Source organism: Stegostoma tigrinum, chromosome 2 (genome assembly GCF_030684315.1).
Source record: "Stegostoma tigrinum isolate sSteTig4 chromosome 2, sSteTig4.hap1, whole genome shotgun sequence".
NCBI lineage: Eukaryota > Metazoa > Chordata > Chondrichthyes > Orectolobiformes > Stegostomatidae > Stegostoma > Stegostoma tigrinum.
Genome location: NC_081355.1, coordinates 87,908,359 through 88,052,537, shown reverse-complemented (window position 1 = coordinate 88,052,537; position 144,179 = coordinate 87,908,359). Strand labels below are relative to the sequence as shown.

At 41.9% G+C, this 144,179-nt stretch overlaps 2 protein-coding genes across 3 annotated transcripts in view; both read left to right on the top strand.

The window, feature by feature from the left end:
• poc1bl (POC1 centriolar protein homolog B (Chlamydomonas), like) overlaps positions 1 to 16,191 on the top strand; it is a 104,980-nt gene extending 88,789 nt beyond the window's left edge. For both annotated transcript variants that reach the window (XM_059655245.1, XM_059655244.1), the window contains exons 9-11: positions 7,274 to 7,384; positions 10,086 to 10,238; positions 15,387 to 16,191. In XM_059655245.1, coding sequence (XP_059511228.1) covers positions 7,274 to 7,384; positions 10,086 to 10,238; positions 15,387 to 15,515 — 393 coding nt within the window. In that variant the 3' untranslated portion in view covers positions 15,516 to 16,191. The remainder of the gene's footprint in view (positions 1 to 7,273; positions 7,385 to 10,085; positions 10,239 to 15,386) is intronic.
• Positions 16,192 to 26,190: 9,999 nt separating this feature from the next.
• galnt12 (UDP-N-acetyl-alpha-D-galactosamine:polypeptide N-acetylgalactosaminyltransferase 12) lies at positions 26,191 to 107,161 on the top strand. Its single transcript, XM_048521073.2, has 10 exons — positions 26,191 to 26,740; positions 58,861 to 59,030; positions 71,905 to 72,094; positions 79,608 to 79,793; positions 91,199 to 91,316; positions 92,889 to 93,065; positions 93,778 to 93,909; positions 95,810 to 95,923; positions 103,322 to 103,477; positions 103,937 to 107,161. Exons 1-10 carry the CDS (start codon positions 26,358 to 26,360, stop codon positions 104,075 to 104,077), a joined length of 1,767 nt encoding a protein of 588 aa, XP_048377030.1. The 5' UTR covers positions 26,191 to 26,357; the 3' UTR covers positions 104,078 to 107,161.
• The last annotated feature ends 37,018 nt before the right edge of the window (positions 107,162 to 144,179 follow it).

Genomic DNA, 144,179 nt, shown 5'->3' with positions numbered 1-144,179 from the left:
CTTCACTCCTTTCACTCGTTCACTCCTTCACTCCTTCACTCCTCACATATTAGAATAAAAAAAAACACACAAAATAAAATAAAAAAAAAAAAAAAAAAAAAAAAAAAAAAAAACAAAAAAAAAAAAAAAAGCTCGTTCACATCCTTCACTTCGTTCACCTTCACTCGTTCACTCTCACCTTCTCCTTCACTCGTTCACTCCTTCACTCCTTCACTCCTTCACTCCTTCACTCCTTCACTCCTTCACTCCTTCACTCGTTCACTCCGTTCACTCGTTCACTCTTCACTCCTACTCCTCACTCCTTCACTCCTTCACTCTCACTCCTTCACTCGTTCACTCCTTCACTCCTTCACTCCTCACTCCTTCACTCCTTCACTCCTTCACTCCTTCACTCCTTCACTCTCACCCTTCACTCCTTCACTCGTTCACTCCTTCACTCCGTTCACTCCTTCACTCTCTTCACTCCTTCACTCCTTCACTCGTTCACTCCTTCACTCCTTCACTCCTTCACTCCTTCACTCCTTCACTCGTTCACTCCTTCACTCCTTCACTCCTTCACTCCTTCACTCCTTCACTCCTTCACTCCTTCACTCCGTTCACTCCTTCACTCTCTTCACTCCTTCACTCCTCACTCCTTCACTCCTTCACTCCTTCACTCCTTCACTCCTTCACTCGTTCACTCCTTCACTCCTTCACTCCTTCACTCGTTCACTCCTTCACTCCTTCACTCGTTCACCTCCTTCACTCTTCACTCCTTCACTCCTTCACTCCTTCACTCCTTCACTCCTTCACTCCTCACTCCTTCACTCGTCACTCTTCACTCCTTCACTCCTTCATCCTTCACTCCTCACTCCTTCACTCCTTCACTCCTTCACTCCTTCACTCCTTCACTCCTTCACTCCTTCACTCTTCACTCTCTTCACTCGTTCACTCCTTCACTCCTTCACTCCTTCACTCCTTCACTCCTTCACTCCTTCACTCGTCACTCTTCACTCCTTCACTCCTTCACTCTTCACTCTTCACTCTCACTCCTTCACTCGTTCACTCCTTCACTCGTTCACTCCTTCACTCCTTCACTCCTTCACTCCTTCACTCCTCACTCTTCACTCCTCACTCTCACTCCTTCATCCTTCACTCTCCTTCACTCCTTCACTCCTTCACTCCTTCACTCCGTTCACTCCTTCACTCGTTCACCTTCACTCGTTCACTCTCACTCCTTCACTCCTTCACTCCTTCACTCCTTCACTCTTCACTCCTTCACTCCTTCACTCCTTCACTCCTTCACTCCTTCACTCCTTCACTCCTCACTCCTTCACTCGTTCACTCCTTCACTCCTTCACTCGTTCACTCGTTCACTCGTTCCTTCACTCCTTCACTCGTTCACTCGTTCACTATCCGTTCACTCCTTCACTCCTTCACTCCTTCACTCCTTCACTCCTTCACTCCTTCACTCCTTCACTCCGTCACTCCTTCACTCCTTCACTCCGTTCACTCCTTCACTCCTCACTCCTTCACTCCTTCACTCCTTCACTCGTTCACTCCTTCACTCGTTCACTCGTTCACTCGTTCACTCCTCACTCCTTCACTCCTTCACTCGTTCACTCTATCGTTCACTCTTCATCGTCACTCCTTCACTCCTTCACTCCTTCACTCCTTCACTCCTTCACTCCTTCACTCCTTCACTCGTTCACTCCTTCCTTCACTCCTTCACTCCTTCACTCCTTCACTCCTTCACTCGTTCACTCTTCACTCTTCACTCGTTCACTCCTTCACTCCTTCACTCCTTCACTCGTTCACTCGTTCACTCTTCCTTCACTCCTTCACTCCTTCACTCCTTCACTCCGTTCACTCCTTCACTCCTTCACTCCTTCACTCCTTCACTCCTTCACTCCTTCACTCGTTCACTCCTCACTCTCGTTCACTCCTTCACTCCTTCACTCGTTCACTCGTTCACTCGTTCACTCCTTCACTCCTTCACTCCTTCACTCGTTCACTCGTTCACACTCTTCACTCCTTCACTCCTTCACTCCTCACTCCTTCACTCCTTCACTCGTTCACTCCTTCACTCCTTCACTCGTTCACTCTTCACATCCTTCACTCCTTCACTCGTTCACTCCTTCACTCGTTCACTCCTTCACTCCTTCACTCCTTCACTCCTTCACTCTTCACTCCTTCACCTCGTTCACTCGTTCACTCCTTCACTCCTTCACTCCTCACTCCTTCACTCCTCACTCGTTCACTCCTTCACTCCTTCACTCCTTCACTCCGTTCACTCCGTTCACTCCTTCACTCCTTCACTCCTTCACTCCTTCACTCCTTCACTCCTTCACTCCTTCACTCTCGTTCACCCTACTCGTTCACTCCTTCACTCCTCACTCCTTCACTCCTTCACTCCTCACTCGTTCACCTTCGTTCACTCGTTCACTATCCTTCACTCCTTCACTCCTTCACTCGTTCACATCGTTCACTCCTTCACTCCTTCACTCTTCACTCCTCACTCCTTCACTCCGTTCACTCGTTCACTCCTTCACTCCTTCACCTCCTTCACACTCGTTCACTCTATCTTCACTTATCCTTCACTCTTCACTCCTTCACTCCTTCACTCTTCACTCGTTCACTCCTTCACTCCTTCACTCCTTCACTCCTTCACTTATCGTTCACTTCGTTCACTTCCTTCACTCCTTCACTCCTCACTCCTTCACTCCTCACTCCTTCACTCCTTCACTCCTTCACTCCTTCACTCGTTCACTCGTTCACTCCTTCACTCCTTCCTCCACTCTCCTTCACTCCTCACTCCTTCACTCCTTCACTCCTTCACTCCTCACTCCTTCACTCCTTCACTCCTTCACTCCTTCACTCCTTCACTCCTTCACTCCTTCACTCTCACTCCTTCACTCGTTCACACGTTCACTCCTTCACTCCTTCACTCCTTCACTCCTCACTCCTTCACTCCTTCACTCCTTCACTCCTTCACTCCTTCACTCGTTCACTCGTTCACTCCTCTTCACACTCCTTCACTCCTTCACTCCTCACTCCTTCACTCCTCACTCCTTCACTCCTTCACTCCTTCACTCGTTCACTCCTTCACTCCTTCACTCCTTCACTCCTTCACTCCTCACTCTTCACTCCTTCACTCCTTCACTCCTTCACTCCTTCACTCGTTCACTCCTTCACTCCTTCACTCCTTCACTCCTTCACTCGTTCACTTATACTCTTCACCCTCGTTCACTCCTTCACTCCTTCACTCCTTCACTCCTTCACTCCTTCACTCGTTCACTCCTCACTCCTTCACTCCTTCACTCCTTCACTCGTTCACTCCTTCACTCCTTCACTCCTTCACTCCTTCACTCCTTCACTCCTCACTCCTTCACTCCTCACTCCTTCACTCCTTCACTCCTTCACTCCTTCACTCGTTCACTCCTTCACTCCTTCACTCGTTCACTTCCTTCACTCCTTCACTCCTTCACTCGTTCACTCCGTTCACTCGTTCACTCCTTCACTCCTTCACTCCTTCACTCTTCACTCTCACTCCTTCACTCCTTCACTCCTTCACTCTTCACTTTCACTCGTTCACTCCTTCACTCCTTCACTCCTTCACTCTTCACTCCTTCACTCCTTCACTCGTTCACTCTTCACTCTTCACTCGTTCACTCGTTCACTCCTTCACTCCTTCACTCCTTCACTCCTTCACTCCTTCACTCGTTCACATCGTTCACTCCTCACTCCTTCACTCCTTCACTCGTTCACTCTCCTCACTCGTTCACTCCTTCACTCCTTCACTCCTCACTCCTTCACTCCTCACTCCTTCACTCCTTCACTCCTTCACTCGTTCACTCGTTCACTCGTTCACTCGTTCACTCCTTCACTCCTTCACTCCTTCACTCCTTCACTCCTTCACTCGTTCACTCGTTCACTCCTTCACTCCTTCACTCGTTCACTCCTTCACTCCTTCACTCGTTCACTCCTTCACTCGTTCACTCGTTCACTCCTCACTCCTTCACTCCTTCACTCCTTCACTCCTTCACTCCTTCACTCTTCACTCGTTCACTCCTTCACTCCTTCACTACTCCTTCACTCCTTCACTCCTTCACTCCTTCACTCCTCACTCCTTCACTCCTTCACTCCTTCACTCCTTCACTCCTTCACTCCTTCACTCCTTCACTCCTTCACTCCTTCACTCCTTCACTCCTTCACTCCTTCACTCCTTCACTCGTTCACTCGTTCACTCTCCTTCACTCCTTCACTCCTTCACTCCTTCACTCCTTCACTCCTCACTCCTTCACTCCTCACTCCTTCACTCCTTCACTCCTTCACTCCTTCACTCGTTCACTCCTTCACTCCTTCACTCCTTCACTCCTTCACTCCTTCACTCCTCACTCCTTCACTCCTTCACTCCTTCACTCCTTCACTCCTTCACCCCTTCACCCTTCACCCGTTCACCCGTTCACCCGTTCACTCCTTCACTCCTTCACTCCTTCACTCCTTCACTCGTTCACTCCTTCACTCCTTCACTCCTTCACTCCTCACTCCTTCACTCCTTCACTCGTTCACTCCTTCACTCCTTCACTCCTTCACTCCTTCACTCCTTCACTCGTTCACTCGTTCACTCCTTCACTCCTTCACTCCTTCACTCCTTCACTCCTTCACTCCTTCACTCGTTCACTCCTTCACTCCTTCACTCCTTCACTCCTTCACTCCTTCACTCTTCACTCGTTCACTCGTTCACTCGTTCACTCCTTCACTCCTTCACTCCTTCACTCGTTCACATCGTTCACTCGTTCACCTCCTTCACTCCTTCACTCCTTCACTCGTTCACCATCGTTCACTCCTTCACTCCTTCACTCCTCACTCCTTCACTCCTCACTCCTTCACTCCTTCACTCCTTCACTCCTCACTCGTTCACTCGTTCTCGTTCACTCGTTCACTCGTTCACTCGTTCACTCGTTCACTCCTTCACTCCTTCACTCCTTCACTCGTTCACATCGTTCACTCGTTCACCCCTTCACTCACTCCTTCACCCCTTCACTCACTCCTTCACCCCTTTCACCTCACTCACTCCCTCCCTCACTCACTCCCTCCCTCCTTCCCTCCCTCCCTCCCACCCTCCCTCACTCCCTCACTCCCTCACTCCATCCTTCCTTCACTCCTTCACTCACTCTCTCCCTCCCTCACTCACTCCTTCACTCCCACTCTCCCTCGCTCCCTCCCTCGCTCCCTCCCTCGCTCCCTCCCTCGCTCCCTCCCTCGCTCCCTCCCTCGCTCCCTCCCTCGCTCCCTCACTCACTCCCTCACTCACTCCCTCACTCACTCCTTCACTCCCTCCTTCACTCCCACTCTACCTCACTCCCTCCTTCACTCCCTCCTTCACTCCCTCCCTCCCTCCCTCCCTCAACTCCTTCACTCCCTCACTCCCTCCCTCCCTCACACTCCCTCACACTCCCGCCCTCCCTCCCGCTCCCACTCCCGCCCTCCCTCCCGCTCCCACTCCCGCCCTCCCTCCCGCTCCCACTCCCGCCCTCCCTCCCTCCCTCCCGCCCTCACTCCCTCCCACCCTCACTCCCTCCCGTCCTCACTCCCTCCCTCCCGTCCTCACTCCCTCCCTCCCCGTCCTCACTCCCGCCCCTCCCGCCCTCACTCCCTCCCTCCCTCCCTCCCTCCCGCCCTCACTCCCTCCCTCCCGCCCTCACTCCCTCCCTCCCGCCCTCACTCCCTCCCTCCCGCCCTCACTCCCTCCCTCCCGCCCTCACTCCCTCCCTCCCGCCCTCACTCACTCCCTCCCGCCCTCACTCACGCCCTCCCGCTCTCACTCACGCCCTCCCGCCCTCACTCACGCCCTCCCGCCCTCACTCACGCCCTCCCGCCCTCACTCACGCCGTCCCGCCCTCACTCACGCCGTCCCGCCCTCACTCACGCCGTCCCGCCCTCACTCACGCCGTCCCGCCCTCACTCACGCCCTCCCGCCCTCACTCACGCCCTCACTCACGCCCTCACTCACGCCCTCACTCACGCCCTCACTCACGCCCTCACTCACGCCCTCACACGCCCCCTCCCTCTCTCCCTCCCTCCCTCACACTCCCTCACACTCCCGCCCTCCCTCTCACTCCCTCTCGCTCCCTTTTGCTCCCACTCCCGCCCGCCGCCCTCCCTCCTCCCTCCCTCCCGCCCGCCCGCCCTCCCTCCCTCCCTCCCTCCCGCCCGCCCGCCCTCCCTCCCGCCCTCCCTCCCGCCCTCCCTCCCGCCCTCCCTCCCGCCCTCCCTCCCGCCCTCCCTACCGCCCTCCCTCCCTACCGCCCTCCCTACCGCCCTCCCTACCGCCCTCCCTACCGCCCTCCCTACCGCCCTCCCTACCGCCCTCCCTACCGCCCTCCCTACCGCCCTCCCTCCGGCCCTCCCTCCGGCCCTCCCTCCGGCCCTCCCTCCGGCCCTCCCTCCGGCCCTCCCTCCGGCCCTCCCTCAGGCCCTCCCTCACTCCCTCCCTCCCTCACTCACACTCCCGCCCTCCCTCCCTCCCTCTCCCTCCTCCCTCCCCCACTCCCCCACTCCCCCACTCCCCCACTCCCCCACTCCCCCACTCCCCCCACTCCCCCCCTCACCCCCTCCCTCCCTCCCTCCCTCCCTCCCTCCCTCCCTTACTCCCCCACTCCCCCACTCCCCCACTCCCCCACTCCCCCACTCCCCCACTCCCCCACTCCCCCACTCCCTCACTCCCTCCACTCCCTCACCCCCTCACACCCTCACACCCTCACACCCTCCTTCACTCACTCACTCCCTCACTCACCCCCTCACTCCCTCACCCCCTCACTCCCTCCCTCACACCCACTCACTCCCTCACCTCCCTGACCTCCCTCTCTCCCTCACTCACTCCCTCACCTCACTCACTCACTCTCTCCCTCACTCACACCTCACTCCCCGACAGACTTACTTGCATGCTCATTCCCCATACTCCTGGATAGTCTTTATTTCAACAACTCCCTAACTTCTCAGTCTGAACCAAACTGTTCACAATATGGTGTCCAGTTTTGGTTCCTACTTTGAACTTCCAACCTTAATCGTCACCATCCCAAAGTTCTCTGACTTGCACCTCCATAACATGGCATTGCATCGTTGTAGAACATCAGTGCTGGACCAGCTTTAGTTTTAGGGTTGAAAGGGCGTCTGATTTGAACCTTTTAATATTTACCAACAGTGAACTGCTGCCATCCACTCAAATTCAAGTGTGTGAATAGATGTAACATTTCTTTTACTGAATTGCTTTTAATACTATTTTTACCAGATTCGCAGTGTTGGAATTCCTTCTGAATGTCTGGATTACAATGCACCAGAACACAGTCCTATTGGAGCACAGTTGTCCTTGTTTGGTTGCCATGGTCAGGGAGGTAATCAGGTGGGTGCTCCAGTTTTTCCTAACTATGCAGGTATATGGGCTTATTTTTCATTGTCATTTAATAGCGCAGTCTATGTCACATACATTTTGAATTGTTTAGGTTTGTGGCCTTTTATGAATAATGATGATACACAATACAGGGCAACATGGAATGTAAAGTTAATGTTGCAGCTTTTATTTGAGATAATATTGGTAGTAATGGGGACCTAATGAAACTTCAATTAAAAATGAGATTTCATTAGTACTGTGAGAGAAATGAAGGAGTATTGATAAATTGATGTGCTGTGGTCATATGTTTTTAAGAGGCGTTATCAATAAAAATAGACAGCTGCTTTGCACCATGAACTGATACTAGTTACTTACACTGAAATTTCCTTTGCAACTATGTTTGGCCAGATTGCCTGCATGGCAATTCATTTCATAGAGCATGTTGATCAACAACTGTTACTAAGTAGATTTTTGAATGGAGTAGCAATATTCATTCGTGAAAGCACTCAGTATATACTTTTCTACAATTTTGAGGCAGTGAGGTCAAAGACAATAAAATCTTACTTTGGTCAGAGATATTTGGGACATGGTGATTCATGGGTTAAACTGGAGTTTCAGCCTAATTCATTTCACCTTAGCTGGATCAATCCTTCAACCTAAAGAAAAAAATGCATTTTCTTTGATCATCTTGAATGATTGTGCATTGCAATTTACATGGTGCATTTTGCCATCATGCTGAGCTAAAATATTACCTGAGAAACACGCTTCAGCTCGACAGCAACTAAGATTTCAGCAGGTAAGATTTCTGTTGGTGAGATAAACTCACGCAATATCAGCTAGTTGATGACTTTCCAAGGAACCACTGACAAAATTAATAACCAATGTAATCAAAGTGTTATTGCACGTTAAAATCATAGGAATCTTTTTGACATGTAAATTGATCTGTAAGGAAGACATGGGCTGGCAGCTGATGCAGCAATTTTGTGTTAGGTGTGGATCTTACAGGCAGGAATTTTGCCAGCTCTAATCAGTTGACACCTGTGAAATCAACAGATTGTTTTCCACAAAGGTTTCAGATATGGTATAAAGAGATGGGCTTGGGGTAAATTATTAAAAGAAATGTACAGCAGGTCTATCAGCATGTGCTTGGCAGAAGGTACACCAGTGCACATATTGTCAGGACTCCCAAGAGATATGTGTTTTCCAGGATTCTTTATGTGTAGGAGGAAGTCTCGAAATGTTTTAACATTGAGAATTTGGACATTCTAATCAGGAGAAGAAAGGAAATGGTTACATTGGACTTGAAGACAGGATTTGAATAGAACATGTAATGATCTTTCCAGTGGTTGAAAATGACAAGAAAACTTATTGATCACGGGCTCAGTGGTCTTTTGCCATCATTGACTGTCATTGGCACAATTGGAGAATGTTATGAGTTCGTCTGCCCCCAAAGCTGTACAATTTATCTGTAAACAAGGTATATACCTTTGTAGCATGCTTCCCCATGATTATGTTTCATCTGATTGTAACTTCAAATCCACATTTCTGCCTCTCCCAACAACCTTTCATCCTGTTTAATACCTGGAACTGATCCTTCTCTGCATTTAAAATGTGCCAAGACACTGTTTTCCGCCACCTTTTCCGGAAGAGAATTACAAAGAATCACGGCCCTCTGAAGGTTAGAGTTTTGCCTCATCTCTGTTTTAAATGAAAGACCCCAGATGTATAAATAACGAGCCCCCTTGTTGGAGAACCTCCTGTCAGAGGAAACAACCTCTTTACATCAACCTGTTGAGACCTTGCTAACTCTTTTTAAATATATGTAGAAATTCTTACTGTCTGTAAGTTTTTTTTTGTTGGCTTTCTTTTGTACTGTAATTTTTCCATCCCTATTATAGTGTGAGTAATTTGCTTCTTTTTAACATAGTCTGTCCAAATTTTTGACATCAGTCTTTGCACAATCAACTTTTCTTTACTGTAATCTTTAACCTGTCTGGTTGGTTTGTTCATTGGAATTTCTTATTTTCTGGAACATATCCTATGTATTCTGAAATATCTCCTAAAGTTACTGGAACTTTCTTTTAACATAATTTGCCATTCATTCTGCTTTCTTGCCCTCATAATGGCTCCCATGATGTACATAAAGTTCAGTCATAGTGTGGTTGCTGTTAGTTATGGGCACCTTTCCTGAGATCATTAATTAATTCTATCTGCTTGCTCAACACTACATCAAGTATAAAAGAGGGAGAACTCCAAACTAATTTTTAGGTCACTGTGACAGGAAAGCATCATTTAGTAGCTATCTTCCAAACGTAAAGTTGGTGGCTTCAAAGGAACTGTTTCAGAACCTTGTCAAGCTCCCTTTTAAATGTCCACATTGTAAACTTGACTGGCTGCTGTTCAAATCACTCTTTAAGTGTGCCATATTCCAACAAAGTTAAAGGAGATTAACCGAATGTGAAATAATCATGTCTGTTTTACATGGTGATATTATTCACTGCAGACATGACATTTACCATTCCACAGTAAACCCAAGTTAAGTCTAAATGTTAAGAGCCTTGATCAAATACAGTACTACAATGTCAGTATTACATTTTTAATAATTCTACTGGGGTTAATATAAAAGATTTCTGGTGAAGGTTATTTTAATAAAGCAGTAGATTTTACTACTTTCAGGACGTGTTTGATACATTATATTCTTATTTAAAAACAGTATTTTGAATATACATCCAAAGGGGAAATTCGATTTAATTCTGTAACTGAACTGTGTGCAGAAGTGAATGATGGAAAGAATTCCATTGGAATGAAATATTGCCCATTAGATGGCTCCCCTGTACCAGAGTCGATTACTTGGGAATTTAAGCAGGTGAGTAACTAAAACTTAACTATATATATTAAAAAAAGGAAAATCATGTACCCATCTGTATATGTCACTGTTATCATTTTTATTTTCAGTTCATTATTGTCCCCATTGCCAGTTCGGATGAAAGAGCACAGATTTCTGAACATGTGCACATATGTCGGAGAGAGCGCATTTGTTTTTTAGATTTTTATCAGTTTGTCATTGAATTGTGAGCTTTGCAGTTCAGGCCAGTGTTTATTGCCCCATCCCCTATTTGGTCCTGAGAAGCATGTGGTAAATCACTTTTGTGAACTGCTGAAGTCCATGTGTGGGTGTATCTATAGTGCCGTTGAGGAGAAGGACCCAAGACGTTTGACCCAGCAACACTGGTGATAATGATTATATCATTCCAAGGGACGATATGGGACTTGGAGGGGAACTTTCATGTGGTGGTGTTTCCTGTACAGTTGCTGCCCTTACTCTTCTAGGTAGTAGTGATGGCGGTTTGTATGTACTCCAAATGAGGCTTGACTAGTTTACTGTTTTGCATCTTCTGGTTGGTATAAATTTCTGCCGCTGTGCACAGGTGAATGCAAATTCAAGGTGGCTGATGGATTTCAGTTAAGTGGGTTGCTTTTTCCTGGATGGTGTTGAGCTTCTAGTGTCACTGAAGCTGCAATCATTCAGGCAAGTGGAGAGTATTCCAATATGGTCCTGACTTGCATCTTGAATATGTTTGAGTTTTGGGGAGTTAAAAGGTGAGTTACCGGTCCCAGATTTCTCAACTTCTAACCTGGTCATTTAACATGGCTGATCCAGTTAAAGTTCTGGTCAATGGGAATCCCTCAGATGCTGACGTTGGTGAATTTAACAATGATAAAGCATTTGAATGTTAGTGGTACTTTTTGATTTCTCTTCTCTTCTGTTTTTAGAGATGGTCATTGCTTGCCATTTGGACTGGTTGGATATATCACACAGGCCTGGGATGTTTCATGGTTTTTGTTCCTAGTTGGCAGACTACTTCAGTATCTCAGAAATTGCAAACAGTACTGAACATTGTGTGCAATTATTGATAGACCGTTCAGCTCCAAACCCTATAATGGAAGACAAATCTTTGCTGAAGCAGTCGAAGACGGTTGGATCCCGCACACTGCTCTGAAATGCTCCTGCACCTATGTTCAGCTGTTTGTGGTTGGGCCAACATTTATAGCCCCTCCCTAGTTGCTTGTGAGAGGTGGTGAGCAACGTTCCCTCTAAGCTGCGCACATGTGCAGCTGTCTGAGGTTCTTTGCATGGTGACCGATGCACCTCATCAATTGTGTACAGTTCTGGTGTCATGTTGAGCAGCCTTCTTTAACTTCTGGAGTCAGTTTAGTGTCGTTACACCCAGAAAGCCATGAGGGACGGAGTTCCAGGGCTTTAAACCAGTGATACTGTAGCAATGGTGGTATATTTCCACATCTGGATGCTGAGTGGCTTAGAATGGAATCTTCTAGCTGGTGGTGATCCCATGTATCTGCTGCCCTTGACCTTCCAGGTGGTAGTAGCTGTGGATTTGGAAGGTACTATCCAAGGAGCATTGGTGAAATTCTGCAGTGCCTCTGGTAGGTAGTCCACTATTCTGCTACTGAGTGTCAGTCGTGGACCGTGTGATGTTTGTGGATGTTGTGTCAATCGAGACAGATTTTCCTTGCATGGTGTCAGACTTATGTGTTGTTGGAGCTGCACTTAACCAGGAAAATGGAATGTATTCCACCACACTACTGACTAGTGCACTGTAGATTGTGGATAGGTGTTGGGAAATAAGGAGAGGAGTTATTTGCTGCAGTATTTCTCGCCTCTGGTGTGCTTTTATAGCCACTACTTATATGGTTAGTACTGTTGAGTTTCTGCTCAGTGATAAAATACTTGATGTTAATTATGAAGATTGAGTGATTAGTGATACTATTGAAAGTCAAAGGGCAATGGTTAGATTACCTCTTGTTAGAGATGGTCATTGCCTGGCTCTTGCACAGCATATATGTTACTTCCCACTTGTCAGACCAAACCTGGTTATTATCCAGCTCTTGCTGCTTTTCGACATTGATTATTTCAGTATCTGAGGAGTCACAAATAGTGCTTAACGTTGTATAGTCATCAGTGAATATCCCCAGTTCTGGCCTTATGATGGAGCGAAGGTCATTGATGAAGCAGCTTAAAATGGTTGGGCCTAGGACACTACCCTGAGAAACTCCTGCAGAGATGTACTGAAGCTGATCTGTACCATCTTCCTTTGTGTTATATATGACTCCAGCCATCGGAAAGATTTCCCCATGACACCCAGTGATTCCAGTTCTGCTAGGGTTCCTTGGTACTGCACATGGTTAAATGTAGCCTTGATGGAAAAGACAGTCACTTTAACCACATCTCTGGAATTCAGCTCTTTTGTCAATGTTTCATCACTATCCATCATTACTGGTGGGTAGTAATTGGCCCGTTTGGACTTCTCCTGAGTACAGGACATACTTGGGTAATTTTCCAGATGGTCACAGTTGGAAGTGTCACTTGATAGCACTGACAATGCTATCTTCCATCGCCTTGCTGTTGAGTGAGATTCGACTAATGGAATGGTAACTGCTGTAATTGGTTCATCCTGCTTTTTGCGGACAGGACCTGTCTGGGCCATTTCTCTCACAATATAATATAGCTACTGGTGTTGTAGCTGTGCTGGAAAAGCTTGCCAAAGTGCATGGTTATCTGTGAAGAAGAAATTGTCTTCAGTAGTAAGGAAGTTGTCAGGTCCCATAGCTTTGGTTGATCCAGTGCCTTCAGCCATTTTATTATATCATGTGAAATGGATTGGATGTGGTTTAAGACTGGCATCATGAATCTTATGAATCTTAGGTGGAGGCTGATTGAAGATGGAACTACCTAACAGAGACAAATCCTGGAATGAAGTATTTTTTACAGTCACTTCGAGAATTTAATCATATAGTTCCATCCAGAAGGTCTTAGAACAATGCAATATTCCTGGAAACTGGGGGATAAAGCAACTTCATACATGAACACCTTTCAATGTACAACACAATCGTGGCATACATTAACTTGGAATGATTCACTGAATCAGTTTATTGTGCTTTGTGAGCTAGAAGAAGTGGCCAATCTGCTGCCAGATTATTTGATCAATGAAAACTTTGTGTCTAAATTTCATTCATTTCCCCCCAAAATTGGGATGCTCCACTTCAAGACGAAGCTGAATAAAGAACTGCATATCCCTGCTAAGATGCTCCACTAAATTTGAAAGGCTTTTTGTGAAGCTTGGCTAAGTATGCTTGAAAAAAAATCCAAATGCAGGACAAACATAATATATGCTTTCAAAATTATTATACAAAAACAGAGGGGTCTAGAGGTGATACGGGAAAGAAAAGACAAACTTGTATTTATATTGTACATGATCCACATATCTCTTCTCACCTTGGTGGCAGTGCAGTGACTTGTGTATTTTCAAATAGCATTGGAAACAGTGGCTTTTTAATATTGGTTGAGAAAGAAATATCAGTCAGGTCATCAGAAGAATCGCTGTTTTTCATTGTTTTGAGATACCTTATACTATGCTTCCTGTTCCACTTACTTTGAATGGTTTATCCATGTAATCAGAGTCTAATCCTTCTACTATTTTGAGTAAGTTAATGATATCATCTCAAGCTGTTGCTATTTGTGCTTCCTAAGCTTCTGCAAGAACCTCAGTGACATTAAGCTAGGTATACAGGAACATCGGTAGGGCATTCAACTCCACAAACCTGTTGAATTATTTGTGATGACAGATAGTTTAGATTATTGGTCTTACGATTCTATCTGCCTGTTTAATACCTGAGGCTTTCATGGATGGAAATAGTTTTTTAAAAAATAGACTGAAAGCTGAAGTTAAAATGGCTTCGAGAATCGTCTAATCCATAAAGGTTGGTCAAGTTTTGTGAAACTGACATGGATTAGACCAAACACAGGCTCAGCTGAAATTAACATTTTCTCCAATGGCAACTAAATCAGTCAGTCACTCTCCATGGGAAGCATGAGAAGGTCATCATCTCCTATTTGATTTACACCATATAGGAATTTTCACATTTTGGAGCTGGTACATCCGCTGTAATTACCAGCCTGCAAACAATAACCTCCATGGGGCATAGAATATACAAACAGCTAATATGTTGACAAGCTTTTTTGACAGATCAAGAGAGATGGAATTCTGAATGCAGAACCGAACGCAGGTTGTCAAAGTTCACCCTCTCTTCCTCCAAGAAGAAAAGTGCCGATTGACAGCACTGATTAGAAAGAAGCATCAGAACACTAAGATCTTTTAAAAAATTCATTACTATTGACTGCATCCAAATAAACCAACTAACCAATCTTAAGTCTCACATTAAAACCTTGCTTGTTGAGCATACCCAAAGGATTCTGAACTAAATATATTCTTTATATCTTCATTTGTACTAGTCACTATTTCTTTTTAAAATTTGTATTGGTGTCTGTATGTGCCCAAATGACTGCATGCAGGCCATATGCTTGTTCTGGCATGTCTTTATTTCTCATGGGGTTTGGAGGTAATAAAATAGCTCTTCCCTTCAAACTCAAAAACCTTTCAATGCTTAGTTGCTTACCATAAACATCAATTAATTACATCTTAATCTGAAGAAGCTAAAAAAGGGGGGAAGACTGTTCACCCTTTCTCACCTAACATGTGGTTCCTTTGTAACCACTCCATTTACCCTCCTTTACTCTGAACTTCTTAATGGGCTTTCTGAACAACATCGAGAGTAGTTTTGTCCTAGTTTTAAACTCATTATTTTCGTCTGAATTTGTTCCAAGATCCATGTCCTAACAGTGGCCTCGCCAAGGCCTTGCATAGAAAAAAAGTATTTTGTGATATATTAATAATATCACACATCAACACCGTACTGTCTTCAGATTATTGAAGTATGCAAATGGAGTTTTACTTTGTGTTATACCTTAACTGGCAGAATTTCATATTGATGTCAGTAGGACTGGAAAAATGCTTAATTCCAGCATTATTGTCCCATGGGCCTGATCAATATAACCAAAGCTAAACACTGTCATATGGTGGAACTTTTTTTTCCAGATTATTTTAAAGATGTACTAGTTGTGTATTATGTGTAATACTGCATTATTTATTTACAGAGCGGAATGATTTTCCACCCCAAATCGAACAAGTGCATTGCTTCCTATTATACAGCTGAAGGACGGATGGATGTTGAAATGAGAATTTGCAATTCAGAGGACAATAATCAAATCTGGCATTTTGAATAGGGCTATTCACGATTTTCCAGAGTAAACAGTAATGCCTTGACTTGAATAATTGTCAAAGAGAAATCAATGCTAAGTGGTTAAAATTTAATGCATTGAAGCCAAGTGCAATTTATGTCACCGTGGTGCCTAAAACGTTGATGAAAATCGTCAAGGAATGGGTGAGGTGGAGGGGATAGCTTGAGTGGATGTAGATTATTATCCATTTTTGAATCCCAGACATTGTGTGGTCTTTGTTTGTGAGGTCTTATTCATGGCTGTCAGTCTGGATTTTTGTTTTTATTCCCCTTTCTTGATCACTGTATCAGATAGCTGAAACTAATCAAACTGCTTTTTGGACTTGAGTGAGTCCCTGTTGCTTTGTGATTTGTACAATTTTGCTTGATTTGGCTTTTCTGTTATCTTTAAAAGGGAAAAAAAGATTGCAGGCTTCAATCTAGACAAAATGAAACAATTCATGGTTTCAGAATGTGAGGAGAAATTTTAGTTCTAAAATTTTTACTTATGAAATGTGGTTTAAATGCTATTTTAAAATACAAACTGTATAAGGGATAAATGATCAGTAAAGCGCTTCCAATGCAGGAACAAAGGGATGGAAAAGTTGTGCAAATGTAAGAAATGCTTGAAATAAACTACTGTCTTTTTAGAATTATATAAAAATAAATTATTATTTTTTAAAGATTTGTTTTTGTGCTGAATACAAAAGCAAAATACCATGGATGCTGCAAATCTGCTTTCTTGCACAAATGTAGCCACACCTGAGTATTTTCACTTTGTGTTTCAAACAATGCAAAAGATTTTTATTGATACATTTGCAACATGTTAAATTATTTAATGTAAGGGCTAATTTCACTCGAAAGTTTAGTCTGTTCTTTAAATTGGCAATTAACCAAAAGTTGCTCTTTTGTTTGGGTGCAGTTTTAAAACAAGAATTTACAGGTACTGTGCTCAGCTGGAGCTATTTAATTAGACAACTGGTTTAATCCACTTCCAGAAGCCTTTGAATTAAGTGCCATGAATGGAGGGGTCCTTCTGTAGTGCCTTTCCTGTACTGGAATGCTGCTTCATTGCAATAGAGTGTAATTTGAGTTTGGTGAAACATGGGGTTGGGTGAAGGAGGGAGGAGGTGATCAGTCCATCCGTTTCAATCATTGCTGAGTACTTTTTAATGTCCAAGTAATGTCTTGGCGAATTTGGAATGTCAAGGGAAACAGGAGCCAGCTGGGGCAGAGCGGTAAATAAAAATTGAGGTTGAGGCTCCAGGCCTACTTACTTAGGGGAGCCCAGAGAGACAGAGAGAGAGAGAGAGAGAGAGGTGGCCAGTGAGGGAGGAGACTTAGGGACGAGAAGGGGAGGAAAATGTGACGTTAAGGGAAAAGCTGTAAGTTACTGTAAATGACTGCTATTTTCAATACTTATTGTAAATTGCTTTTGGATTAAAGGTAAATTCAAGAAATATTTTAAATTTTTTAAAAATTAAAGGCTGGTGGGAAACTTAAATATATAATAAAAACTAATAAAATAACTTAGAGATGCAGGGCCAGGTAATGTTTTGTATCTGCACGACGTGGGAGCTGGTAAACCCCATTGTGGTTCACAGCGACCACATCTGCAACAAGTGTTGGTTGCTTCAGGATATCTGCTCAGAGTTGATGAGCTGGAATATGAGCCTCGAACAATGTGGCACATCAGGGATGGTTATAATTACCTGGATGCTGTATTTCAGGAGGTAGTCATGCTCTGTAGGTAAGTGTTTCAAATTTGGCCGGTGATCAGGGACAGGAGGATGTGCCTGCAAGTGAGGCAGTGCGAGGAGTTCTGAATTGAGCATTGGAAGAGCTTCAGATCTTGGAACTTTTTTCTCATTCACTTGTAGGATTTGGGTGTTACTGGGCGAGCCAGCATTTATTGTCTGTCCCTAGTTGACCTAGAGAGGGTAGTGTGAACTGAAGGGCATTGTAGGTTTACCTACAACACATTGGATTGGTGTGGTTTAAGAGGCAGTTCACCACCACCTTCTCAAGGGCAACTAGGCTAGGGAAATAAATACTGGCCAGTCAGCGATCCCTAATCCCATGAATGAGTAAAAGAAAGTACCTCCTATCTGTTGGACCAGGTAAAGAACTGAGGTTCCTGCAATGCTAAATTCAGGATCCCTCTACCTTCCTCACTTATTGTCACACTCTCCTGTCCCTCACCAGCAGCCAAATTTGCTCCCTGTGAGGTTGAAGAAAAGGATTTGGGGGAGGATGGGCAAACTGACTGCTACACTGTAGTACAGAAGGCCAGTCTCGTGGGGGGAGAGGAAAGAAAACTGGTTGTGGTAGGGGAATTCCATGATTAGGGATAAGGATAACCTCCTTTTGTAAGCATGATTAGAGAATGTGGAATGGTCTGTTGCCTGTGTGGTGCCAAGGTAAGGGCCATCATTAACTTGTTTGAAAGGATATTTTTGAGAGGAGAATCCAGTTGTTGTGGTCCATGTTGGGTCCAAAAACCTAGCAAAGAGGTCCTATTTGGGGAATCTCAGGAATTAGGAACAAAATCAAAGAACGGGACTTCAAGGTTTGTAATCTGTGGACTATCACTTGAGCCATTTGCACATAGGCATAGACATAAGAAAATCAGGTAAGTGACCACATGGCTAAAAGAGGAGTTCCATTTCGTGGGGCACTAGCATCAGTATTAGGAAAAGAAGAATCGGTACCATTCTGATGGGCTCTGAACCGATCTGGGACTAATGTCTGAGTGGAAATGCTAAGTAGGGTGGTCACAGGGACTTTAAATTAGTAAATGGTGAAGAGGGCTTGGACAGAGTGAATGTAATTTCAACTTCGAGTAAGATGACAGAACAAAAGAGTCAGGAATCCTACTTCAAGTACAGCAGGGAATGGCAGAACTATAAAAAGTATTGATTAAACTTAGAGAGAAATCGTGAACAGATTAATAAAGCATCAGTGCAGAGAGCTTGGTTACAGAGTATGGCCTGAATAAGAGTTCAACATATGAATGCATGGAGTATGGGAATAAGTAAACTCCAGACATAAATGCAAATTGGAGATTGTTTTATGGTAGTCATTACTGAGACACAGCTTGCAGAATGTTTGGGGTCGGGAACTAAATATATTGGATTATAGTTTTTATAGGATTGACCGGGAAAATGGCAGAGTTATTTGTAAACTTAATGATAAGAAACAAAATTATTTAAGTAGGGAGGGGGGGTTTAATGAGGCCAAGGCATTCAGGGGAGACTATGGGTGAAACTGAAGAACATTAAAGAATCTAAACCCATAATAGGTTTTGTGTACAGACCCTCCGATAGCAGCTTTGAAGTGTTAGATTGTATAAATATAGAAATTATGCAAGTGTGCTGCAAAGCCAGCGAGGTATTAATCAGGGATTTTAATATGAAATGATTAGGAGAGAAGCAGACAAGCACCTGTGTGAAAGATAGTGAATTTCTGGAGTGTGTCCGGCATAGTTTTCTGCAGCTGTAAATCCTGGATGCAATAAGGGACAAACAACATTGAATTTGGTAATGAGCCAGATTTAATTATTCACCTAACCATGTAAGAGCGTTTATTGGATTGTGATCAGAACGTGAGAGAGTTCAATGTCATGTTTGAAGGCAAAAATTATGAATCAGCTATTAGAGATGTAGATTTATGTAAGGCCAATTTTAATGAAATGAGCAAGAGACTGTCCACAGTAAACTGGGAAGATCTGTTTGGGGCATATCAACTGAAGAACAGTGGCAGATGTTTCAAGAAACACTTAACACAACACAAAACCAGTTTATACCACTGAGAGGAAAATGCTCCACCTCAAAGAAAAGCGTGAGAGAAGGGATTGTGTATGTTGTATAAAACTAAAAGAAAGGGCTGCAAAAAATAGCACGGATCCTGCTGAATGGGAAAGAGACAAAAACCCAGCAAAGGGCCACAAAGCAGTTTATAAGAGCTACTAAAAGAGATTCTGAAAGGAAACTTGCTGGAGACATTAAAATCAATAAGAAGAAACTTTTTACAGTCACATCAAAGGAAAGCAGATGGTCAGGAGCAATATTGACTCACTAAAGATTGAAATTGGGGATATTGTAAATGACTGAGATTATAACAGACATGTTGAATAGTTAGTTTGCCTTGGTGTTTACTGTAGAAAAACAGGAATAGCTTGCCAGGAGATCCAAGGAGATGAGTAGGGGAACTGAATAAAATTAACATAAGTAAAACACTAGTCACGTGAAAATTAACGGAAGTAAAACTGGCAAATCTCCAGAACCTGACAGTTCACATCTGAGGGACTTAAAGGAAGTAAGGGAGCACATTTGTAGATGCCCTATCTATAACCTTTCAGAGTTCCCTGGATACAGGGTTCTTCAGGATTGGAAACTTATACATGTCACTTCGTACTTTTTAAGGGCAAAAGAGGAAAAGTAAGGAACTACAGATCAGTTAGTCTAACGTATGTGGTGGGAAAATTGTTGGAGTCTATAAGCAAAAAATGGGATAACTGAACATCTCAAAATTTTTCAGTTGATCAGGGAGAGCCAGCACGTCAGGTAAGGTCATGCCTGACAAACCCTATTGAGTTTTTTTTTGAAGAAGTGACTATGAAAGTGGACAGGTGAATGTTTATGAATGTTTACATGCCCTTCCAAAAAGTAATTGATTAAAAGTACTACATAAAAGACTGTTAATAAAGCTAGAAGCCTATGCAAAAGAAGACAAATTGCTGACATTCTAGGAAATTGGTTCAGAGGCAGGTGGCAAAACACAGGGATAATGGATAAGTACTCAAATTGGCAGGGTGTGACCATGCTGTCCCAAAAGGATCTGTCAGGATTTCAATTGTTCACATTATTTATTAACACATTGGATAATGGCATAGAAAGTCCACATTTATTGATAACACAAAGTTAAGTGTCATTTTCAACAATGTAGATAGCATAAAATTACAGAGGCATATGGATAGACAAAGTGACTGGGGAAAAATCTGTGGCAGGTGGAGTTTAATGTAAATAAGTGAGGTTATCCACTTTGAACCAAGCAAGGGTACATTCTAAATGGTATGAGCTTCAATACAGTGCAAGTCCAAAGAGACTTGGAGGTTCAGGTGACTAGATCTTTAAAATGTCACAAACAAGCAGAAAATAATCAAGAAAGCTAATAGAATTCTGACCTTTATATCTGGAGGACTGGAGTGTGAGGATGCAGAAATGATGTTGCAGTTAAACAAAATCCTGGTCAGACCCTGCTTGGAGTACAGTTAACAGATCTGGAACCACACCTTACGAAAGATGTACTGGCTTTGGAGGGAGTACAATGTAGGTTTACAAGAATAACACCCAGACTTCAGGGGCTAAGTTATGAGGAGAGGTTATACAAATTTGGCCTGTTTTCTCCAGAATCTAGAAGGTTAAGGGGTAATCTGATCAATGTCTTCAAGATATTAACAGGAAAAGACAGTTCATCTTTATCTACTCTATTTCCACTGGCTGGGAATTCTCAAACTAAGGGGTATAAATCTGAGAATTAGGAGGAGACCATTCAGCAGGGATATTAGGAAACATAATGGTGGTAAATGTTTGGAACTCTTCCACGAAAAGCAGTGGATGCTCGATCAGTTGTTAGATTTAAAATCTTTGATACATTTTCGTTCAGCAAAGCTATTAAGGTATATGGAGTTAGGACTCCAATCCGTCGTAAACCCATTGAATGGTGGAACAAGCTTGAGGGGCTGAATGGCCTAGTCCAGTTCCTATGTCATTACCAATTTTGCTGATGGGGTCATGTTCCACATTTACATTTTTAACATTCTTGAGAACTATGATATTTTTGGATGACAACAGTGCATGATTCAGATAAGAAGCCAAAACAAATCTGATGACATTCTTATCTGCTGATTAACTGAATGGACAATATCTAATGATAAACAGAAAATGAATAAATTGGCATCCGTGTGTCAAAATGATTCATGCATAGAATCATCTCAACTGGACCATAAGGATCCATGGTTGCATTGGTGATTCAGTGGCAGAAATCTCACCTGCCATGTGGGGGGCTTGGGTTCAATTTCTGGTCCATGTGTGGCATTCCTTTCTTTCCCTTCTGAGTCCCACCTGTTCCAGAGATCTGTAATAACATCTCTGAAGAGGTTGTGTTTGGAAGAAGACAAAAAGGAAAATTTGGGTTGTTACTTTGTTTCTATTCAATAATTCATTCACGGAAGGTAGCTGGATGTCGGGAGTGGGCAGGACTGATCTTGGCATTTTGAGTGCAGTAATGGCGGTAACATCATGGATATATTAACAAACTAGTAAATCAGACATCTAGATAATCTGGAGATGATAATTCAAATCCCACTGTGGTAGTTCCATGAATTTGAATCCAATTTGTAAATTTGGAAAACAAGCTAATTAAAAAGTAGGTATCTTTAATAGTGTCATGATGTTGAAATGTTGTAAATATCCATCTGATCGGCATAATGACCTTTTTAGGATGGAAACTTTTTGAGTAAAGTTTCTGTCTGGGATATAATTAACACAGTGTAAGGACATTTTGGGCACATTTTATTTTGAATTCCATGCCCTTCAGCAGGGTATGTAGTCAAAAGGTCCTGTTGGTCAAGAATTAGGAACAAAATTAATAGGACCTCAAGTGTTGTAATGTCTGGATTCATTACCTGATCCACATGTAAACTGACGAAGAAATAGGAATAGGGAAGTCAATGTGTGGGGAAGAGGTGTTCCATCTTGTGGGATCTGGTACTAGCATTGCAACAGGAGGGAAATATACCATCAGATGAGCACACCCTGAACTGATCTGGGACCAGAAGCCAAGTGAAAAAGCTATATAGGTCAATTTATCACCTGTTCCCTGATTTGACCTTGGATGAGCCACCAAACACAAATGTGCACTGAGAATTCTATAATCTGCTGTGTAAAGTCCCATTTGTTGTCCCTGAACACAACCAGATCAAACCATTTCTGCCTGGCCTTTTGCATTACGCTCTGCATAAACCTGAAGTCACTAAACCTCTGTTGAATGCCCCTGTTTCTGTCCAACTCCATGACACCTTCTGGGGTCTTCACACTTCCCACCCTCCCAGTCTATCATCTTCACACTTAGACCCTTCTCCTTGCCCATTTTTCTGCCACCTCTACATTCCCCTCTTGGATCTCTGAACTTATATCTTGGGGTGCAGGCACATAGTTCCTTGGAAGTGGCGGCCCAAGTAGACAAGGTGGTGAAGAAGACATTTGGCTTGTTTGGGCTTCATTGGTTTAAGCACTGAGTACAGGAGTTGGGATGTCATATTACAGCTGTACATGACATTGGTATCACCATTCTTAGTGTACTGGATACATTTCTGGTCGCTCTGCTACAGGAAGGATGTTATTAAGACCATAAGACATTGGACCATAAATTAGGCCAGTTGTCCCAATGAGTCTGCTCCACCATGCAATCATGGCTGATAAGTTCCTCAACCCCATTCTCCCCATAACTCTTGATCCCCTTGATAATCAAGAACCGACCTATCTCAGTCTTAAATGTATTCAATGGCTTGGCCTCCACAGCCTTCTGTGGCAGTGAATCCCATAGACTCACCACTCTCTGGCTAAAGAAGTTTCTCCTTATCTCCGTTCTAAAAGGTCTTCCCTTTACCCTGAGGCTGTGACCTCGGGTCCTAGTCTCTCCTACCAATGGAAGCATCTTTCCAACATCCACATTGAAACTTACATAATACTGAATAGCCTGGACAATGAGATCCCCCGTCATCCTTCTAAACTCGAATGAGTATAGTCCCAGAGTCCTCAAATATTCCTCATATGTTAAGCTTTCCATTCCTGGCACCATTCTCATGAAGCTCTTCTGAACCTGCTTCAGGGCCAGTACATTAAACGGGAGAAGATGCACAAAAAATTTAAAAAGATGTTACTGAGGCTGGAGAGTTTGAGTTAGAAGAAGAGATTGGATCAGCCAGGACATTTTTCCTGCCTGTAAGAGTCTGAGGGGTTCTAAATCTTCAGTGGTTTATAAAATCATAAGAGGCATAGATAAGGTGAATAGTTAAGGTCTTTTCCCCCAGGTAGGGGAATCCAAACTGGAGGTCACAGGTTTACATTGAGAAGGGTAAGATTTAAAAGGGACCTTAGGGGCAACTCGTTCGCACGTGCTGGTGCATATATGAAACGAACTGCCAAAGGTGAGTACAATTACAACATTTAAAAGACATTTCGGGTCCAGGTAGTGGGCCATGGAGGGGTTGCCTCTGCTGACTGCCTGCTCATCTTCCGCGGTTACTTTTGAGCCCGGCTGTCACTAGAGACAGCCCACCATTGCTCTTGATGCCTTTAGGGTTGGCATTGGCACTGTGGGGGATTGAGTGCTTTAGTTCGCCGCCTTCATTTTTTTTACATAAGCATCGCTTTTTATCAGGTTTTGCTTGTTAAAATTTCACAACAGCAGTGCAATTGTTTTCCTGGTGGTGGAAAATATAGAATATTAAGTTTTTGCACAAAGGTGTCTTTTTACTGTATCACTCAACAAGTCGGGGAGGAAAAAGACGTGGTCAGGTATCTGAATAGGAAAGGTTCTGTGGGACATGAGCCGAAAGGGAGCAACCTCTCTCCCCCCCCCTCCCCCCCCCGGCAGTGCTTGAGAATGCCCTCCACCATGCCTCCCGCATCTCATCCCTCACACCCCGTCACCACAATAACCGCCAAAAGAGAATCCCCCTCATCCTCACATACCACCCCACCAACCTCTGGATACAACACATCATCCTCCGACACTTCCGCCATCTGTAATCCGACCCCAAAGACATTTTTCCATTCCCATCCTCATCTGCCTTCCGTAGAGACCACTCTCTTCAGGACTCCCTTGTCCGCTCCACACTCCCCTCCAACCCCACCACACCTGGTACTTTTCCCTGCAACCGCAGGAAGTGCTACATTTGCCCTCACACATCCTCTCTCACCTCCATCCCGGGCCCCAAGATGATTTTCCACATCAAGCAGATATTCATCTGCGCATCCGCCAATGTGGTATACTGCATCCGCTGAACCCGAAGTGGCTTCCTCGACATTGGGGAAACCAAGCGGAGGCTTGGGGACCGCCCTGCAGAAAACCTATGCTCGGTTCGCAATAAACAACTGCACCTTTCAGTCATGAACCATTTCAACTCCCCCTCCCATTTCTTAGACGACATGTCCATCCTGGGCTTCTTGCAGTACCACAATGATGCCAGCCGAAGGTTGCAGGAACAGCAACTCGTATTTGGCTTGGGAACCCTGCAGCCCAATGGCATCAATATGGATTTAACCAGCGAGTTTTGAGAAGATTCAGTATGTAAGGATACTAAGGAAACAAACCCAAACAAACAGACAAAATGGGCCCAGAAACCATAACCATTCTCCCCTACATCAAAAACATTTCTGAAATGACTGCCAGACTACTTGGACCTCTTGGCATCAGGGTAGCCCACAAACCCACCAACACACTAAAACAGCAGCTAATGAACTTAAAAGACCCTATACAGACAACAAGCAAAACGAACATCATCTACAAAATACCTCGCAAGAACTGTGACAAACACCACATTGGACAAACTGGCAGGAAGCTAGCCACCAGAATACATGAACATCAACTAGCCACAAAACGACACGACCCACTATCACTCGTATCCTTACATACAGATGAGGAAGGACACCGCTTTGATTGGGACAACACATCCATCCTAGGACAAGCCAAACAGAGACACGCACGAGAATTCCTAGAAGCATGGCATTCCAACCGGAATTCCATCAACAAACACATTGATTTGGAGCCAATCTACCACCCCCTGAGAAAAAGAACAGGAAATGACATCACCAACCCAAAGAAACCTAACCAGATAAATAGAAAGCGGGACATAACACCAGCGCTTCGTCGGAGGCTCACTGATGATGTTACCTAGAATGGTGACGAAACGTCTGAAAACGAACCTTCCAGCTCCGAGGAAACTCACATCCATGGATTTAACCAGCTTCAAAATCTCCCCTCCCCCCACTGCATCCCAAAACCAGCCCAGCTCATCCCCGCCTCTCTAACCTGTTCTTCCTCTCACCCACCCCCTCCTCCCACCTCAAGCCGCATCTCCATTTCCTACCTACTAACCTCATCCCACCTCCTTGATCTGTCTGGACTGACTTATCCCCTCCCTACCTCCCCACCTATACTCTCCACCTATCTTCTCCTCTATCCATCCAAGCGCCTCCCCCTCTCTCCCTATTTATTCCAGAACCCTCACCCCATCCCCCTTTTCTGATGAAGGGTCTAGGCCCGAAACGTCAGCTTTTGCGCTCCCGAGATGCTGTGTTCATCCAGCTTCACACGTTGTTATCTCAGATTCTCCAGAATCTGCAGTTCCCATTGTCTCTAATCGCAAATGGAACTAGTTTAGTTTGAAAAACTTGGCCGGCACGGAGTAGTTGGGCTGAAGGGTCTGTCTCCGGAAATAACCCTCCCTTCTGCAATCTCGCCTACTTTGTCACCGCCGCGCCTGCGCGCCCCGCCTCCTCCTGTGACGATAATGCCCCGCCCATTTCGGGTCTCCAGGGAAACGCCTCAACATTCGGCAGGTTTCCGCTCTAGGCCCCGCCCACTCCATGATCGCGGCGGCGCTTGGCGCCACTTCCGGGGACGAGTTGTAGAAAGTTTGTGGAGCGGAGCCGGCTTGGGCGGTCGGTTCCGTGGCTGTCCCTGAGCCGCCGGTGGGCGCTTAACACCCCCTCCCCACCCCACCTCGCTCCTCACACCTCCTCTCTCCTGCCCTTGGCCCGCCGGTGGAGGGAGCACGTCGATGATGCTGGGACGGAGGCGGCGCTGCTGTAAGCAGCTACTGCTGCTGTGCTGCGGGATGATCGCCCTGGGCTTCGTGGTGCTGATCCGGAGCGGGCAGCAGGACAAGCAGCTGCTGCAGCGGGCAGAGCGCTGGGAGCCCGGGGCTGGCGGCGACTCGGTGGCCGCCGGGGAGCCCGAGTACGAACGCCTCCAGAGAACCGTGTACGAGAAGCCGCCGCTGGACGAGAGTGCCCTGGGAGAACTGGGTAGAGCGGTTCACCTGGACCTGGTGGGAGATGAGAAGAGGAAGGAGGAAGAGAGTGTGAGCAAACATCAGATCAACACCTATGTCAGCGACAGGATCTCCCTGCGCCGCCGACTGCCCGAGAGGTGGAACCCTCTGTAAGTGGAAGGAGGGGGTTGCCCTCCAACTAATCACTGCCCCAACAACAACTTAACAAGCATTTGGATAGCACCTTCTAGCAAGGCGGAGGTCGGGGGTGGGGGGAGTGTGGGAGGTAGGTGCGGGGATGCAGAATTGCCGCGAGGATCTTCACGGGAGAGGTGACTGAGCCGCAGAAGGACATCAGATAGCCCTGAGGTCTGCGAAGGAAGTCACACTGTAAGGACTCACAAGGAAGGGTAAATGGGACGGGAGGCTAGGGGAGAAAATTCCGGGGGTGATGAGCTTAAGTGTAAGCCATGGCCAGACCGGCTAGAATTAGAGGGCTGCGGATGAGTTAATTTGGAGGAAACTATATCAAACGAGGGAGTTGCAGCTACGGAAATATTTCCCAGCCAGGTTAAGAATTTTAAAATCGAGATTACAGTCAACTAGAAAGTCGACAAGCACATGAGTGACAGGTGAGTGAGAGCTGGTGTACTTTTAGGTTGTGAGTAGCGACGTGTTGGTGTCTGAAGTTGGCTGCATTGGAATAGGCGAGCCTAGGCTTAGTGAACGCACGAAAGAAGATTTCACAGCAGGAAAGTTAGAGGTGTAAGCAGGTTTGTTTAGCGAGGGTTTGGATCCGTGATGAGTCAATATAACATCAAAGTTGCGAACAATGTGGTTCGCTCGGGAATTTTCCGGAGAAAGATAGAGATTGGAATTGCAATTTATTACCCGGATGGCAGATAATGTCTTTGACTTTCCACTGTTTACTTGGAAGAAATTACTGCTTATCCTCTGTTAGACAAGTAGTCTCAGAATTTACTGTAAGTAAAATCAGATAGCAATGTTAGTATTGTAGAATTTAGTTGAAAACTTAGTGCCCTGCCCTCTACACTGCCACTGTCTTCTGCACCAGCATGGAATGGCTATGTAAATACAGCATCTTGTAGTCACGATAAATTAATACATTAAGAAAATCCACTAATCCAGAATTTTGTCTTTTAAATCAGCTGTGTTGTCAAGAATAATCATTTTTTACTGGAAGCTCTTGCAATGTACTTATCAGTTAAGTATTAAGTGAGCTATGAAGAGATTTAAGTTTAAGGCTTTTTTAAAAACAAAACACATTTTCCCCTGTTTCATAATCATTTGTGCATTATTTCTCTTGCTAAGTGAAGTTCAAAAAAAAGTGAGAGTATGAGTGTTATCGTGGCCAAGTCAGCATTTATTGCCCATTTCCAATTGTCCGGAAAAATGTGGTAACCTGTTTTCTTCAGCTACTCGCAGTCCATCTGTTATAGATATTTGCTGAAGGCATTTGCCTGAATTTTGATTCACAGTGAAGAAATTTTACATTGAGGATGGTGTATGGCTTAGTGGGGTACTTGAAGCAGTCACGTTCCTATGCATTTCCTGCCTTTATCCTTTTTAGTGATACAGGTTGTGGGTTCGGAAGGTGGTTTTTGTGGGGAGCTTGGGAGTTGTTGCAGTTCACGTTCAGTTTGAGGCACTGTGCATCAATGATAGAGTGAATATTTAAACTGAGGAGCTGTCAGGAGGGCTGCATTGTCCCGGATGCCAAATGTCTTGAGCGTTGATGAACATGACTTGGGAAGTTGGAGTTTATTTAACAATTTCCTACTACTGTTGCTGTAGTATAAGCTGATGCACAAGATTGATTGAATGATTGATATTAAGGATAAGCAGTTGTCCCTTTTGAATCTTGATTTTGGGAAAATGTTTTTCCATATGTGGAAAGTTAAATGGTAAATCGCTTAGTATTAATAGCAAATGACCATAGATTTTAGATGAGTTGTTAATGTTGACCGATTTTAACTAAAGTTGTTAAAAAGATGTAAATCAAAGGCAGTTATGAGTTCAGTCAATGATTTATTTGAATGACAAAATATCCTCAAAGGACTGAATGGTCGAATCCTGCTTTGGCATTGCTATGTATTCAATGCCCTGTGTAGCGGCTGACTTTGGAATTCTCAATAGTGCACTGTGAAATGGTTAGTGTTTGATTTTGTTCCTTTTTAGGAGCATAAAGTTTGCTTTTGGGGATTGAAATTGTTTCTTTGTACCCAGCAATTTATGATATAGAATGCACAGCCTGTCTGAGTGGAAGCAGATTTAAAAATAAGTTTCAAAAGGGAATTAGCTCTACACATGAAGAGGAGAAATTTGTCAGGCTATGGGGGATAATTCAGTATTGAGACTATTGGGATAGCTTTTACAAGGCTGGCATGACAAGATGTGACTTGTTCCCTCTGTGCTGTATGATTTTTGCCATCATCCTATTACATGTGATCCTACTCTCTCAGCAATTGTCATATATTTCTGATAATAGCAGTGAATATTGATAACATGAACAATTATCTCATGAAGTTAAAGCTGATGATTTGGGAGCATAGATGTTCTTGGAAAGATTGTTCATACACCAATGAGAGTTGTATCCCCAGCAATTTTGTCAATATAGCGGGTGAAGTAATTGGTGATAACTCCTACAGGTAATTCCTGTATGTGGGGAATGGAAATCCAGGTGAGGTTGCTCCATGCTTGCTAGCAGGCTGTGAAACTTCCCGAATAATTCTGTTTTTATTTTAAATCAACTTTTTGGACATTTTGAGGTGCATCCTTGGCAGGAGTCTTGAATCCAAACCCCTGACATAGAGGCAAGGGCATGACCACTTTGCCACGGTGAGTTGTGTTCTTAGTAGTTCTCTGGTAACTTTGTTCTGATCGGGCGAGGCTAGTGAACCAGTTCTTCTTTCTTTTCAACCTATTTGGTTGTTTGCAATAAAGGTTTGATTTTTTTTTCTTCAAGACAAAGCTGTACCTCCCTCTAATTAAAATATAGTTAAATTTCTTTGTAATCATAAAATTGCTTTTTCACTCAAAACCTTATTAGTTCCTGATGCTGAGAAAAATAATCGAAAATGCCAAGCATATGGCCTCTCTGCAGTTGCATCTGCCTGCATGCACACAATATACAGGTAGAGAATTAAAAGGAGATAGTGTCTGTTATAAAGGAGGGCAGAAGAATATTCAGCTTAGAGTCCTTTGTCTTTGAAGCATAGGTTTAAACCTGAGGATTAGGTTCAGTAGTTCAACAGACAGGAGGGAAAATTGAATTTACTTTCCAGTTTTTAGCAGCCTAACCCTTAGTCTGGATTGTTTCTGTGTTAAAGAGGGCAAGCTTATTTTGAGTAATGAATGAGAGAGAGAAATAGAGAAAGTGACTTCTAATGATCTTTGGCAGCTTTCCGAATCTTGTTTATGGAAAACAGATTTCAGGGACTATTTTTAAGGGATTCCTGTTTGGTGGGTCTTTTGTGACTGTTATCATCTAATAGTCTTCCAGAGACCAAGTGGAATTATGGGACATGTGCTAGTTATATGTTCATTAAGGTGTAATTGGGTGAAACCTGTGTGCATGTAGGGAAGAAGCAGTTGATGTGCCTGGAATTGTGTAATGTCTGTCTAAATTGGAGTAGAACTTTTGGAGCATATAACTGGACTTTTTTGTAGTTTCACAACAGCCAAATTATCCATGTCCTGTGTTTTGCATTTGGTAATATCTTCCTGAAACCATGATAGTTTTTAATCATTGTCTGGATAGTGGATATTCTCTTTTTCTGCACTCTTCCTGAAGGTAATTTAAAAAAAATTCTGCTTTGAGATGACATTGCATTTTTAAGCTGTTTGCCCTGTCTCAATTCAATTTGTAACGGTTCTGACCAGACAAAAGTTTTTAAAAACTTTCACCTTCAAAAAAAGAGACATTTTGCATTGATATAGTGTTGTGCCTTGGTTTAAAGTCGTTGTCACTACCGAAATAATGCAGCTGACATTAGGATTTTTTGATCACAATGATACAAATTTTTTTTGGAGAACAATGCATGTGCATTGTGCAGCCTGAACAGTTGAGGAGAATTTGTTTTATCTTGATGTAAAGCTCAACAGCTTTTTTTAATGTACATTTCTGGGATGAAGGTGTTGCTAGCTATGCCAGCATTTATTGCCCAAAGGGCATTGGGGAACCAGATGTGTTTTTCCAACAGTGGTTTCATGATCATTATCAAAGTCTAAATTCCAAATTTTCAATTCAGATTCCACGTTGTATGTATCAGAACATCCAAATGTTTCTGTGCCACAGCGTTCTGTAATCTCTCTCTCTATTTGACTAATCCGCCTTTCTAAATTTGTGGAAAAGTTGGAAAAGGTCACATTTGCTCACATTGCTTTCCCACCCCCCACCATACTCACTGCCCTATCAGTATCCCTTTGTAAACTCTATATTGTCACAACGTACTGTCCTGCCTATTTTTGTGCCTTCAGCAAATTTAAGAATCATACTTTTGGACCCCCTTCTCCAAGTCGTTGACATAAGTTTTGTTGAGTTAAGATCCTCATCACAGGTCTGTGGATATTATTCTCATTATGCCAGCTTGAAAATTAAATGCCTCTTCTCTGCTTCCTGTCAGATAACAATCTTGTATTCATGGAATTGTGTGAATGTCTGTGCCAGGAGCTCGTATTCTGTGCATTAAACTTGGAATCTTGTCAAATGCCTGTCTCAGCAGCCACTTCTTTGCGACTTTAGAATGAAATCCCAAGTTGATTGTAATGTCTTTTTTCTTAGTTCAACCCCCCCTCCCCCACCCCACCTTCACCTTGTGGTGTACAAATAAAATGTCAAAGTAATTGTACCTTCCACAGTGAAGGCAAACTTTAAATATCTGTTTAATTTGTACACCATTTCAGTACTTTCCATCATTGCTCCAGAATTAATACTGATCTCAGTTACTTTTTTTTCTATATGCCTCCAAGAAGCTCTTTACTGTACATCTTTATATTTCTCACTAGCTTTTTGTCAAACTCTAATCACGTTTTTGTTATTCATTGCTTTTTCTTTAACCTTCTGTGTAGCTTTTTTGACTTGCTGCTAATCATTGCAGAATTAATTTTAAGGAAAAGGAGTATAATTCTGTAAGCATACTGTCCTTCACTTTCTTAGTTAACCCTGAATGGTGATTCCTTTTCTGAGTGTCTCACTGGACATCGCCAATGTCTGGAAAATGAGGTCAGGATATTTGTTTTTGACCAGTGCTGACAAATTGGGCTGATGGCCTTTTTGTGCTGTAGACCTCTGACTGTAGTTTATGTTTGAACATTATGAAATATCTCACCCATCTTCCAGTACAACCCTACTGACCCATCCCTTAACTCAATTTCCCAGCTCATTTTAGCCAGTTCTGCCTTAATGTCATCATCATTTTTAACATTTGAAAAAAACTACTTAGATCCACTCTTCTTTCCTTTTAAAATTGAATGCAAAAGTTAATTATTTTGCACTCGCTGATTCCGAAGGATGCCTTTGCCTTATTACATGTTGCCAGAAAGGGCCTTGCCGTACTGTGATAGTATTTCTGCCTCTGGCCCAGAAGGCTGGAGATCACGTTCCACCTGCTCCAGACATGTGTCATAACATGCCTGAACAAACCGATTTTTAAAAAATTAATTATCTACAACAGTTTGTATTAGGTTGATCTATCCCTATCAAACTTATTGCTGCAAGAAATTTTTACTGAAACACTATGAAGTTATCTTCCAAGATACTTTTGCCGTTCTAATTTTTCCAGTCTGTACGCAGATCAAAATTATTCATGATTCTTGCTGAATATATGTTTGGATTCCACCTTGCAAAATGATGAAATTTAAATTTAATCATTTTGGAATTAAAATAAAGAGCCTATAAATAAAGGCAGGTACAATTGTCATAAAACTCATCTGGTTCTTTAGGGAAGGAAATCTGCCATCCTGACTTGATCTAGCCATTATGTACTCTGTGTCTCAGCAATGTAGTTGACATTTAACTACTCCCTGGGATGTAATGAGATACTAAGTATTTTGTAAAGTGTTTACTGTGGAAGATATAGAATGTGGAGAAATAAATAGCAATGTCTTGTAAAATGTCCATATTATGGAGGTGGTGGTGCTGGACATCATAAAATGCACAAAAGTGGATAATCCCCAATACCTGTTCAAGTGGACCCTAGAACTCTCTAGGAAGCAAGGCAAGTGATTGCTGGGCTCCTTGGTGAGATATTTGTATCGTTGGTAGCCACAGGTGACATGCTGGAAGACTGGAGTTTGGCTAATGTGTTGCCTCTGCTAAAGAAAGGATGTGAGGAAAATTCAGGGAACTGTAGACCGGTGAGCCTGACATTGGTGGTGGTTAAATTGTTGGAGGCTATAGTGATTTGGAGGCTATAGTGATGGGGCGGCATAGATTCAGACTTATATAGTCGGGAAACAGACTCTTTGGTCCAATTCATCATTGCCGACCAGATATACTGAGTTGATCTCATCCCATTTGCCCTGTATCCATCTTAAACTCTTCCAATTCATGAATCCATCCAGATGCCTTTTAAATGGCATAATTTTCCCTGCCTCCTCTACTTTCTCTGGCAGCTTGTTCCCTACAAGCACCACAGCCTCTGTGAAAAAGTTGCCCCTAGGTCCCTTGTTAACTCTTTCCCCTCTCACCTAGAACTTATGACCTCTTGTTCTGGTCTCCTCTATCCTGGGGAAAAGTCCTTGGCTAATCACCCTATAGATGTCACTCATGATTTCATAAACCTCTACGGTTGTCCCTCAGCCTCCAATGCTCCAGGAAAAATGCCCTTTTCAGCCTCTCCCTATAACTCAAACCCTCCAACCTGTGCAACATCCTTCTAAATCTTTTCTGAACCCTTTCAAGTTTCGCAACATCTTTTCTCTAGCAGGGAGACCAGAATTATATGCAGTATTCTAAAAGTGGCCTAATCAATGTCCTGTAGAGTTGCAGCTTCACACTCAATGCACTGACCAATGAAGGCAAGCATTCACCATCCTGTCTATCTGCAACTCCACTTTCAAGGAATTATGCACCTGCACCCCTAGGTCTCTGTTTGACAATACTCCCAAGACCCTGCCATTAAATGTATAAGTCCTGCCCTTAACAAAATACAACGTTTCACAATTATGTAAATTAAACTTCATCTGCCACTCCTCGGTCCATTGACCCATCTGATCAAATTCCCTTTTATACTCTGAGATAACATTCTTCACAGTCAACTACACTGTCTTTAATAGCTGTAAGGTATGATGCCAGATATGAAATTAGCTGGTCATCTTTTTGTCAGAATTATAAGGTTTTAGTCAAGTAATTAATTTTAGTACCATTACCAGAAAAAAACAGCTGATAATGATGAGCCTATGGGCTAGCTCTGATTAAATTAAGTTAACCCCATAAAACTGAGTTTGTACTGATGCTGCTGAGAGTTATACAATACATTATAAATATTTTACCCTCCGGTTAGTGTTGTAAATGAAATTTCTTTCTGTTAAGAAATTCTTCATTCATAATGTATGTGGCAGTGATTAGGCAATCTTAACTTTCCCAATAGTTAACAAAACTGGGAAAGGTCTTGGCATATTTTCATAACAAGATGGGTGATATAATTTAAACTGTGGTTCGCTCCCAAAAAACTTGTTAGCTGACTAATTATGAAAATATTTATTATAGTGCAACAGTGTATAACTTTGTTATTTTGTCTCCTGTAATTTTGCTGTGCTTTGAATTCTGAACTACTGTGTATTATGTGAACTGGACCAATGATTGTAACTATTTTAAGAATGAACTAATTTGGTACCATTGGAAATTTATCTTAAAAAAATTTGGAACCATTTAATATAGCATCTTCAGTTTCCAGTCATTTCCCAGAATATCTCATGCAGTTACTTACTTTCACAATACATTATGCAACTCAACATGGGATGGTTTAGAATCTTGAGTAACTTGTGTGGCACAAGGTATTACCTATATTTCAGCCCAAGCCTGGAAACCGTCCACAATGAGCTGCGTTTAAACATGATCAGAGATAATGGGAACTGCAGATGCTGGAGAATCCAAGATAACAAAGTGTAGAGCTGGATGAACACAGCAGGCCAAGCAGCATCTCGGGAGCATAAAAGCTGACGTTTCGGGCCTAGGCCCTTCATCAGAGAGGGGGATGGGGAGAGGGTTCTGGAATAAATAGGGAGGGGGGGGAGGAGGACCGAAGATGGATAGAGGAGACGATAGGTGGGGAGGGGATAGGTCAGTCCGGGGAGGACGGACAGGTCAAGGAGGCGGGATGAAGTTGGTAGGTAGGAAATGGAGGTGCGGCTTGAGGTGGGAGGAGGGGATAGGTGAGAGGAAGAACAGGTTAGGGAGGCGGGGACGGGCTGGGCTGGTTTTGTAATGCAGTGGGGGGAGGGGACGAGCTGGGCTGGTTTTTGGATGCAGTGGGGGAGGGGGAGATTTTGAAGCTTGTGAAGTCCACATGGGAACCCTGCAGCCCAATGGTATCTAAGCGGAATATGAGTTGCTGTTCCTGCAACCTTCAGGTGGCATCATTGTGGCACTGCAGGAGGCCCATCATGAACATGTCGTCTAAGGAATGGGAGGAGGAGTTAAAATGGTTCGCGACTGGGAGGTGTGGCTTATTGCGAACCGTGCGGAGGTGTTCTGCAAAGCGGTCCCCAAGCCTCCGCTTGGTTTCCCCAATGAGGAGACTTTCCATATGAAGCAGATGCTCACCTGCACATCAGCCAATGTAGTATACTGTACCAACTGTACCCAGTGTGACTTTCTGTACACTGGGGAAACCAAGCGGAGGGTTGGGGACCGCTTTACAGAACACCTCCGCTCAGTTCGCAATAAACAACTACACCTTCCAGTCGTGAACCATTTTAATTCCCCCTCCCATTCCTTGGACGGCATGTCCATCATGGGCCTCCTGCAGTGCCACAATGATGCCACCCGAAGGTTGCAGGAACAGCAACTCATTTTCCGCTTGGGAACCCTGCAGCCCAATGGTATTAATGTGGACTTCACAAGCTTCAAATTCTCCCCCTGCCCCACTGCATCCCAAAACCAGTCCAGCTTGTCCCTGCCTCCCTAACGTGTTCTTCCTCTCACCTATCCCCTCCTTCCACCTCAAGCCTCACCTCCATTTCCCACCTACCAACCTCATCCGGCCTCCTTGACCTGTCCGTCCTCCCTGGACTGACCTATCCCCTCCCCACCTATACTCTCCCCTCCACCTAACTTCTCCTCTATCCATCTTTGGTCCGCCTCCCTTCTCTCCCTACTTATTTCAGAACCCTCTCCCATCCCCCTCTCTGATGAAGGGTCTCGGCCTGAAACGTCTGCTTTTGTGCTCCTGAGATGCTGCTTGGCCTGCTGTGTTCATCCAGCTTCACACTGTTATCTTGCATTTAAACATGGACTGCTTCAGCATCTGAGGGGTCATAAGCGGTACTGAAAGTTGTGCAGTCATTGGCAAATATCCCCATTTCTGAGATTACGGTGAAGGGATGGTCATTGAATCAACTGAAGATGGTCAGGTCAGGGAACACTACCCTGAGGAACTCCTGCAGAGACATCCTGGAGCCGAGATCACTGACCATCAACAAGCATAACCACCTTCCTACGTGCCATTAATGTCTTTAACCATTGGAGAGTTTGCCCCCGATATCTGTTAATTCCAGTTTGCTAGAGCTCCTTGATGACACGTGGTTAAATGTAACCTTGATGTCAAAGGCAGTCACTCTCATCTCGCCTGTAGAATTCAGCTGTTTTGTCTGTGTAAGAATCAAGGCTATAATGAGGTCAGGAGCTGAGTCGCCCTAGCAGAACACAATTTGAGTGTCTGTCAGATTGCAAAACGAATGCTGCTTGATAGCACTGTTGACTATACCTTCCACCATTACCGATGCATTGTAATTGACCGAGTTGGACTTATCCTGCTTTTTGAGTACGGGACATACCAGGGTAATTTTCCAGATGATCACAGTTGTAAGAGTTACTTAATAGCACTGACAATGCTATCTTCCGTCACCTCAATGTTATTTGAGAGTAGACAAATGGAATGGTAATTTGCCATTTGCAATCTGAATTTACCTGCAGCATGACCGAGATAGCATTAAATCTTGTAGTAATGTGGGTCATGTAACACTTGTGCAATGCAGGCACCAGGCAATGACAATCTCCAACAATGAATTTAATCATGTACCAATGATATTCACCTGATACCCCATTATCACTAATCCCAGAACCAACATTAATCAGAAATTTACAGGAACCAACCACTAGTGCTGTGGTTTCATGTTCTGTCAGGACTACCTGTTTCAGGGTCAACCTTGCCTTCTGCCTCCTCCAAAGCCTTTCCACACTTAAATTGTGAGATCATATTGTACCTACTTGCCTGGATGAATGCAAAGTCAAAATTGACACAATCAATGACAAATAACCTACTAATTCATTGTGAATTCCCAAGTTTCTGCTGAGAAGGCTGTCATTTACATGAAGCTATACAATGGTTAAAAATGATACTTGGGGACAGGATGAATATGTGAACATCGTTCAAGGCAGTTTCAAATCTTTGCAAAGTACAAAAAGTCATTCCCCAAATTACTTCAAATAATCTGCGTACAGTGTGAAAATAAAGGGTGGAAGGAAATCATCATTACCAAATGCTGCTTAAAAAACTTTTATGTTGTATTTACATTGTTATTACTGACTTTTTGACAATTGTTTACACAATGATAAATGTTAATTATCTTGTGTATTGTATTGATTATCTGCAATTTTTAATTCTTGACTTGTCTTAACGGTCACAATTGACAAGCTAGAATCTAAAAGGCTCCTTTATACAAGCAATCAACCTTAAATGAAAACTAAAATTATGTCTTTGTCCTCTGGATGCTCCAAGGTGCATTTAATTGGATTCAGACTATCTCAGCTAAACAGCAGAAGAGTTGTCTTCCAAAACTAGCTGTGCCCTGAGCCAAGATGTTTCACTGCAGCTGCAGTACTGACATCTGCACATTAAAATGTAAAATTCCCACTGTGTCCTGGTCGTAAAATGCAGGACAAATCTAATTGAGCCAGTTTCAACCCCTTCGGTTTACTTTTGATCATCAGCGAAGTGCTGGAAGGTGTCATCAACAGCACTAATCATACAGTACTTACTAATTTCCTCTAATAAAAAGCATAATAACAATGAACAATATTAAATGTTTCTCATTGCATAGTTTCCTAAGAATAAGGATTAGGAATAGGTTGTAAGAAAAAAAATTGCTCAATCTCTTCACATGGTACAGCCCTGTCACCCCAGGAACCAATCTAGTGAATCTTTGTTGCAATCCCTGAAAAGCAAGAATATGCTGTTGTATAATGAAGTCAAAGATTTGAAAAGGTTAAAGAAAACCATGTCTTAAGCTTTGCTTTGTCATACAGACAGACACGTGGGCAGAACAGATTAGAATCACTAAGGAGTGAGATCGAGTATCCATGACTTCCTCATAGTCTGTGTAATATTGTTGATCAGATCAATGTAAAGTACAAAAACTTGCTAACATTCAATGCTCTACTTCTTGCTTGATGCAAGAGCTTTTCCTAGTTTGACCAGGAAGTGGCTTTTCTACCACCCTAGGCTGAGCAAGCCCTGTTGATTGCTACGCATAAGGTTTGCTGCCATCATCCTCTATTAAATGATGAGTTGCAGTTTGTTTAACTGCACATGGAATATAGTGAACAACGGTGTGGGGTCTTCAGGCGCAGCTTCAGTTGGTTGCTCATGCAAAGGTTAAAGAAACTTACATAAGAAACACTATCAGTGATGTAAAATGAAGAAGAAATCCAGACAGTAGTGAATACTTTTCAGACCTGCCAAGAGTTGCAGCAGGAGAAAGGAATTCTCTAGAGAAAAGGAGGTACAGACTGCATTACGTGGCTATGGTTGTAGGAGCAGTCCTTCGTCAGGTTTCACATTATAAACAAGTATCACAGGTTCTATGTGGAAAGTTAAAATCCATAGTGGAGAAGGAAAGACTTAGAATATGGGTGCAGTCTGAGAAATTTAATTTAAGCAATTTAAGCTTTTATTGTGGATCAGGAGATGTTGCGGATTCAGAATTTAAGTAATAGATTAGAATCCTAAACAGCCATAATGGAAGAATGAATAAAATTAAGACCACAGGAAATCCTTCATTGAAACTGTTAAAGGCAGGAAGCATTGATTTAAACCATGGGAACTGAGAATGATTCAGGAAAAATTTTGAAAGAGATACAATCTCCAAATTGTTATGGAGCAGAAGGAGGTCATTCAGTTCCTGGTGTCTATACACTGACTTTTTGAGTAATTTAACTCTGTGCTAATCTCCAGCCTTTCCTCCTCATAACCCTGCACATTGTTTCTAGTTAAATAATTATCTAATACCATCTTGAATGCCTCAACTGAAGCAATCTCCACCCCACTCCCAGGTAGTGCATTCCATACCTTAACTGGTTGTTATTCATGAAAATTTTCCTTCACATCAAATTTACTTTTGTTGTAACCACTTTAAAACTGTAACCCGGTTCTTAATCTAGTTATGAGCAGGAATAGTTTCACTCTATTCATTCTGCCCAGACCCCTTGTGATTTTGAAAACTTCATATCAGATCTTCTCTTGACCCTCTCCTTTCCAAGGAATGTAGTCCCAATGTTTTCAGTCTTTCCTCGTGACTGAAGTGTCTGATTACAGGAACAATTCTCTATGCACCACTTCTGCACTTAGGATCTAAAAAATATGCTTCACACAATCCCCAGTGTTCAAAAAGAGGCCATTCTGCCCATTTTGTTTTCACTGCCTGAGCATTTTAATTTGTTGCCATTTTCCTGTCTTTTCCTCAAACCCTGAACATCATGCCTATTTAAATGATCATGCAGTATACACTGGTCTGTCTGTGCCTGTACACTCTCTTTGGGATATTTATTTTGTTTCCTGATGTGCTTCCATTTTGTTGTACAAAAAAAGCATCATCTCCTCATGTTGAATTTTTTCTGCCACCATTCCACAAATGTCAATTTATGTCCTGTTGAAGTTCTGCACTGTCCTCCTCACATTGGCAGTGCTTCAAGTTTGTATTGTTTATAAACTTTGAAGTTGCCCCTGTGCACATCGTGATCTTAATCATTTATATACATCAGAAAAACAAGGATCATAATACTGTCTCACAAGCAACTCCACAGCAAATGTTCCAGTAGCCTGAACAATTGTTACTCTATTTCTGACCACTGAACAAACTGTGTTGCTACTATCTCTTTTACTCTATGACCTATACCTTTTTTCAAGTCTGTTGTGTGCTACTAAATCAAACACCTTTTGGAAGTCAATATACACACAAACCACAGCCACTTCATTACACGCAATTTTCCCTTTACAAATGTTTGCTGGCTTTTCTGAGTTAACCTATAATTTTCTATATGACTGTTAATTCTTTCGTAAATAAATGCTTCCAGATGTTTCCCTCCCAACAAGGTTAAACTGACTCGTCTGTACCTGGGCTTATCTTTGCAACCTTTTCTGAATGAAGTTCAATACTCCACCACTACTCCTGAGATCACAGAAAATTGAAAGATTATTGCCAGTGCCTATGCAGTTTGCACCCTCAATTTCTTTATTATCCTTAGATGCATCTCCTCCAGTCCTGGTGTCTTTGGGATTTTAAGTATTGACAGTTTATCCAATGCCACCTTCTTGCCAATTTTTAATCTTACTATTGATAGTGTTTCTTCTTCTGTATCTTTTGGCCTGGACAACATCCACGGCATAGGTAATAAGAGATTCAAATTATTCATTACCACCTTAATTGTGCCCCTAGCCTTCATGTGTAAATTATCTCTTTCTAATCTTAATCCTAATCCTAATCTGCTCTGTCTTTTTTTGTTATGCTTTCACTACTAATATGCCTTTGCAAAACTTGGAATTCCCTTTGAAATGAGAGTCTTCTCCCAAAGCTACAAAGAGTGGGAATCATTTAGTAATACCATTGTTAAAGTAAGCTTCTTTTATTAAAGCCACAGAAAGCATGATACGTTCAGTAGTGCCATTAAGGAAAAAAAAATCATTAATGAAGAATGCAAGGAGTGAGCTCATGAAACGAAAAGAGGTGGAAATCGCCATTTTAGAGGATGTAGGAAAGTAGTGGTTCTATATGTGGCCACCAGTAAGAAAACTGTCCAATTACGTAGCATAGCAGTAACCCTGCTATTATCCTTTCAGGTAATAAAAATGAATAAATCTCATTAAGAAGACAGCATCAGAAATAATATTATGAGGATAACAATTTCTGAGACGGACCAATTGGAGGACTGTATAGAGCATCTTGGAGAAAACAATTCTTGTCATGTAAAATTTAAAGCTTTAAAATTTTATTGCAAAACCAGAAGTTAAGCAAGTAAATTTGTTGCGGTGTACACACATGTAAAAGAGGTAATTCTTTTGAAGAAGCTGTATAAACCTTTGACTATTACTTTAAGCTCAGAACAAAAATACATTCATGTAAGCAAGATTTTGAAGAAAAGGCCAGCATCCAGACTATAGGCAACTTCATTAATGATCTCTACAGATCAGTGGGCAAAGTTGAATATGGTGATTTTAAAGTCATAATTTAGGAGAGAAAGAATTGTGAAATTACTGGTGAGTCTTTGTCAGACTTATTACAGTCCAAGAAGGTCTGAGTTGAGAGAAATCTCTTCAGAAGGTGAGGAAAACAAGACTGGAATCACAGATCAATCCTGAGAGGAGAACACCCTTTTGACAGGAGATCGGGTTCTGTGTAGTCTTAATGTACCAAACCACGAATGACACGTGAGATGCAGTGATTGGGACAGGTACCTGACACTGTTTGTCTTTGTCGGCTCTGGAGTAAAGAAACCTCGAGCATAGATAATGCTTAATTATTAAAGTGACAACTCTACCTGTCTCATAATAGAAAATTTTCAGAAAATGTACTGAAGTGGTACCCAGTCACAAAAGGAAGAAGTAGAACATGTGAATTTTGATGGAGTAGAAGAGATTGCAATAGAAGAAAAACCTAAATTATTTCTAGGAATAACTCATGATGAAGACTTAGTATTTTGGCAAGAGACTATTTATGTCATTGAACCTACCACAGATTGCATGTTAAACACAGGGGTGAGTGTCAATATATTATTGACTGAGCAATGGTTGATAAAGCATTGTCTGCACCTGGTGAACGTGTAACTAGAAAGTATAGTACTTAAGAACACAAGGATGCTACAAGCAATTCTATATAGTGGATACCAAATACCTACATTCATACTGGGAATTTTTTGATTGTAGAATATATATGTCCCACCTTCATCATCTTACAATGACAGCATGAATTAAATTAGTTAAAGGCAAAAAACAACTGGGCCAGGAGTAGGAACAATTGGTCGAGGTTCTACTTGAAGAAACACAAGAAACTGTTGAATAGAGATGTTGGCTGAAGAAATTAATTTAATACTGTCATCAAGATGGACACCTGCAACGAAATTGAATTGTAGGAATGTTATGTATTGCTATTAACAATAAAATGAGTTCAGACTGCAAGCGTCATTGATGTTTGTGAGGTAGATAAGCAATCCAAAAGCTCATGTGAAGGATGCTGCATGTGCACTGACCGATCTTTGATGTTACTCACTATAATACAGCTTGGTGAACACATTAGTAATGACAGTTGCAAATCTGACGTTACATACAAGGGGTCACAGCCAACAGGTTCAGGCAGTGAATTTATTTTCTTCTTCCCAGGAAGAATCCTCTGCACTAGTGCTAGAAATCATACTAAGCAAGAAGCAGTCATCAAAAAGCAGAACTGAGGAAGTGGACATGTTGGCTTTACCAATAATACAATGACTGAGGATAAACTAAAATATCTAAACCAATCAACAAGCTGAAGTAAAAAGATTTACTTACTTCACTGCAGACTTGTTGGCAACTTGAGAATAAAAATCTGCCGACGTAAATGTGATGTATACAGCTAATGAAAGCTACTGCTAAGAAGGAATGGCCACAGCCCACAGTTTCAGGATACTGCAAAGAAGAAATGATCTTGCTCAGCAATTGGGATGTCCTCCACAAAGAAAGTCCAAGAGATCAAAGATTCTCTCAATAAAGGGACTTTCAAGTCTTGTATTATCAGAAGTGGAATTAAAGCCAACTGAAGAGAACTACCAATTTTCCAGGACCAAAGAGAACATGTTCGGATAAGTAGTGAAACTTCCTGACCACCTGAATCTGTGAAATAGGAGACAGTGAGATGGGCAGGTGATGAATATAATGTAGGCAAATATCTGATATTAATATTGGAAATCAAGTGTGGGGATGATGCTGCCTTATTGCTTGTGTAAGACTAAGGTCTGAAGAGTTGATGGCTTAAGAACCACCCACTATGGTGGTGATGTGACTTGTGAGCAGTATAGGTTAGGATCTCAATGGAGTAGAATCTTGCATCCATGTCCTCCTCCGAATATCTCTGTAAAGATGTCTATTGTATTAATTTAACTATTATCTGGATGCTGACATGCAAAAAACACTACTTGGTCAGAACTTCAGTCTCTTCTTGTGAGATGAGGACGCTTTTCTTTATCTACTACATTCTCTACCAGCAGATCCAGTAGACAATATTTAAAAGGATGGTTGTAGCAATCCTAGCACATGGTGAGGTGCAAGTTCCGTCAAACTGCACGCACAGCATGTACCTCCTCATAGTGAGAAGAGTCAAATTGTGCACAGGACTTCAAGTATGATTCTTGTCAAAGCTCAATTTTCCAGCAAAACTTATTTACTCTTGCATTCCAACACTCTTGCAATAAAGACTAATGTACCGTTTTACTTTCTAATTCCTTCTTTGTGTATAAAGACCTCCTATATAGGTCTCAATTGCAAAAGTTAACGAGCGCCTTTTTTTCTCTCAAAGTTTTAATTTTTCGTACTAAAATGTGCACTTCCCTATTTCATCAGCTGTCATTTTGCCCAATTTAACTGATCTGTATCTTTATCCAAAGTGTGTGACTTCCTCACTGCATATTAATCTGTCTAGCTTCACACTGTCAGTAAAAGTGGATACACAGAATGACAACAACACAGAGGCCATTCACTCTGTTGTATTTGTGCTGGCTGTCTGTAAGACTAAATCAGCTCATGTCTCTTCAGTCCTTTGTCAGTAGCCCTGCAACTTTTTTTTTACTCTTCTAATTTCTCCCCTGAAAGCCATGATTAGGTTTCCCTCTGTACACTCAGATGAATTCCAAATTCCTCCTGTTACAGAGATAGTAGGAACTGCTGATGCTGGAGAATCTGAGATAACAGTATGAAGCTGGATGAACACAGCAGGCCAAGCAGCATCAGAGGAGCAGGAAATTTTCTGAACAAGGGTCCTGACCCGAAATGTCAAGCTTTCCTGCTCCTCTGCTGCTTGGCCTGCTGTGCTCATCCAGCTTCACACCGTGTTATTCCAAATTCCTCCTGTTGCCTTTGGTTTTTTGTCTTTCACCTTATGCTGGTATCCTTGGACACTTGACCTTTTTAACTAACAGTAGTACTTGTCAGCATTGTCTAGATGTCTCGTGATTTTGAAGACTTCATTGAAATCTCCTCATGAGATCCAGCTTCTCCATTCTGTCTGCACAAGTGAAGGTCCTTTATCTCGGAACCCTTTTTCATAAATTCTTTCTGCATCCTGTCCAATATTTCACAAAAGTGTAATGTCCGGTTGGAGTAAAATCTCTTTATAAAAGTGGATCACAACTTCCCGGCCACCGTACTACTGGCCTCAATTTATAAAGTTCAGATTCCCAAATGACTACTTACTCTTTCCACAAAGCCTACCATACCACTTACTTAATTATCTAAAGGGGTGGCATGGCAGCTCAGTGGTTAGCGCTGCTGCCACAGCACCAGGGATCACTGATCAATCAAGCCATAAGACCATAAGACATAGGAGTGGAAGTAAGGCCATTCGGCCCATCAAGTCCACTCTGCCATTTAAATCATGGCTGGGCATTTCAACTCCACTTCCCTGCACTCTCTCGTAGCCCTTGATTCCTTCTGATATCAAGCCTTGGGTGACTGTCTGCGTGGAATTTGCATGTTCTCTTGTGTCGGCATGTGTTTCTGCTGGGTGCTCCAGTTTTCTCCCACAGTACAAACATGTGCATAGGTAAGGTTGATTGGTTGTGCTAATTGCCTTGTTGTGTTTCGGGATATGCAGGCTTTGTGGGTTAACCATTGTTGATGTGGGTTTGGAGGGTATGGTGGATCTGGGTGGGATGCTTTTCAGAGGGTCAGTGTAGACTGAATGGTCCAAATGGACTTTATCTGTATTGTAGGGATTCCATGATTTTTCTACATATAATACTGTATGTTACTTTCTGTAATCTCTCCTCATTCTTCCTACTGAAATATATAACCATTCCTCTGTATTACCCATTCATTCCTTTTCTCTGTTTTCACATTACATCCCAGAGAGCCTTTTGTTTTCAGTTACTAATTAACTTCTTCACATTTGCAAACTGTCAGAACTCCATGTTTAAGGGGATAAATTTGACTTGAAGGTGAGCTTCGATTCCTGAGATGAGAAGCTGGATAAATTGGTTTAACATAGTGTGGAGCTGGAGGAACAGGAAAGTCGATGTTTTGGAGCAGGTCCCTTCATCAGAAGTGGGGAGGGGGAAGGGAGTTGGGAAATAGAGGGAGGAGGGGTGGGGTTGGGGCAAGGTAGGTGAGATGGTATTAGGTGGATGCAGGTAGGATGGGGTATTGTGATTGGTCAGTGGTTCACTGTTTTCTGGGATTTAGAATAGTGAAAGGTGATCTCATAGGCATATACAGGATTTGTAAGGGGTTTGACAGGGTAGAGACTGAGGGTTTACTTTCTCTGGCCAGGGGAATCTGCAGCATGACGGCATTACTATCAGCTAATGAATAGATAGCTAGGGGAAGGTGATGGCCCAGTCGTATTATTGCTGGATGGTTTATTCAGAGATCCAGATAATGTTCTGGAGATCTGGGTTGGAATCTTGCTCTGGCAGTTGATGAAATTTGAATTGAATATTCGTAAAAATCAACCTTTAATTAAGACTCAAATGATGACCATTTTTGATTCTCAGAAAACACTGTCTGGTTCAGTAATGTCCTTCTTAGGGAAGGAAACTACTGTCCCTATCTTGTGTGGCGTACATATGACTCCCGATCCACGAGCAATCTGGTTGACTTTTAATTGTCCTCAGGGCAGTTAAGGATGGGCAATAAATACTGTCTATTCAGTGATTCCCTCATCCAATGAATGAATTCAGGGATGAGATGAGGAAAATTTTTCTTCTCTTGGGGCTGTGAACTCTTAGAATTCTGTACACTAGAGGGTTGTGTTTGAGACAAATTTTTGATCTCTCATGGGATCGAGGGATATGGACAGCAGCTGAAAAAGTGGAGTCCTTTGTGAAATCAGAAGTGTGGATGCTTGTCACTTCATAATTTTCAGCATCGTTTTATGGTTCCTCAGATACTGAAGAAGTCCACATTCAAATGTAGCAAAATTTGGACAATATCCAGGCTTGGGTTGACAGAGGCAAGTAACATTCGCACCACACACGTGCCAGGAAATGACCATCTTCAATAAGAGACAAACTAAACTCTGTCCTTAGAAATTCAATGCATGTTACCATCACTGAATTCCTCACTATCAGCATTCCAGGGGGTTACCATTAACCAGAAACTGAGCTGGGCTCACCATATGTAGTGGCTAGAAGAGCAGGTTCAAGGCTAGGAATGCTACAATGAGTAACTCATTGCCTGAGTCCCTAAAGTTGCCCATCAGCCACAAGGCACAAATATAATAGAATACTCCCCACCTGCCTGGCTGAGTGCAGCTCCATTAACACACAAGAAGTTTAAGACCCTCCAGGACAACGGAGCCCATTTGATTGACACCAAATCCACACCCATTCACTCCTTCCACTGATACGCAGTACACAGTGCTGCTACTGTCAACAAGATGCACTGCAGGAAATCTCCAAAGATTCTGAGCAGCTTGCAAACCCATGACCACGTTTATCTAGAAGAATAAGCACATCTGGTACACGAGGGTGTTTCCCCTCAAAGCCATCTTAACTTGGAAATATATTGCCATTCCTTCACTGTTACTCTCTGCAATTCCTTCCTTAACAGGCAATACGGGACCATCTATGCCACATGAACTGCAGTAGTTCAAGAAGGCAGCTCTTCATCACCTTCTCAAGGGCAAATAGGGACAAGCAATAAATACTGGCCAGCCAGTGATGCCCACGTTCCACAAATGAATAAAATAAGTTCAGAAGTTCAACCATGTGTATGTGAACAGTTGGAGAAGCATTGAAGGACTGCAATTGGCTATTCTTGTTCCTTTTTCTTAAGTCGCTTGTTTCAGGTGGGCTGAAAGAACCAGTATGTTTTCTGCTAATCTATCAATTTATATTTTCTATTATTTTTGAAGTGCTTTTGTTGTTGTAAGGCAATGCAATAAACTAATTACTTAAATCATGGGGTCCTGCATTTAGTAAACCTTTAACTAAGTCATTTTGCTCCTCTGGCCACTCAGTTTTGATACTACCAAGAAAAGGCCCGATCTACTTAATTTTCTTTGCCTTGTACATTTTCTTTGTTTACATTCTTAAGTAGATGGTGGACTTGTTATCAAAGGTTTTTGAAACCTGAGCTTAGTAATTTAATAGAATAAAGTGTGAAGCTGGATGAACACAGCAGGCCAAGCAGTTGGCTCTCCAAACAAATGTACAAATTTGTCTCTAATTCTTCTAACTTTGTTCCAGAATGCTTGATATTTACTAATCTCTCTGTAACACTGGAGGGCAGTAGTGCTCTTTTAGCTTGCCAGCCCAGTCATTTTAATTATCAAGAAGAGTATAGCGTAAACAAAATAAAAACTGTTCACTGTAATTTCCCTCCAAAGGAGGGCCTTTTACTCTTGACCCTGGTTAATCTGACTGCATGTGCAGTGGCTTTAATTTTAAAACGTACCATTTGTGTGGACCAACCTCCCTGGCCCCTTGAGCAATTTCTGTTGATACTGTCTCTGAAGATTTTGTTCAGAGAAAAACAAATATTCAAAAAGAATGTTCAGTTTACTGAATGTAATGTTGTAAGTCTGCAAGTTTAAGAAAATGAACTTTGGCAAAGGGAGTTAACAGCTGAAAGCCTTCTCATTATAAATTTGATGTACATACATGTCTTAAGTGTTGAACGTGCAAAGTGTAACTTCCTGTTGCCTTTAATCAGTTTGTGCACTTTACAAAATAAGGAATTTGCTGTAGAAGATCATTGTTCATGGTGTGGCTGCTAATGGGAATTCTTCTGGCCCTTGAAACGGGACTTCACAATTATTTTTCCACCATGACCCTACTTTGAAGCTTGCTTTGAGCCCTTAGTGAGAATTGGAGGGTGAGATAGAAGATTTGGGAGTTTGAGGTGGGTGGTAATGGTGGCATGCTGAGTAAGGGGCACACATGTTATAGTGGCAGTTACTGCCACCTGGGGCCCTGCCCCCCCAAAAAAAATGTCTGGAAGATCTGTCCTAAAATAGCTTCTCTTCTGAGAGGATTGCTGCTAATAGGATAAGAGGAATACTGCTAATTTAAGTCTCTGTTTAATAGCACGACTGAATTCCCCTGAAAGAAAACGAGAAGAATTTAATAGTGTGGTGTTTCCTGATCTAATTTGGGTGTCCATTTATGTAACTAATATATTCTCACATGTACCTAGGTACAACGAAGATCTTAAAGATCACTGTAAAGATCATAGGGTACGTAACACAGAAATGAGCATTTCGTCCAACCAGCCTATACTTGTGTTTATGTTCTATTCGGGTAGTCTTCTGATGTTTTTCATTCAAGCCTACTATTGTAACCATACCATTGAAATGGTTTGCTCAGTTCCCCTTAACTGCATAAATATTATTCTCTTCAACCACTTCTCTTCGCCACCACCACCACCACCACCCCTCCCCCCAGTGGGTTTGATGTCATAACCACTCTTTGTGTAGTAAAGTTGTATTTTCATTTCCTTTTAGATCTCCTGGTGAGAAACCTTTCTGTTCATGACCCTTTGTTTTAACCTAATTCTTGGGATGTAGCTTTGCTGTATAGTCCAGAATGTATTGTCTAGAGGGCAGTTAAAGGTCACCTACACTGTTGCGGTCTGGAGCAGTGATGGCATATTTCCTTTTTTCATAGGGCATTACTTAACGCTGTTTCCCACAAGAAGAAACATTCTCATTGTATGGGATCTTATCAAAACCTTTCATGATTGTATTAGATCATTCTTTGATCTTTTTCCAAGAGAAAAGAATGCTATCCTGTTAGTCTTTTCCTGTTATTTTACCCATGCATTTCTGCCATTGTCCTTGTAAATCTTGTCTGTACCCGTTCCGGTGCTCCACATCCTTTTATTGATATGGCAACCAGAAACTGTACGTACTTTTAACTGCTGTTTAACCAGGGATGGAAACAGGCTTAGCATAACCTCCCTACTTTGTAATTCCATCCATTTGGAAACAAACCTTAATGTGTGGCATACATTTTTTAAAAATTATCTTGATAGTCTGTGATATAACCTTTAGTGGCTGTTGTACTTGTAACCTGAGATCCCCTTGTTCCTTTACCCTAGCTAAAGTTATACCTTTCGAGTAATAGTCTCCGCACTAACGCGGTAAGTGATTTATTCTTTTAACCTTGTTCCACTATTAAATTAGATCATGGAAATTTCAGGTTTAGAACTATCAGTGGATCTAACATGAATTGCTGTATGTGGAGGAAAGTTTAAAACTTTTGGCACCCTGTGTGCGCCTGTGGAGCTGTCTCCCATTTTCACTTTTGGAGGTTAGACTCTTAAGATTCAGACTGTGTCCCCATTTCTGGTACGCCCCAAACTGGCAGAAGTTATTTATTTATCTGCACTGTCCCGCTTGGCATTATTAAATGCAACAATGTATTCTATGTTGAAGTGATACACAAGAACCCTCCGAGAAGAACTTAAAGCTCTTTGAAAGAGCTGACTCTGGTATGATGTGCCAGTGGCCTGCCTTTTGAGCTGTAGAAGTGGGAACAGTATAATCTCAAAATCAAACTCATATATGTTTTTATTTCATTTACCTGGCAACACATTCCTCCGTTTTTAAAAGTATTATTCAGGGAGTGTAGGCTTTACTAACTGGGTCCGAATATCTTACCCTTCCCTAATTGCCCTTGAGAACGTGATGGTGAGCTACATTTTTGGGCTATGTGGTCCATTTGATGGAGTTGCATCCACAACACTTTTAATGAGGGAGTCATAGGATTTTTGACTCTGCAACAGTGAAGGAATGGTGATATATTTCCAAGTCAGAATGATGTATGGCTTAGAGGAATTTGCAGTTGACAGTGCCCCCATGTACCTGCTGCCCTTGTCTTTCCAAATGGTAGTGGTCATAGATTTTTGACGAGCTGTCTAAGGAGTTTTGGTGAATTTCTGCAGTGTATCCTTGACAGGGTGCACTCTGCTGCTACTGTGCACTGGTAGTGGAGAGGATGAATGTTTGTGGATGTGGTGTCAAACAAGCAAGCTTCACTGCCCTGGATGGTAATAAGTTTTTCTTTAGAATTGTTGGAGCTGCACTCCTCCAGGCCAGAGGTGGGGTATTCAATCATACTCCTACCTTGTGCTTTGTACATAAGAACATAAGTAGGGCATCTGGCCCCTCGAGCCTGCCCCGCCATTTAATAAGATCATGGCTGATCTTTTTGAAACTCAGCTCCACTTACCCGCCCACTCACCATAACCCTTAATTCCTTTTCTCTTTATCTAGCCTTGCCTTAAAAACATTCAGCGAGGTTGCTTCAACCGCTTCACTGGGAAGGGAATTCCATAGATTCACAACCCTTTGGGTGAAGAAGTTCCTCCTGACCTCAGTCCTACATCTGCTTCCTTTTAATTTGAGGTGATACCCTCTAGTCCTCGTTTCACCTGCTGCCAGAAACAACCTCCCTGTCTCCACTTTATTTATTCCTTTCATAATCTTATGGTTCTACAGGATTTCCCCTCATTCTTCTAAATTACATTGAGTATAATCCCAGTCTTCTCAGTCTCTCCTCATAATCCACCCTCTCAACTCTGGAATCAACCTAGTGAATCTCCTCTGCACCCCCTCCAGTGCTAGTATATCTCTTCTCAAGTAAGGAGACCAAAACTGCACACAGTACTCCAGGTGTGGCCTCACCAGGACCCTATACAGCTGCAGCATAGCCTCCCTGTTTTTAAACTACATCCCTTCAGCAATTGCAGACAAAATTCCATTTGCCTTTTTAATTACCTGCTGCACCTGTAATCCCACCTTCAGTGATTCATGTACAAGGACATCCCAGTCCCTCTGCACAGCAGCGTGCTGCAATTTTTTACCATTTAAAGCATAGTCCATTTTGTTGTTATTCCTACCAAAATGGATGAGCTCACACTTATCAACATTGTACTCCATCTGCCAGACCTTTGCCCACTCACTTAGACTACCTATATCCCTCAGCAGACTTTGAGTCTTCTGCGTCCTTTGCTCTAGCACTCACCTTAGTGTCATCTGCAAATTTTGACACACCACACTTAGATGATTTGGAGCTGGGGACTATATAAATTGTAAACAATTGCGGTCCCAACGCTGATCCCTGAGGCACACCACTAGCCACTGACTGCCAACCAGAAAAACACCCATTTACCCCTACTTTTTGCTTTCTACTGGTCAACCAATTCTCTGTCCATGCCAATTGTAGATGGTGGATAGGCAATGGGGAGTTAAAAAGTGAGTTACTTGCTGTAGGATTCCTTGCCTCTGGCCCGCTTCTTTTGTCACAGTACTTATGTGGTTAATTCAGTTCAGTTTCTGGCCAATGGTAACCTGCAGGATGTTGATAGTAGGGATTGAGTGATGATAAGTTGAATCTTACAGAATGTGCAAACTGTGATAGAATATTGATAATTTAGTTCTGCTTTGAAGACCAGCTTTGAGTGGAAAACAACTAATAAAACTGTAAGAAGAATCAAACTTTAACAGACAGACACCAAGGAGAAATGACCAATAAGATGCATTTCACCTTGCAGATTTCTTGATGATAGAACCCGATTTTTGTTTGCAGAACACAGAGAAAACGGGAAGCACTTCAAACCTTTTCATAAATAAATAGCTGACTGCTGCATTCAATTGCCAAAGAGGAATCAGTAACCATCGATGTTTTCTTTAGAAGTTGAGATTGTGCCATTGGTTTGGTTTATGCAATATTTACTATGTAATCCTGCTCCAATTTTTATTAGGGCCACTGAGTCTTCTGTCATATTGATCATTTTGTAGACCATGTATTTTATGTAATCTTTTATGAATGTTTCATTTTTGATAATGATATAAATTTAAAAATTAAACTCCAGAAAATTGAATAAATGCAATTAAAGCAAACTTGGACTTATTTAAAGATTTTGATTTGAGATGAACAAGTTGAAAGGTGATGTCTTAAAACAGCAAATAGGCTTCCTTAGCAAAAGAACTGGTAATGTTGTCTGCAATGTTTGTAGAAATGGCAGTGCAGAGAGATGTTTTTACTTTGAGTGTTGGGGCTAAATTACTAACTCTGAAGGATCGTAAAAACCATTACTTTCAGATCAAGGAAGAAATGATAAATTGAAATTCTAATATTTAAAGGTGGTTTGAGGACAATATTATACAGAGTTTGGATGTAAAATGTATCTGTGCCACTTTGTTTTTGGTAAGTTACTGAGTGTCAAGCTTTTACAGTGTAAAAGTGCTTATTTTTGTGTAAATTGATTAATCTGTTTATTTGTGTATAATACATAATTATTGTAAAGCCCAGAATCTGTTTCAAGTGGAAGGCAGTTGGAAGTATTGTTCATGGAGAGATTTTGATGTGAATTTGGAGGGCTGTTGGGAAGAATAGTCTTGGGATATGGAAGTTTGCTCTTATTTTGGGTTGGAATTTGAGAGGCAGTTTTAGTTTTAGTGTGGTGGGAGACTGAGGTTCGTGATAGTTTGAGAGCTCTGACACCACTGTCAATGAAGTGGATGACCTTGTTCTCATTGAGAAAGCAATTTTCTTGGGTGTGAAAGCTCTGGGAGTGTTCTCTTGCTCAATGGAGCGTTAGTGCTAGAAAATGGTAGCACTGGGGAAAGTGGCATTTCTACACTTCAATTTTCACTTGAAACTCAAATGGATTTGAATTGATTTCTGCTTTTTATGAAAAAGCACAAAGCCAATGTTCTTTATTTTTGGGTTTTAACTGAGACAGCTATAATGAATAAACCTTTGCTATGTGAATCTGTCTATGACTTTATACTTTGTATACCCCGTAATGACGGGATCAGGTGCAACAAAGATAAAGTATTTCAGCTTAAAAGTATTGAGACTGAATTCTGAGCAACTGAATTGTTTGGGGAAAGTGATATGCAACAGCATGAGATAACACAGTGTAGAGCTGGTGGAACACAGCAGATCAGGCAGCACCAGAGGAGCAGGAAAGCTGACGTTTCAGGTTGGGATTCTTCTTCAGAAATTGCTGTATTCCTCCAGCTCTACACTGTGTTTTCTCTGACTCCAGCATTGGCAGTTCTTACTGTTTCTGATTGAACCTCATGAGATTGGTGTGGGTGTCAGATCTAGATTTTTATTTCACTTGTGGTATGTGGGTGTTGCTGGCTTGCCCTTTGCCAGTTGCTTTGAGAAGGTGGTAGTGAGCTGCCGCCTTGAACTGCTGCAGTCCATGTGCTACTGGTTGATCCATATAGCCCTTGGGGAAGGGAATTTCGGAATTTTCATCCAGCAGCATGAAGGAATGGCAATATATTTCCAAATTAGAAAGACTTTGAAAGGAACTTGTAGGTGGTGGTGCTCCCATGTCTCTGCTGCCCTAGGAGGAAGTGGCTGAGAGTTTGGAAGGGGCTTTTACTAGGATCAGATACCCTGTAGTTCAAGGAAATTTTATGGGAGTGCTCATTCTGTTAGTTCAGTTAAACAAGTTCCTCAAACCAGGAGTAGAACATACAAAATGCAATGTTGAAATCAGTCAGAAGTCTGTGCCAACCCCTCAATACAATGCCACTAACTCCCAAATGGACAAGGTTTTCCTGTTGTGAATCCTCTGTGGTATAGACACGACTATGCTGTTAGGAGCATGTAAATGTAATTTGTGGTATGCAGTCATTAAATATCAAATCATATAGATTGACATCTTGAATTTAAATGGCTTCAGTCACTTTAAGGTCAAAGGTGAAGGTTTTACCACAAATGCTTTTTTTGTCATTGTATTTTCTCATTGCTTGGATATTATTGGGGTAAGTGACTGGTTGAGATAATGGACTGGATTTTAACTTTGTGTTGTTGCAAAACTGGACATAGTTTTCATTAATACTGTGAAACTTTCGACAACTTCAGGCTTTTGCACATACCCGGTTCAATGCAGAAAATTGAAGTCTCTGTCACTGACTCCTGTAGGATTTGCTGTTGAAGATAGAAATCAATTAGATATCACTGAACTTCAGATCCCACTTGTTACATTATCACTCTTGGAGTTCTCTGATTTGGTGGATCTTATTATTGAGATACTAATGCATAATCACTGATTAACCTTTCTGGCCCAGAAATCTAATTAGTAGAGCGCCACATTTCTCTATCCTGTGCTATGTTTAAAAAAAACCACAAATGTAAAAGCAATTTTTTTAAAGGTTTGATATTTCAGTTTTTAATTTCACTCCTATTTATTTCTTGTCTTTAACTAACATTGTGTAAAATTACAAAAGTCAGTGTTGAGGTTTGCATGCTACTTCATTGCATTTTACTTCAAGTTTTGCTATTTGTGTGAATTATTCAATGTGATTGGCAGCTTAGCCTATTTGATGACTTCACAGTGGTATGATTCCAGAGATTTTCAAAAGCTGGCTCCAGAACTAAGGTAGACATTGGGAAAGATAAGTCACACCGTATAGTTCACTCGATCTTTGTTCACAGATTTCTTCAGTGTTAGCAGTGCAGACAAAAAATTCAGGACTCTAAATTTATGTAGAACAAAATTAAATTCCTTGTTTGTTTGGCTATAGAGTTAAGAATTTAAAAATCTGTGCTTGAATGTATGATAGTGGAGTGGCTGTATATTCTGATGCCTGGACTAATTAGTGAGACAATGTGAGTTAGAGCATAGAACTGTACAGCACAAGATATTGTGCCAAACATGAAACAAAATTAAACTAACCTTTTTTGCCTACTCTTGGTCCATATCTCTCCATTCCTTGCATATTCATGTGCTTATCTAAAAGTGTCTTAAATGTCCTTATCATAACTGCCTCCTCCACTACCTCTGGCAGCATGTTCCAGACTCTTACCACTCCCTGTAGGAAAAAAGACTTGTTCCCCCACATTTCTTTTGAACTTTCCCCATCTCACCTTAAATGCATGCTCCCTAGTATTAGACATTTCAATTTTGAAAAACCAGATTCTGACCATCAACTCTGCCTGTGCATCTCATAATTTATAGACTTCTATCAAGTCTTGCTCCAGCTTTTGCTGTTCTGGAGAAAAGAACCTGAGTTTTTCTGGTCTCTCCTCATAGTTCATACCCTACAATCCAGGCAGCATCCTGGTAGACCTTTTCTGCAGCCTCTCGAGCCTCCACATCCTTCCAGTAATGTGGAGACTAGAATTGACGCAATACTCTAAGTGTGGCCTAATCAAAGTCTTCTAAAGTTGCAACATGACATCCTGACACTTGTGATAACAAAGCGTGGAGCTGGATGAACACAGCAGGCCAAGCAGCATCTTAGGAGCACAAAAGCTGACGTTTCGGACCTAGACCCTTCATCAGAAAAGCCTTTTTCTGATGAAAGTTCTAAGCCCGAAACGTCAGCTTTTGTGCTCCTAAGATGCTGCTTGGCTTGCTGTGTTCATCCAGCTCCACGCTTTGTTATCTCGGATTCTCCAGCATCTGCAGTCCCCATTATCTCTGATACAATTTTAACCTCACTGCGAAGCCTCTTCCAGGGATGCCTAACCTGAAGAAGTTACCCTCCTCCCTCTGGACAACCGTCAGGGGATCTCTCTCCCACTGCAACACTCTCATAATCTCTTCGTCCTTGAAACTGCTCGACCGTGTGCTGAAGCAAACCAGGTACTACAGCCACGTCACCTTCCTCAGCACCTGCCTACGGAACAAGACCATCCCCAATGGACTACAGTCCACATTCAAGCCTTCCCAATTTGGCCCCCAACCATGACCATATCCCCATCCAGAACATCTAGACCCTTCAGAAGCGTTTCTTCCTGCAAGTCCTGAAACACACACTCGCAGCAATGCGCCGGCATCTCCAGGCACTGCAATCCAGCCTACCCCAGCTCAGAGCCTCCCTCTCCCAGACCTGCAAAGGACCTCTTCTGTTTTTTATTCTCCATAGGATCCACAACCTGAACTCTCAGTTATACTCAGCTTTATTGGACACTAAAAACCGGAAGTATAGCAAACTCACTGGTCCCTGTCAACTAAAATGGGATTCCTCCACCTCCCAAATCCCAAGCCTGACCCTGCACCTCCCCCACAATGTACCCGCCGCCATTGGCCATGAGGCCACTGCCGGAAAACCCACAGATGACGTCACATCTGCCACCACCGGTCACACCACTTCCAGGGCAGTGAACGCGACCGCTGCTGTAGCCGCTGCCGCCACTTCCGCAACCAACACCACGGACGTTACTGCCACCGCTATTGCGCCGCCCACCCCGCTTTGCCGACGCCGCTTCGCCCATCGCTGACGCAACTCCACTCACCGCTGACATCAACGGAACACTGCCAACGCCGGTGCCACTCCGCCCACCACCACCGTAACCCCGCCTGCAGCCGATGCCGATTATCGCTCTGCCCTCAACCTCCACAGCTAGCAGCTACAGACGAGACAGCCACACTGAGCCCTGCCGAATCTTCAACATCCCCACCAGGTCTCCCCCTGACGGAGGACGAATGGTCAGTCCTCAGTAAGGGGCTCACCTTTGTCCCCCACCACCCACACAACAATGAACACCAGTCACGTTTGGACATCGAGCAGTTTTTCCACTGCCGCCTCCGCCTCCACATTTACTTCTCTCTAACCGGGAGCCTAACCCTCCCTCCAGTGACCCCCTTCTACCACCTCCAACACAAGTCCTCCTCCTGGACACCACCCCAAGGCCTCCTACCCTCCCTCGACCTTTTCATCGCCAACTGCCATCCAGACATCAATCGCCTCAACCTCTCCATCCCTCTCACCACTCCAACCTCTTTCCCCCGCAGAACATGCAGCCCTCCACTCGAATCCTGACCTCACCATAAAACCCACAGACAAGGGAGGCACAGTTGTAGGGTGGTGCACTGACCTCTACATCACTGAGGCCAGATGCCAACTCTCTGCCACCACCTCCTACCACCCCCTGGATCATGACCCCACCCATGAGCACCAAACCATCAGCTACCAAACCATCCACAACCTCATCACATCAGGTGACCTCTCACTCACAGCCTCCAACCTCATTGTTCCCCAACCCTGCACGGCCCATTTCTAGCTCGTTCCCAAAATACACAAACCTGCCTGCCCCGGCCGACCCATTGTCTCCGCCTGCTCCTGCACCACTGAACTCATCTCCACCTATCTGGACTCCATTTTCTCCCTCTTGGTTCAGGAGCTCCCTACCTACGTCCGTGACACCACCCATGCTCTCCACCGCCGTAATTTCCAATTCCCTGGTCCCCAGCACCTCATTTTCACTATGGACGTCCCTTTTCTGATGAAGGGTCCAGGCCCAAAACATCAGCTTTTGTGCTCCTAAGATGCTGCTTGGCCTGCTGTGTTCATCCAGCTCCTGACTTTGTTATCTCGGATTCTCCAGCATCTGCAGTTCCCATTGTCTTTAGTCCTGACACTTGTACTCATTTTCCCAACTAATAAAGGCTAGCATGCTATACACCACCTTCTTTACTATCCTATCTATTTGTGTGGCTACTTTCAGGATGCTATGGACTTGAACCCCAAGATCCCTCTGAACATCAATGCTTTTCAGCATCCTGCCATTGACTGTATATTTTATTTTAACATTTGATCTCCCAAAGTGCAGTGCCTCACACTTAGCCAGATTAAACTTCATCTGCTATTTCTCTGCCCACATCTGCAACTGATCTATATCCTGCTGTATCCATTGACAACCTTCTACACTATGCACAACTGCACCCATCTTAATAACTCGCATCGACATTTTCATCCAAGTCATTTATAAATAGCACAAACAGCAGAGGTCCTTGTATAATCCTTGTGGAACACTAGTCACAGACCTCCAGCCTGAAAGACAACCTTCCACCGCTACCCTCAGCTCTCTATGGGCAAGCCAATTCTGAACCCACGCAGCCAAGTCACCATGGATCCCACGCATCTTAATCTTTTGAATGAGCTGACCATGAGGGTCTTTGTCAAAAGGCTTACGAGAATCTATGTAGACAACATCTACTGCACTACCTCCATCGATCACCTTTGTCATCTCTTCAAAAAATTCAGTCAAGTTAGTAAGATATGACCTGCCTTGCATAATGTTGCCTGTCCCTAAAAAGACCACATTTTTCCAAATGTGCATAAATCCTATCCCTAAGAATTCTATCCAGTAGCTTCCCAACCACTGATGTGAGACTCATTGATATATAGTTTCCTGAATTATCCCTAGTTCCCTTGAAGAGGGGAACAACATTAGTTACTTGTCAGTCCTCTGGGACCTCTCGAGTGGCTGATGACTTCTGATCACATCGTGGCAATTTTAAGAATCTGAATTCAGTTTGTGTGCAATGAATTAACATAGAAATAAGAGAAATGACTGACTGAAAATGATAAATGCACTCACAACTATGAATTCCTTTGAATTATCTTCAAGGTCAATAAGGTACTATTGTTTAGCTATTACGTTTGAACAGATTTCTCTCAGCCAAAAGTATTCGGAAAAATATTGAAGTATTTCGCACTCCTTTTTGGAAAGGGACGAATGGTAACGATTTGTTTTTGCTGAGAAAGTGCGTATCTTCAAAACGTTCGCATCATGTAAAGTAAATGCAACAAATGTGCCAAATGTATTCAATATGTTGTAATTCTAATGCAAATGTACATGATACTGTTTTTAATGTTTATATTATAGGTGTAGAGAGAAAAAGTACGATTATCGAAACCTTCCAGCCACATCAGTGGTAATAGCATTTTATAATGAGGCCTGGTCAACACTCCTGAGGACGGTGCACAGTGTTCTTGATACCTCACCCGATATTCTGTTGAAGGAGCTCATCATAGTGGATGATTACAGTGACCGAGGTAGATACAGTTTTGTCAATTGCATTCATTTCCTGATAGTGTTTATTTCCAGTGAACAGTAAAGTTGCACGACATTTACATGTTGCCGTTCACTAATTTGCTTATTTGTACAATACATTCTGGGTCCCTTTTAACCCATTGGGATCCAGTGTTTATTCTTGCACAATTTTCTCGAGTGTAAATTTGCACTGTGTGTATGTGTAGTTGGCTAATTTTGCCGTTTGAAAATCATCAAATTTGGCGTTCTCTGGGAATGCATCCTTTTGTGAACAGGATTTTAGTGTGCACAGTTTTGAGACCTGTTTGTAAAGGAACCCGTTCAAGATGTTTTTTGAGTTAAATGCGCAGTCTTAGTTGAAAGATAGAGTGGAATTTTTGAGTTTTCTTTCTTGCTATGTCATTGAATCTCTCAGTATGCAATCCAAAAATCAAGTACGTGCTTGTCCACTTGTTGATATTAGAAATAGTGTGCTTCTTGCTTATATAGTTGTATGTTGTTCTTGATAAAATCATACTCTGTAGTTTGTCTGGTTTTATTGGTTCTGAACAGAATATCATTTTTCTAAATGTTTGTGCAACTCCTTCAATGATTTGATGAAAACAAAAATCGCTGGAGAAACTCGGCAGGTCTGACAGCACAAGACCATTATAGGAGCACAATTAGGTCATACAGCCCATCAATTCTGCTTCGCCATCCAATGATGGTTGGTATGTTTTTCAACCCCATTCGCCTGCCTTTTCCCCATAACCCTTGATTCGTTTAGCAATAAGAGTTTATCTATTTCTGTCTTAAATGCCGTTAATGACTTGGCCTTCACAGCCCTTTGCAGCAATGAGTTCCGCAGACTAACCACCCTCTGGCTCAAGAAATTCCCCTTCATCTCAGTTCTAAAGGGTCTGTGCTGTTGTGCCCTAGTCTGTACTACTACTGGAAACATCTCCACATCAATCTCCCAGGGTGTCTCAGAATTCTGTAAGTTTCAGTCAGATCCCTACTGATCCTTCTAAACTTCATCACGTACAGACCAAGAATGTTCAGCCTCTCCTCTCTCAACAAGCTTTCATCCCAAGGATCATTCTTGAAAACCTCTTCTGGACCCCCTCCAACACCAGTGCGTTGCTCATTATGTGCTAAATATTTTAAATGCGGTCTGACCAGAGCCTTAGACAGCTTCAGCATTCTAGCCCTCATGAAATAAATGCTGTCATTGCATTTGCCTTTCTATATATGCCATCTGAACCTGCATATTAACCATCAGGGAATCTGAACTAGGACTGTCCAGTCCCTTTAGCTTCAGATTTCTGAAGCTTTTCCCCATTCATATTTCTCTGTTCTTCTACTAAAATGCGTGGCATCACATATTTTTTCCCACATTGTATTGCATATGCCACTTCTTTGCCTACTCTCCTCACCTGTCCAATCCTCCTGCAGTTTTCCCGCTTCCTTGATACTACATGTCCCTCCTCCTATCTTTGAATCATCTGCAAACTTAGCAACAATGCCTCAGTTCTTTCAACCAGATTGTTAATGCACAATGTAAATAGTTGTGGCCCCAGCACTGACCTCCCTGGAACTCCACTAGTCACCTGTTGCCGACCTGATAAAGACCCCTATATCCCCACTGTCTGCCAGCCAGCCAAATCTCTATCCACACCAATACTTTGTCCACCCCTGTCCAACACCAGCACCTCCGCATCATGATGTTAGGGGCAAAGTCAGAAGTCACATGACACCAGGTTGTAGTCCAACAGGTTGATTTGAAATCACAAGCTTTCGGAGTTCTGCTGCTTTGTCAGGTGAAGGAGCAGTGCTCCGAGAGCTTGTGATTTCAAATAAACCTGTTCAACTATGACCTGGTGTCGTGTGATTTCTGACTTTGTCCTAACACCATGGGGTTTTGGCAGCTCCTGTGTGGCACCTTAACAAAGGCCTTCTGGAAATACAAACAGATCATGTCCATCGGTTCTTCTTTGACGAACTTGCTTATTACCTCTTCAAAGAATTCTAACAGATTTGTCAGGTATGACCTCCCCTTGACAAAGCCATAATGGTTCAGTCTTACTTTACTATGCACTTTCAAGTATTCCATAATCTCTTCTCTTCTAATGGACTCTCAAATCTTAACAATGACTGAGGCCAGGCCAACTGGCCCATCATTTCCTGCCTCTGCCTCCCTCCCTTCTAGTACCTTTCTCATCTCCTGGTTTATTTTCTGTCCTACATCCTGACTACTGCTATGGGGCTGCACGTAACTCCCATCAGGGTCTTTCTTCGTGTCATTCCTCCACTCTACCCTTACAGATTCTACAACTTCTGACTTGATAAAACTTCTTTCTATGGATTTAATTTAATTTCTTAGTAAGAAGGCAAGTGTCCCTTCTGCCCATCAACCTGCCCCTTCAATAGGATGTGTATCCTTGGATATTTAGTTCCCAGCTTTGATCCCCTTGCAGCCACATTTCCGTGATATTTGCAGTATTGTGTCTGCTGATTTCAATCTGCGCTACAAGCTCACTTAGTTCGTTACGTATATTATGCACATTTAACTAGAACACTTAAGTCCTGCATTCACTGTCCCCACCCCTTCTCATAGTTGTCCCCCTTATCTGCTGTGCATGAAGTTAGTCATGATCCTCTCTATACTCTCTGTCCTATTACTTGTCATGGAAACTTTCATAGCATCTTCTGAGCTCTCCACCCCTTAACTTTTTTTCCTTAATTTTTCATTCATCTGAACCCACGCCCCAGCATTTTTTTTAAATACCACAACCAGTTATTTACCAGGTTGCTTGGTCCCAGCAACTTTCGGGTGGATCCCATCCCATCAGAGCAGCTCCCTCCTTCCTCAGTGCTACTGTCAATGTCCCATGAATTAAAATCTGTTTCTCCCTTACCAATCTTTGAGCGATGCATTTACCTCTTATTCTTGTTGACCGTGTGCCAATTTGCTTGTTGCTCAGATAGTAATCCAGAAATTGTCATCATTTTGGTTCAGCTTTTTAACTTGGCTCCTAACTGCTCCAATTACCTCAACAGAACCTCAGTTCTCTTTCTACCGAGATCATTGGTACCAACATGGACCATGACAACCGGATCTTTCCACCCCCACTCCAAGTTTCTCTGCAGCCCAGCTGAGATATCCTGAACCCGCACACCAAGCTGACAACACAGCCTTCGGACCTCCCTTGACTATTCTATCCCTGACTGCAACTACATTTCTCTTTCCTTGCTCCCTCTTGAATGGCTGTCTGTGCCATGACGCTATGGTCAGTTTACTCATCCTCCCTTCAGCCCTGACTCTCCTCTCAAAGGAAGTAAGAATCTCCAAACCTGTTAGGTGAGCCTAATACAGAAGCCTCAGTCCTTATCTCCTGGATCTCTGTCTGCCTCACTCATAGTCACACCCTCCCTTAATCTAAGGGGTGTGACTGCCTCCTGAAACACAGCATCCAGGTAACTCTTGCCCCTCCCTGGTGTGTTGCAATATTCAAAGCTCAGATTCTAGTTCATCAACTCAACTGGAATTCCTCAAGCGACCAACACTTACTACAGAAGTGGTTGCCATGAATTCCAGCAGGGTCCACCAATTCCTGCATGATGCAGGCACAACACATCGCCTGACCTGAGATCTCCTGATTTAATTACTGAGTTTTCAGATTGTTTTTAAAAACAGTCATACCGGCCTCTTAGTTTGTAGTCTGTAAATATTTACCATTTCCCCAATTAAACATGTGGAGAGAGTAACAAAATTACTAATCTGACTTCAGAACCGAAAGCTTATGTTTAACCTTGCAATTTAGTCATTCTAAACATTCTACAGGCATGTTCTGTACAATAGGCAACAATGTCACATCTTTCAAACCCTGGTAAAGGAAGTATTGTTTGTCATGAATTCTACATTTTATTTGTTACAGTAGAGGTACAGTATACACTGTTAATTTTTGATTCCATCATCTGATGATAATGCCTGAGACTAAAATGGTTTAAAATTGAAGAAATCTGGGAATATATCTGCAGAGATCACCCAACTTGCCATTTATCAGCCAGAGCCTGATTATGATTTGGCTCTTGCTGTATCTAGAACGTAGAACAGTACAGGCACTTCGGCCCACAATGTTGTGCCAAACTTTTACCCTAATCCTAAGGTCTATCTGACCTTCACCCCTACCTTTATACTATTACCTGTATGCCTATCTAAAGTCACTTAAGTGTTCCTAATGAGGCCGACTCCACTACCCTCTCTGGCACTGCATTCCACACCCCTACCACAGTGAGTAAAGAACCTACCTCTGATGTCTCCCCAATATCTACCTCCACTCACTTTAAAACTATGTCCTTTTGTAATAGCTACTTCCACCCCAGAAAAATGTCTCTGGCAGTCTATTGTATCTCTCCCTCTGATTATTTTTTACACCTCCATCAAGTTACCTTTCATCCTTCGTCGATCTTGAAAACAAGAAGGCTGCTGCTACACGAGCTATGTTTTTATATACAGGAAGAAAAAATATTGACTGTTTCGATATCTCTGGAGTCAATAACAGTGCTGAACATTGGACAATCATCAGTAAAACCCACTTCTGACATTTTTGATGGATGGTGGGTGATTGATGAAGCAGCTGAAGATGGTTAGGCCTAACCTATTGGAGGTGGTTATTGCCTGGCATTTGTGTGATATGAATATAATGTCACATACTCGCTCTAGAATGGAAGCTGTCCGGGTCTTGCTGTATGTGGGCATGACAGCCTCAGTATCTGAAGAGTTGTGACTGGTAGTTAATATTTTGCGATCAATAGCAAGCCTTCTTTTTTATGAAGAAAGGAAGGTAATTTCTGTTGTAAATTGATGCTGATTGGGTCTAAAACACTATCATCTAGAACTCTTGCAGTGATGTCCTGAGGTTGAGATGACTAACCTCCAACCACAACTATTTTTCTTTGGAACTGGCATGACTCAACTGGTGTGATGTTCTGCCCCTGATTCCCATGGACTTCAGTTTTGTTAAGGCTTCTTGGATTCACGCTAGATGTCAAAGGTGGTTACCTCAACTCTGGGCTTCATCTCTTCTGCCTATGTTTCGACCAAGCCTGTAAAGATGCTGTTGTGGAATGCAAACCAAATGTCAGTGAGCAGGTTATTCTTACAGAAAAGCTGTTGGATAGCACTTTCAATTATTTTTTCCATCATTTTGCCCATGGCCCAGAGTAGACTGTTCAAGTGATAACGAACGGCATTGGATTTATCCTCCCTTTTGTGGACAGCACAGAACTGGACAATTTTCCATAATGTGCTCTGTTTGAGCAGCTTGGCTAGGGGCACAAGATTTCATCACTTGTGCAGGAATGTCAAGACAGCCCAATACCTTCAATTCATGCACAGTGGTAATATTACTGAATTAGTAATGTAGAGTTCCATCTAACGTTCTGGGGGTATGGTTTGGAATTCGATGATGGCATGGTGACATTCGGATTTAATAGAAAAACATCAAATTTAAAGGTGAATCTCGTGGAGACTTAGTGGCCTTTGTCAATTGTAAAAATCCGGCTGGTTTGTTTATATCCTTCAGGGAAGATTTGTCTGCCAAACTTACTGGGTATGGCTTGCATGTGAATCTGGGCTCTCATCAATGTGGTTGACTTTTAACTCCTCTCTGAAATGGCCTAGCAAGGCGCTGGTTTGATGGCTAATTAAGTATGGGCAATGAATGCTGACCCAGGAATTGATGTTCACATCCCAAGGATGAATAGCAAAAAGAAAAATTAGCTGAAGACTGGAGTCTGCTGTGCTGGGGAACACACAAGGTGGTCAAAATTGCTCATTCTCTTGGAGACTCTGGTTACAAATGCTTTAATATGAACTTGTTTAGATGGATTTTGCAGGGCAAGTACATATATTGCATTTTCTGTGATCTTCGAGTCTGTATTGCTTGCAGTTTCAGGTAGTTGCAATGTATTTCACAGGGATTCAATGCCTAAGGATTAATACACAAAAAACTTGGATAGGAAAGAATTTTTAAAAATAATGTGGCATGCCACTGACATACACTAATTTACAGGACTGGCGTAGATTTACTTGTAGTGTAGCTGAATATTATTCCTTGACAGATTCATTTTTAATACTTTAAAGTAGTTGAATGTCCTGCAAATTACTTTGTTGGTAAATGTCACGATAAAATATTTCTGTATAAATCAATAAAACTTAACTTTTATTGCTGAGACTCAGGCTGGCAACTTTACCAATTTTTAGGTATAACTTTATTATGTTTAGAAGGCTTTATGTAAAGAATCTCTTGCACAAGGTGATCATGTCATTGAGCATTGAAGCATTTTGTTTTCATTTTTATTCTTGTCCCTTCTTGGGTTTTGTTTTGAGAGGCTTCAGCAGTGATACCTTTACAAGCCAATATTTAACCTGTGGTCGTTTCCTAGTTTCCCCATGCAACCAGCCATTTATGTTGTTATTGCCACTTTTGATTCTGACCTGTTGTGAAAAGTGCTGTGATATTTGTATTTTCTTTTGGAGTTGATTGATCGAGAGCACAAGGTTCATACATCTCAAACCACAAATCCTTAATAAATAAAATGTTACTGATGCTTATACAGCAATGACAAACAATCTTGAAAAGCTGCTTTATTCTGTGTTTTTCATCAATTGAGTAATAATCCCAGTGTATGTGGTACAATTTTGATTTCTGCTCAACATGCACCTTGAGAGAGGTCTTTGGTGAAGGAGCAGATCCATTGATCTATGAATGGGGTGCTTAGATTATGAATTTGGAGTGTCCTCTGATGACCATAAGACTTTTAATGGTATTGCTTGAAAAACTTGGCTAACGTTCATACTTCAATCTTGCAGTCTGACAAATAGGAAGGATTTTACTTTCTTTTGTTTCTGTGATGTGGGCTTTGCTAGCTTGGCCAGCATTTGTTGCTCATTACAAGGTGGTGGTAGTGAACTGCCTTCTTGAAACACTAGTACTTGTGGTTTGCAGGTGGGCATGTTAGAAAGGATTTTGACCTAGCGTAATACCAAGTAAGGATATGTGCTTTTTAGGGAGGGGGGTGCTGCAGAAGTGATGTTCAGATGCTTCTTTTGCCCCTTTCCTTCTGGGTAGTAGAGGATGTGGGTGTGAGGTTGATGTTTGTGGAACTTTGGTAAGTTGTTACCCTGCATCTTGTAGATGGTACATATTGCTGCCACTGTGTATCAGTGGTGGAGGGAGTGTATGCTGAAGTTGTGGGATGGGGTGCCAGTCAAACAAGTTACTTTGCCTGATGATGATGAGCTGCTTCACGGTTGATGGAGCTGTCATCTTCCAAGCAAGTGGAATATTTTCTGCCATGCTTCTGACTGTGCATTGTAAATGGCGCATAGGCTTTCAGGATCAGGAAGTGAATTAATATAGTTATTGCATAGTTCCGACTCTCTGACTTTGCCGCTGCAGTTGCAGTGTTCGTGTGTCTGGTCCAGATCAGTTTCAGGTCAATGGTAAATCCAGCCTATTGATAATAGGGGATTCAGAGATTGTAATGTCATTGAATCTCAAATGTTGATGGTTGGATTCTGTTTTGTCAGAAGTGACCATTGTTATTATGTACTGTAATAGTCATGCTAAAGTTAATAAATGGGCTATGCTGAACCTCTGCCGAGTTAGAGGTAGATATTTTTAAATTAACCTGCTGAGGTGGGGGCTTAAACATCGGCCTTCTAGCTCCAAGAAAGGGACACTGCCATAGCACCACAATCTTATATATCAAAACTGCTCTGTGGAGCCTGGGGACAGTTTGGAGGTAGTGGACTGTAATGCCGTCGCCAGTTGGAGGCACACATTTCTTTTCTAACTTTTGTTCGCAATAGTTAATATGTTTGAGTTCATGTAACTGGTATTGCTGCCATTATATAATAAACCAAGGACAAGATCCTCTCTTATTGTGCCTTATTCGTGGTCATTCCTCCACCAAAGATGACTGAACGAAATAGGAAGGAGGATTAGTATTAGCATTCAACCCAACCGCAAGTCACCAGTGACTGTTACCTAGGCATTACACCACGGTTATAACAATTGCCAATTGTTCATGTTGCTTTGAAAAGGTTCAGTGACTTCTAAAGTCTGTGTGCTTTTCCACCTCTCTCAAACCTTATTATGTTAATGTTTAAACTCATCATGTGCAAATAAAAGTAAGTTTATGGCTGTTCAGTGTGTTGTAATTAAGTCATCTAGTGTTTGCTGATCTGGCATATATACAGCATTCTGAAACTTCACTTAGAATCTTGCCAAGTCTGTGGTTAGTTTGCTATCACTTTCAGAGCCGACATGACCATGTTCTCGTGCCACACGTGAAAATAGAAGTTAGTTAAACCGTACATAGGAACAGGAGTAGGCCATTCAGATCCTTGAGCCTGCTCTGCCATTCAGTAGGATGACTGCTGATCTAACATTACTCACATCCATTTTCTTGTCCTTTCCCCGTAATCCTTGATTGTCATATGATCAAGAATCTATGTCAGCTTTAAATATACATAAGAACCCTTCTCCCAAAACTCTGTGTGACAAGGAGTTCCAAAGACGCTGAAGAAATACTGAGAGGAGAAATTCCTCTTTGTTTGAGTTTTAAGTTGGCACCCCTTTATGCTGAGACAATGCCATTTGGTCCTAGACACTCACATAAAGGGAAACCTCCTTTCAGCATTTATCCTGTCAAGCCCCTAAAGAGTCTTGTATGTTTCAATGAAAACATTGTAAAATAGCACAAATTTAATCTTATTGTTTTGGGCTCCAGTAAGCAAAGTCCCAACTTGTTTAACCATTGCTCATAAGGTAGTTCCTTCATTCCGGTCATTATCCCCATGAAACTTCTCCGAATTCCTCCAATGAAATGATATCTTCCCTTCAATAAGGGGACCAAAACTGCTCTCTGTACTCAAGAAGTGGTCTCACCAGCACATTGTATAGTTACTGTAAGACTTCCCTACTCTTATACTCCAACCTCCATGGAAGGGCCCATATTCTATTAACCTTCCTGATTACTTGCTACACCTGTGTGATAACTTTGAGTTTATGGACGAGTACCGCCAAGACCTTTTTGTGTTGTGGCTTCCTACAGTTTTCGTTCACCAATTAAGTAATATTTTGTTCTTCTCCCTTTCAAAATGAACAACTTTACATTTCCCCACATTATACTCACTTATGCCCATTTATTTAACTTACCAGTATCTCTCTGTAATCTGTATCCCTCTCACATCCTACCTTTTGTACCTACTTTTGTGTCATCTGCAAATTGTACTCCAGTACATTTATGTCCTCCTTCCAAGTCATCATTAAATATTGTAAACAGTTGTGGTCCCTGTGGAACCCCACTGGTCACATTGCCAGTCTGAAAAAGAGCCCCTTATCCCCACTCGCTATTTGAAGCACATAAAGCAATTCTCTATCCATACCATCTCAACACTCTGGGCTCTCATCTTTTCATTACCTTTTGTGAGGTATCTTGTCTGCAAGTCCAAATATAACATATCTGCTGGTTCCCCTCTATTCACTCTGGTTCAGACTTCGTTGAAAAAGCAGAAATAAACTAGTGAGACATAATTTCCCATTCCTAAAGCCATGATGACTTTGCTTAATTAGATTGATTGTCCAAATATTCTGCTACTAGGTTTTTAGAAGATTACATTCAATGCCTCCACTCTTTCAGTATCTCATGTTTTAGGATCCTAGGATACACCATAAAGGCAAGGGAACTTACCTGTCTTTAGCCCCATTAGTTTGCCTGATACTACTACTTCATTGATTGTGATGGCACTTAATTCCAGCCTTGTATTCTTTGGTGTTAGTGAAATGTTGAAAGCATCTCCTACCATTAAGAATGTGTGAAATATCTGTTCAACGCCTCTGCCATTTCCTTACTCCCCACAACCAGCTCCCCAGATTCATTCACTAAGGGGTTCATACTCATTTTGACCTCTCTCATTTTAATATATTTATAGAAGCTCTTACTGTCAGCTTTTTTTATATTCCTCCTCAGTTTTCCCCTGTTGTTTATTTTCCCTGTCTTTACTATCTGTTTAGTCCTCTGCTGGATTTTGATTTTTTTTTCCCGGTCTTTAGGGCTATCACTGTGTTTGGCATCCTTTTTTATATGCTTTATCATTCAACTTTACACTCTCCTTCATGAGCTAATGTTTGTTATCCCTCTGTTGGAACCTTTCCTCCTTACTGGGATATATTTTTGCTGAGGGTCATGAATTACCTCCTTAATTGTCTGCCACTGCAGGCTTACTGTCATTCCTGCTAATCTATCCACCCAGTTCATTTTAGTTAACTCTATCCTCATTTCATTGTAATTCCCTTAATGTGAAACACAGTTGTTTTGGAACCAAGTTTTGCACCCTCTGATTATTAAATTCAATCATGTTATGGTCATTTCTTCTTAGGGATTTTTTACTTGGGGTTGTTTTATTAAATTTGCCTCATTACCAGATCCAAGATAACCTGCTCCCTGGCTGGCTCCATGATACACATTCTCTGAGAACAATCTCAAATCCACTTTTTGAATTCATTGTCATGACTATCCTTTACAATATGATTAACCCAATGAACATAAAGATGAAAGTTGACAATAATTATTGTTCAATTCCTTTTACATGCTCCTATTATTCGACTGTCCGTCAGTGTTTTTAGGGGTTTATACAATACCCCTAACAATGTCTTCTTTCCCTTGCTGACTTTTTAAAACCTCCACTCAAATGGACTCCACGGCATCTGAGCCTAGATCATCTCTCATAACTGTCCTCATTTCAAACCTTCATAGTGCTATTCCAGTGCCTTTTCTGTCACTCAAGCCTCTCTGAAAGATCAAATATACCTGTATGTTAAGTTTCCAGTTTTGATCTTCTTCTCAGTTATCTACCTTTTTCCGAATACGATATAAAGCCTTTGTTTATTCTATAATTGAATTTTCCTACACTTTTATGGTTCCTTGGTACAATATGACATTCACACATTCTGTCTCTTCCTTTTATTTTCTGTTAGACCATAAGATATAGGAGTAGAATTAGGCCATTCAGCTCTTTGAGTCTGCTCTGCCATTTGATCATGGCTGATATATTTCTCAACCCCATTCTTCTGCCTTCTCCCCATAACCCTTGAACCCCTTATTCACTGTGAACCTTTAAATCTCTCTCTTAAATATACCCAATGACTTGGTACCCACAGCCTCCTGCAGTAACAACTTCCATAGATTAGCCATCATATGGCTAAGGAAGTGTCTCCTTTCACTTCTGAAGGATTGTCTTCACTTTGAGGCTGTGACTTTGGGTTTTCGTGTCTTCTATTAATAGAAATATTTTCTCCGCATCCACTCTATGCTGCTACTATGTATTCTGTAAGTTTCAAACAAAAAATCAACCTGATCACCCACCAGCAATCCTACCTCCTCCTTTCCCTCTGACAGCTCTGAGTTATGTGATTTGCAATGACTCTGGTTTCAGCATGATTCGGGTGGAGTCTGTCCTATTGAAACCACTTCCCCCTTCCCCAGTACTGCAACCAAAGTCAGTGAGTTCGGAACTAATTTCTTCTGCACCAATCTTTGAGTCATGTATTTACCTCTTTAATTGTGTTGACCCTGAACCAATTAGCTTGTGTCTTAGGTAGTAATCTGGAGATTTACATCTTTTAGTTCTGCTCTTTGATTTAGCCCCTAGCTGGTCGTATTCCTTCAGCAGAACTTGCTTTCTCTTTCTGCCTAAATAATTGGTACCTACGTGGGCCACAACAAATGGATCTTCCCTTCCCTTTCCAAATTCACCTGCAATCCAGATGAGAGGTCCTGAACCAGGGCACCAGGCAGGCAACACAACCTTTAGGACTGTCTATCCTGGCCACAGAGAACAGCATCTATTCCCCTAACTGTACTGTCTATGGTTACAACTACATTTGTTTTCTTCCCCCCCCCCTTGCATGCCTCCTTGTACCACGATGCTATGGTCAGTTTGCTCATCTCCTCTACTGTTCCTGCTCTCATCCATATAAGGTGCAAGAATCTCAAACATTGTCAATGACTTTAAGGTCTGAGGCTCTTACAGCAGTATGTCCTTAATCCGCCTACCTGTGTCATTGTTGGTCACACCACCAAGTCCCTGACTACTGACTTGAATTCAAGATAGTTAATCTAATGGGTGTGAGTGCCTCCTGACATGTAGCATGCAGGTAACGCTTTCTCACCCTTGCCCCCTCCCTGATGTGTGGCAGTATTCAAAGTTTAGACTCTAGCTTCTCAACTCTGAGCTGAATTCCTCAAGCAGCAAACACTTGTTACAGACGTGGTCACTATGAACCACTTTGGGTCTGCCAGCCCCCACATCATGCAGATGCAACACACCAAGTGGCCCTGCTTTTCTCTTTGTTTTAAAAAAAATTCCTACTGCTGTAAGTAATTCTTGTATTGATCTTCACTCTGAAAGTAACTTATTATCAAATTAGCAGCTATTACCGACCAATGAACTGACAGTTTTCTTGTAATGCCACTCTTTTCCTTGTGCTGGGCCTCTTATCTTGGGCTTCCATTTATCTCATAAAAAGACTTTACAAATGGTGAACTGAAAAAAGCAAGCATAAAGCACCTCTTTCCTCTCTGCACCAAATTTGCACACTGCTCTGAAATCTCTGAGCAATTGCGTCCCATACATAGAGGCCTTGTTTCAGATTTAAAGCTGCGATTGAAGAGTAACTCAAAAGAAAAAGTTGAGAACGGTCATGTGTTACTACAGTGAGTCTGTAGCGAAATGCGTTTTAAGAATTTTCTGGAAATGTTGCACCAAAGCAAACCTTTATCGTAATATCTGGCTTTTAATTTTTTTGTTGTTTGTTTTCCCAGAACACCTGAAAAAGCCTTTAGAAGACTATGTGGCTAATCTTCGTAAAGTGCGGTTGATACGTGCACGAAAGAGAGAAGGTTTAGTTCGTGCACGATTATTGGGTGCGTCTGTAGCTACTGGTGATGTCTTGACGTTCTTGGACTGCCATTGTGAATGCCATATAGGTTGGCTGGAACCACTATTGGAAAGGTAGATTGGTGTCTCTTTTCTGATATATCTCCATAGAAAAGTGTTCACAGTGCTCTTAAATGTCAGCTGGTTCATGCTGGCCTTTATACTCCAATCTAATCTCCCTTTAGGCATCTAATTTTTTTCAGCATAACCCTGTACTTGTTTCACTCCTTCCGCCCCCACCCCCCATTTGCCTATCTTTGTAAGTGCATCTGTGCTATTCAACTCAACATCTCCCTCTGGAGGGGAGTTCAGCATTCTTGCCACAGTTTGGTAAAATTACTTCTGAATCCAAATTTCTTTTTTTTATTATTCTAATCTTCATATTGACGATCTCTGTTATTCTTTTATCTTCATAAGAGGAAATACTCTAGACTGGATTTTCTTTGGGCTTAGCTAGTGTTCAGATTTGCAAGAATGTTGCCGGGACTGGTGGGTTTGAATTATAGGGCGAAGTTGAATAGGCTGGAGTTTTTTTTTCCCCTTGCAGTGTCAGAGTGTGAAGGGTGACCCTGCAGAGGTTTATAAGATCTTCAGGGGTGTGTGTAGGATGAATAGCCAGAGTCTTTTTCCCAAGGTGCGGGAGTCCAAAACTACAGGGTGCAGGTTTCAGCTGAGAGGAGAGAGATTTAAAAGGGACCTGAGGGGTAACATTTTCAGGCAGGGGGTGGTACATGTACGAAACAAGCTGCCAGAGGAAGTTTTTTGAAGCGAGTGCACTTTCACTATTTAAAAGGCATTTGGATGGATATATGAATAGGAATGGTTTAGAGGGATTTGGGCCAAATGCTGGCAAATAGGACTTGGTTGGAATGGGATGTCTGGTTGGCATGGACTAGTTAGACCGAATGGTCTCTTTCTCATTGCTGGATGACTATTTGACATTATGTTGGGTAAGCAGGCAGTTTCAGATTTCCAAGTAGCATGTCTGCTTCTCAATGTTCAGCCTCCCAAAAGTTTGGATGCAGGCACTGTGATCTGTTCGGCAGCAACTCGCCCAAAACTGTCAGGTCAGAAATTCATCGTGAGAAAGAGACAATTGAAGCACAACAGCAAACTGAGAACCTGTGATGTCAAAATTGCAGCAAATACGTGGGAACTTCCAGACTCCTCTGCCAGCTGCTCACCATCCTGGCTTTGAAATAGTATCACCTTCCATTCGGTTTCACTGGTTCAAAACCCTGGGCAAATGTTTTAAGGAATATGGTGAGGTGAAGAGATGGACAGGCACAGGGAGCGCACTGCAGAGTTTGGGCAAAGGCAAGAGGCTGCTCCACGAGTGGTGAGGAAATTACTATTGGGGATGTGCAAGAGGTCAGAATTAGCTATGTGCAGAGATTTTGATGGGCTGTGGAAATGGAGGAGATTGCACAAATGAGGAAGGGCAAAGCCAAACACGCACTTGAAATCGGGGATGATTATTTTAAAGTAAAGATGTTGCCCGAGTGGGAGCCTTTGTAGGCCAGTGAGCACAGAGGGCTGTTGGAGTGAGTTGTTGGTGTAAGTTAAGGTAATGGGCAGTGGAAGTTCGGCAGTCAATTACCATAGATGGTGGCAGCTGTGTGGTGAGATGTGGAAGTAGGGTGTATTTAAGAGTTTTGTGTAATAGGGGAAGGGATCAGAGATCTTCCTGCAGTGCCACACAATGGCCATGGAGAGTGTCAAGGTCAAAGTTTGATCTGTAGCTACTTGACTAATTAGAGCAAAGGGAATCTCCAGGTGTCTGTAAGTTAGAGCAGGGAATCCAGTCAGCTATAATAGTGCATTCACTGAGAACGGCATTTCTGGACAAGAGACCCGAGCTGCTTCAGGTAGAGAGGCGCGTCAAGGTGCGACACGAAATACAGCCAGGTATTAGGACGAAAGGCGTGTTGGTGATACCCTTACTGTAGGGTGTATCAACAAGAAAAAGCTACTTGGTTGTGACAATACCAGTGGGTATGCTGATTGAGGCAGCTGATATCAGAGTGTGCATCTTTTTGGAGAGGTATGTCACTCGTCAATTGTTCGTGGGTGGGCACAGTCAGCTCCAATTGAAGTGAAGGTGGTGTTGAAGGTCTGTGCTTTCAGATTTTTAAAAACATAGGCTGACCTGATTGGCATGTTGCAAGCGGGTGACCATTACAGCATAAAGCAGGTACTGCATACCTTGTCTGATTATTTATTGGATTAATTTGAGTTCCCTGCTGGTGGGTGTTGACAATAGTGTGATTCACCTCCATCACTGGACTCTCTCTTTGCAGTGAATTATTGACAGCATTTGTGGCCTTCCCCCATACTGGTTGAGCAAGTCTGCATTTATAAACAGAAAGGCATTCCACTTCCTCCATGTTTAACTTTTTTTGGAAGTGTGCACATGGTATCCTGGCACCTTCACCCCTTGTCATCTCTGGGGGTATAGGTACTTCATGATAGTAGATGGGGTATGTAGATGGCTGACAGCTGAAGAGGTCTATCTAATAAAGAGATGGCTGATGACACCTCGATGCAATCTTTTCATGTGTCGTCAATGCTACCGACTTTGGGATACATTCTTGCATGACCATGCACGAATGCTGCATCCAGACATGCCACACAACACTCCAAGAGGTTAGCTACTCTCTCAACAAATTATCTCATTCACTTATGTGCCAAGACATGGTACAGCTCTTCATGGATTGTGATACAAGTGTATAAGATAGTTCTATGATTATGGAATTTGGGCTTCTTAAAAATGGGCAGATTTTGATTTCATTTCTGTGAAGTTAATTGTATTTATAAAAGAACAGAAAATTATTTAGAACAATAACCTAAGTACACAATTTCAGAGAAAATGTTCAAGGATTCCATTTGGATTAACTGATAGTATGTTTATGGTAGGCAGAGAAAACAGACTAGGGGTCACTTGTTTTATCGTGCCACATGTTACTATGTTACACTTAGATATGATTTACAGACTGAAGCTTTAGGAGCCACTATACCTTAATACCATTCAATTTTAGTTCATTGTCTCATTGATTTTTTTTTAACCAAACAGTCAGTTGAACATGTTATACGTGGATACTTGAAAGTGGGATTTGGTTCAGGGTAAAGTTCTATGTGTACCAGATGTGTGTCATAACATGTCTGAAGGAGCAGTTTAGAAATATGTGGTTAGATAGATAACAAGACATTTATTTAGCAACTGAAACGATCAAGGACTGCAGACATAACAAGGTCTACATGTCCTTGCACTAAACAGGAGCTGCTTGTCAACAAAATATTAAACAATTGAACAGAGTCCAAACTTAACCTCATTCCAGGATGAATAAACTATTTCTGACTCAATGATGCATCACTGTGGCATACTGTCTTGGCAGCCTTCCTGGTCACTGCTCTGATTCTCCTCTTCAGGTGATTGCTGTTGTTTCCCATTTCTGTCTGCATCCATGAAAACTTCCCTCTTTGCCTCCTGTTACAAAGAGCTCAGCATACCACAGTGATACAGGACACCCTTTCTGGGCTATATTACAAGACTATTGGAGTGATCCATATCTCAAAGCCCCATCTTAAGGAAGCATGAGCAGCACTGTATCTTCATTCTGTGTCAGAGTGAGGTTTTTGTAAAGATGTCATGAGTCATGCCTGGTTCCCAGCAGCCATCCCTGTAGGGCCTGAGAAGCTTGAGTTCTCCAATGCTTACAGATCATGGCAGTTCCAAAGGTATTAGGTTCTGACCTCCAAAATTCGGCAACATTTAATTTGTGCATTGAAGGAGTGTAAGACTTTGCAGAGTTCTGCAGGCTGGTGATACAGCACTATGTGTGTCATCAATCATAATCCTGCATCTGGGGGAGTGCTCACGATGGTAGAGAGTCCTACTGCCTGGACTGCTTTTACTGTCCTGGTCATGAGAGGAAGCATGAATGCTATGATCTGGAGAAATTTGGAGTTGCCACTGTGTGGCCTCAGTTGCAGTAGGATTCAGGGCAACCGTGGTGTTGATGGTCACTAGGGTGGTACCAGTCCTTCTGAGCTCAAGTCCCACAGATAATATGGTTTGGCGATTGCCTAGGACATTCTGAAACAAAAACATAGTGCCGAATAATAGAGTTGAAGAAAATATGTGGGACCTGTAGACCCAAGATTTCTTCATTCCCCTCCACCTGCTTTGTGGACATTTACCTCCCACTTCTCCCTGTGGAGGTTGCGCAGCGCCACTGCGGTTCTTACTAGTGGGCTTGCTTGACCAAGTTGTAATTGCTGTCATGTTCTGCGTTGTTTTTGGAGTTGAAGCAAGGCCACAAGGGTTACATCCATGGCATCGTCCTTGTCAAATGTGTCAGCAGGTAATCTGTGGGCAATATCTGAAGGATGACATAATCTATTGAAGGAAGTCCTGGATCCCCTCATCCATCACAATTAACCTCCTGTTATGCGCTCTCAGTGCCATGCCAAGGAGTTCGGAGGTATGTCACCTTATCAAAATGTGTATTGCACAATCATTGTTTTCATGCTACTTTGGAGGAGTATAATTCTACAGTAAGTCACCCTGGTAGCTAACCACGACCCTCACACAAAAATCAAAGGCCCTCCCACGTATCAGGTCATGTAAGGATGTAACAACTGAAGACTCGTCCTGTGCTCTAATATTTGTTGGTAACTTCTGATTCTACGTTTAAGTGCTTTAGTCTTATTAGGCTGTTGGTCCATACAGTGTAATACTCGAGTAGTTCAGGCCATAATTCTTAAAATGCATTTTTAGATGTGAATGAATTGAAACCAGATGGATACAGTACTGAATCTGTAGAAGCATAATTATTGCAAATTCCCTGTGATGGGGCCTCAAATTTTAAAACACCTATTATGCCCCCAAAGAAGAATAAGTAACTTAGTCTGCTCATTTGGCACCTGGTGTCAGCTATTTTATGTTATTATTGTGCGATTGACATTTGATCTGACATGGCAATGTTCCAACTACTTCACATTGGGAGTGACTTGCAGGCTGTATGACAGAATTTTCACCTATTCTTGTGTGATGGTACCTGGAGTTCCTACCACCTTTCAGTTTCTTCCCCATTGTCATTCATTCCCTTTACATACTATTAATGTTCCTGCTTTACCTCTAGGCCCGTCATATTGAAAATTCCCTTGCCATTGTTGGCCCTACATCTCCCAATGTAGCGGCCAGAGTAACTGTGTGACCTGTTTGAACTTCCTATCTTCCACAGCTTCCAAACTTTACCTCAATCACTGGATGGTCCATTGCCCTATTACTGATGTTATTCCCTCAGTAATCCAATATAAGAATACCCATCCCTAGAGTTGAGTTATTCACTTTCCATGAGGTACTGACTTATAAGACCAGATTGCCAGGATTGACCATGGTACACTCCCCCCCCCGCCCCCGACTGATTTTTGCAGGACAGCCCTGACTGACCAGTGCCCATGGACTGATGTCCACATGGCACCCTGCCTAACATTTGTAATCCTCAGAATGGTTGCACTTGACCTGTAGGGCTGACCATGGAAAAGCTCTTAGACTTGGCACGTAAGCCCCAAGTGATTTATAGATTTGGACAAGCCCCTTAGCCGAGTATGAAGATACCCCCAGTCCCTCATCACCCCATTCAGCATTGTTCCTTTTTTGACTTTTACACATTGCCATTTTGAATTAAAGAAAACTCCCGGGCACGGTAATTCTGTGATGTATTTTCCCATGCTGTATAAATTGTTTGCTGCTTTTTGAAGTTTAGCATTATGCATCTGTCCTAGTGAGTATAAGATACAGAGTTTAGACAGCTTGGTTTTTTTTAAGCATGACTCGAATTCTGCACTACTAAGCTCTCATTTTCTTATTATTGTATAAAATTTGTGGAAGTCCTCCTTAGACTTGACTAGCCCTTTCAATTTGCTATTCTCTGCAAATTTAGAAATTATAATTTGATTACCAGGTCTAAATCACAACATAAATCTTGAACAAAATAGTTCCTGTACTGATCCATGTGGGGTTCCAATTCTTATCTTCTGCCATATTGAATAATTATGATTTACCTTTCTGATTTCTGTTTTGTCCATATATATTCAGTTCCTATTTAATTTTTTTGATAATTTGATTATTTGTCTTTGCCTTCCTAGGTTTCTTCCACCGCTGTGTTCCCTGTTCTGTCTTGGTTCATGCCTCTTTTCTAATGCTCCAATTTCCAATATTCTGTCCATGTGTTTGATTAGTTTTTAGTTTGTTTCCATTGTTAACTAAATAAATTATGTTGGATTTGGTGAACACAGTTTTAAATTCTTCCTATTGCTGTGAGTTGTTATTGTGGCCTAACATTATTGTTTTGTTTCTCCAAGTTCTATTCTCAGGCCTGTACCAGCTTTCCTGCAGCCTAAATTGTTATGTTCTTCTCAATCCTGAACTGTATAATGTATTGTGATCTTCCCCACCTCAATGTTCCCCTATTTTTAGTTCTATCAGTTCTATCATCTGTTTTGATTCATTACGCATTGCTAAATTCTTATAGCTAATCCTTTTTAGGTTGTAGAAGTCTTGCCCACTTGTTGGAATTTTATTTTCTTATCCACACATCTCTTCTGACTAATGATTACCTTGTGGTAGTTGAAATCCCCAGAGGTGATAATTCAGTATTTTTACTTACTTTCCAAATTTGTTCACACATTTCTTCCTTTTGTCCCACTTCAAAATTAGGTGGCTTGTAAACTAATCCCATGAGTGTCATGATTAGTTTACACCGTTTAACTCGATTTACATGGATCCTCTTCCTGATAGCTTTGTCACTTTTTTATTTTTACTGTCGTTAAGTCATTGATAATAATTATAGCTTCTTCACTTACTCATTCTCCCTTGCTAATTTTTTCTCAACCCTGTGTTATACAATTCCCATCCTGAATTTTTTCTGTAGCCATACCTCTGTAATCTCTCATATCTGATTTCTTGCAATGCGTTCACATTTGGATCCCCATTTTGTTGGACGCTGTGTTGCTGATTGTGGTATACATTTTATCTTTTTCTCCTTGCCTATAAATCTGTAATGAATAGCAAATTGCATGAAAAACTATTATACAAACTTTAATTAAAGGTATACCACAAGATTACTGCATTAGTAGAGTACTGTGGACTGTCACTCAATATACTGTTGCTTATTTTATGATGTTTACTCAGTAGAAAACATTTTTATTTTACTTCATTGTAACAACTTCACGAATGCTGAGTGGTTATATAATGAAAGCTGCAGGTATTTAATCCATGAAATTATACTTAAAGCATTTTGTTACATCTCCTTAAATTGCAGTTTTTATTTGCAATTCACAAATGGACAGTGTACAGCCAATGTTGGCCATAAGATGTGTCTGAAGGTATTTTTCGTACTGTAGTAATACTTATTTTCACAATAATTCTCAGTTCAGTTGTTAAATGTGATGTTTAAGAATGGACAACATATGTTATTTGGCATCATTTTGGCTCAATACAAGATCCTTGTACAATTATTGGAAATTTACAATGCATTTCAGTGACTTGTGGTGATGCTTCATTTATGCTTTTTTTTGACAGAATCAAAGAAGAAGAAACAGCTGTGGTATGTCCCGTTATTGATGTCATCGACTGGAACACCTTTGAGTTCCTTGGAAATTCTGGAGAGCCGCAGATTGGTGGGTTTGACTGGAGGCTGGTCTTTACTTGGCATGTAATTCCTGAGCATGAACGGAAACGAAGGCGATCCCCAATTGATGTTATTAAGTGAGTTGCAGATTCTGATTAATAGGATTACATATGGGATGATTCCAGTAATTCCAAAAACAGAAATAACATGTCCAGGCAGAACACTGCTTTTGAATCAAACAAAAGCATGAGCGATGATATTGGTAGATTTTCATGGCAGCATCTATACCAATCAGAGTTGACTTGCCAACCATTCAGCACCCTTTTTTTCATGCAGTATAGATTTTTCTACCTGACAAATTTGGTATTCTTGTGCCTGAGCTGATGAGTACCCACTTCACCAGCAATTTACTTTTTATCAGTACTGACTAAGTGAAGTACGATCAAGTGCCTCAGTCAATATTATAAACAATTCTTACACCAGTTTACTGAAGTTAAATGTGTGACCTAACTTCTCAGTTAAGTTTTAGGGTTATGATGTTGGTATTTTGAAAACTAGCATTCTAGAAACTGTAAATAAGACATGAAAGCAACATGAACTGTTAGGTAGCATAGCGAGTTTTGAGAAGATTTGTAGCTCAGGTTGGGTAGCATGATAACCCAGGCACTTGAAACCATAATGAGAACAGATGTATTTCCAGATTTATCCTCTTGGTTACAGAGCTGACAACTTCTGAATTTTCAAAGCAAATTTAACAGAAGATAAGGCTACAGCTTGCCGTTAGTCTGTTCTATTCGTCAATATCACCTATTCATTAGATAATTAATTTTATTTGAATTGCCATGTATAAGATAGGAAAGCTCTAGACTATCCCAGGAAAGTTTTACATCCAAGTGATAGAGCATTTAAAACCACAGTATTGATGATTTTCTGATGCGTATATGTTTTTCTTGTGGAACTGGGGGTTAGATTCTTGATAGGCAACTTTAAAGATTTGTGTGCCTGATATAAATTTGTAAACTGATCTCACCTAATGTCATTGCTTGCAATGCTGTTCAACCTTGATTTTGGACAGGATTGAAGACTCCACAAGTCTGCAATCTTGCAGGAGTTTGACTAACTTGCTGAATATCAATCTTTTCTAGACCAACATGTCTTAACAGATGTAGTCTGTGCGGGAGGTTCCTTTTCTTTATTTGAGCTGGAATTGTTTATGTTTGAAATCTTAATGCGGTGTTTAAATTCAGATTAAAATTGGTTGAAGGTTTAGTGTTCTTTTGATCTCAAGTAAGTTGGAGTATCTTGCAGTGTTAACTGAAACACCACACATTTTTCAATACACTGTAAATTTATTCCAAGGCCTAACACACAAGTGCATTTTAAAATAGTATGTCACTGTTGACAAAGATGAAAGCAACTATAATCTGGTCTATTTTAATGCATGGATCCAATTTTCAAATTTGCATTTCTTTGAAGCTATCTACTGGCAAATTACATTGACAAATGTAAGTGTTACTTTGATAGTTTTTGGATGGGGGAACCTGCAAATGTATTTGCTTTGGAGACAGTTTGTGGTCACTGGTAACATTTCCATTTTGAAAGATGTTTCAATGCTTCCATTCTTTGAATTTATTTTTCAACTGTAGACACTATTGATATATGACAACTAGTGCTCAGTTCTTCTGTATTTAATGAAAAGTTCAAGAATTGATGTGTCGATTAATGGAAAGTGCATCTTTGCATGTGTTTCAATAAAATCAGATTGATATTATCTATTTAAAATTTTGACATGGCATTTCTCGGATTATAAATAAAGTTAAAACTTCCAATGAATATCTGAAGTTTATACTAAACATATGTAAAAATAATTGTGCCAATTCATGGAGACAATCATAGACAACATTTTAGAAAAAAATGTCTATTATGTAGGATATTTAAATTTTTAAAATATCTGCCTTTTCTGACAACCCTTGTACAGTGTGTCTGTATTAGTCAGTATGGCTTTCTAGGGATCACAGTACTCAGGCCAAAAGCAATGACAAGGTTGTTGTTTACTTTTTAATGGCAAACAGCAATGCTCTCCCTGTTGCTGTACTTAGTTCTTGTGTTTTGTAATTTATTTGGTATTGTCTTTTCTACAGAATATCTTTAGAGAGAAAATGTGGTGGAAAGCTTTCTATCAAGAGTAAAACCAGTAGCCCTCAAGCCCTAATAGATAAAACTACAATATTTGTATTGTATTCACTAAGCAGTTGGCAAATGCTACAACATTGTAAAATAGTAAAATGCTACACCTTGCCCCCACACCACCTCCCTCACACCTATCCCAGGCCCCAAGATGACTTTCCACATTAAGCAGAGGTTCACCTACACATCTGCCAATGTGGTATACTGCATCCACTGTACCTGCTGTGGCTTCTTCTACATTGGGGAAACCAAGCGGAGGCTTGGGACCGCTTTGCAGAACACCTCCGCTCGGTTCGCAACGAACAACTGCACCTCCCAGTCGCAAACCATTTCCACTCCCCCTCCCATTCTTTAGATGACATGCCCATCATGGGCCTCCTGCAGTGCCACAATGATGCCACCCGAAGGTTGCAGGAATAGCAACTCCTATTCCGCTTGGGAACCCTGCAGCCCAATGGTATCAATGTGGACTTCACCAGCTTCAAAATCTCCCCTTCCCCCACCGCATCCCAAAACCAGCCCAGCTCTGACCCTCCACCCACTGCATCCCAAAACCAGTCCAACCTGTCTCTGCCTCCCTAATCTGTTCTTCCTCTCACCCATCCCTTCCTCCCACCCCAAGCCGCACCTCCATCTCCTACCTACTAACCTCATCCCACCTCTTTGGCCTGTCTGTCTTCCCTGGACTGACCTATCCCCTCCCTACCTCCCCACCTATACTCTCCTCTCCACCTATCTTCTTTTCTCTCCATCTTCGGTCCGCCTCCCCCTCTCTCCCTATTTATTCCAGAACCCTCACCCCATCCCCCTCTCTGATGAAGGGTCTAGGCCCGAAACGTCAGCTTTTGTGCTCCTGAGATGCTGCTGGGCCTGCTGTGTTCATCCAGCCTCACGTTTCATTATCTTGGATTCTCCAGCATCTGCAGTTCCCATTATCACTTGTAAAATAGTTGACCAGGTTCAGAGATTTTATATTGCAGGAGTAAACCTTATTTTCCTGCAACAAATTGTGGTACTGCAATTCCTTTTATCTTCTTTCCCTTAAAACTAGTACTTGGAAATAGTATTACTTAATTTTCAACACCTGCAGTTTCTTTATGCAGCCAAAAAGTAACACACCTTAACTTTTTGGGAAATGACTGAAGACAAAAATAATCTGAGTATTTGATATTTGATCTCATTACCATCTCTGATTCTGTGTAGAACTCTCACACTTGCCCTGAAACAGTCTTCAGGAAACTTGAACTTCTTTCACAGCAAGCACGTTTCTCCTGTCTGGGGCTGTTGGTTTGCTATAAAACCCCCATTTGTCTAAAACTTGAATAATGCTATCTCATCTGTGCAAGCTGTGTATGTCACACACCTCAACAGAATGACTTTGACTTTGAAAGGTTAATTCTTTTTGTCTGCTTGCTTTCTGTTCTTCTTATATGAATATCCTTTAGGGAAGGAAATTACTGTCCTTACCTCACCTGGTCCACATGTGACTCCAGAATGATGGCAGTATGGTTAACTTTTAATTTCCCTCTGAAATGACATAATAAGGTACTCAAGTGTACAAAAATCATACAGAAAAACTAAAAAGGAATTAAACTGTTTGCATTGGGTTTGCAGTGACTTGGGCACTGGAAATTGCAGTCTCGTACCCAGTGCAGTCAACACTGCAAAGTCTACTTTTTCCATCTCAGGGCTGTATCAAAATTAGGAGAACAGTCCTATAGACTATTTAAGAAATAGCCTAAACTTCCCTGTAAGGTCTGATTTTCAGAATATCACTATGTTCAAGGTTTCACTGTCACCATTCCTTGGTATGTCCTGACCCACCAGTAGGACAGACTCAGCAAAGGTGGGGAGTGCTGTGGTGCAGGTCAGGAGGGAGTTGTCCTGGGAGTCATCAATATTGTTTTCTGCTGTAGTAGAATCTCATGGTAACTTGTTAAACAGTGGCAAAGAAGATTCCTGTTGATTAGTACATACCAGCATTCATGGGCTGATGAATATGAGCACAGCTTGGAAGAAATGCTGAAGGTAGTGAGGGCACAGAATATTCTCTGGATTGAGGAATTCCACTGCTGGCTGACCTTGCTGCATCCTGGAGGATATAACTAGTAGTCTGGGCCTGTGCGGTGGAACCAAGCAGGGCCAAAATTCTGGACTTTGCCATGCTACCTATTGCAAATATGTCTGCTGATGACCACATAAAAAGAAGTGACCATCTCTCGGTTATTGTGAAGAACAAAATCCCACCTTTACATTGAGTGTTCTCTCCATCATGTTGTGTGGCACAACCCTCCCATTGAGTAGGATAATGTCAGAATGGATGAATACACTCAACGGGACATCCCTCTGGGCCATCTGTAGCAGAATAATTGTATTTGCTCACAGTCTTTAGCCTTATGACTCAGAATATCCCTTATTCTACTTTGACAATACAACCGGGATTTCAACTTACCCAGAATGCAGAACGGATTCCCAAAAACTGCATTTGGCATTTCTCAAAATGAGATGACATTCTGGTGAAATTAAGTCTTGGACTTTTTTCATGCTCAGCAGTGGAAGCAGCTCATGACTGATCCCACAATCAATTAATGAGACTATAAATGGGGAAAAAAAAAGTACTGCTTATAGCAATGCCTAACTTAACATGATCTCTGTGGTCCATTTTATGACATATTGTAAGTAACAATTTCTGCAGTCCTGTTACATCCGAGAAAGAATGTTGGTGAACAATTAAACAATTAATAGGAAGAGGAGAAAGCTCCATTTCACATCCACAAAATTGCACCCTGAAGCCTTTATTCAGTCCTTAAAATGTTTTTGAAACAAAAAAGCTAGTGTGCTTTGCATCAGTGATAATGGGAACTGCAGATGCTGGAGAATCCAAGATAACAAAATGTGAGGCTGGACGAACACAGCAGGCCCAGCAGCATCTCAGGAGCACAAAAGCTGACGTTTCGGGCCTAGACCCTTCATCAGAGAGGGGGATGAGGTGAGGGTTCTGGAATAAATAGGGAGAGAGGGGGAAGTGGACCGAAGATGGAGAGAAAAGAAGATAGGTGGAGAGGAGAGTATAGGTGGGGAGGGGATAGGTCAGTTCAGGGAAGACAGACAGGTCAAGGAGGTGGGATGTGCTTTGCAGTGTGGTTTTGCAAGTCTACGGGTTCGCTGCCTGGCAGTATGTAGTGATCACTACATTACATATGTCAGACTTGAGTGAATTTGATTTGATTTGATTTTGTGACTCTTGGTGGCAAGATTTGGCTGAAAGCTGGCTACTATGGTCCGAGTAACATTTTGCCTATAAAACTGAACACTTATGCCCTTGAATTAGCTGGACAAAGCTGTTTGACTACAGCTACATACGCTGGCATCCACCTGGCAATATGTAAGATTGTCCAGGCATGTCCTATTCACAAATCCAATCTGACCAATTTTTTTTGATATCCAAAGGCATTACCATTGCAGTCAGTATGCTGGAAGCTAAACTGCACTAGCCTTACAAATATTGTGATTGCTAGAGCAAGTCAGATGCTAGAAATTCTGCAGCAAGTAACTCATGATTTCACTCTCCAATGCCTATGCACAATTTATGAGCCACAACTCAGGAGTATGATGGAATGCTCTTCAACTGTGCTGGATGAGTCCAGCCCCAAAAACACAAGAAGCTTTTTTAGTAGTCTACAAGCAGGCATCTATACTTGTTTCTTCGTAGGTTTTGGAATACTGATGGTGGGGTAATTCTGCAGTCCGTTCTACTGGGACATGTTTTCTGGCAGGAATACTTACATTGTGTTAAGAAGTGGACCACAGAGATCGTATAAAGTTAGGCATTGTTGTAAGAAGTACTTTTTCTCCCCATTTGTAAGTGTTCTAGCGTTAAGATCTTAATGAGTTAGCTGGAATAAACTGCCGTACTGAGTTGCATGTATCAGTGGTCACAGACAGTCGAGCATTTGGGAGAGAAACAGTGCTGTTGGATCCTGTCCACAACTAACATTGACACATTTCAACAGCTCTCACTGGATAGCAGTCAAGATTGAGATCAGAGCCTCGCTATTCCTCCTCCACCTAGCTGCAAGGTGTAGAAGCCACTTGTGCAAGGAGTTATTTTGCCTGAGGTCAACAAACTCAATACGATGGAAGATTGAAGCTAAAACCTTCAATAGCAAAGTGGAAATGTTAAGCCCTGTTACTGTTTCAGAGTATGATTTATTATCCCCACTACTCCTGAACTTGTGATATGCAGTTTGTTAAATTAGAACGAATTTTAATTCTGTGTAAACTTAAATGGCAGCCTGCTGTGTGTGACACCATCTAGAATATACAACATTACAGCACAGTACCGGCCCTTCATACCGATCTGAAGCCCATCTAACCTACACTGTTCCATGTACGTCCATATGGAGGCATTTGTGAATTTTCTTGCTAACAACTTTTGAAAATACTTGAGCTTGTCAGCCAATTCATTTGAAGTTAAATGTGACATTTATTTGCCACATTTAACAACTAACCTTTACTGTGGGAAATAATGCTGAATTTCTTTGACCATATTCATCTCCCCTAAAATGCACCCCGGAGGGAAGAAAACTATACAAAGTCCCAGTATAATGCTTCTCACATGTCCTTTGAGTTGCCAAACCAACTACAAGTCATATTGAGAAAAATTGTCATCAGGTTGAGCAAAGCCAGCATGTGAGGCTACGTGAGGTGTTTAAATAATTGTTTCAGTGGCTCTGGATAAACTTTTTTTTATCTCTGTTAATGCAGAGAAGATCTCCTGTTGTATTCTTTTAAAATAGAACACACTGGTTTCTCTCTTTCATGATCTGTGCTTTTGCACTGAGCTGTTTCATTAATAGTTTTGTAGTAGTGGCTTCTTGTATAAATGCAAATTTAGTATTTAATAAATTATGTATATTTGTAATGTGTTCATTTTTCATATGGTATTGTAATAAATATCGTAAAAACAAGCCATTCACCTTACAGTTCAGGATGCCTTTTATATTTCACTGAAGCCTCCTTCCAGTTTTCCTCGACTGACTCTATCAGCACAGCCTTCTGTCGTCTTCTTTCTATGATCATCTAACTTCACTCCAGGCCCTTAGTCTTAATTGCTCTTTGTGCTAGATGAATTTGAACTTCTTGCCATTGCAGGTGTCTGTTCTGAAATCTGTAACAGATTTCTTGTTTACTTGCTCAGATTGCTCCTTCCAATTTTACTTTTGACCAAAAGTGAAAACACTGTCTACTCCATCAAAATTTTTCATAATTTTAAAGGTGGCCATTCCTTAGTCACCATTTCTCAGGTGAGAAAAGAAACAGAATGTTCATTCTTTCCTGATGGGTATAACATCATAGTTTAGTTACCTTCCTTGTTCAATCCCTTTTGTACTCCCTTTTGTAACCCTAGGTGTAACACGATAGCTAGAATTTTCACAGTACTGCAAGTGTGATCTAACAAAGGTTTGATGCAGTTTTAACATAACTTTATTCTACCACTTGGTTTGAACATGGGAGTAGGACCTTACAAGCCTGCTCTGTCATTCAGTTTGATCATCTGTCTCAAAGCTATTTTTCTACGCTATGCCAATATTCTTTGATGTCATTAATCTCCAGAAGTTTTTTGTCTTAAGCATGCTCAATGATTTAGCTTCCACAGTGCTCTGGAGCAGAGAATTCTAACAGTTTATCACCCTCTGAGTGAGAAACTTCCACCTCATCTCAGTTTAAATGGTTTAACCGTCATTCTGAGCTTATGTGCTCTGGTTTTAGCCTTAAATCAGGGGAAGCATCTACATCCACCCTATCTCATCTTGTAAGAGTTTGTAAGTTTCAATATAATCACTTTTTCTTCAGAACACTATGAAATACAGACCTGGTCTGAAATTGCTGCCCGTAAAATGATTCCACAATCCTAGGGATTTAACTCGTGACCTTTATTGCATACAGCGCTTCATCTATGCTGAGTGTATCTGTTTCTGAATAAAGGGACCAAAACCATACACAGTACTGTAAGTGAGGTTGACAAATGCTGTGCACAGCTGAGCAAGTTGTCTACTCCTGTACTCCAATTCTCTTGTGATGAAGGCCAGCACACTTTTTGCCATCTTAATTGTTTGCTGTCTTGTATGCCAACTTGAAGTGATTCATTAACAAGGATGACCAATTCCTTTTGTGCACTCGCACTTCCCACCAACTCCCCATTTTAGAAATACTCTGCCTTTGTTTTTCTATCAACGTGAACAACTTCGCACTTATTCATGTGATATTCCATCTGTCATGTTCCAGCCCATTCATTTAGTCTAAGTCCTGTTGAAATCTCCATGTAACTCGCTTAATATTTTTGTTCCACCTAATTTGGTGTCCTCAGAAAATGGTGTAAGCACTACAATTGTTTTTGAGATCCAAACCATTTACTGCCTATCGATTGAGCAGTTGTGGAGCCAGGAATGCCAAGAGCAACAGCCTACCACCTGAAGAATGATCCATTTATTCCAAATCTTTGCTTTCCATCTGTTAACCCGATTCTTATTCCATACTATTATACATCCCCCAATCTCTCGCCCTGTACTTTTATTTATTAATCTCATGGTCTTAATACAGGACTTCTGAAAATCTACATGGGTCACATCCACTGGTTCTGTTTTATCAATGCTACAAATGATATTCTCAAACACCCTAAATTTGTCAAGCATCATTTTCCTTCTGCAAATCCATGTTGTCACTGTCCAGCTAAGTTTCCAGCCAACATATCCTTTGTAATAGATTTTCCCCATCTTTCCCCACTATTAACATCAAAACCAACAGTCTGTATTCTTGCTACCTTTCTCTTCTTGAATAGCAGGGTTACATTTGCTACTTTTTCCAGTCCACAGGAATCTTTCAGAATCTGTAGAATTTTGAAAGATGACCACCAATGATGTTATCTCTCTGGCCACCTCTTACACTCTGGGTTGAAGCTTATCTGTTCCTGGGAATTTATCAATCTTCAAAGTGGTTAACTTTACATGTACTACATCTTTACTAATACCTTTTTGTTTCTTGCTTTTACATGTCCTTAGGTTGCCTGGTATGGGGGATTTTCTGTATCTCTTTTGAAGACAAGCACAAAGTAACTTTAGTTGCTCCTTCATTTTCTATTCTTCACTATAAATTCACTATTCTCGCCTGCAGTAGACCAATATTTGCTCTGGCTAACATTTTCCTTTTAACATTCTTAAAATGCATAAGCAGTCTTTGTTCTTTGGTTTATATTGATTTTCACATTTCCTTTTCTTAATCAATTTCTTTGTTCTCTTTTGCTGGGTTTTAAGTGTTTCCAATTCTGACTGCTTCAGGAATCTACAATGATGGCAGTGGCCATTCAAGCCTAATTTCTGCAGTTGATGGCACTTCTTTCACGTGGTCACCTAGGTCACCTGCAGCATCCACAACTTCCCACGTGGCACAGGACACACATTCAACATGTGCAAGCTGCCTTACCATGTCTCAATGTTAAAACAAGTGAAATAAAGTTATTAATTTAATTTAAGTTAAGGCTGAGGAAAATATTGATAAATCTTAACTGATAAATGTGACTCATCCTTCACACACTTAACCCACCTCTTTTCTCACTCTACACCGAACTGACACATTAACCTTATTCAAAATTCACTCTTTTTACCTCTCCTTGACTGTATGCCCCTCACTGATCATATGAAGGGTCTAGGCCCGAAACGTCAGCTTTTGTGCTCCTGAGATGCTGCTGGGCCTGCTGTGTTCATCCAGCCTCACATTTTATTATCTTGGATTCTCCAGCATCCACAGTTCCCATTATCTCTGCTTTGAAAAATCTGTCTCTTTTATAAATTATTTTTCAACAAATTTATTCAAAATTGTCAGGGACATGCCTGTGGCAGGTGCGACTTGAGCCCTGACTTTCTGGCCCAGAAGTAGGGACTCTACGCCTGTACAGGTGTAATCAAAACACAGTCTACAAAAGCCCATTAGCTGGCTGCACCTAATACTTCCAGGCAGTTCCCCCAGCCACGTCTTAACTAGGCTTGTGCCTGCTTAGCTTCATAGATGGTGTGTTTATAGGCTAGTATGGCTGTAGGCCCTGTCTCTGTTATTTTGTTTTAATCCTCCTGTTCAGACAGGTTATGACAAAATTCCACCTTAGGTGGGACTTGAACCTTGACCATCCAGCCTAGCGGTAGGCTTATTACCACTGTGCTAGAAGGCCTTCATCTCTCTCAAATAGAACCTCTAATTAGCTGACTTAGGTAACACCTTCTGACCCTGGTGTGACTTCCACATGCAACCTTCTGGTCTGGAACCAGATGCGCTACCATTGTGTCACAACCCCAGCCGCACTTGTTAGTTTAGCTTCTGGTAGAGAAATTAACATCAGTTGCTCCAACTGCTTTTAGCTGATTGACCAATAACTGTCACTATCAGGCAGTTCCTTGGTTAAACTACACAATGTAAATTACTTGAAGGTCATTAGTTCTATGGTTCTTCTTTATTTAAACTGGAAGAAGACTTTCCAGAAGTTACTATCTGGATCAAATTCTCCCTTCACTATATCTATGCCTCATTTGACCATCTCCTGGCTATGTATGACCTTACTTGCTAATTGAACTCTGTTGCAACCTTTTCAAGGTTTGTGCCTTTGTATGTTCAGATGCTTTTGCTGCTTCAATTCATTTAGGCTCTGATTATCCAGGTAATATGTTGTCCACCTATTTTTCTTAGCAAAATGTGTTTGTTTGTCAATTTTATGCCCATTCTGCAGGTTTATCAAAATCTTGTAATTGATTGCAGTCTTTCTCTGTGGTGACCATAATGCTGTCCACTCATCTTGAAATTGTTTTTGATTATAAATTCCAAATCATCAATATAAATTGTAAATAACGTTGGCCTGCAACACTAATCCTTGTGGGAACCTGCGTTTCACCATCTGCCATTCTGAATAGTTATCAGTTACCTGTTCTGTCAACTTTCTGCCTTGCAGTTAGTTAGTTATTAGTTCAGTTACTTATCCTCTGGCATGCTTAAAATGTTTCATTATTCCCTCATGTGATACCTTATTATCTCCTACTCTATTAACATTACATAATTTTAAAAAAATTCGCACAGTCATGGTATACTTGTATAGAATTTAGCTAATTGTTATGAGGTATCTAAAATTGTTGATGTAAGTTTTCATATATTATCTTATGATCAGCATTGCCAATTTTTTGATTGTGTCAGTAACAGGTAAATAGAATATCATTTAAAATTATAGCTTTTTGCTAGTTTGATCATATATTTTGCTGATTAGAATTGATACAAAGGTTTATTTCAGTTATTTAGAAATAACCTATCTCAACAGGTCTCCCACTATGGCTGGAGGGCTGTTTGCTGTCAGCAAGAAATACTTTGAATATCTGGGCACGTATGACACAGGGATGGAGGTCTGGGGAGGAGAGAACTTGGAATTTTCTTTCAGAGTAAGAATTCCATTCATCTTTAATTTCTAAATATGGGGTGTTAGCTGTAATGTAATTTCCTTTATCGTGCTTCGGAAGAAAAGTTGGATCATCTTGGATTAATGTTCGAGGAGAACTGTCCCACCAAAGACATACAGAGAAATGGTATACATTTAATGGTTTATATGGACATATATTTAATCTTGTGCTGCTTTGCAGTGCAAGTTGGGGTTGTGAGTAATGAGATGGCTGTAAATGTGAGAAGAAAATGCTTATCAAGACTGTTTTGCACGTGAATTTCCTGACAAGCATGTGATTTAGTTACTTGACCTCATTTCCTTGATTTAAAGAGAATGAAGTTGGTACAACTAAATTGAGTGCTGGTGTGCTTCATCAATTTATATTTCCATTCTGTATTTGATTATATCATTTCTGTTTTTTTATAGGTATCTAAAATTATGAACTGCTTTATAATAAAACAAAAGGTTTATAATACATTTTTGAAACTGTGACTATGTCCAGTACAAAGCAATTTGTTAAAAACGGCATTATTTTCCTGAAAAGTCTTTCAATTCGTCAGGGTGAGGTGTATTGGCTGTCCTGCTTGCTAAATGTGTAAACTCTTCCCTTGGTTTGGTGAACAATTATCCAGCCTTGACTTTTATCATAGCCTGTGTGCTAATTTCCATTCAGTGATGACCATGAAACCCATTGTTGGTTGTCATAAAAACATGCCTGATTCAGGGAAGGAAATCTCCCATCCTTATCTGTCTGAAATCCATCCTTATCTGTCTAAATCAGCAGGGTGATGGAATGCTCCCACGTGTCTGGATGAGTGCAGCTTTAATAATACAGAGGGAACTTAACACTGTCCAGGACAAAGCAGCCTGTTATTTTGGCACTGCATCCACCTTCATTCTCTCCACTGCTGATGCTCCGTTGCAGCAGTGAGTACCATCTGCACAATGCACTGTCGAATTCCACCAAATCTCCTTACACAGCATCTTCCAAACTCATGACACCAGTCATCTAGAGTGACGAGGGCAGCAGATACATGGGAACACCTCTACCTGCAATTTTCCATGTAATTACTCATTACGTTAACTTGAAAATATATTGTTCTTTAAGTGTCACTGATGAAAATTCTGTAACTCCCTCTCTGACAGCATCATGGGTTACCTATAGCAAATAGATTTTTTTGTTCAAGAAGGCAGCTCATTACCATCTTTGCAAGAGCAATTAACAATGGGTAATAAATGACAAACCAGCAAAGCCCATGTCCCATTAATAAACAATATAAAGTCCCAGGATTGGTAGGGAAACTGCAATTAATCTCAGCATCTGGGAAAGGAATGAGGAAAAAAAATGTCCTGTATTCTTGTCCTAATTACCACCAATTTGCCTAATATCACATTCTCCGAACATATCTTCAAAGTGGTCAAGTTTAAAAACGATGGTGTGGAAAATTCTCTTTAAGAGTAATTTTATAAAGTAATGAAATGTACTTGATGCAATTAATGGAAGAATAAAACATTGATCGATTAAGATATAAAATTGCACATGCTCAATGAAGATGACTTGTTTTTTTTTCAGATATGGCAGTGTGGGGGTTCCTTAGAAATACATCCTTGTTCTCATGTGGGCCATGTTTTTCCTAAACAAGCTCCATATTCAAGGAGTAAAGCCCTGGCAAATAGTGTGCGTGCTGCACAAGTCTGGATGGATGAATATAAAGAACTGTATTTTCACAGGAATCCACATGCCCGTTTGGTGAGTTGTAGTCTTTGGAATGGTCTACTTAAGTGCTCTAATAGGAACAATGTACAATAACTGATTTTAAATTTCAAAATATTCATTTTATTTTAACTTGATTGTATGTAAGTGTAGCCTTATTTTCATTTTTTAAATTGTTTTAATCTTGCAAGTGAAGAAATTCTATACTAATAATAAGAGTTTTTGAATGCTTTGCTTTAATTGAGTGGAAGTGGTGGGAGCTCATCATTAGTACATCAGAAGTCAAAACATCTGATCATAATTTTGAAGATTAATTTACATGCACAAACTTTTACCTATGACAGTTAGTGTATCAAAACTCAGATGAAAGAAAACAAATTTGTTTTAAAAATCAATCGTCCCTTTTCCCGATATTGCAAATTTTGAGGATAATTCATCAAGTATACCAACTTGTGAAATGGAGTGAGCATTATTGAGCCGTGATTTGTTTTAGAAGTTGCGTTCTTTGTTTTAACCAGTCTGGTAAAACAGAACAAAATAATTAATTTCACTTTTGTCACAACTTTAAGCTTTGGCTGTATTGGTTGTTTTGAAGTGCTGTTTTATCACCATCTCAGATTTTCTTTGTCTAGGTCATGAAGATTAAGAAATCAGTAAGCTGGTTTAAAATTGTTAAAATTTGTTATTTCATTGCTACATTTGCGCTACTGTGAAGTGAATGTATTTCCCTGCATTTTCTGATTTACAGGAACCTTATGGTGATGTATCAGAAAGGATAAAATTGAGAGAGAAACTACAATGTAAAAGCTTCAAATGGTTACTGGAGAATGTTTATCCAGATATCCATGTACCTGAAGATCGGCCAGGTTTCTTTGGAATGGTAAGTGTGTTGTGCATTTCCACTTAATCCCCATCCTGAAGTAGAGATATTCCAAGGTCAATTGTTTTGCTTGAAACAGTTTATCTTTTAAGTCATTAAAGTTTGCTAACTTTCTTTTAAAGCTCACTTCGTTTCATTTTGTCAGCTTTGGCATGGATGGTATCACCCTCATCTCTGTTCTGTTAGCTTGTGTGTTCCCATTTCAGCGATACAAGCACTAAAATCTCAGGGTGACATTTCATCGCAGTACTGAGGGAGTACTTGGAGGTACTGTCCTTCAGAAGAGATATTAAATTGAGACCCCATTTGCTCCCTGTTCGATGTAAAACATTTCATGGTACTATTTCAAAGAAGAACGGATGTGTTGTGCTTGGCTCTGGTCAATATTTATCCCTAAGTCAGCACCTCAGTCATACTTGCAAACAAGGAAGTCTTTTCATTATCAGTAAGGAATTTTGGCAAACCTTGTTGTGAGTAAATTGGCTGACGTAACAACTGCAATTACAATCAGCACTGCACTTCAAAAATATAGGTGACTATGAAATGTTCTGAGGCCATTTAAATGCAAGTCTATCTATAAAATTTGCAGAAAGCAACAACATTTTCCTGATTTACTACTAAAATGCTTAGAAGATAGCCAATGTCACTGTTTATTCAAAAAGGGAGATGGAAAGCAGGAAACTCTTGGCCAGTTAGCTTAACAGCTATCATAGAGAACATGTCAAAAGGTATTTATAGTAGGGAACTTGGATACATTCAAGGTACTCCAGCAGAGTCTGTTTTGTTTTGTGAAAAGGAGATCATATTTCATAAGTCTTTTGCTTGAGTTGTACAGGACACGAGTGTTACCACACCTGGAGTAATACGCTCAGTATTAGTCACCTTGTTTGAGAAATGATGTAAATGTATGTTGGAGACAGTTCAGGGATTTACCAGACTAATATCTGGAATGAAAGGGTTGACTGAAGAAAAATTGAACAGAATAGGGTTGTACTGCTGGAGTCTGGAAGAGTAAGAGGTGACTTCTTTCAAACGTAAAAGATCCTAAGGGGTGTTGTCTGGGTATACGTGGAGAAAATGTTTCCTCTTATGGGGAAAATCTGGAACATGGTGTCACTGTTGAATCATGCTCATCCATTTAAAACAAACTTGAGAGGAAGTTTTCTGAGGGAGGTATTTAGATTGATGATTTGAAATTGTTTCTTGATATTTGTTGAAATGTCTTTTCATAGTGGTTACAAGAAGATCAGTGCACTTTTAAAGAATATTCATTGTCTTAATACTGTCGTTATTCTTTGGATGGTGAAAAGCACGGTATCCTGCAGTCAGACTCGTTTCATTATGCAGCTCAAACTGAAGGAAATTTTGTTTGATGCTTCATTGATTTGACAAAGAGCTTTGTAGATTTGTTATCCTTGCCCCTCACCCAATCACCTGCCACCCCAATCCCACTGCTGCATCCCCACCCCTCACCTCTTCCCCCTCATCATCCACTCTCTTCACCCACTACCCTGCCTGCTCATATACTTGTCATAGACATTTGTCTCCTCTCAGTTGTCAAAGTGGCTTTGGGACCTTAAATATTTTTAACACACTGGAGTCCAGCGGCTATTGCTTTAAAAGACGGTATGACTTGACCTGCAGCCCTGAATGGATTCCTAGCTAATTTCTTACAGGTGGAGGCATCGGGGGAGGGTCAGACTCCAAAGTCTGGCAGTTCATCTTGTTGACAAGAAATTGGACAAACTGCAACAGAGTCACCATCAGTCCGATCTGCTGTGATGCTAATCAGAAGTTGTGACCCATTATGTTTCCAATTGCAGAATTGATAAGGGACCTGCTTATTTTATCTATCCATTTCAATATAGCTACATATCCATACTAATTTTGTTTTCTCCAGCTAAAGAACAAAGGGATGCTGAACCACTGTTTCGATTACAATCCACCCAATGAGCACAATGTTGCAGGCGAAAAAGTCATTCTGTACCAGTGCCATGGCATGGGCCAAAATCAGGTGAGCGACAATTCATTTTGTTTACTTACCACCATTTAAATCATATTGCTATGTTGGCTATCACTAAATTGAAAATTAGCATCTACCCATGGTGGCTTGCCACATCCCTCGGGAGTACTTACTTCGCAACCCATCATCAAATATGTCTCCTTTATTTTGACTATACCTCCCATCTCCCAACCAATTCCAGATCCATGCCATTTATTTTAATCTGTTGGGCAGAGCCTTGTCATATGTCTTTGAGGGCGTCCAAATAGACAACACACTTAAACAGAAAGTTCAACTAGATTAGTTGAATATGACCTACTTTTCACACACCAAACTGAATGAATGTGTTTCAGCTCATATTTTGCACATGTTCCATCACTCAGTCTCTGACACTTTCCACAATTTTCCACAATTGAAACTAAACTGGTATAATCTATAATTAACTGGTCTCTTCCTCTGCTACAATCTTAAATAATGTAATATTTCTAATTTTTCAATCCAGTCCAAAGACACACAATATTTGGCATGCTCTGTCTGCCAAACCATTGGATGATGTGTAGTATGGAGCTGCCCAGGTATGTCAAATCCCATTCACCTTCAGGAAATACACAAACTCCCTGCTAGTAAATGATGGCCCATTATCTGTGACCAGCGCTTCCGGACTCAGTGTATTGTAAAAGATGTGCTCAGTTTTTCTATCATTCTATCATGTGTGATGAATGGAGCCTGTGCAAGTCCAAACAGCTTGATTGGGTGTCTTCAATAACTAAGAACATTGACATTATGAAAAGGACCTGCATGGTTGATGCACAACCAAGTCCAAATATTTACCCAGTCATTCGCCCAATTGTAACAGAGCTGCTGGCCATAATTTTTATCCTTGTTAACACTCTGGGCACTGCCCCACCAAAGTGGCTATGTCTGCATCCAGGCCTTGCCACCAGACATAGCTTCTCACCAACATCTTCATTTCAGAGGTTCCAACTACATGTTCCGTATATCAATATGCCATCATCTACTATGAGCTGGTCCAAAATGGTTTGAATTCTAATTGTAGTAGTCCTTTTGGTGTCCACCATCACTACCAGTTGTTTCATTTGAAAGGAGAGGATATTTTTTTCTTCTAAAGTCTGATATTGTCAGCTGGTACTGGGAGTGTTTCCATGAAATTTAATATCATTACAGACTCCTCCATCAGAAGTATCTGCTCATCGGAGGCTGCTCATACATTTGCATTTGCTAACTGGTGTCCCGGATAGTGTTCTAACTTATAGTTATAAGCGCTTAATAAATGTTGGAGTCCATCTCTGAATGCAGCCTGAAGCTATGGGCTGGAACTTTCTTGTTCTCTTTAAGCAGACCAATTAGGCGTTTGTGGTCTGTGATTATCTCACATTTTTGGCCATAAAAAGCTATTGGTGGAAATTCCCTAACTTCAAATATGACTGCCAATCCTCTTTCTCTGTCTGAGCATATTATGATCTGCATTAGCCAAAGTCCTGGCTATTTGGCTGTTCCCCTCCATTGGGCAATCAATGAGGTAATATCACCCTGATGCCATATGGGCAAACATCTCTTGTTGACACCAGATCTTTCTTTGGATCATAGTGTGCCAACACCTTAGAGCATGATAGTTGTTTCATTATTTCACTGAAGGCTAAGGCTTGTCTGTGCAACCATTTCCAAGGCTTGCCCCTTTTTTAAGAGTTGATGCAGAGGTGCCAGGGTGGAGGCCAAGTTATGTATGAACTTTCTGTAATAATTTACCAGCCCAAGAAATGATCTAAGCTCCTGGATGGATGAGAGACCAGGGTTGCCTTTGATCACCCTCGCTTTATCTTCCAACCAATGTAACCCAGTCTTGTCAACTGTGTAGCCCAAATAGGTCACTTAGTGGGTGTCTGGAACACACCTGACCTCTTGAGGCACATGCCCACCTTTGAAAATGCCTTAGGATTATGTCTGAGTGTTCCGTATTGGCTTTTCCTGTTATTAAAACGCTATCTAGGTAAATTGTGACCTGAGATAGACCTTGCAAAATGGTCTCCGTTGTCCATTGAAAAATTGAACAGGCTGATGAGATTCCAAATGGCAGTATTGCATATTGATATAAACCCTTCCTGGAATCCTTGTCTAAGTGCAATTGCAAGTAAGAATAGCTCATGTCCAGCTTCATGAGGGACAGACCTCCTGCTAGCCTTACTGATAAATCTTCCACCCGAGGGATTGAGTATTAATCCAGCAGTGAGAAGCAGTTTTGTTTGTTTGTTTAAAATCCCCACAAAAGTGAACCAAGCTGTTGTATTTCAAAGTCGGTGTGGCCGGTGCTGCCCGTTCCACAAATTGAACAGGTTTGATTCCTTCATTTTCCTGCTTTCTGATTTCTACCCTAATTTTACCCGTAAGGCAGATGGCAGGTCTTGCAGAATTGTGGAATTGTTTCCTGCTCAACATGCAGGATGGCCTGTCTCCTCTGATAGTACTAGACCTTCTGGGTACTTAGTCATTTAGTTCGGACTCCATTGAGGCATCCGTTTTCTTATTTGCTCAACATTTTTCAACTTCCATGAATCTCCCACAACCAATTTCACCCCACCAAACATGGGCCAGAGCCTTTTACTATAATCGGTGGTAACTGAACCAGTTGCTTTTCAAAAGAAACTGGAACCAAAGTTGTAATTTTAATCTGTAAACATTCTGTAGTGTCAGTTCTCAGTTTAGCCAAGGTCTTGTGTAAACTTAAGGGCTGGAGTCCAGAGCGAGTTTTGTTTAAAAACTAGTTCTGTGATTCTCTGATAATGGCTGTGCTGGCATTGACCTCCATTAGAACCAGATGATCTGGTTGACCAGACATTTATTTTGGTTCTGATTTTGATGTCATGAAGCAAGTTAACTGTTCCAAAGCAAATTTAGATAGACTTTCCAGGGTGTGAACTCTCCTGTATACTGGTCAGTTTAGGTCTAGTGGACTCCTTAGCTGTCTTGAGTCAACATACCAACTACAATGGCTTGATGGCCCAGATACTGAAGAAAATTTTAACAGTTTGGCCAAGGCAAAGCTTTGTTTTGGAGCTTGCTGGGGGCCAACCTAGAGTCCCTCTGATCAGGATATGTCCTGAGTGAGGCTGTGTAATTGTCTGCACTTACATGATGTTCACCAAGCTGTCGGATTGATAACAGTGTCCACTTCCATTGGAGTACCCTGCAGCTCACATGATCCACTTGTACACTTTCCAATGATTAAAGCCTGTTGTAGTCCCTTTTGAAATCCAATTGGTCTTCAGCCAGTAGGTATTTTTGTATAGTTACAGCATTAATCTCGCATACCAAACTGTGTGTAAGCCTCTCATTAAGGGTTAAACCAAAGTCACAAACTTATGCTGGTCATCCGAACTGAATCAAAAATCCTCATACGGATACCAGAATCCTCGAATTATTGAGTAAAAGTTATTGTCTCAGAATTAGGGGCAGCGTGGGGTCCAATATTCCGTAACTAAATCTGGTTTTAGCATCTGGTGCCTCGGGGAAAGTTAGGTTTCTAATAACAGAAAAAGCTGCAACTCCGTAGGCTGTCAGGAGAATTACGTGTTGCTTTTTGTCTGCCAAAGTGTCATTTGCCACCAAAGAAATGTGTTCTTTCCACAAACTGGGCCTAGTCCTCAACGGCAGGATCGAACAAGTCAAGCTTCCCAAACAAAGGCACGATGTAAGAAATGCTTACCCCCCACTCAATAAGACCATAAGACATTGGAGTGGAAGTAAGGCCATTCGGCCCATCGAGTCCACTCCGCCATTTAAATCATGGCTGAAGGGCATTTCAATCTCCACTTCCCTGCACTCTCCCCGGACCCCTTGATTCCTTGTGAGATCAAGAATTTGTCAATCTCTGCCTTGAAAGCATCCAACATCCCGGCCTCCACTGCATGCCATGGCAATGAATTCCACAGGCCCACCACGCTCTGGCTGAAGAAATGTCTCCTCATTTTCCTTTTTAAATTTACCCCCTCTAATTCTAAGGCTGTGCCCACGGGTCCTAGTCTCCCTGCCTAACGGAAACAACTTCCCAGCGTCCACCCTTTCTAAGCCATACATTATCTTGTAAGTTTCTATTAGATCTCCCCTCAACCTTCTAAACTCTAATGAATACAATCCTAGGATCCTTAGCCGTTCATCATACCTTTAAACCAACCGTTCCAGGGATCATCTGTGTGAATCTCTGCTGGACATGCTGCAGGGCCACTATGTCCTTCCTGAGGTGTGGGGCCCAAAATTGGACACAGTATTCTAAATGGGGCCTAACTAGAGCTTTATAAAGCCTCAGAAGCACATCACAGCTTTTATATTCCAGCCCTCTTGAGGTAAATGGCAACATTACATTCGCTTTCTTAATCATGGATTCTACGTGCAAGTTAACTTTTAGAGAATCCTGGACCAACACTCCCAGATCCCTTTGTACTTCTGCTTTATGAATTTTCTTGCTGCTTAGAAAATAGTCCATGTCTGTATTTTTTTTTCCAAAGTGCAAAACCTCGCATTTGCTCACGTTGAATTTCATCAGCCATTGCGAGGATTTTTGCATCCTCGCTCTCAACTAGAGTTGTACCTAAGGACTGGAGAGAGGCAAATGTAATTCCTCTCTTCAAGAAAGGAAATAGGGAAATCCCCGGCAATTACAGACCAGTAAGTCACACGTCTGTCGTCTGCAAGGTGTTAGAAAGGATTCTGAGGGATAGGTTTTATGACCATTTGGAAGAGCATGGCTTGATCAAATGCAGTCAACACGGCTTTGTGAGGGGCAGGTCATGCCTCACAAACCTTATCGAGTTCTTTGAGGATGTGACTAGAAAAGTTGATGAGGGTCGAGCTGTGGATGTGGTGTATACGGACTTCAGCAAGGCATTTGATAAGGTTCCCCATGGTAGGCTCATTCAGAAAATCAGGAGGAATGGGATACAAGGGAACTTAGCTGTCTGGATACAGAATTGGCTGGCCAACAGAAGACAGCGAGTGGTAGTAGAAAGAAAATATTCTGCCTGGAAGTCAGTGGTGAGTGGTGTTCCACAGGGCTCTGTCCTTGGGCCTCTACTGTTTGTAATTTTTATGAATGACTTGGATGAGGGGATTGAAGGATGGGTCAGCAAGTTTGCAGACGACATAAAGGTTGGAGGTGTCGTTGACAGTGTAGAGGGCTGTTGTAGGCTGCAGCGGGACATTGACAGGATGCAGAGATGGGCTGAGAGGTGGCAGATGGAGTTCAACCTGGATAAATGCGAGGTGATGCATTTTGGAAGGTCGAATTTGAAAGCAGTGTACAAGATTAAGGATAGGATTCTTGGCAGTGTGGAGGAACAGAGGGATCTTGGTGTGCAGATACATAGATCCCTTAAAATGGCCACCCAAGTGGACAGGGTTGTTCAGAAAGCATATGGTGTTTTGGCTTTCATTAACAGGGGGATTGAGTTTAGAGTCGTGAGATCTTGTTGCAGCTCTATAAAACTTTGGTTAGACTGCACTTGGAATACTGCGTCCAGTTCTGGTCGCCCTATTATAGGAAAGATGTAGATGCTTTGGAGAGGGTTCAGAGGAGGTTTACCAGGATGCTGCCTGGACTGGAGGGCTTATCTTATGAAGAGTGGTTGACTGAGCTCGGACTTTTTTCATTGGAGAAAAGGAGGAGGAGAGGGGACCTAATTGAGGTATACAAGATAATGAGAGGCATAGATAGAGTTGATAGCCAGAGACTGTTTCCCAGGGCAGAAATGGCTAACACAAGGGGACATAGTTTTAAGCTGGTTGGAGGAAAGTATAAAGGGGATGTCAGAGGTGGGTTCTTTACACAGGGAGTTGTGAGAGCATGGAATGCGTTGCCAGCAGCAGTTGTGGAAGCAAGGTCATTGGGGTCATTTAAGAGACTGCTGGACATGCATATGGTCACAGAAATTTGAGGGTGCATACGTGAGGATCAATGGTCGGCACAACATCGTGGGCTGAAGGGCCTGTTCTGTGCTGTACTGTTCTATGTTCTATTTCCTGGACCACTCTCCTAAATTGTCTGAATCTTTCTGCAGCTTCCCCACCTCCTCAGTACTACCTGCCTGTCCATCTATCTTCATATCATCGGAAAACTTCGCCAGAATGCCCCCAGTCCCTTCAGCCAGATCATTCATATATAAGGTGAACAGCTGTGGCCCCAACACTGAACCCTGCGGGTCACCATTCGTCACCGGTTGCCATTCCGAAAAAGAGCCTTTTATCCCAACTGTCTGCCTTCTGTCAGATAGCCAATCCTCAATCCAAGCCAGTAGCTCACCTCGAACACCATGGGCCTTCACCTTGCTCAACAGCCTCCCATGAGGCACCTTCTCAAAGGCCTTTTGGAAGTCTAGATAGATAACATCTACTGGGTTTCCCTGGTCTAACATACTTGTTACCGCTTCAAACAATTCTAACAAGTTTGTCAGGCATGACCTCCCCTTACTAAATCCATGCTGACTTGTTCTAATCTGACCCTACGTTTCCAGGAATTTAGAAATCTCATCCTTGACAATGGATTCTAGAATTTTACCAACGACCGAGGTTCGGCTAATCGGCCTATAATTTTCCATCTTTTGCCTTGATCCTTTCTCAAACAAGGGGGTTACAACAGCAATTTTCCAGTCATCTGGGACTTTTGAAAGATCACAACTAAAGCCTCCATTATTTCGTCAGCCACCTCCCTCAGAACTCATTGGTGACTGTTGCATTGATCATGCATTGCTCAATGTCACTGCTGAAATACCTCCTACAGAGGCTAGTAACCCATCACCAAGTCGTCCTTTATTTTCATGTGAGCAGTCCTTGATTTTAATACAGCCTCTCCAGAGTTGGCACTCAGAGTGGCAGTATCTCTGACACTCACTTTTTTTTAAATCTGTCAACCAGGGCACCCTTTATTGGACCAGAGTAACAGCCCCATTGAGGGAGCTCATATTCTGTGAGGTCCAGCAGGCTAAATGTGTTATGATCACTACAGAGGCCAAAACAAAGTGTATTTCGGGTGTGGTCCCACTGAGGCCTTGTACAACTACAGTAAGATAGCCTTTCTTCTGTACAGAAAATCGTTGGCCAAGATTTCACTTGGATTATAGGGCTCTCTGATGTGTAGAAAGCTAGATAGCTATTGCAGTCAATGTTCCTGTAAGCTGTACAGCTTCTCTGGAGGTTTGCATGTGGTGAATGGCATGCTGACACTGTTCACAATACTGACTTCTTGTTCTGGGAGTTGCTGCTATGATGCACGGACCTTGGACATCCTTGTGGGTGTAATCAAAGTTAGTGGGGTTGCTGATTGTGGTAGGCTGCTGAAGTATCACAAATGAAGCTCACTTGATTGGCGTCCTTTTAAACAGCAAATGCTTTCTGTGCTTCTAGTTTTTTGAGTATTCTTCACACAATGAAATCCGCTATAATACTCGCCAACCTGAGGCCTGTGCTTCAGCAGATCCAGGAACTGACTATTTAATAATGCGTCTTTGCCAAGAGAATAATAAGCCTGTGCCTGAAAATCAAAAATTCATTTTTAAGGAGGTAAGACACATCCTGAAAAATTTTAGGGTTATTTTAAGATATATATTTAAAAATACTCTTGTCATTCATTATGTACTTTCAAAGATGATTGCATGTGCAATTTTTCTAATTTTCAAGACTTCCTGTATTTTTACTAAGTGGTCAATAACTGATAATGTGTGTAAAATATGACAGAAGAACTGCCTGTCTGTAAACAGCTCAAAACTATGATTGCCACATGTAATAGTTCATCAACAAGAGACAACTCTGTTTAAGTGGCGCATTATTCTGTTTTGCATAGTAGGAATGAAGTCTTGTGAGAAAGCTGTGGGTGTAGACTTTGATTTCTCTGCTAAAGTTATGTCAATTGCAAATAAGCAGGTTAAAACACAATTACAGGACAGCATTGAATCAAAAGTCTTAGTTTAATTAATCTGTGATCTCAATTATGTTTGTTGTGAACTTTTTTTGTCTTCGAAGGATGGCTCAGTCTATCATGCCCAAACGAAAAGGTGCTTGCAGGCTGTACCCAATGCATTTAGTAATGGTCGTCCAGGACCATTGCTGCGGCCTTGCACAGATATCGACCACCAGAAATGGTTCTTTCAAGAAAGAAAATGATTTGTAGAATTCAGGTTCATTAACAACTTCATAAAGCTGCCGTTACCAAAAAGCTACTGAATTTTCCTATGAACAATAGGATCATATCAAGTCTAAGAACGGTCTCCTTTAGAATACTTTCAAGATGGGATTTTAAGATCTGCATCATATTCTGACATCGTCAAAAGATTTTATTACTGAGAACTGTTTATTTTTAATAACATGTTGAAATTATGAAAATCCTTCGATTTCCAAAGGACAATTTGTTTTTATTGATCTAATTGGTAGATAACCTGATTGTATGTTGTTTGATTATATATGGTGAAGAATCTACTGATTTCAACAAGCTTTCTGAAAGGCATTGACACAATTGTATGTAAAAGTGAGCTTATACTAGTACTTCCTTTGGTTGTCTTGAAGTCTGTGATCTATTGTGTTACAGCCACATCAAGGAGACAACATTGCGATTCCCAATTCATTTACAAAAAATGGAGCAATACCTTCTGCTTTGCTCAGACTAGAGACAAGAAGAGTGGAAATGTTAATATTGCTTTATAGAGCATTTCAATTTTGAATGTATTATTTTGTTTCAGTGCACTTGGGTTGCGTTATGTCTCTTTATCCTGATCCTTTGAGTTCCATTAACTTGCTGCATTTAAGTCTTGTGAAATTGAAACTGTGTTCACAACTTGAAACTGAAGATGATGTGTTTTGGAACTAGTTCTCTTGATATTAAGAAATATGATGTTCAGTGGTAGAAATTTCATGGAAATACCTGTGGGCTTTAAATGGGATAACTTAAATTTACAGCTGATAGTGATACCTTCATTTCTGACATTGATTTGCATGAGGAGATTTGAACTTTTGTGCCATGATTGGAGAACGCTAAGGTCTAACACCAAGTCTACAGTCAGAGTTTTGAAAATATGCAACCTGGCTTTGTAGGACAGTCAGAAACTTTGTTACAGCAGATGAAATATTTTTGAAGGATGACCGTTGCTGTTTTGTAGTCAAAGTAATGACTTGTTAGTCTGTTTTGGCAATGTTTGTTGAGGGGTAAAGGTTGACCTGAAATCTGAGGGGGAAATATCACTTCTGTTCTTGTTCAGATGGTGCCTTGACATCCTTGACATCCATCTCAACAGGGAGTTGGGGTTTGGATTTTAGTATCTGAGGGATAGCATCTCAAACATACAGCATGTGCTAAACGTTCTACTGAACTCTGTTTAGATTGTGGTGAAGTCTGAGGATTGGGTTCGAGACCGTGATGTTGAAAAGGGAAACAGACCAATTGGCACAACTGCAATTATGGAACTTAACCAGTCATTTTTAACCCTATCAAACATGAGATTCAACCTAAATGACATGAAATGGGGCATGAGAAGGAATCGTTATAAATGCATCTTATGTACCTGAGCATGTTGCTATATTCCGTTGTCCCACTAGGTATTTTTTATTTAGAATTAAATATGTAGGTGGGCACTTGATAGAAAATGAAAGGCAAGTTTGAGATCAGGCTCTGCAAGAACTCGAGCTTTATATTTTAAAATGATTCTGTGCCTGGTTGTGGAATGATAAATGTGCTTCAGCCTGACCAAATTTAAAAAACAAACTTTGGAAGACCAATGTCCATGATTTAATGTTGATTTGTAACCACATCAGGATAATTTGTAAAATAAAAAATGATTTCACATTTTAGATTAATGTGTATTGGTTCACTCCTGCCTGATGTGGCTGTAATGTCTTGCCACAAGTGACAAATAGATGTGCAATGACTTGTTTGGATACAGTAGATGCATGTTATTTTGATTTTAAAAATTGAAGGACTATATTTTTGCACTCGAATTGCAAAGTGCAGTTCTGAGAGTTAATATTAATTTGGTATTAAATGTAGAAAATATTTTCTTCTCTCAATGTATAAAATGAAGTAAATATGCAAAAATGTTTATAGAATTTACAATGCTGTATATGTGTATGAAAAGCCTTGCTTACCAAACAGTAGCAATATGTCTTTGGAAGGATGAGTTGAATGGCTTTGCACTTCTGTACTTTGACATAGTTATAACTGTATCCTGAATGTTGGAGAATGTACTGATCAGTTTCTAATAATTGCTTTTGATAGGTATCCATTGATCCAAACAGCAAATCACTGTTAAAGGGCTAATTGATGTCTAAGAATTAATTGTCTTGGGCTTCTATAACATGAAATGTTCTGATTTGTTTTGTCTTAATGAAAGAACTTTGTTTTTGTTTAAATCTGTTCATTGTAGATATTGACTTACATTTTTCCAACAGTTTTGGAGGTTTTAAATTAAGGTGAAAGATTGTGCAATGTTTCAGTTGTTACCGCCAAGCAGATGTGCTGACAGTAGAATTACACTTGGTCTTGAGAGTGGTTGAATTTGATGCAAATGTTTACAGAATTTGTTACTTTTGGATAAACTATAAATGTAAAAGGATTTTTATTTGAGTTTTTTGGTGGATATCTTTCTAATGTACACATTTTAAAAATCAACCTGTTTTATAAATTATCACTGTTTGCTACTATGCAATATCAGATTGCTACGTCCAATCTGAGTGTCAAAAAGATCTGCACAATTTCTTTAAGTGGTTGAATTGTATGTTATGTTTATCAAAATGTCCGAGCATTAATGTAATGAAAATGGAGAGTATATATCTTCTCCAGTTGTTTGCTTGCTGAAGAGCTCTCAACACTTCTTTAAAGTACAGTTGCGAGAGAAATAGTGGATTGATTGTTTCAAAAGAAAAGACAGAAATGTCTGTTGCAGTTTCAATTTTTGTAAGAACACTCTCAATGCTTTCATGTGGTCCCCAGATGTTGATGAGATTTGATATAGTGCTTTTTATCTGAATATTCTCCATGCAATTGATTTGAATTTTGAACATACTCTGAATTTTTAAATAAAATATTTCTTGCAAATTCCAAACGTATGTCTTCTAAATCAAGCCTTTGTGATACTTTTAGGAATGCCTGTTAAATTTCTATGGGAATTATGGGAATAAATTTACAAAATGTACACAACTGTGTCCCAACTATTTTCTTCAATAAAATTTGTTGCAGGAAGCTGCAATTGCTGCATTTAATGTTCGTGAGCTTTGTTATTTGCTTGAACCTTTTTGTGACCATTGGTATGTATTGGTGGATCTATATAGAACCTTGAGGCCACAGGATGGTTTGGATTGAGTAGGGGTGCATTTGTTACATTAGAGTCATTCTCTAGAGGGTCGAAATGCATTGTTTGGAAGGATTGGCTCCAATTTAACAATAATTAAGGAGTAATTTGGTAATTATTTACAGGGATAAGCCAGAACATCATTTCCAATGGTCGAGAAATCTATAGTGAGGTGAGCATAAATCTAAGTTTAAGGAAGTTTCTTTTGCTCTAAAACTCAGATGTAAGGCTTTAAATTATATGACCAAAGTTAGTGATTGGAGAGAGATGGTAATAATATTTAATAATAAGGTGGAGAGATATTTAAAAGATAGATATGTGGGAACACAGTGACATATAAGATTAGGGACATCCTGTATATTTAGACCCCGGGGGAAAAAAATTATCATTCCTTACTATTCCCATTCCAATGCTTCCACAAATATTGGATATATCGCAATATTTCAAAAAAGATAAAGAAACTCTGGAAGAAGTGCAAAATTGTGTATGATAAACTTAAACAATTTCTTCTCAGAGTAGCGAATCTGGAATTCTTTACCATAGAAAGGTGTTGAGCCTAAGTTGTTAAGTATATTTAAAGCTGGGGTAGATTTTTAATCATAAGAGAATCAAGGGTTATGAGGGGAAAGGCAGCAAAGTGAAGTTGAGGATAATTTAATTGGCCATGATCTCATAGGAACAGGAGTATGCGTTTCAGCCCAGTGATGCTGTTCTGCTATTCAGTTAGATCATGGTTAATCTGTTGCCTAATTACATATAACTCACTTTGGTTCATATCCCTTAATAATAAAAATGTATATCTCAGCTTTAAAGCTAACAACTGATATAGCATCAACTGCCATTTTTGGAATGGAGTTCCAAACCCCACCCCCCTCATCCTTTATGTGTAGAAGTGCTTCTTAATGTCTCCTGGATGGACTGGCCTCTTTCTCAGACTATCTCCCCTAGAATGGCCAACCAGTGGCAATAGTTTATCTTGATCTACCCTTTTCTTTTTAATACCTTTTTATGACTATGATCAGATCACCTCTTAGCCTTCTAAATTCTAGTGAAAACAGGCCTAATTTGTATGGTATCACTTCGTAATTCCTGATGTCCAGGCGTCATTCTTGTAAAACTACATTGTTGACCCTCCAGTGTATCCTTCCTAAGCTCAGGTGTCAAGGTTTGCCCACAGTACACCCAGTGGGGCTAACCAGGGTTTTGTATAACTGTAGCATAACATCTGCCTCCTTGCATTCCAGCCCTCTAGATATCAAGGCCAGCATTCCATTAGCTTTATTGATTATTTTATGCATCTGTTTCTGGAATTTTAAAGATCTATGCATCTGAACCCCTAGGTCTCTTAGGACATCTACTGAATTTAACTTCATACCATCTAGAAATAACTCTGATCTATCATTTCTCAGTCCAAAATAGATAACCTCGCACTTGCTTCCATTGAACTCTTTCAGCCACAGTTTGGCCCATTCACCTAGTCTATCAATATCCCACTGTAATTTTATGCTTATCATCTACACTAACTACAATGCTGCCCAACCTTGTATCATCGGCAAATTTGGATATGTGACTTTGTGCTGTTATCCAAATCATTAATATACCTTGTGAATAATTAAGGCCCTAACAGTTCATGTGAGGCATCACTGATCACATCCTGTTAATTTGAGTTTTTACCAGTTATCCCTGCAGTCTGTCACCTCAACCCTGCCATGTCAGTAATTTTCCCTCAATTCCTTGGGGGTCCACCTTACTTAACAGCCTCTTATGTTGGATTTTATGAAATGTCTTTTCACTGAATGGTGCAGCAAACTTGATGGCTGATCCATTTACTTACACCGCTGTGCCATTTGGTCTTGTGAGCTATCCTAGCTGCAGTTGTGAGTCTTGCATCTTGACCACAAGATTGTATGGTGCCATATTCAATGCTTGCTTTTTTGTAGAAATATTGATGTAGTTTAGGTTTTGATGCTAAACTTTGCATATTCATATGAAAAAAAACACAAGCTATTTGGGCTATTTTACCCTGTTGATGAAGAAATTGATGAAATTGTAGCTTCTCTCAATGGAATCAGATTGGTTTAACCAATCCATGTCAACCACATTGCCAAACTAAACTAGTTCTACCTGCTTGCACTTGGCCCATATCCCTACAAATCTTTCCTATTCGTGAATTTATCCAAATGTCTCCTGTTGTAACTATACCCAAATCCTCCACTTTCTCTGGCAGTTCATTCCACACATGAACCATTTTCTGTGAGACAAAAAAAAAATTGACCCTCCTTTTTAAATCTTTCCCCTCTTACCTTAAAAATATGTTCCCTAGTTTTGAACTCCACCCTAGGGAAAAGACCCTCATCATTCACCTTACCTATGCCCCTCACGGTCTTATACACCTCAATAAAGTCACCTCTTGACCTCCAGTTTAAAGAAAAGTCCCAACCTTTCAAGTCTATTTTTATATTGCAAACCCTTCACTCCTGGCAACATCATGGTAAATCTTTTCTGAACTCACTCCAATTTAATAATCTCCTTCCTACAATAGGGTGAGCAGCACTGCGCACAGTACTAGAGGTTGTACAATGACCTTTACAATCTCAACACGACGTCCCAACTCCAAAACCCAAAAGTCTGAGCAATGAATGCAAGTGTGATAAACACCTTAATCACCCTGTCAACCTGTGATGCAAATCTCCAAGAATTGGGTACCCGAACCCCTAAGTCTCTCTGTTCTGCAACACTACTCAGGGCCCAAATTGTACAAATTCTGCCCTTGTTTATATCATGCCTACGTGAGAATGTGTCAGGTTTGAAGGACATTTTAGCATAATTTGTACTGAAAATGTCTGATTTAACTTCTTGAGCACCACATGCAGGAATTTTGGTTGATCAGTTACAATGAGGAGATGCAAAGCTTGAGAACCTGTCTCTGTATCACACACATGACAATCAATTTGTTCGCAGGTTTTGAGGATGGGAAAGTGAGACAGGCAGACAAGCCTGTTATGAAAGTTAGTGTCAGTTCAGCTTTAACCAAATTTTCCATCCAGATCAAGCCATATCAAGGGATTTTTTTTGTTTAAAACTAGCGATGAATACTGTGAAGTGGGTAAATTATGCAATTTGGTTATATTTCCCATTTTGTGAAATAAACAAAAGTTTGTTGGTTTGCTGTTAGCTTCACCTTTTAGAATTTTTAGAAGATATAATAGAATTTTAGAAGATGAGAAAAAGTGCATATAAAATCAAGTTATCAAAAATGGGTAATGATGGGTCTTCCTTATTTAAAAAGTGCCTAGATTATGTAAGACAACAAAATGTGAGGCTGGATGAACACAGCAGGCCAAGCAGCATCTCAGGAGCTTGGCCTGCTGTGTTCATCCAGCCTCACATTTTGTTGTCTTGGATTCTCCAGCATCTGCAGTTCCCATTATCCTAGTTGTGTATCAAAAAAAGCCAACAGTAAGAGTACCTAACTGTATGTGGAGAATGTGCTGTTCATTGTCCAGACAACAACATGGATTTGTAAGCAAAAGCCTTTACACATTTTCTTCACATCTTTTTATGATTACCACAGTCGAGTAATTTAATAATTCTCCTGCAATTTGACTGTTTTGTCTTCTTTTAATTCCTCCTTTTCTGAATCCTTTCGTTTGTGTTTGCCTCTTTCTCTCCTTGACTGCAATATGTCCCACTTCTAACAGAAAAAGCTGGAAACACTGGAAGGTATTTTTCCACAGCTATATGGAGCCCTGGTTAGACGCTATCTGCGACACTGAGGAGGATGATTGCATACAATAGGCATGCAGTTTTTGATATGTTTGTCATTTTTTTCTTTGTTTATTCATGTGATGTGACCATGGGTGGTAAGGCCAACATTTATTATCCTCCCTGAATGCATTACAAAAGGTGATGATTAGCAGCCACAAATGAATGAAATGAAGTGTGGCTCTCCTATTATTAACATGGTTATAAAGGACTTTTAGACCCTCTTATGTTCACTGTTAACCTGCTCACTTTTACTTTCCCCTGATTATCCTACTCACTCTTCCTCTGAACCAGCCATGTATTGACAATCTGATATTTGTTATTTGCCCTCTTTTCTGCTTCTTAATGTCTTTCTCTTTCATCATGCAGGCAGCCCTATTTGACTCACCTTTGTGTTGAGCTCACGTTAGCTCGTTTTCCTTCATCTTTTGTTCAAATATAACAAGATGTATTTTTAGAAATGTAAACAAAATGAAAGCATTCAGTCTGTCACGCACTGAAAAAGTGACGACTAATGATGAAGCATTCACAAAATAACAAGGAATCAAAGCATGTATATAAATTAATCCCTTTAAAATGAGAAACATTACAGATCTGAAAAGTTAATTCTTTTGGTTCTCTAGAGATGAATGGAGGTTGAAATCCTTTGGATTTTCATACTGAGATGTCGCTAAGTTTCTATAGAGATGGATTTGGAGGGAAAGACACATTGGCTGCTCTGTCCTAACTAGGGTTGCTGTTTGCATCAGGCAGGGTAACTTCCTTCTTGCTGGAGGATTATGGCCCTGCTGTTGATCTCCTGACTGTTTTGCTGCTGATTCATAAGATCTATTATCTCAAGTCAGAGCCTGAGATCATTGCGTTTGAGTTTCTTTGAATACTCGGGGAACAAGAGCTGAATATTCCACAAGTAGTAGCTGCCTGTTTTGATTGTCTTTTCAAAGGACGATCTGTTCCTAGAAATTTGTGTTGGTTATTGTCTGAGCAGGATGGTATTTAAATAATGGCCACTCCTACATTGGTGGGTCCAGCAACGGTGGCAGTGAGGTGGTGGAGTGGGTTTGGAGGTGCAGGTGTCATTGGTGAGCCAGTTCAGGATTCATGGCAGAGGTGACGGAGTAAAGATAGGTGCTATTTGTATCTTTTTGTTCTCATGGTAATGACCTAGGGCCAACCTCTTCAGCTTCTTTAACAATGGCCTTCCTCCATTGATGGCCGACTGTTCAGCTCTGGTCTCATCTCAGACACTGAAGCTGTCTGTGTCCAAATGCAACAAGAGCTGTACAATATCCAGGCTTGGACTAACATGTGTGCCATATATTAGGCATCTATACCAAGAGAGAATTTAATCATGATCGTTTCTATTTAATGGCATTGCCATCACTGAATTCCCCACTATCAACCCCCTTGACTGGAAACTAAACTGGACTAGATGTATATCATCAGGGAGAGGATCTAGGCCCAAAACGTCAGCTTTTGTGCTCCTGAGATGCTGCTGGGCCTGCTGTGTTCATCCAGCCTCACATTTTATTATCTTGGATTCTCCAGCATCTGCAGTTCCCATTATCACTGGATTAGATGTATAAATACTGTGGCTATAACTGCAGGTGAGAGACGAGGTATCCTATTGTGCGTAACCTGCTGACTCCCAAAGCCTGTCCACCAAGTTAAGAGTGTGAATGGCTGCAGCAACACTCAAGAATCTTGACTATTGAGCATTGTGAGTATAGCTAGATTCTAACATTACAGTGGTTGGAGATTGCAGATCATCATTGCCATCTTAGGACAGCTTGATAGAGGCCCATATCCTCAACTGAATTTTTGAAACTTTATTTTTTAAATAGTGAAACAATCTGCTATCATCATAAGTTTATAAACAAATCATGTGAGTGTCACAACTTTGACTACACCCAAACTATCTCCCCTTTAAGGATTGCTTAATCCTGCATGTCTAGGCCTTTAGGAAGAGGAGATGATAGCTGGAGCAGGAAGACAAACAAGGTGAAAGAAAGTTATGATCTAACAGAGGCTGTGGATCTCAAAGTGCGAGATGTAGGTGCTGTTGAATGGATTGGTAATATACCTGTAAAAGTATGGTTATGAGTAGGAAGAAAAATAAGGCTTGGACAGTTGAGATTTTTGGACTGTTGATGTAAGAGAATCAATAGACCTTTTTTTTTTCCTCCCCCATGGACAGAACTGTCTGGGTTTAGTGGCTATCGTGGGTGATGCAAACAAGTGAACAGATTTTCTTCCCCCTTTATTCATTCAACAGGGTGAGGGTATCCCTGGTTAGGCAGCATTTATTGCCCATACCTAATTGCCCAGATGGCAATTAAGAATCAACCACAATGCTGGGGAGTGGAGCCACGTGTAGGGCAGACTCAGTAAGGATGGCAGTTCCCTTCCCTGAAGGACTTTAGTGAACCAAATGAGCTTTTCCTGACAATTGACTTGTGGTCATCATTAGATTCTTAATTCCAGGTATTTATTGAATTCAAATTTCACCATCTGCTGTGGTGGGATTTGAATCTTGGGTCCCCAGAACATTATCTGGGTCCCTGGATTAACAGTCCAGTAATAATAACAGTAGGCCATTGCCTCCACCTTAGATGATTTTATCTCTGATTAATGGTGTGAAAGCAGTGAGGCTGTAAGATAGTAAGGCTAAATGGTTTTAATTCTTGGTATGAGACCTTCATTGGCAAGGCCAGCATTCAAGAATGCCCATTCCTAATTACCCTTGGAAAGATCATAATGAGCCATCCTCTTAAACTGCTGCAGTCCATTTGGTACTGTGGCACACTTCCAAAGCTGTTGGGAAGGGAGTTGCAGGATTTGATCCAGAGACAATGAAGGAATGAATATGTCAGTATTTATTGTCCCCTCAGAGGTGATATTGAGGCACCTTCTTGAATTACTGCATTTCTTATAGTGTGGGAGCATCTATAGTGCTGTTAGAATGGGAGTTCCAGGGTTTTAGCCCAGCAACAGTGAAGAGATGAGCGATTTAAAATTCCAGGTCAAGGGACGCTGCCCCTGTCCTATGTGGTAAAGGTCACAGGCTGGAAGGTGCTGTTGAAGAAGCCATGGTGAACTGCTGCAGGGGAAGTGGTAGATGGTAGATGTTTCTGCCCCTGTGTTGGTGATGAAGGGAGTGTTTGTTGAAGGTGAAGAATGGGTTGCTCATGAAGCAGGCTGCTCCCTCCTGGATGGTGTGAACCTTCTTGAGCAATGGGAGCTACACTCACCCAGACAACTGAGGAGAAATCCATTAGTCTCCTGAATTGTGCCTTGTAGATGGTTGTCAGGAATGAGGGGGTCAGGAGCTTGGCAGATGGAAGCTACATGGAGGTTGAGATAAAGAAGTGCAGAGAGCTCAGAGAGGAGGCAGAACATTATTTGATAAAGATTTTGAAATCACATATTATGAGAAGTGACTGCAGTAACTGAGGGGAGAAATCAGCAAAAGTATCTCAGTGAGAAACGTCCATATTTGTGGGTGAGCAGTGTAGGGAAGTGAGAGATGATGTTCACAAGAGACATTGCCAGAGGAACAGGGGCAGCAACCCAAGGTGTGATTTGACAAGGAGATCTTAAAAATTAGGCTCTGTGTGATTCTTTCCTCCAACATCTTCAGCCTGACTTAATAACACAACTGAAGGTGATCATGATCTTTCTTATCCCTCAGACTTGAAGCTTCATACTCCTAGCTGTGTTCTTTTCTAATGGACAAATAGACTGTGTCTGGGCATATGTATATTTCATCGATCTTGTCAGTCATTTGTGGGGTTCAGGAGGAAAGAGGGAATGGCTTTATGCCCTTTTCAGGATTTGTTAAGATAGATAGAGAAAAAAGCTGAGATCCCTATTTATCTGTTTAGTTCTGTCATCTGCTATTTGCTGTAATGGTGGTGTGGTGAATTTGAATCACTGGCTGTAAATCCAGTGTTGGGGCTTGGTATTGTTGTGGCGGATTATTTTACGAAATAATCTCAGGAGCCTTTAGATACAATCAACGGTTGTTTATTGAGCCACCATTGGGAGAGACTACTCCAGAAAAGACCCCAAGGTAGCCCTCTAACAATGAGGATTCATCAGGCATTTACACGTTGACAGGGCGGCACGGTGGCTCAGTGGTTAGCACTGCAGCCTCACAGCGCCAGGGACCTGGGTTCGATTCCAGCCTCAGGCGACTGTCTGTGTGGAGTTTGCACATTCTCCCTGTGTCCGCGTGGGTTTCCTCCAGGTGCTCCGGTTTCGTCCCACGGTCCTAAGATGTGCAGGCTAGGTGGATTGGCTATGCTAAATTGCCCATAGTGCTCAAGGGTGTGTGGGTTATAGGGTGATGGGTCTGGGTGGGATACCTCAAGGGGCCGTGTGGACTTGTTGGGCCAAAGGGCCTGTTTCCACACTGTAGGGAATCTAATCTACTCAAATTCTGAAATGTTCTGCTTTAGATTAAAAACTTGTTTCTCTCACATTCCAAAAGTGGCAGGGCACCTACTATCCCTGATCTCACTGCTCCCTATCTTCCTAAGTGCCATCCTATTATGGGGATAAGGCAGGAACAGGATACTGATATGTGGATGATCAGTCATGATCATAATGAATGGTGGTGCTGGCTCGAAGGGCCGAATGGCCTACTCCTGCACCTATTGTCTATCTCCTCTCCGAAGCCTGTGCTTCATTCTCATCCTGGCTGAAACACTGTTGTTTTGTCTTTCTCTGTGTGGCCATCCTCACGTTCCATTTCTAAGTAAAGCTTCGGGATTAACGTTGACTCAGCCACAGAGCATTTTCACAGAAACTCTTATCTGTCGGCTGCATCAGTTTCTGAAAGTTCTTGTGCAGTTTAACTTTTCTTTTAATCTGACCAGTTTCCTGAACAAAAATAAACAGAAATGAATCTTAAAAGATTTATATGATTATTGCTTATGAAGCTAACAGAAGTTCTCTACCTCATTCGGATCCCAGTTTGCGGTTGATGTGGGATTTACCTGTGCTCAATCATTTCCTACCCAGATTTCCCCCTAACAGTATTGAGATGCTCATTACGTTACTGAGGATAGCTCAACCTTTTTTACACACAAGAGAAAAATATCAAAAATAAAGATTTCAAGAACTTTGCCTTATCCTTCTTGGCTCATTTTTAGCCTTTTATACAGTTTACCATACAATTCTCCTGCAACAAGGGTCTAGGCCTGAAATGTCAGCTTTTGTGCTCCTAAGATGCTGCTTGGCCTGCTGTGTTCATCCAGCTCCACACCTTGTTATCGCCACTGCAATCCAGCTTCTGATAAAGTTACTTTTCCTAGCCCCTAAACCATTCCCTCCCTTAGGGTCAAGGGCCATGAATTACCTTCTGGTTGTGGAGGAGGATTAATAGTACAAGATAGTCACTAATAAAGTCAAATAGGAATTCAGGAGAAATTTGCTTGTTCAGAGATTGAGAATCCTCCTGTCAAGTACCGAGCGACATTTATTCCCTCAAAGAAGCTATGTGCGCATGAGATGTCTTGTCGCACTTCTCACTCTGAGTAATTGTGGTGCAGAGATATTTAACGTTTTCTGAAGTTGGAGGGTTTAAGCCAAAGGGAGAAGCTGAATAGGCTATTAAACTTTTTCTGAAGAAGGGGCCAGACCCAAAATGTCAGCTTTACTGCTCTGATGCTGCTTGGCCTGCTGTGTTCATCCAGCTCCACACCATGTTATCTCAGATTCTCCAGCATAGGCAGTTCCCACTTTCTCTGAGCTGAATAGGCTGGGACTTTTTTCCCCCACAGCGTCAGAGGTTGAGGGGTGACCTTATAGATGTTTATAAAATCATGAGGGGCATTGATATGGTGAATTGCCAAAGTGTTTTTTCCCAGGATAGGGGACTCTAAAACCAGAGAGCATAGGTTTAAAGTGTGAAAGATTTAAAAGAGACCGGAAAGGCAACTTTTTCACACAGTTGGTGGCGCAGGTATGGAATAAGCTGTCAGAAGAAGTGGTGGAGGCTGGTACAATTAGATCTTGGATGGAATAAATTACACCATAGATTTATACGTGTGTGTGTGTATGTGCGTGTGTGTGCTTGAGAGACAATGTGAGGGAGTGTGTGTGTGTGTGTGTGTGTGTGAGAGTGAGAGAGAGTTGGGTCTTTTGAATATGAGAGTATACGGTGTGGTGGGGTCACCTGCAGCATGACATAAACCCAAGATGAGGCCGTCCTCATGGCTACGGAACTTGGCTATCAGCCTCTGCTCAGCGATTTTGCATTGTATAGCTCAAAGTCTGGCTTGGAGGACGCTTACCTGAAGATCAAGAATGCCCTTGACTGGGAGAGAATATACACATGCGCACTGTCACACAAATACACTCACATAGATCATCTCTCTCACACACACATGCCCACCCTTACACACAAATAGTCCCTCACACTCGCACTTTCAAGCGCGCACACACACACACACACACACACACACACACACACACACACTCACTCACTCACTCTCACTCTCACTCATATATCTATGGCATGAATTATTTCATCCAAGATGTTTGTGTATTTGCAGATACATTCTATTTTGTTTAAGAAAACAAAACAAGCCTGACTCCAGGTTAAATCGCTTAACAGATTCTAAACAAGTCCTCATACCTAAAAATACATTGTCTGACCTGAGATGTCATCTCTTGTTATACCCAGATAAAAAGTTTAATTATCCTGGGCCAATGACTTGAAAGAAATTCTGGGATTTGCATTTTAATCAATAGAACGTGCGCCACCTCTCTGACTGATTAAAGATACAACTGGAGGCAATCAGCAAGCCATTTTTAAGGTTGTTACCTTTCTGCTTATAAATTCTGCATTGGTAAACCTCCTCTTCCACACTACACCTGAGGAATGGGCACAGGTTGGACTATTTTCATGATATTTGTCTGATTTTTTACCTTATCCATCCCAGCACCTGCACAACATTTAGAAGGCATCTGGATGGATATATAAATAAGAAGGGTATAGAGGGGTATAGGCCAAATACTGGCAAACTGGACTGGATGAATTTAGGATATCTAGTCAGCGTGAACAAGTTGGACTGAAGGATCTGTTTCTCTGCTATATCAGTTTATGACTCAATGACTCTATATTCCCTTTGGCCATAATGTTACCTTGCTCTCTATTCCTATGGCTTCACATCGTACAGTTTGTGCCATTAACAAGAAAGTTGTTCTGCAATTCACTGAAATTCAGTTACAGACTTTGGTCATTGAAATCCACATTAGAGGAAAGATCAAACTCCGATATGGTGAAGTTTTCAAAATCTCAAAATACATGCAGTGTAAGCATTTCCTACAATTGAAATATGTGAGGTGTTCACTGGAATTTATGCTTTTCAGTGCTAAAATTTTCTAAGTTTTTCTCTATGCACTACAGGGAAATAAAACATGATTTAGAGACATGGAAACAGGCCTAATGATGTGATTATCATTTGTCTGCTAAGAAATATCTGCATATGGCCTTGTGAAGTGAGGTTAGATTTTCCATCATACTAATGACTGAGCAGATGTCCTTTATGTGGCGCTGTCATGTGTTGCTTGGTGTTAGATTGGGAACTCGCCCTGTGGAGCACTAAATCAATGTTACATCAAAGTATTTATTTTCAGCTGATTTAACTTTTTGGATATTTAACTCTAGATAATAATAAATTTAAAGCTGCTCATTTGTAGCTAAACAACATGAATAAAGTGCATTTGTGCCATGATTTGTCATTTGATTCTTTGATAATTAGCATTTCCAGTAAGCTCATTACAATAATCTCGTGAATATATTCAAATATTTGAGCTGCATTTTCAACTGGAGTCTAATGGCCTAGTGTCATAGAGTCATAGAATCACAGTATGGAAATAGACCCTTTGACCCAAACAGTCCATGCTGACCATAATCTCAAACTAAACTAGTCCCACCTGCCTGAGCTTGAACCGTTTCTCTCCAAACATTTCTTGTTCATGTACTTATCCAAATGTTTTTTAAACGTTATAACTGTATCCACATCTACCACTTCCTCTGGCAGTTCATTCCACATACAAACCACTATTTGTATTAAAAAAATTGCCCTCATGTCTTTTTTAATTCCATCTCCTCTCATCTTAAAAATATAGTCCCTAGGCTTGAAATTCTCCACCCTAGGGAAAAGTCACATATCATTCATCTTATTTATACCCCTCATGATTTTATAACCTCTATAGGGCCACCTTTCAACGTCCTATTCTCCTGTGAGAAAAGTCCTGGCCTGTACAGCCTCTCCCTATAACTCAAGTCGTCCATTCCCAGCAACATCCTGATAAATCTTTTTTCAACTCTCTCCAGCTTAATAATATCCTTCCTACAACAGAGAGACCAGAACTGGACACAATACTCCAGAAGAGGCCTCCCCAACATCTTGTACAACCTCAACAGATACCCCAACTCTGATACTCAAAGGTTTGAGCAATGAAGGCAAGTGTACTAAATGTCGTCTTAACTACGCTATCTATATGTCATATAAACTTAATAAAGAATTATGTACCTGAATCTCTGTTCTACAACACTACCCAGGGCCCTACTTTTAATTGTAAAAGTCTTGCCTTTGTTTGTTTTATCAAAATGCAATACTTCACATTTATCCAAATTAAACTCTTTCTGCCACTTTTCAGTTCATTGACCCAATTGATCAAGATCTCTTTGTAATCTTAGATAACCTTCTTCACTGTTCACTTTGTCACCAGCATTGGTGTCATCTGCCAGCTTACCAGCCATGCCTCCAATATGCCCATTTAAATAATTTATGTCAATGACAAATACAAGTGGTCCCAGCATTGATCCCTATGGAACATTGCTGGTCACAGGCCTCCAGGGTCTACTGGCTATTTGACCAAACAATGCATTCCAACTGGGTGCAGAATGTTAAGAATATCATAAACAGAAAAAAGCAGTTTGGCAATTTATTGATATCAAAGGAATGGAGAGGGATGGTGATGAGATAAATCTGTGTTTTGTTAACGCACACATGAAAACCAATGCTGTGCTTTTAGATAATGTTGCTGACAAGCAGCATAGATGACAGACAGGAAGGATGGTACTGGAGTTAATTGACAGAATAAGATTTAGCAGCAGAAGTAGGCCATTTGGCCCACCAAGTCTGCTTTAGCCATTCAATACGATCATGACTGATTTGATAATTCTCAACTCCTCCTTCCTGCCTTTTCCCCATAACTCTTGGTTGCCTTACTGATTCAAAATCTGTCCATCTCAGCCTTGAATTTACTTAATGACTCAGCCTCAACAGCGCCCTGTGGTACTGAATTACACAGATACACTAACCTCTGACAGTAGAAATTCCTCCTCATCTCCATCTTAACTGTGTGATCTCGTATTGTGTAATTATGCTCTATGGTCCTAGACTGTCTCACAAAGGAAGCAACATCTCAGCGTTGACCCTGTAAAGCCCCCTAATAATCATATATGTTTTAATAAGGTGTCTCATGCTTCTAAGCTCCAGTGAGTACAGGTCCCAACTTATTTAACCTTTCCCAATAATATTTCTCAATACCTGGAAGTAACCCCTGAGTATTTTCTGAACTGCCTCCAATGTCAGTATATTGTTCCTTAGATAAGGTATTGAATTTGTCAGTACTATGTGACCCATGTCTCATCCTTATGTTACTGGAGCTAACATTACTATCACGGCATGATAACGGCCAATCACAGTAAATCATGATATGTCACCATATGTCAAAACCAGAGAAGGATGAAGAAGGAAAGTTTACTTTTATCATATTCCCATAAGGAAGTCATTTGTGACTTTGTTAGGAGTAGTGTGGCAGGGACAACAATCTGTTTGGAAGGAATTCCAGGAAAGATGGGAATGGATTTGGGAGGTGACAGCATGTTCAAAGGTTTTGCTGAGGAAAGAAAATGTTAGTGTCTCTCTAGTTTAAGACTACTGAGAGCATTCATAGCCAACCAATCAATCTACTTGCTCAGGTCTTCCATTGACAAAGTATAGGCCTGACTCTGGCTTCAACCTTTCCTCAGTGGCACTTTAAATGCACCTGATAAAGAGTGCAGCCATAACACCCCATTGTAACCTGATGAGATTCCTAGCCTATACTGCTATCTATCAACGAAAACAGTGATTGCAATTGATCTCAGTAGATTTGGGTTAAGGATGGGCTAAAAATTAATCAGTTACCACCCAGTGACTCCTGATGGGAAATGTGAATGTCAACAACCGGTTAAGGTGCCCTGACCTTGGCTGTGATGCACCCTCAAGGCAAAGAGCCTTGTGCTGCCCTCTGGCTGTGAGGTAGCACGGGATGGTCAGAAGCTGCGGAATTTAATCCCAGCAAGGAGCTATAACTGCAGAGAAGGAAGAAGAGAACTGACAGTTAGATTGAAGAATGGGATCTAGGACTCTGATATTGGCTATTTTTTAAAGTTTACTGAAAATCCCAAGTTAATGTCAAAGTTCAATTGCATAAATATCACTAATTATTGTCATTCTAAATTGATCAAGGCACATGTCAGATAGCTGCCATTTGTCTTAAAACTCAAATGAGCCAAGATTTGGATCTCAGTTTAAAAACCACTTTAGTTTTCAAAGGAAGGACTCTTTCAAGTGAGATGGCATTATGTAAATTTGGTTGTGTTTTGTTGATATATAACAATAAGGATTTAGTTACATGAATTACATCAAAGTAAGAGATTGAAAATGCTAATATATATATATCAGGTAACAAAAATTTGCTCTGGCTTCATTTATTAAGATTTTGAAAATCTGGCCTTGACGTGAATATTCATAAGTCATTCATCTTGCCTTCTTTGATGTGGCAAGTCTCAGATTGCAGTGGAAAATAGTGTTGTTATGGAAATACTATCTGCTAGTTTCTTTGCACAAATGGCTTTTTAAATCTTCAAATAAGCAATGATGCCATATTAAGGTGCATTTTTATCTCTTAGTAATGAGGCAGTTATTACCTTGTAAAGCATTTTGTACTCTCACGATATTGCAAGTAGCTTCCAAAATCAAGCAGCTGTCGAGGTGCAGGAAAAGAAGGGGAACTAGGTTATTTACAGGTTAGCTGTTGGTTGATTTCTGCAGTTTACTGTTGTAATTCTATTCTACACTGGTTAGTTTAAACGGTCCAAATCTTTGAAAAGCTACAGAAAGAACAAGGTGTATAAGGTGGTGGAGGAGTTGAAGTAGGTTAATGTGAGTAAGGTAGTGAGGTAGATGAAGATAAAGTGGATAAAAGGCTAGGCCGGGTAAGGTGGTAAAGTGGGTAAGGGGGTAAGGGGACGGAGTGATGACTGGCAGCGTGCATCTGGGTGATATGCTAAGGGCAGGCCAGGGGCAGTGAGATTGGTTCAGCCTGGAATCCGGGTCAGAGGAGATAGTTAGAGGGGCTAGTCAGCGCGGGGCGGGGGTTCAGTTGGGAATTTTGGGGCTTGAGGGTTGTTGAGGAATCTGAGGAGGCAGTCAGGTGTTGAGGAGGGAGTCAGGAGTGCAATGAGTAAATGCACTGCCTGCAAGTTACACTAAGTTATGTGGTTGACAGCTCCTAACTGCTCAGACTGACTTTGATCTGTGTTGACTTGCCTGTGTTCCACACAGATTCATTAATCCTAGTTTAGTGAGGGGAAAGAGCAACCTACATGTTATTCAGAGATGTCCCTCACACCCTGGTAAACTATCAGTATTTGCTGTTAAGGCTAACATATAAACAATTGTTAGATGCCTATCTGTGCTTCAGTGTGAATGCTCACCATGTACTTTTAACATATCCCAAGTCTATATAACATCCAATAAAAGTTTGGCTCTGTTTTCAAATTGTATTGTCACACAAGGAAGTATTGCTCCAATTAAAAGTGTGACTTCATTTCACTAAGTAATAATACATAATATTAAAACTATGGTAAATGTGGAAAGTCTTGTTCAATCCAAGTATCTCCATTAATTGGACCCTTACTTGGGAATGCTCTTCACATCCTGATTTTATTTCCCCCCACTGGGGTCTCAAATCCATCCACAGGGAGTTTTGAAGATTTAAAGGATAACAGTTTGAAACAGTAGCAAGGAAATTTATCCTTTGTGTTTCTGGAGATTTAGCTGGGTGCTGAATATTTGTGCTATGCAGGTGTTTCTCCTATAATGTGATAGTTGCGTTCTTGTGTGAGCTTCAGCTATAGAAAATCATGCTACAGAAAATTGCTATAGAAAATCATGCTATAGGGAAATTGCTATAGAGATTTGCTATACATGTACCATAGAAAGTTTGTGTTGTCCAAACAGCGTCCACGATTCACCAACCATGCTACAGCCTATTTGCATTAACGAAACATGGGTTAGAGCAGAAATACCTGTAAATATTACTCCATTATGGTGCCAGTGGAAACCACGAATGAGCATTCAAATAAAATGTCAACTCTCGACAAGTGGAATTAATTCACTGAGCACTCCACTTCCTTTTCTTTTATCTGTGTCAGATACAGTTGATGGCTCATAACAAATAGAAGAAAGCTGTTGCAATTTTTTTATTGACAGCACTTGTCACTAATAATTTGTAACTGGACATATAGTACAAGCAGATATTGTATATCTGACAGTATTCCAGGCTGTAAATTTTTATTTGTGATCTTGTGAGATTTGGAAAACAAAATACATCATATGCACCCTTAATTTTCTTAAACGCAAACCCAACCCCAACCCTGTCCTTGTGACATGTGGATGGGAAGAGAAAAAGTCAAAAGTGTGAGAAAGTGACCAGCTTGACTGATGGATATGGTGTCAAATGATTCAAGAAAAATCATCTTAAAGCGTGTAAAATTACCGCCATGGTTATAATGAGTGAAATAAATATCCCAGTCAAGAAGATCCTTAGAAAGGATAAAAAGAATAAGATGGACATTTCTGAAGAAGGACCTAGGCTGAAAACATCAGCCTTCCTGCTCCTCTGATGCTGCTTGGCCTGCTGTGTTCATCCAGCTCTACACCGTGTTATCGCAGATTTTCCAGCATCTGCAGTTCCTACTATCTCTCAATTGAAGTTTCCAGTTTGTTTTCATCTGGAACAGTCTGAAAGAATCTGTTATAGTCAAAGAACCTGGAAGGTTCTGCATTTATTATGCTGACAGTCACCCAGGAAAAGTTACAGTATTGAAAATCTACTATAAAACCTCCCATAAAACCCAACACAATTCCAATTCTCCCACTGTCCTGACAAAGCTCCACCAAATCCCCAACCTATTCCAGTCAATCCAAATGCACTCTTCCCGTGCTGGACCAGAAAACCTCCATTGGACCCAACACCTTCCTGACAATATCTGACGTGCCTCTTCCATGCTGAGGTGACACCATCCCCTCCCCAAGATCTAAAGCACCCTACACTACCCGAAACATTTCATCACATACCTGGCACCCTATCCTCCTGCTATTCTTGCACCTTACTAATCACACCATACCCACTTGATTGCCTTGTACTGCACTGGATTTACAAGCAGGAGTGTAAGCTGTTAGCTTGGTTTTGGCTTAGGGTTATCAAGGATTCATTCTGGTCTAGAAAACACAAAGACTGGAATTCTTTGAGTAGTATTTGGAGGAGCCCTGTCTGTGGTCAAAAGCATAATATAATTTTCTCCTAGAACAATTCAGGAAATAAGGTACCTCAGGAGAAAGTTAGTTTGAGTAACTTCCAGACCAGGGGTAACAAAGTGTGGAGCTGGATGAACACAGCAGGCCAAACAACATCTCAGGAGCACAAAAGCTGACGTTTTGGGCCTAGACCCTCCATCAGAGAGGGGGATGGGGAGAGGGAACTGGAATAAATAGGGAGAGAGGGGGAGCGGACTGAAGATGGAGAGAAAAGAAGATAGGTTGAGAGGAGAGTATAGGTGGAGAGGTAGGGAGGGGATAGGTCAGCCCAGGGAAGATGGACAGGTCAAGGAGGCGGGATGAGGTGATGGGTAGGTAATGGAGGTGCGGCTTAGGGTGGGAGGAAGGGATGGGTGAGAGGAAGAACAGGTTAGGGAAGCGGAGACAGGCTGGGCTGGATTTGGGATGCAGTGGGGGGAGGGGACGAACAGGGCTGGTTTTGGGATGCAGTGGGGGAAGGGGAGATTTTGAAGCTTGTGAAGTCCACATTGATACCATTGGGCTGCAGGGTTCCCAAGCGGAATATGAGTTGCTGTTCCTGCAACCTTCGGGTGGCATTCTTGTGGCACTGCAGGAGGCCCATGATGGACATGTCATCTAAGGAATGGGAGGGGGAGTTGAAATGGTTTGCGACTAGGAGGTGCAGTTGTTTGTTGCGAACCAAGCGGAGGTATTCTGCAAAGCGGTCCCCACGCCTCTGCTTGGTTTCCCCAATGTAGAGGAAGCCACACCGGGTACAATGGATACAATATACCACATTGGCAGATGTGCAGGTGAACATCTGCTTGATTTGGAAGGTCATCTTGGGCCTGCGATAGGGGTGAGGGAGGAGGTGTGGAGGCAAGTGTAGCACTTCCTGCGGTTGCAGGGGGAGGTGTCGGGTGTGGTGGGGTTGGAGGGGAGTGTGGAGCAGACAAAGGAGCCGCGGAGAGAGTGGTCTCTCCGGAAGGGAGACAAGGGTGGGGATGGAAAAAAAGCTTGGGTGATGGGGTTGGTTTGTAGATGGCGGAAGTGTCGGAGGATGATGCGTTGTATCCGGAGGTTGGTGGGATGGTATGTGAGAACGAGGGGGATTCTCTGGCGGTGGTTGTGACAGGGGCAGGGTGTGAGGGATGAGGTGCGGGAAATGTGGGAGACGCGGTCAAGGGCGTTCTCGACCACTGCGGGGGGAAAGTTGCGGTCCTTGAAGAACGTGGACATCTGGGATGTGCGGGAGTGGAATGCCTCATCCTGGGAGCAGATGCGGCGGAGGCGAAGGAATTGGTACTAGGGGATGGAATTTTTGCAGGAGGCTGGGTGGGAGGAAGTGTATTCTAGGTAGCTGTGGGAGTCAGTGGGCTTGAAATGGGCATCAGTATCTAGCTGGTTACCTGAGATAGAGACTGAGAGGTCCAGGAAGGTGAGGGATGTGTTGGAGATGGCCCAGGTGAACTTGAGGTTTGGGTGGAAGGTGTTGGTGAAGTGGATGAACTGTTCGAGCTCCTCTGGGGAGCAAGGGGCAGTGCCGATACAGTCATCAATGTAACGGAGGAAGAGGTGGGGTTTGGGACCTGTGTAGGTGCGGAAGAGGGACTGTTCCACGTAACCTACAAAGAGGCAGGCATAGCTTGGGCCCATGCGGGTACCCATGACCACCCCCTTTGTCTGTAGGAAGTGGAAGGAATCGAAAGAGAAGTTGTTGAGGGTGAGGACAAGTTCGGCTAGGCAGATGAGGGTGTCGGTGGAGGGGGATTGGTTGGGCCTGCGGGACAGGAAGAAGCAGAGGCCCTTGAGGCCATCTGCATGAGGAATACAGGTGTATAGGGAGTGGACGTCCATGGTGAAAATGAGGTGTTGGGGGCCAGGGAATTGGAAGTCCTGGAGGAGGTGGAGGGCGTGGGTGGTGTCATTGACATCACTAGGGAGTTCCTGGACCAAAGGGTAGAAAATGGAGTCCAGATAGGTGGAGATGAGTTCACTGGGGCAGGAACACGCTGAGACAATGGGCCGACCAGGGCAGGCAGGTTTGTGGATTTTGGGAAGGAGATAGAAACGGGCCGTGCAGGGTTGGGGAACAATGAGGTTGAAGGCTGTGGGTGGGAGGTCCCCTGAGGCCACCTCATTCCGCCTCCTTGTCCTGTCCATCTTCCCTGGACTGACCTATCCCCTCCCTACCTCCTCTCTACCTATCTTCTTTTCTCTCCATCTTCGGTCCGCATCCCTCTCTCTCCCTATTTATTCCGGAACCCTCTCCCCATCCCCCTCTCTGATGAAGGGTCTAGGCCCGAAACATCAACTGTTGTGCTCCTGAGATGCTGCTTGGCCTGCTGTGTTCATCCAGCTTCACACTTTGTTATCTTGGATTCTCTGGCATCTGCAGTTCCCATTATCACTATTCCAGACCAGGGGTGTTTGGTTAGATATTGACAGACTATGAAATGATTGGGAAAGTATATTTTCAGTTGTGAGTATTCACACAGGCACACTTCAAAGTTCACAGAAAAGAAATGGGAGAAGCCAGTTGAGCTAAACTTAAAGTTTTGAGATAGAGGGGCAATTTCTCTAATTCAATGTCAGAAAATGGTCATGGGGAAAAGGTGAAAACTTTGTTTCATTGTGTGCCTTAAGATTTTTCTAAATTGTGTTCTATATTTAGATAGCTCGGTTATCTCAATTTTTTCCTTCTACATTATAAACTCCTGTTTTATTATTAAAAGAAAATCTATATTTTTTTGCTTATGTTTCAGCGAATGACTGCTATGATAAATTTTTATAAAGATATGATCTATCAAGCCAGTTTTCTTTCTATGATCTGACTTGTTCAGTATTACCATCAGCTGGGATCATAACAAGTGAAGGAAAGAGGGTCCTGAATGAATAGAGTGAATAGCATTGCATCAGATTGATCGATGAGCTGTAAATGCAGTAATGATAGAAATGACAGTGTTGATTAGAAGCGCTGAATTCAATACCAAATTTCACATGTGAGAAAAATAAAGGGACAGAAAGGAAAATTAAGAAAACCACTAGTTTTAAATTTGATGCTTTAGAGATTTCTAACGAATAATCCTGAGTGTCTGTTTCAGGACTCGCAGGGAGAAACGCTTCTGAAGGGAAGACCAACCTCAGGGGATCTCTCTCCCACTGCAACTCTCTTGCAATCTCTTCAGCCTTGAAACTGCTTGACCATGTCCTGAAGCAAACCAGGTACCACAGTCACATCACCTTCCACAGCACCTGCCTATGGAACTGGATCAACCCCATTGGACTACAGTCTACATTCAAGCCTTCCCAATTTGGCCCCAACCGTGACCACTTCTACACCCAGAGCATTCAGACCCTTCAGAAGCATTTCTCCCTGCAAGTCCTGAAATAGACACTCGCAGCCATGCGCCAGCACCTCCAGGCACTGCAATCCAGCCTGCCCCAGCTCAGAGCCTCCCTCTCCCAGACCTGCAAAGGACCTCTCCTGTTTTTTATCCTCCGCAGGATCCACAGACTGAATACCCAGTTCTACTCAGCTTTACTGGACTCCAAAAATCGTAAGTAATATGTCCATCATGGGCCTCCTGCAGTGCCACAAGGATGCCACCCGAAGGTTGCAGGAACAGCAACTCATATTCCGCTTGGGAACCCTGCAGCCCAATGGTATCAATGTGGACTTCACCAGCTTCAAAATCTCCCCTTCCCCCACCGCATCTCAAAACCAGCCCAGTTCGTCCCCTCCCCCCACTGCATCACACAATCAGCCCAGCTCTTCCCCTCCCCCCACTGCATCCCAAAACCAGCCCAGACTGTCTCTGCCTTCCTAACCTGTTCTTCCTCCCACCCATCCCTTCCTCCAATCTCAAGCCGCACCTCCATTTCCTACCTACTAACCTCATCCCGCCCCCTTGACCTGTGTGTCTTCCCTGGGCTGACCTATCCCCTCCCTACCTCCACCTATACTCTCCTCTCCACCTATCTTCTTTTCTCTCCATCTTCGGTCTGCCTCCCCCTCTCTCCCTATTTATTCCGGAACCCTCTCCCCATCCCCCTCTCTGATGAAGGGTCTAGGCCTGAAACCTCAGTTTATGTGCTCCTGAGATGCTGCTTGGCCTGCTGTGTTCATCCAGCCTCACACTTTGTTATCACACATTTAATAATGATGTTTTTAGCACCAGAGACTGAATGGCAGAAATTGACAGTTATCACATTATCAAATAGGTACAAGCACTTGTCATGAAAAGCTTACCATCCTGTGGTGCTTTAGGTTGTGTTAAACTGTGCAACTTACTGCGCCCTCAAACTGTTAGTTGAAGTTCATTGTGAATCAGACAGCAAAACGCCTTTTTCATAAAACCAATACTAAAGTAGTGCAGCTTGGACATCATCTTTTGGTCTTAACATTTAACTTAAGGAAGGTGAAGGAAAGTGAAGGAAATGTGAAGATCTTTCCTTCACCTGAAGTTAGTACCATTTAAACAGAAATATTAGCTTGTGTCGTTAAACCACAGATCAGACAGCATCAGAGGTACAGGAAAATCAACGTTTCAGCCAGAAACATTGACGTTAGTGCTCCTCTGATGCTGTCCGACCTGCTATGTTTATCCAATTTCATGTTTATTGACTCTGGCTTCCAGCATCTGCCGTCCTTATTGTCTCCAGGCTTGTGTTGTTAACGCTGCTGTTATATTGACTGAAAATCTGTGCAATTACCCTTTAGTACTAACAAGGTAACAAGCCATAACAGATTTAGGGATGTGTATCAAAACAAAATTAGTTAAAAACCTTGCAGCAAAGAACATATTACCAACCACATTAATGTGGTTGAATTTGCTCTTATTTTGTCGAAAGGAGAGGCAGATATCAAAAGAAAACAGAAAAGAGAGACAATAAACAACATTTTAAATTTGATAAAGGCAAACCTCAAAGGAGAATGGAATGACCTGAGCTTGACAACTGTATTGGACCATTAAGTGGTAAACCTGCAGCCAGGCTGGTTAGTTGTTATGATACAAATTTGTATGCTGCCAGAAAAAGACAAAGGCTCAAAGTGCAATGAAGCAATCGTGGTCAACAAATAAGGTAAGAAATGCTGTCAATATTAAATAAAAGGCTTACAGAAAAGGAGGGATGCAAATGTAATGGGCCAGTAGAGCTATAAAAGCAACAAGATACAAAGATGTTGCAAAGTTGCAAAAATGGCTATATTAACAAGTACAAAGGTTATGGAAACTGGTAAACAGGTGTAACCTAAGTAAACAATAGTGGTATTGAAATAGCAATTCTATTAAAGATAGACATAATTGAGCCTAAAATGGAATATAAATGAAGTGAGACTTGTTAAATAAATATTCTCATCTGTTTCAGAGGAAGAGGAAAAAATACCAATTGTACAAATAAAACTAGAAACAGATCAAAGAGAGGAGCCTGGTGGATCTAATTTAAGTGAAAAATAGTACTGGAGGAAGTAGAGGATTTAAGATTGACAAATCTTTATGGCCTGACAGTTTCCATCCTGAGTAGTAAAAAAAGGAAATTATAGATGCATAGGTCATAACTTTGAAACATTCTCTAGATTCAAAATTAGTGCTATGCAGAAATGTAAATATCACTCCATTATTTACAATAAGAGGGCTCTGTCCTAAATGGCTAACCTGGCATCCTGAATTCTAGAATCAGCAGCGAGGGGAAGTAACTTCTCACATCTGTATGAATCATAGAATGCCTATGGTGTGGAAATATGCCATTTGCCCCTTGGGTCCAAACCAACCCTCTGAAGAACCCCACTCTGACCCCATAATCCCTGTAACCCTGCATTTCCCATGGCTAACCCACTTAAGCCTGCACATCCCTGAACATCTATCCTGCCAAGTTGTCAAGCTTTTAAAAAATTTCACTGAGATCACCTCTCATTTTTCTAAACTTGAAGGAATATATGCCCCTGTCATCTCATATGATTGTCCTCACACCCAGGAATCAATATACACTACATTCCCTGTAAAACAAATGGCCTTCCGTAAGTACGGAAGTGAAAGCTATGCGCAGTACTCCAGGCATAGTCTCACCAACAACTAATGTAATTGCAGCAAGACTCTCCACTTTTATTCTCTAACTCACTTGCAATGAACGTTAACATGTCATGTGCCTTCCTGACTGCTCGCTGTATCTGCTTGTTTGCAACCCCAAAGCCTTGAAAAGACTTCTGCCTTACTATAGTTCCTACCAAAGAGAATGATATCACACTTACCCATATTCTACTCCATTTGTCAGTTTTTCCCCAATCTTTTAACTGTGCAATATGCCTTCGCAATTTCCTTCAGTCTGCCTCGTAGCTTAGCTTTGTTTATTTTTTAATAGACTGTAGCTGCCATGGGTAAGGCCAACATTATTCAAATTGTCCTTAAAAAAGTTATCTTCTTTAAAAGCTAGATGTAGGTGTACCCCAGTACTGTTAAGAAGGGAGGTTTAGCATTTTCAGAAGCTATGAAGGGATTGGATTTATGTGATATATTTCCATGTCAGGCTGATGTGTGCTTTGGAGGGCAATTTGTAGGTGGTCATGTTCTCGTCCATCTGTTGCTCTTTCCTTCTAAGAATTAGAGCTCACCAGTTTTAGCGTCATCAAAGAAATCTTGATGTGTTTTTGCTTCGAATGTGATATGTACCACAGCACCAATGGTCCTAGGCTGAAGAAGTAAGTGATTAAGCTGGTGGATGGGGCAAATGTTAGTGGCAGTCAGTGAGCTGTGGCAGTCGGTTAGGTCAGCTGGTTAGAGCGTGGTGCTAATAATGTCAAAGCTATGGGTTCGATCCCCAAAATGACCAAATGAGTCAAATTCTAGCTATGAGTGGCATAGTTGTGGGCAGCATGGTGACTCAGTGGTTCGCACTGTTATCTCATAGCACCAGGGTTCTGGGTTTGATCCCATCCTTGGGTGAATGTCGGTGTGGAGTTTGCATGTTCTCTCCGTGTCTGCATGGGTTTCCTCTGGGTGCTCTGCTTTCCTCCCACAGTCCAACGATGTGCAGGTTAGGTGGATTGGCCATGCTCAATTGCCTGTAGTATTTCAGGAATGCTGAGATGAGGTGGGCTATGGGATTGGGTCTGGGTGGGATGCTCTGAGGGTCAGTGTGGACTTGTTGGGCCAAAAGGCCTGTTCCCACACTGTAGGGATTCTATGATTCTTAAGGGGGTAACTTTTTCCTGGATGGATTTGAAGGAGCAGCTTAATTCCTGGATGGAATTATGCACCTTGAATGTTGTTGAGTTACTGATCCAGGGAAGGGTACAGCATTCCAACACATTGCTGACATGCACTTAGTAAAGCAGGCTGTTGGGAGTCGGCAGGTAAAGTACTCGTTTCACAATTCCTAGCCTTTGATTTCTTTATCTAGCTAGTTCAGTTCTGCTTTTGGTTGATCAAGTGGCTAATGGTCTGGAAGCAGAGAATAGGGTTAATAAGATTATTTTCAGGGTACAGGCTGTCACTAGCGAAGTGTTGCAGTGGTCAGTGATAGGACCTTAGCTATTTCAAATTCTAAAAACAAATAGATAGCGGGGCAGCATCTGAGGTTCTGGAGCTGCATGCAATTCCTTAATACGTTATTTACAGCTGCTGTTTAGTACTGTTTACGGAAACATGGTATGTGGGCTGAATTTGTTTTTTTTTTGGCTGAGAGTTATATTGAGTTTCATGGAACCTTTCTGTCCATGAGGCCGAGCTAGACATTTTGACCATCTTATTCAACTTGCCTCATTAATTACCTACCCTGCTCTTACGGTGCCTACCGTCCCTGATTCTAGCCCCCATCTACCACCTGCTGATTGGAAAGACTTCACTAGTCACTGGGTATCTGCCAAAAGGCAAGCATCCCTGGTGCCCTTGTCATCTTTAAAAGGCTGCTATACACTCGGGCAAGCACTGGTATCCTGATGCTGCCCTACTCGGTGATTCTAAACGTGCCAGAGAAGGGATAAATGGTTGTGCATTTCTCCTACAGGGGCTCTGAGATCTAGTGGATGGGGTGATCCAAAGGGGGGCTGGCAGAGGAAGTCATGCAATCTGACTCCAACTGCTTGGCCTGTGGTTGTCACCTGGGCAGTGCCATCTCTAGGGTATGGATGAATGTCAGCAATAAACAAGCTCAATGATCTTCTCCTCACCATCAGGGTAAGCACTGTACTCCTCTTCCTGCTACCTCATACTCACTCTATCTTTGCTATTGTACCCACCTCTCAGCAAGGTCCATGCTCCGCACATCACCATCATCCCTCATTTGCACTTGTTCTTGCCCCTCCCCCACACTGTTGAACCTACTTGGCCTATGCACTACCTCCTCACTTGCTCGAGACACTTCATCATCTTTTGCCTCCCTGCTCCAGGGCTAAGAGCTGTGGTAGCTCCGTTCAGCTCACTCAATCCCTCCTGTTCCGCCATTAACAGGAGCAGCCACGCCAGAGTAGGACAGAAAGCACCAGGATGGGTGGAGGGGTTCCCAACATTTGTCTCTTCACCCACTAAGGAGAGAAAACCCTGGTCCTTGCAGGAGAACAAAGTGTGAAGCTGGATGAACACAGCAGGCCAAGCAGCATCTCAGGAGCACAACAGTTGATGTTTCGGGCCTAGACCCTTCATCAGAGAGGGGGATGGGGAGAGGATTCTGGAATAAATAGGGAGAGAGGGGGAGGCAGACTGAAGATGGAGAGAAAAGAAGATAGGTGGAGAGGAGAGTATCGGTGGGGAGGTAGGGAGGGGATAGGTCAGTCCAGGGAAGACGGACAGGTCGGGGAGGCGGGATGAGATTAGTAGGTAGAAAATGGAGGTGTGGCTTGAGGTGGGAGGAAGGGATAGGTGAGAGGAAGAACAGGTTAGGGAGGCGGGGACAGCTAACCTAATTCCACCTATCTTCTTTTCTCTCCATCTTCGGTCCGCCTCCCCCTCTCTCCCTATTTATTCTAGAACCCTCTCCCCTCCCACTGTCTGATGAAGGGTCTAGGCCCGAAACGTCAGCTTTTGTGCTCCTGAGATGCTGCTTGGTGGTTGAGGAAGAAACGTTTCAGGTCACCTTCATGGCTTGCTGGTTATCTGTGCAAAATCCTACCCTCCATCACACCAGAGATTGGTCCTCAAGGTGATAGCGTTGTGTGGGGAAATGTAGAGGTGACAAAGAGATAGGGCGATGCCAGGAGACACTCAGCCAGAGGAGAAACGATGCTCAAAGCCCTCAGTAGTCTCCTCTTTCTGTCAAATCTTAAGGTATGAAAGTATTGACTGGCAGTTCACAATACACTGAAGGCGGGAAAGGACTCATCTCTTTGCAGACCGAGGTTTTACACAGCTTTCCAGGTTTTTGACCTGCTTGCCCAGCTTCTCCAATATTTCCAAAACCGCTGTCCCCTTTTCTGCCAATGTAAAACCTGACATCTTCCTGAGAGTGATTTGTTCATTCTCCTCCTATGAATTGTGTTCATTCCTGTTTTTTTATCTCCATCTACTTTCTTGTTGACTCTCTATATATGTGCATTAAACATCTTCACTCTCCTGCAACTCTTGCCTGTTGTTCTCCTTTGTATCTGATTGCAGCCTCCTGTTAATGGAAAATATCACTTGCATTTAAACAGCTCACAGTGACAAGTTCACGTAACCAGTTCAAATTTTTGAGATATCTCGCCTTTCCAGGCCTACTTTGATACTTCTGCCTCAGTATGGATTCAGGTTATGTTCTGAGGGATTGCCACCATTTGAAATTCTGCATTGTGAGTGACAGAGAAAAACTAGTCCCTTACTAAAGGAAGAAAAAGTGCTGCTTCATGATGTCCTGGATGGATTTTATACCTCAGAAGGAACTGACTGGTCAGTTGCATCAATGGATATGGCACAACATTGTATGAAAATTGGTTGTTGTGTTTCCCTACATTATAATTGCAATTAAACTAATGAATACACACATCATTGATGGTAAGAGCTTTTCTTGCTGATGATATTAATGCACGTTATTTCATTAATAAGCCCTTCACTGTTGGATTGCCACACCACAAACTCTTGTTGCACAAGTGTCAATGGATAAGAATATCAAGGCCAGAGTACTGCAAAATATTTTTTGCAGCTTAATTAAATGACGGCATTATCACACAAAATTAATTTTCTGAGAGTTGTGATTCATGCAGACAGTGGGGAAGGGAATTATTATGGTCGAGAAGTTCTCATTTCATTCAGTTCAATGGTAGCAGATGGAGTCTGCACCATTCATTATACAGCCAAGAGCAGCTGTTCAACAAGTTTTACACCTCCTACAGAGTGATTAACTTACTTGAGACATCACAAAATAAAAAGGGGTGGGGTTACAATTCATTGTCTCTTATACTTAACATGTACGCACATCCAACTGCAATTATTCCAGCCACGATGCCTCATTGTTTATATCCAAGTCATCTTCCTTTGAAGGTGTCCAACCCAGAAAGAATGAGTTCAGAGCATGAAAGATATTCGTGCATTTTAATTCAAAGCAATGTAGCAATAGTCCTCTCAATGGATTCACCACCAGGTGCTTTTCACCGCTGAACAGTCTTGCTAGGCTTATTGAAGAGAACATACTTCATCATAGACAGAGTGCCTCTGGTTAAGGGTGGCTCGCTTCAATTCAAGTTTGATGGGTTCACGGCAGAATGATAAGTTCAGTGTGTGATAGGCAGTCTGTGCTGCCTGCAGGACAGCTTAGAAACTGGGGTGATGAGACACTTGGAGACTTGTGTAATTAATAAATGTGAAGGACATGAACTTAGAGCTGACTTAGGCATGTCATCATTCTCTCCTAGCCCTTCCATTTCCTCCTCACTCGCTTCACCTGATATCCTGCTTTTAAACTTTGGGATATCAGTAGCTGTTTTCCTTCAGAGGTGTTCGGTACAATGTGTTGTGCTGCACAAAAATGGTTTTATTTGGTCTAGTCAGCCCTCACTTTAGGATTAATCCAGATAGTTAAAAAAAAGTGTCTCAACACCCTCCCAAAACAATGTTAGCAAAATAAACTGAAAAATGTAAGCCTAGCATCTGAGAAACAGGATTTATGTTTTGGATCGTGACTTTTCTTCAGAAGACCTGTTGAGTATTTTGCTATCTCTGAGTATTTCCAGTAATCTGTGTTTGTATGGTGAACTTTTCAACATCCAAAGTCTTACATTTTCACCGTGTTTGCAATGTGGTTACTTTGCAAATAAATCAAGTTTTTAACATAAGAGAATTATCCAGTAAGTTTATTTAAACAGAAGAGTAGAGGAAGTGTTCTTAACAAAATAAAAATTCAAGTTAACAGCTATATATATTTCAATCTAACAGATGATTAAAATTAAGCAACTTCTCGTTTAGAGGAATGGGCTGTGGTACTCTGGAGAAGATGAAGATGAGATGCTGGGAAAATGTTAAGTGGCAGCACACCTCTATTTTCAGCTTTACTAATGCCTGCCATAACTTCCCTTGGTCGATGTGACATTATACATCCCTTTAGGAATGTTGCATGATTATGCCTTATTTCAAGATGAAGCCATAGTAAGTTGTTTCTTAAAAATAATGTCTTATTTCCCTCAGCAGACACAGAATATTGTTTAGACGCACAATGAGACCAAGGATATAATGTGCTGGCAGTGAATGAAATAATAATATGGAAGTTTCTGTCATTATCAAAGAGCTTCAACCAAGTGCAGGTCTTAATTTGAGCTGACGCTGACACTGAAGATGTCCTCAGCATTGCACTGTTGCTGCTCTCGCTGTGAAACCAATCAATGATAAGGTCAATATGCCATTGCATGCAATGGGTGGCTGTACAGATTATATCAGAATTAAGCAAGAGACTGATGAAGAAAAAGCTATGCCTGTGGAGGTAGTAACAGCACTTAATACCTAGTTTAGTTCTGTGAAGAAGTAATGTTGCCAAGTGGGCTAAATTAGAATACCCAGCAGCAAGGGTCAAATACCGTTATTTTTATCAATAATCTATACAGAGTGGCATAGAACTCTGAGTACTGTAGCTTGAATGAAGACTTAATTAGGGGCAGAATTGTTGCTAGAGTCTTATGTGAAGCACTGCTTGATCAGTTAAAGTGAAAAGATGACTTGACATTAACAAAAGCAATTCAACTGTGCAGGCCAGCTGAGGCTAGGAAGCGAAACTGAATGGTGATTCAGGGTGACAGTGAGAGTATCCCAAAATGACTGACCCAGTGGAGTATATGAAGTTTAAAAGCAGAAAGGTGGCCATGTTAAAAATAGGTTGGGGGGTGGGGATGCATTGCGGGAAGATCATGCATTACCCATCCAGCCGTTATTAGCTTGGTGGGAGAAAACACAGGCATAAGAATTTTAAACAAGGGCTGTCACTTCCAACCTGTGCGCTGCAGTGAGAAGCTGGCACTAAAAAAACAGAAAGAGAAAACTTTGAAAGGTGGCAAGATCTATGCAATCGAAAATATCAATAATATTGCAATATATTTCCTCAAAGATGACCCCAGGGATTCAGTGGAAGCTGCAGGAGTATTGATATCCCTGCAAAGGGAAGCAAAAGATGCTTTAAGTTTTGTGCAAATGTTGCAGTTTCAGGTCTCACTAATGCTGAATTGTGGTGGGACAAAAATTCTCTTCATCTGCGACACATGGGCTGGGAGGTGTAGAGCTCAAGATCGTAAGACAACTGAATAGAGCCCTTCAGTGTAGAGAAATAATTCATTGAAATAAATGATATTGTGCTAAGTCAGAGCTTTTCACTATTAAGCAGGAAAACCTGCACTAGATTACACCTGATGTTCAGAATAGAGTAACTGGAAAGCTGAGAAGATTAACATAAAAACAGAAGCACTGAATTACCATAGCTGTTTCCAGGAGGAGGAAAGCTGCAGTCAGCTATATATATCCTGAAACAAAGCTAGCCTGTTTACATCCAGAAAAATTCTGTATTCATTCTTGTTTAAAATAAAGAAGGAAATCAAATTTCCTTTGAAGCAAGGTTTTCTTTCACCTTTGAAAGAATGAACAGATTGATATTCGAACATGTTCCCAGTACCAAAAGGCAATATTTTCAGTTGCCTCCTCCATGCCCTACCATGTTGAGAATTCCTGATACTTTAGCTCATTAGTACTCAGAGCTAACCACCGCCAATGCTTGCAGGTGTAACTTTTACTGGACTCGGAACTGTACTCTTTCAAAAACTGGTAACCTTCTGCTCTATCCATCTTCGATCCGCCTCCCCCTCTCTCCCTATTTATTTCAGAACCCTCTCCCCATCCCCCTTTTCCGAAGAAGGGTCTAGGCCTGAAATGTCAAAAAAGCTTTTGTGCTCCTGAGATGCTGTTTGGCCTGCTGTGTTCATCCAGCTCCACACTTTGTTATCTTGGATTCTCCAGCATCTGCAGTTCCCATTATCACTGGTCGAAGGTGTAGATCAGTTCACTACATTCTTTGGTGGAGAATGAACAGGTATACAGTGATACAACCATCGGCTGCTACATCAAAATGGGAGGGTAGTTAAAGGCAGAAAACCTCACAATCTTTAAAAGTACTTGGTTGAGCACTTCAAGTGTCATAATATTTAAGGCTATGTGCCTGGTGTGGCAAAGTGGGACTACTGTAGGTGGTAGTAAAGACAGTTCAGAGGCTGATGGACTGTATGATTCTATGTACTGGTGAAAACTTTACAGCTTATGTTCTTAGTATCTATTTCACAACAAAGATGGACCACTACCTTTAGTGACACTCTTAAATTCTGAGGAGTTGGCAAAAAAAAATCATGAGGCTGAGATGGTGAAATTTGATGCAAATGCAGGGTATTTTATAGGAAACCAACAGGTAGTGGTTCTTCCGCACCTACACAGGCCCCAAACCCCACCTCTTCCTCCGTTACATTGATGACTGTATCGGCGCCGCCTCTTGCTCCCCAGAGGAGCTCGAGCAGTTCATCCACTTCACCAACACCTTCCACCCCAATCTCAAGTTCACCTGGGCCATCTCCAACACATCCCTCACCTTCCTGGACCTCTCTGCCTCCGTCTCAGGCAACCAGCTAGAAACGGATGTCTACTTCAAGCCCACCGACTCCCACAGCTACCTAGAATACACCTCCCCCCACCCACCCTCCTGCAAAAATTCCATCCCCTATTCCCAATTCCTCCGCCTCCGCCGCATCTGCTCCCAGGATGAGGCATTCCACTCCCGCACATCCCAGATGTCCGCATTCTTCAAGGACCGCAACCTCACCCCACCCGGCAGAGGTCGAGAACGCCCTTGACTGTGTCTCCCGCATTTCCCGCAACACATCCCTCACACCCCGCCCCCGCAATAACTGCCCTGAGAGAATCCCCCTCGTCCTCACATACCACCCCACCAACCTCCGGATAGAACGTATCATCCTCCGACACTTCCGCCACCTGCAATCTGACCCCACCACCCAAGACATTTTTTCCATCCCCACACTTGTCTGCCTTCCAGAGAGACCACTCTCTCCGTGACTCCCTTGTTCGCTCCACACTCCCCTCCAACACCACCACACCCGGCACCTTCCTCTGCAACAGCAGGAAATGCTACACTTGCCCCCACACCTCCTCCCTCACCCCCATCCCAGGCCCCAAGATGACTTTCCATATGAAGCAGATGTTCACCTGCACATCTGTCAATGTAGTATACTGTATCCACTGTACCCAATGTGGCTTCCTCTACACTGGGGAAACCAAGCGGAGGCTTGGGGACCGCTTTGCAGAACACCCCCGCTTGGTTCACAATAAACAACTACACCTCCCAGTCGCGAACCATTTTAATTCCCCCCCCCCCATTCCTCAGACAACATGTCCATCATGGGCCCCCTGCAGTGCCACAATGATGCCACCCGAAGGTTGCAGGAACAGCAACTCATATTCCGCTTGGGAACCCTGCAGCCCAATGGTATCAATGTGGACTTCACCAGCTTCAAAATCTCCCCTTCCCCCACTGCATCACTAAACCAGCCCAGCTCGTCCCCGCCTCCCTAACCTGTTCTTCCTCTCACCTATCCCCTCTCCCACCTCAAGCCGCACCTCCATTTCCCACCTACCAACCTCATCCGGCCTCCTTGACCTGTCCATCCTGCCCGGACTGACCTATCTCCTCCCCACCTCCCCACCTAATACTCTCCTCTCCACCTATCTTCTCTTCTATCCATCTTCGGTCCACCTCCCCCCCTCTCCCTATTTATTTCAGAACCGTCTCCCCATCCCCCTCTCTGATGAAGGGTCTAGGCCTGAAACCTCAGCTTTTGTGCTCCTGAGATGCTGCTTGGCCTGCTGTGTTCATCCAGCTCCACACTTTGTTATCTTGGATTCTCCAGCATCTGCAGTTCCCATTATCTCTGAGGTAGTGGCAGTTGCCTTCTTCCAACTCCCTGGCAAAGTCTGGACAGGGAAATGCAAGGGTGGAAATCTTTACATCAATAACAAACACATCTCTACAATTACTGAATTACATGAGAAATCTGGTGCAGGAATGTGTACTGCATCAAAGGATAGCCAATATACATCTGACCCAATCCCATTCTCAGATTGTACTATTAACTCTTGGGGAAATCCTACGACCCAGCGGAAGCTACAAAGGTACAGACATGCTAGTACAGGGAAATGAGAAATGCTTTAAGTTGCACACAAGTATGAACAGCGTGGATACCCAGTATAGTTTAATTTTTTACTCATTTATTATGAGAGATTTTGTTATTCTGAGAGCCTTGAGCCTCAATATGCTCCAACAGAAGTGTGAAAGGCATCTGGGAATCACAAAATGTTGAGCAAGAACAAGATATTCTGTTCTCTTTGGAAAAGATAACATCCAGCTGTACTACTTGTGCTATTCATCATTAGGAGAGAAGAGAGCCATTGATTGCATTTGTCTTTCTCAAGATCATGAAAACACTTTGGAAAGGAATTCTCTAAACTCAAAGTTAAACTGTCGTTGCTCATTGTTGACGACGAAAAGTTAAATTGATCACAGCTTGCGAACAAGTGCTTTATAATATACTCTGGATTTTTTTGTAGTACCAACTGAACATGATACTCTCAAACTAACAGTGAAGTTGAAATGACACTGTGTATGATGAAAACACTGCTGAAGAACAGCCATGTCACTCAACTTGCACTTCAGAGCTCTAATGCAACTCTGCACCAAAATGGTTTAACTCCATGCGAAATCTTTGCAGGAAGAAGACTGAAAACTCAAATCTATACTCTCCCACATGCAGTCATACTGTTGGCACAAGATAATGTTTTGGAAAAAGTGAGGGAGAAAGAAGATAAATACCATTCCAGTCAGGCATGGAACTGCATCAAATATCATGAAATACACAACTTTTCAGACCTCCAAACCAGGCTAGCCAGTTCAGATTTGCACCAAAATCATCACGAATAAGTGTTGGTACAGACACTACATTAATGGACCTTCATCATTCAAACCAAAACTAAATAGATTGGATTAGATTAGATTCTCTACAGTGTGGAAACAGGCCATTCGGCCCAACAAGTCCACACCGCCCCTTGAAGCATCCTACACAGACCGATTCCCCTATAGCCCACACACCCCTGAACACTATGGGCAATTTAGCATGGCCAATCCACCTAGCCTGCACATCTTTGGACTGTGGGATGAAACCGCAGCACCCGAAGGAAATCCACGCAGACACAGGGAGAATGTGTAAACTCCACGCAGATAGTCGCCCAAGGCTGGAATTGAACCCGGGTCCCCAGTGCTGTGAGGCTGCAGTGCTAACCACTGAGCGATGTGCCCTGGTTTCCATACACAGAAGACATCTTCTAAGCAATTGAAGCAGTCATTAACAAACTCGAACTGACCAGAAATATTGCATCCCTTGAGAGATTCAGAAGGTGACTTGATATCTGAACTGAAGTCAGCACTCAATTTTCTTTCTGACTTCCACATGGAGAATGTGAATTCAGTGAAGTGGAGAACACATTTGGGTCGACTAGTGAAACCATTACAGTTGTTATCCTCATCGGAAAGAAATTGAAGTCATAAACGTAGGGTGTGGAATATGATTTGAGGGTTGAATCAGAAAAGTGTGGAAGGATGTGGCATAATGGAATAAGTCTGGCTGAGTGATATGCTACTAAGATGTGATATCAGTTGGCTTGGCATAAGTAAAGTGGCTTATAGGCTTACTCCAGCAATTCTAATCTCCAACAAAATTTAGAACTGCGGACGCTGGAAATCAGAAATGAAAACAAAACTTGTGGGAGAAGCTCAGCAGGTCTATCAGTATTGGTGGAAAAAAAACAAGTTTGTGTTTTGAGGCCAGTGACCCTTCTTCAGAATTCTAATCTTCAACTCAGCAAACTCTTCATTGATACTACCTTCAATGTTACTTTTAAAAATTCCCTTTCAAAACTCCATCTCTCTCTCCTCTCCTGTTCTCACTTTCCATATGATTGCTGACAACAACAACGGATGTGATGCACTTTTTAAAAATTTTCATGAAAAATTAGAATTTGCTTGTTGTTTTAGTCCCTGAGGAAAACAATTTCCATTCAGCATACCAACTAACAATTGTGTTAGTGGCTATTAATAAACTTTGGAAAATACAGAGACATTAAAAGGGCTTTGAATTTCCAAACACTTGCTCTACTGTAGTGTGCCACATCAATCTCACATCGGCACTGGCTGAAGGGCGTGCACTGTCAATATCCACCATACAGGGAATCACAAGCATTGAGAACAAAATTGACTACAACTACACCCAGGCTGGGCAGGGAGGGAATGCAGGAACAGTGAAGTGGCATCGGTTTTTGAACATAGAACATAGAACAGTACAGCACAGTACAGGCCCTTCAGCCCACAATGTTGTGCTGATCTATTATCCTGCTTTAAGATCAAACTAGCCTGCATACCATTCATTTTACATCATCCATGTGCCTATGTAAGAATCGCTTAGGAGATATTGGGAACTGTAGATGCTGGAGAATCTGAGATAACAAGCTGTAGAGCTGGATGAACACAGCAGGCCAAGCAGCATCAGGGGAGCAGGAAGGCTGATGTTTTGGCCTAGACCTGAAATGTCAGCCTTCCTGATCCTCTGATGCTGCTTGGCCTGCTGTGTTCATCCAGCTCTACACCTTGTTATCCAAGAGTCGCTTAATTGTCCCTAATGTATCTGACACTACTACCGCTGCTGACAGCGTGTTCCACACGCCCACCTCTCTATGTAAAGAATCTACCTCTGACATCTCCCATCTACCTTCCTCCAATCACCCTAAAATTATGCTCCCTTGTGATAGCTATTTCTGCCCTGGGAAAAAAGTCTTTGGCTATCCACTATATCAGGTCACTTCTCATCCTTCTTTGGTCCAATGACCAAAGCAATAGCTCCCTCAACCTTTCCTCTTTTTGAGGTTGGCAGAAGGAGATCAGTGGCTGTTGCTGGCCTGGCAAGTCACCCAGCTTGAACTTGGATGGAAAAGGGACAGCACCTTGTTCAAAGTTCTCTATTACTCTCTGGGCACCCGTAAGCCTCAAAGACCTCCTCAGACCCCAGACACCACCACCTCCCCACCTCATGGTTTTCTCTCACCTTCATTCCTCACTGTGAGAAGCCCTACATCTGTTTTATATGGAATGGTTTTGAAGGGGTTAATGTTCATGTTACATTGGTCTCCGCCCATGCTACTGATGTCACTCATGGTCAGTGGGTGGAGACTGGGAGTTCTCACTGAGCTTTTGGGGGGTAGCAGATGTATCTGTACTAGTGCCATAGGGCCGTTGAGTAATTACACCAAATTAAATCTTATTATGTAAAAAGGGTGCCTCTTCCAGAGTGGTGTATCCTCTACCATTAATCTAGACAGGTCCAAGACAAAGCAGAGACAAAGGAGGATTGCTGGCAGCAAACTACCTCTGACAAGCCTTACTTGTCACCACACCCTGGTAAAGGTGTCAAATATCACAAGGTGCAGACAGGTACTGGGACACAGTGGCCCTTATTGTCCAGAAGGTGCTGCAGTGCAGTGAGATATGTGACAGTCTGCTACCATGGACTAATTGGTGGCTGTTTTGGAGACTCAGATCCAGCACACTCAGCTGCTGCTGGAGAGGCAGACACACTTGGACTACATCACCCTCAGCCTTTTGTCATCAGGACCAGAGGCCTGTGGACAAGGAGACCAGGAACCTGGCATGCACTCTCAGTGCCCCTTTCTTGGAAGGAGACAGGGCAGTGCCGGGGGCATCTGACCACAGGAGGAACCACGCAGAGGCTCCTCATTTAAGTTCATCAATTGAAAGGAGGGTAGCAAGGATGATCCAGGCCTATGCAGCACCATGAAATATAGTGCCAGTTCAGGGACAGCAGGAAGACCTCCAGGGTAATTTCACCTTTCCCTCCACCCCATTTCATTGCCCTTTCAACCTGTCAGCTTTTTCACAAAATAATTACTGTTCAGTAGTCCAGCAGATAAGAGAATTTATGGGATTAAGAAGGTGCAAATTATAAAAATGTGAACAGTCAGAAATTAA

Bases quoted from the DNA above. Each gene is read 5' to 3' on its own strand.
- galnt12 (XM_048521073.2), top strand. From the start codon at position 26,358: ATGATGCTGGGACGGAGGCGGCGCTGCTGTAAGCAGCTACTGCTGCTG. The intron at 26,741-58,860 runs GTAAGTGGAAGG...TTTATATTATAG, and splicing joins CCCGAGAGGTGGAACCCTCT to GTGTAGAGAGAAAAAGTACG. The intron at 103,478-103,936 runs GTAAGACACATC...TTGTCTTCGAAG, and splicing joins AAAAATTCATTTTTAAGGAG to GATGGCTCAGTCTATCATGC.